Source organism: Hippichthys cyanospilos, chromosome 12 (assembly GCF_059441005.1).
Source record: "Hippichthys cyanospilos isolate Australia breed blue-spotted pipefish chromosome 12, RoL_Hcya_1.0, whole genome shotgun sequence".
Classification (NCBI taxonomy): Eukaryota; Metazoa; Chordata; class Actinopteri; order Syngnathiformes; family Syngnathidae; genus Hippichthys; species Hippichthys cyanospilos.
In genome coordinates this window covers 11,941,069-12,084,473 of record NC_142380.1, presented here as the reverse complement: position 1 = coordinate 12,084,473, position 143,405 = coordinate 11,941,069, and the positions used below count along the sequence as shown (strand labels likewise).

At 39.2% G+C, this 143,405-nt stretch overlaps 7 protein-coding genes, 2 long non-coding RNA genes and 1 other non-coding gene across 16 annotated transcripts; 4 read left to right on the top strand and 6 right to left on the bottom strand.

Moving 5' to 3' along the window:
* The first annotated feature begins 5,493 nt into the window (after positions 1-5,493).
* Positions 5,494-26,231, top strand: rem2 (RAS (RAD and GEM)-like GTP binding 2). Its single transcript, XM_088430058.1, has 5 exons — positions 5,494-5,921; positions 8,576-8,912; positions 9,877-9,950; positions 20,259-20,436; positions 24,368-26,231. Exons 1-5 carry the CDS (start codon positions 5,910-5,912, stop codon positions 24,688-24,690), a joined length of 924 nt encoding a protein of 307 aa, XP_088286184.1. The 5' UTR covers positions 5,494-5,909; the 3' UTR covers positions 24,691-26,231.
* Positions 26,232-28,633: 2,402 nt separating this feature from the next.
* On the bottom strand, positions 28,634-35,416 carry nop9 (NOP9 nucleolar protein). Of its 2 annotated transcripts, none has more exons than XM_088430524.1 (13): positions 35,338-35,416; positions 34,709-34,795; positions 34,417-34,637; positions 34,077-34,313; positions 33,358-33,534; positions 33,146-33,253; positions 32,285-32,426; positions 31,992-32,184; positions 31,778-31,918; positions 31,558-31,677; positions 31,202-31,414; positions 30,971-31,076; positions 28,634-30,887 (listed from the first exon to the last, which is right to left on the bottom strand). In XM_088430524.1, the coding sequence occupies exons 3-13, from the start codon at positions 34,634-34,636 to the stop codon at positions 30,736-30,738; spliced, it is 1,809 nt and encodes a 602-aa protein (XP_088286650.1). In that variant the 5' UTR covers position 34,637; positions 34,709-34,795; positions 35,338-35,416; the 3' UTR covers positions 28,634-30,735. The 2 variants fall into 2 exon arrangements, with proteins under 2 accessions (XP_088286650.1, XP_088286651.1); XM_088430525.1 differs by having other exon boundaries at positions 34,709-34,790; positions 35,338-35,375.
* A 327-nt stretch (positions 35,417-35,743) lies between these two features.
* On the bottom strand, positions 35,744-35,815 carry trnah-gug (transfer RNA histidin (anticodon GUG)). Its single transcript has one exon. It is a non-coding gene; the product is annotated as a tRNA-His (tRNA).
* Positions 35,816-36,157: 342 nt separating this feature from the next.
* On the top strand, positions 36,158-41,418 carry bag1 (BAG cochaperone 1). The gene is made up of 7 exons (XM_088429026.1): positions 36,158-36,271; positions 36,817-36,945; positions 37,015-37,097; positions 37,169-37,282; positions 37,373-37,480; positions 38,160-38,222; positions 38,300-41,418. The coding sequence occupies exons 1-7, from the start codon at positions 36,235-36,237 to the stop codon at positions 38,387-38,389; spliced, it is 624 nt and encodes a 207-aa protein (XP_088285152.1). The 5' UTR covers positions 36,158-36,234; the 3' UTR covers positions 38,390-41,418.
* Positions 38,440-42,706, bottom strand: myl12.2 (myosin, light chain 12, genome duplicate 2). The gene is made up of 4 exons (XM_088429028.1): positions 42,584-42,706; positions 42,061-42,273; positions 41,834-41,995; positions 38,440-40,222 (listed from the first exon to the last, which is right to left on the bottom strand). Exons 2-4 carry the CDS (start codon positions 42,242-42,244, stop codon positions 40,050-40,052), a joined length of 519 nt encoding a protein of 172 aa, XP_088285154.1. The 5' UTR covers positions 42,245-42,273; positions 42,584-42,706; the 3' UTR covers positions 38,440-40,049.
* An 803-nt stretch (positions 42,707-43,509) lies between these two features.
* On the top strand, positions 43,510-68,016 carry myom1a (myomesin 1a (skelemin)). Of its 3 annotated transcripts, XM_088430153.1 has the most exons (38): positions 43,510-43,644; positions 44,990-45,242; positions 48,645-48,794; positions 48,979-49,165; positions 49,259-49,416; positions 49,969-50,061; positions 50,154-50,242; positions 50,796-50,837; positions 51,019-51,180; positions 51,264-51,425; positions 51,993-52,134; positions 52,729-52,928; positions 53,014-53,067; positions 53,235-53,359; positions 54,108-54,291; positions 54,373-54,547; positions 55,597-55,718; positions 57,621-57,817; positions 57,886-58,012; positions 58,850-59,034; positions 59,104-59,218; positions 60,005-60,161; positions 60,318-60,424; positions 60,600-60,644; positions 61,476-61,612; positions 61,693-61,837; positions 62,580-62,639; positions 62,712-62,779; positions 62,849-62,974; positions 65,072-65,155; positions 65,336-65,423; positions 65,599-65,637; positions 65,718-65,823; positions 65,973-66,136; positions 66,222-66,258; positions 66,423-66,445; positions 67,478-67,533; positions 67,599-68,016. In XM_088430153.1, the coding sequence occupies exons 2-38, from the start codon at positions 45,037-45,039 to the stop codon at positions 67,863-67,865; spliced, it is 4,584 nt and encodes a 1,527-aa protein (XP_088286279.1). In that variant the 5' UTR covers positions 43,510-43,644; positions 44,990-45,036; the 3' UTR covers positions 67,866-68,016. The 3 variants fall into 3 exon arrangements, with proteins under 3 accessions (XP_088286279.1, XP_088286280.1, XP_088286281.1); XM_088430154.1 differs by lacking the exon at positions 65,072-65,155; XM_088430155.1 differs by lacking the exons at positions 43,510-43,644; positions 44,990-45,242 and adding an exon at positions 46,444-46,592.
* On the bottom strand, positions 50,947-53,229 carry LOC148414875 (uncharacterized). The gene is made up of 3 exons (XR_015867498.1): positions 53,006-53,229; positions 52,748-52,921; positions 50,947-51,465 (listed from the first exon to the last, which is right to left on the bottom strand). It is a non-coding gene; the product is annotated as an uncharacterized LOC148414875 (long non-coding RNA).
* A 1,700-nt stretch (positions 68,017-69,716) lies between the features above and the next one.
* LOC148414873 (uncharacterized) lies at positions 69,717-70,569 on the bottom strand. The gene is made up of 2 exons (XR_015867421.1): positions 70,387-70,569; positions 69,717-70,022 (listed from the first exon to the last, which is right to left on the bottom strand). It is a non-coding gene; the product is annotated as an uncharacterized LOC148414873 (long non-coding RNA).
* lpin2 (lipin 2) lies at positions 69,841-91,396 on the top strand. 4 transcript variants are annotated; one of them, XM_088429067.1, is made up of 19 exons: positions 69,841-70,090; positions 76,037-76,237; positions 78,500-78,595; positions 79,927-80,375; positions 80,929-81,055; positions 81,146-81,443; positions 82,927-83,026; positions 83,092-83,279; positions 83,799-83,892; positions 83,967-84,036; positions 84,117-84,209; positions 84,288-84,373; positions 84,457-84,601; positions 85,795-85,943; positions 86,870-86,956; positions 87,677-87,829; positions 89,362-89,476; positions 89,879-89,982; positions 90,198-91,396. In XM_088429067.1, the coding sequence occupies exons 2-19, from the start codon at positions 76,046-76,048 to the stop codon at positions 90,340-90,342; spliced, it is 2,691 nt and encodes an 896-aa protein (XP_088285193.1). In that variant the 5' UTR covers positions 69,841-70,090; positions 76,037-76,045; the 3' UTR covers positions 90,343-91,396. The 4 variants fall into 4 exon arrangements, with proteins under 4 accessions (XP_088285193.1, XP_088285194.1, XP_088285192.1 ...); XM_088429068.1 differs by lacking the exon at positions 69,841-70,090 and adding an exon at positions 72,579-72,746; XM_088429066.1 differs by lacking the exon at positions 69,841-70,090 and adding an exon at positions 74,800-75,018 and having other exon boundaries at positions 79,930-80,375.
* Positions 91,397-93,388: 1,992 nt separating this feature from the next.
* On the bottom strand, positions 93,389-109,762 carry emilin2a (elastin microfibril interfacer 2a). Its single transcript, XM_088429064.1, has 9 exons — positions 109,516-109,762; positions 108,925-109,050; positions 108,038-108,228; positions 106,054-107,934; positions 98,785-99,093; positions 97,727-97,780; positions 95,133-95,192; positions 94,903-95,046; positions 93,389-94,613 (listed from the first exon to the last, which is right to left on the bottom strand). Exons 1-9 carry the CDS (start codon positions 109,641-109,643, stop codon positions 94,300-94,302), a joined length of 3,207 nt encoding a protein of 1,068 aa, XP_088285190.1. The 5' UTR covers positions 109,644-109,762; the 3' UTR covers positions 93,389-94,299.
* Positions 109,763-143,405: the final 33,643 nt, after the last annotated feature.

The following is a 143,405-nucleotide window of genomic DNA, read 5'->3' as shown; positions in this document are numbered from 1 at the left end:
TCATTTTAAAAGGTTCCATCTTAAAAATGAAAGACCTTAAATTTGCAAAAGAGCTGAGGGGCATGACTGTAATGATGATATGCAATGATAAAGAGCAAAGGAAAAAAAATCATGCAGGATGAAGGCAATGGAACAGTAAAAAGTAAAATGTGAGTCAAGTGGAGATTGGAGGCAGGTAGAAGAAAGAGTAGGTTTCAATGGAGGAAAAATGAAATCGAATTAGAGCGCAGGAGTACTGAGAGAGACTCCAACTCATGAATAAATTAAACTAAAAGATAATAGGACTATTCTGTTGGTGTTTTAAGAAAATCTTCCAAATATATAATTGCGTGGATGTTTGAAAACCACTGCATTGTGACAAAGACAAAGATGTTCCTATTCTCAGACTGGCTGTCACACAAAACTAACACGTAAGCGAAAAAGGTTGTGATTGTGGAGTAAATCCGAGCATGGCACTGGATCTAGCTTACATGTTATAGAAGAACAAAAGATAGGGGAATAGATGCACCCAAAAAGACATATTTAACTCGTCAATACCTCATCAAGTGGATACAGCATAATGAATCCCATCAATCTAGCAATAAAACAGATCCAGTATACTGTAATGGCAGCAACTGTCACCCACCTCTAACGCCGATCCATTTGAACTGCTTGACGGAATAGGCTATAGAAACAACCGGATCCTTTAACAACCAATATATTATCCTGCAATTCAGACGCTCTTCAATTCAGCACTAGAGAAGAAACTGGAATTAACCATGTACAGCAATTGTTTTGACATGAAAAAACCTTCTGGATAGCAAATAAACAACAATGTTCGAACTGAGAAACTGACAAGAGACTGAAATGGAAATCTTTGTATCCTTGTCACATAACCTGAGAGATAAAAGTACTTAAAAGCAACCAAGGTTGGAATGACAAAGAGATGTTTCTCTTTGCTGGAAAAGCAATTGTCTCAATAATAGAAACTTAAAACCTATGTAAAAAAAAAAAAAGAAAAAAGAAAATGAACCCCATTGCTACAATCATACTAACAGTAAAGACAACATGCAATTGTTCACACTTTCACAAATGCTTACATATCCCAGAAATGTGAAAAATGAAAAAAATCAAAATAGGTGCCTCTTCCTGACACTTTCAAACATAGATCCTTCTGGTGTATTTCAGCATTGAACCCTTTACAGAAAAGAAAATCTTCAAATCATGTAATCATCAACAGTAAAGACATTTTGTCATCACAAGTTTGGAAAAAAAAAAGTATATTCTTAATACTTGAACCTGTTTGAATACTCAGACGTGACCCAGTCTTGTTTATTGTGTCATTTTTTTATGTTTATTTTACCCTCATCTCTCTTTTTCATACCACAGCGGTACTTTGACTTCTGCCGTTCTTAAACAAAAACACCTGTAAGCAAAGTGTTCCTTGACACACAGCATAATTTGTTGTCTCCTCCAATTTGTGTGCTCAAAAACAAATTGATTTAGTAGTTTGAGGGCTTTTATTAAGATAATAGGAGCACATGAAGCTCCCAAAAAGCACTATCTAGGTCTGCATTATTAAGGAAGACAACCTGTCAGAGCAAACAATATATAGCAGTTTGGTTTTCTGTATTTAAATTGGTGCGGGCAGTCAAGCACGAAACGTGCCCAGTCTGCTTGTCAAAAAGAAGAAGAAAAAGAAGAAGAAGCAGCAGCAGGAGAGGAGGGCGAACCAGAAGTTATTGGCCTTGATGCAGCTAAAAGATAGCTCCTAGTTTTAAGTTTACACATGGAATATTGTTGAAGCACTATTAAATGTAATAAATAATAAAACTACTACATTTATAGCCACTCACTTCAACTCACATTCAACCAAAATAAATTATTTTAAAAATAAATCAAATATACTTATTTTAGAGCGTTTGGGGTAAGTGGAGGTTGATTATTTGATGTAATATTGAAAAGGATAATCCATTTTAAAAGCATTTGATAGCGACAGATGCAAGAACAAAAATAACAATCATAATCTTAATAAAAAACACTTCCAATGTTGATATTACGGTGTTTGGCTTAGAAATGACTTTTTATCCGATCAAATCCAAAATCACGGGTATCATCCACCTCTACTAATAATGTCACCAGTCACATTACCGCTTGCACACATGCACCTTACAAACCCTGCACAGTGCAGGAAAGCTGCTAAATACATAATATTTTGCATTACATGGTATTTTGCATTATCATCCTCATATGTATACAGTGTCTCCAACGCCATCTACTCCATAATATTCATTACTGCTGCCATTATTGCTCTATTTCTTTTTTTTGTATTGCCTACTTTATTATTTGCTCAATTATGGAATGCAGTCTGCTCGGGGAAGTGAACAGAAAACACGTTTCATTGTGTGGGATTACTACACATATGACAATGAAACTATTGAATAATTGAATCCAAATGACAAACACAAGCAGGGTAACCATCACATTAATGAAATAATAAAGTGTTCATCGTAACCAATAGCAATACCGACCAGTTATTGTCCTAATCCAGGGGTGTCCAAAGTCGGTCCTCGAGGGCCGCTGTCCTACATGTTTTCCAGGTTTCTTTTCCTGACACACCTGTTCTGTTGTGAAATCAGTAGGCTGGATGGAACAAGTTTTTGCATCAGGTTTTTCAAATCAAAATACCATTAAATATCACCTTCGACTTTATAATCTATTAGTAGTTTGGCTTGCAGTGGAGATTTATGTACTTTCTGTTTTCATTACTGTGCCAAAACGCAGTCTGTCTGGAGCTGTAAATCCCATTCATACTCCTCCATCACTTGCTTCAGAGACATTCAATGTCATGCATTCGCATGAGAGTCCGGATTCCAAAACGAAGTAACAACAGGATATATTTAGAAGTTTTGGGTGTTCAGATTTATCTTTTGTTTGGCACTGGTAACAAGTATGCTGCTGATTCTTTGTTTTTGTTTTTGCCTTGTTTCATCCTTCCGTTGGCACTCAACATTTGTATTTCCACATTACCTTTGTTTGGACATGTGGCTGGCACACAAATGGTGTCTTATTCCTTGTGGATGTAACAGTAAGCATCTATTTCACACAGCTTGAATGAGTCAATTAGGAGGTGTTCTCATAAAACACTATGATAAATCACAGAGACCAAGCTTGGAGTAATGGGCTTCCTTTTTCTGCCAGGAAGGCATTTACAACATCGCTTGCAGCAAAGTCACTTCTCAAGCCGTTTGGGGGAAGGCCGACCTTCTATTTGAATTGGGTTTTGACAGACTGCAACAAGCTGACGAACATTTTAGGGTGTAGCCTGCCTCATCTCTCACCCAAAACGAGCTAGGGTTCACTTACCAAAATCCAAAGAGGACAAGTCGTTCGGAAAATAAATAAGATGAGTGGCTGATGACAGGCAGGATTGGGGGTAAATAAGCATTTGTTTCCAAGTACCAAGTAAACTGCTTACTGGTTTAGGCCAAATGTGTGACATGTTGAGACCAAGATTAAACTGCATAGCTGATTTTGCCATACAAAAGTTTCAAACTTGAAATACATAGTTGATGTTTTAAAACTGGTATTGTTTGATTGGCATTCCTGTTTACAAGCTCGCGATGCATCATTGGATCAAAATTGAAACCAAGCATCCAGAATTTCTCAATGGAATTTGGGTCTAATGTTTTGCAACCCTTTATAGATTATAGATTATACTATTCATGCCATGGAGTTTTTTTTATTTTTTATTATTGAACTATATTGTTTTTCTGGAATGATAATCACTTCTTTTGAATTGCTTCTTCTCTTTGGTTGACCCATCCCAGTTGAAATAGGATAAGAGGGTGGACTTGGACTTAGCGTCAGTCAGTCATGGAGGCAGAGCAGGCACATTGAAAGTCAGAACATACATTCACACATGATTCGGGTCATTGTCTGTCACCCATCCATCAATTTTCGATCATGCTTATCTTGCTCAGGGTTGCATGGAGCTGAAGCTTATTGCAGCATAGTTACCGCTAAATACAGATTATACCCAGCATGGGCCAGAGGGGCAATTTGCAGACCATCAGCACGTCACATTCATGTTCACAGTGGCCCTGAGATGAAATTGAACCCGCACTGCTCGGAGGTCAGGTGAGTGACCCACGTGACGCTCATTTGCACATGCAAGGGTAATAATGACTTGCAAAAAAAAACAAAAAAACAAACATAGATTCACAGTATGTGCGATTCAGAATATGTGTGATATAGTCAAAATTATTATTTTTTCGGTGTTTTTGATTTTTGATGTTGATTTCTATTGATGAAATTTTCATTTTCAAATGCATTACCATTATTGCATCAAAATAACAGTCATTATGATGTCATCATGATTATGATGTTTGACAAGACCATGTGTCATATGACAATAAATGAAGGAAACCAGGTACAGAAAAACAAACAAACTGGGTCAGCTATCAAGTGACATGGCCTGCAATAATTCATACACGGGGAAGCAGGATTGGCAAGCACAAGCAGAGACAATGCTGAAAACAAACATGTTTACTTATGCTAACGCTAACAAAAAGAATGTTTTTTTTTTTTTCGCATAAGTCAATACCACTAGAGCATGATGGGAAAATGCTATTTTATCAAACCAACAAACACAATGTAAAATGTTTGGAAGTAAAGTAGTAAAGCAGTGTTTGTCGAATAGTGGGTCTCAGGGGTGCGAGGTGATACCAGGGGGAATGTGGTTGACCCCAGGGAAAAGGCTTTGTTTTTGTCATGTTAAGTGTAATTGCAATAAAACAAGAATTTTTCTTTTTCTTTTGTTTAGTGCACTTTGATGCACTTGGTTATTTTTCTGCTTTGGACTAAGCCGTAACCAGTATAAATGCAGTAAAGGCTAAGAAACTGTTGTTAAAAGTTGGTTTAGGTGCAAGTATATAACTTTTACGGATAATAATCTTATTTATAGTCAGTGCGTCGAGGAGGGGGGGTGCGGCAAAAATATAATTGAGAAGCACTGGGTTAAAGCAAGGTACACTTACTTTCACATGTAATGAAAGGAAGGCAATTGGTGCTCCAAAATAGAGATGTGAGGAAGAAGGTTTGAGATAGGTGGGTGTTTTTGGGGGGTAGGGAGTGTATGTTTTTGTCTTTGTGTAGCGTATAAGGTAAAATTAATTGGAAGAAATTTAAAGAAAGTAAAGATGTGAGGTTTTATGTGGATAAAACCAATTTTCCATGCATAAACTGGGTGTACTGTGTTTTTATCCACCATTTCTGGCTTGTTAAAAAGAACAAAAAAAATGAAATCTGCAAAATTTTGGGGTGTGTAAGCTCTATTTTTAGGGGAGGTGGGTGGGGGCTTCAGCACCCTATAGGTGAGCTACATACGTATTCACCTCATTCTTTTTTAAGTAGTTGACCTCATTCCTTTGGTGAACGTGTTTCATCAGTTTGGCTCCCTCTGTCGGTTTAACTTGAGGGGGGGAGAGAGAGCGAGAGAGAGAGAGAGCGAGAGCGTATTAGACAAGGTGGGGAGGGACGCGTGGTTGCTGTTGCTCGTTGGGACACGTTCAAAAAGGTCAACGAAGATGTGATGGATTGCTGATGGCTTTCCCTCACCTCCATCATCCTATTCCACACAAAGAAGCAGGTGGTGCCATTTCGGTTCTCCAGCCTACTACAAGCTTTCCTACCTACGTCCCCCACGCGCCGCGCCTTTCCTTCCGCCACAGGATTTTTACGCGCCGTAGTAGGGAGAAAGACACATCATGTTAAATGAAACCTGGAGCGTCTTTTTATTGCAACGCCTGCTGATGCCGAGGTGCTCGAGATACCGGGACTGCATTTAAGCACAGATGACTTGAACCGGTCACTTCACGCAAGGTTGTAACTACAGCGCTTGTTCCCTCCAAAGATCACATTTGCAAACCATGGCTGACCAGGTAAGGCGACACCTATCATTTAACCACCGCACAACCACACAGGAACAAACTACGAATAATCCCCCCTGGCCTTTGTCCCCGTCTTTGCATGGTAATTACAGTATAGTGTTTACCTTAATATTTACTCCCTTAAGGTATGTGCATGTTAACAAAAGTATCCTACTCTCATTATTATTTCTACGTTCTACATCAACTGCAAACGGTCATCAGATAAGAATCACGACTTTTATTGCATTCAGCATTTCATTCCTACTAGTATTTAAGAAACCGCACAGCTTCCTTTTACAGACAAGCATCTGGCTATGTAACAGCAGAAGCACAAAAACATTGGCTGGAGAATTAAATTTGCATCGTGCACTGTTGTTTGCCCTAGTTTCTCCCCAGCCTGCAGAGAGAAGCAGATTAACCCCTGACAACTGGCTCAGCCTGCGGTCAGGGTTACCTCAGTTTGCAAGTGTGGCTCTCCTGAGCCTGCTGACAATGGAGGCCATGATTAATTGATTAGCCCTTTCAATTAACCTAATTGAGCTAGATGAGTAAGCCTCTGCATGTGTAAAAAATACTTGGGCACTGTAAATATGATATACTGATGGACATAATACAATACGATACGATTAATATAATATAATATAATATAATATAATATAATATAATATAATATAATATAATATAATATAATATAATATAATATAATATAAATGTTTTTGAAGGTACTGTGCATGTCTTCTTGTAGAATGCTGTTTGCCAAGTTGAAATCTGCCAATCAGAAAATCCTGCAATAGGAGGCTTAATGTTTCAGCCATCTTAAGATAACTATATTGTGCAGTATACTATATATGTAGTGTTATATACTATATATTACTATATTGTACTATGCTGTACCTGTTCACACTCTACTGCTCTAACACTGCATGGTTCACATCACTATACATCACATGCTATATTGCATTTGTCTTTTTTAAATTTTTATTTGTACAGATGCTAAACATTCCGTGTCCATGACGGATTTTTATAAAGTAATACACATTAGATACACTGTAGTTCTCAATGTTTTAGAAGACGCTGTAGAATATTCAAGTTTTGCAGTTTATTAAAAAAAAAATAGTAATAATTGCACTTTAACTACTTGAATCCGGGCACTAGCAAGTTAAATGCAGTGTTACCTCACTGTGATGCAGGGGCCACAAACAAACATGCATTTTCTTCTTTACTGTAAATACACTCAAAATACATGCAAATTTACAGTATTCTTAAAGGGATAGTTGAATTATTTAGCCGTTTTTAGCAAAAATAAGTTAATATTTTATCAATAATACATTGGATAACTTCTTATTTTTCAGTCAAAAATTAATACATTCAAAAACAGATTTGTCTACTTGCTGTCGAATGAAAACGACGTCCTTGCGTAAGTCTCTCGTAACAACCAATCACGGCTCACCTATTTGTCAGGTGATTGTTATTTAGTCTGTTATCTGGCAAAATCTATTTTTTCAACATTAGAAATAATTTTCCCATCAAATTATTTCACTACAAAATAATAACATTTCCTGTTAAATGTGGCTTAATTAGCTGGCAATCCTTTTTAATATATTTCATATACTGTCCTAATTTTTTGGCCGTAAACAATATAACCGGTTTACGTGGAAAAGTCTAAAAAAAAAAAAATGGTAGTAAATAATCTTCCAAAAACATATTTCTTCAGAAAGTACAAACATGCAAATAACTTTACACACATTGACCAATATATGTTATGGCAACTTATAACCACAGTCAATTGGAAATCAACACCTGCGGATTCACAGGATAGTTTTTTAAAATATTTGTGGTATTTTGGTTTTTTCTGTGGAGGGAGGTTCTCTTGACCTTTTTCCATCTTTTAAAACATAAAATGAATTATTATCAGTGTTTTTTTTAATAAGTTTGGGGTCCCTGCCTGTCCATGACTATTGTTCACACTTCATAAAGCGGGTGTTGATTCAATATCATAGTGTATAAGTGAAGGGAATTGCATTATGTTTTATTCCCTCTAATGAAGTGTCACTGCAGCACTTTGCTATCCCTAAAGGCAAATGTAATTTCACTCACACACTCTACAAGTGGGGGGTTCTGCAAGACTACAATTGATTTTTGTGTTAATATTGATGAGCTTTTCTTCCTTTGCATGACCTTCTGCGGCTACAACACATGCTTGTATATTGGCGTTTTTCCCACTCAGGGTATAAATTTGGAGTAGAGTAGCATCTTCATTTTCTAAATAACCCCGGCTTGATATTAGGATATGATGTTACATTTTCGAAATTCATTCATTACAATGGAGCCTGTCATTAACCGCATGCGCAGTCTTTATCATGCCACCTTTGTGGTTTTTTTCTTTGTGCGTCAATCAGCACTTGTTTCTTTTCTTGATTTCTCCTCAGCTGTTGTTTACATCCTGGCGTCTTCAGATATTCTTTCAGCAGGTCCTAATGATGAGCTTCCAGTCACTTTTTCCCCCGCGTCTACATTCATTAACATGCTTTGGGTCTTCACACGTACATATTCATATAGAATGTCCTTCCTTCCCCCACTCAAGAGAAAACACTTAAGTGTCAAACGTAGCTCCCTAATTTAAAATGAGCAAAGCATCTTACGCGTATTTCTTTTTTTCTGTCTAGTACAGTATGTTTCTCACCACGGCGCCCCCCCTTCGACGAGGAAGCACCCCCCTTCCTTTGAAGCACCAGCTGCGGAGAGAAGAAGCCGTGTCCGAGGATTGCGATTGGATCCCAGGATTGGAGGAACCTGCCACATTGCCTATCAGCAATACAACATTGCCTCGTGATGAATCCTTCAGTCAGACGTCAACAGCCCAGTCAACCTACCACGGTCATGGAGGGGCTCTGAAGATTGTGCTCCTGGGACAGAATGGCGTGGGGAAGTCATCACTGGCCTTGTCTCTGGCTGGCCAGTCAGACAGATCCCTCTCTGTAGACTCTGAGACCCAAGCATGTGGTAATGGCTTCTATGTTTTGCTAGGTTTGCACCTATTGCATGGGAGTTTTCCCGTCACTCGCGGCTTGAATTTCCCACTAAGAAATTGTGTTTTAGTTTCTCCGACGACATCACGTCGTTCAACTGTTTTGTACCCTGTAACAATGAAGCCTTGAAAAACATTTTATACATGTATTCTATAGCACATGTAGGTTAGAGACATCACGACCTAAATTATTCAGTGTTCAATTTCCCTTCTGGTGCACATGCTGAACCCCCATCTTCTCATGTGACCTCAGTTAGTCAATAGAAGTGTCTGTCAAAATGTAATGTTTATCATTAGTCTTCAACCAGCCATTCATTAAACCCCTCCATCACTGTCTCTACCCCATTGCAATATTTTCGGTACTGCAGCATTCAGAATTTCTCACTGTTACTTTTAGCTTGATAAATTGACACATGTCGTGTCACCGGCTTGTCATTTGACTTGCCATCTGCAAATCTGTGTTGGAGTACTTATGGCCACCCTCTGTATATTCCACAAAAAAAAAAAAATGAAGCAACTCGTACTTAATTAGCACTTTGTGGCGATTGGTGCACCGCGTGGATTAACACTTTATGGCAATTAAAATGTGGCCTGGACCAAGTAATTGCCAGTACGGCTGCCAGGCGGCTGTGGTTAACACCAGGTTTGAACCCAAAATAGATGTGTCTCCCGAGGATTTCACAGCCTTTTCAGTGGCTTGAGCATACATGATATTTTTAAATTCATAATCATGGAGCCCTTAGTTTGCTACATTACAGCCTTTTTTTTTAGATAGCAGATGAATATTTTTTTTTTTTACATAGCAGATGAGCAGATGAGACAGTTGACATTTCACTCAGATAGATGCCTTCATCCAGCTCTTTGTTTTGCTGCATTTTATTTTCTATAGTGGCATATGCAGTGATTATTTACAGTGTTTGTTTAAATCCTTGCTTGCAGGTGAGGGTTACGAATCCACAGTCACAGTTGATGACGAGGACAGCAAAATCATCATTTTTGACAACTGGAAACAAGTGAGTCATCCGTTTTCAGCTTAACATGGCATTCACGTTTCATCAAAACACCTTAGGCCTTCTCAGAGACGGCAGTATAAAATTAATGGTAGCATAAAGGGTGGAAAAGTGAGCAAAATTGCTCATTTGCATTCATAACACATAAAAATTCAAGATACGATATATTTTGCTGCAGTACATGTTCTGATGCAGATTCAATAGCGTTCATGGCAGGACTGCTAGTATCTTACTGTAAATCAGTGCTTCTCAATTATTTTTTGGACCTCTACTTAGCTTGACGCAACATAGTGTTTCATAGTACAAGTACCGTACATGCCTTATGCTTTAGCATTGTAGCATTAGCATTAGCATTTAGCATTGTAATCATACATTACAATGGCTAGTAATTTGTTAGAGTTTATATGCAGTTTGCGCAGTGGCCTCAGGCCTCAAGTTAGTTTAGAAATTCTCATTAGAAGTGTGTGAATGCCTGGATTCATAGAAACACATAGCTTTGGTGTGCAGATACAAAAAAAAAATCAATGCAAAATATGTTGAACAATTTGTCAAAAAGATGGTTGTGATACCTAGGAAAATTTAAAAAAAGCATGTCATTATTTCTGCGTTTCAATAAAATAATGATCAAGTAGTGTATGGATAATTGCAGATGTCCACTCTACCCTTCAGGGGCTCTCCCCTTCAGCTGAAATGATTCATGCTCAGCTTTGGGAACTCCACTGAAAGCACGCATGCTTCGCCTTTGAGCATTGCCGCCTTGTCTCGCTTCTCCCTAATTATTTTGACTTTCCTTCGCGTCGTCGCTATCCTATGCGAAACAACTGTTCAAGTCCTGCAGCTTTGCAGCTCCATGCCGCTGTCTTTTTTCTGCTGTTAACCCTCAATGAGTGTCAATTACATTGGTTATCCTGTGCGTGTTGATACAAGGCAAGGGTATTAAGGCTGAAGCAACAGACGCGGGCCAGCAGGACGCATGGACAAACTCCAGGGGCGTCATCAGTTGGGGAGGGCTGCAAAGGGACGGATGGTGTCCTAAATAATCCACCAATGCATGCTCATATTCCTTCCCTTTATTCATCATGCATAATCCCAAATCACAAAGTGAGTATGTGCAGGCGAATACAGCACAGCTGCATTTCAAATGACATGGTTTTGACCCCCATGCCTCCAAGTCCCTAGTGGCAGGCTTCGTGGCCTTGGAGCGAGCTCCATGTGTGCTCTGTGGGGCACTCTCACCTATACTGGAGTCACCATAACAACACATAGCCACATACACACACACACACACACACGCATTTGCTCATGTTTAGACAAACACGTACAGCACTGATTCAACTCAATCATGCGTAAGACCATTCTCATCATCCAACTCTTGACTGTATGCCGTCATTCTCTCCAAGACCAGTGTGAGCAGCACCTTTTCCTGCCATGCAAACTGCGAACAGAGATGGAAAGCTGTTAGATTGTCCCTTCAAGCGCTTTCATGGATTTTGCTGATTGACACACGAGAGGACGGCATCGTCGCCACCGCCATTACGAGCTTAGTTTCCGAGATAACACCGCTAAATACTTAACAGCACTGTGCCCATAATGTGTGTGAATGTATGAGCGACATTGTCATGTGTAAGACATCAGTGTACACATGAATGGAGGTCAGGCAGACGGTGGGCCGCTTTGAGTGTTGTTGACGTCACAAGGCTGAAATGGTTTAAATAAGTCATCCACAATACTAAAATAGAAACACAGAAGCCTGGCTTTGACCCAGCCAATAATGTTCTTTGCATATAAATTAACTTTACTTATGTGATGTAGAGTGCATCTGGAAAGGATTCATTTTTCCACATTTTGTCATTTTACAGCCTCTTTCAATCTTACCTCAAAATTATACATAAAATACACCATTATAAAAATGTAAAAACATTTTTTTGTTTATTTTCAAATGAATTTAAAAAAGAAAACTAAGAAATCACACTTACGTATGTATTCACAGCCTTTGCCATGAAGCTAAAAAATTAGCGCAGGTCCATCCTTCTTCCACTGATCATCCTTGAGATGTTTATGATCTTAATTAGAGTCTACTTGCAGTAAATTCAGTTGATTGTACATGATTGTGAAATCACACACCTGACTATACAAGGTCAGACAGTTGACCGTGAGTGTCATAAACAAACACAAAGCGTGTTGGCAGCATCAGCTATGGAGATGTTTTACAGCAGCATGAACTGGCATTGTAATCAGGATGGAAGGAAAAATGACAGCAGAAATATACCGAAATATCCTGGATAAAAACCTGCTCCAGAGCGCTATTGTCCTAGGACTGGGCCAACGCTTCATTTTTAAGCAGGACAACAACCTGAAGCATACAGCCAAAATTTCAAAAGATTTACTTCAGAACCACTCTGTGAATGTCCTAGAGTGGCCCAGCCAGAGCCCAGACTTGAAACCGATTGATCATCTCTGGAGAAACCTCAAAAAGGCTGTACACTGATGTTTCTGATCCAACTTGATGGAGCTTGGGAATTACTGCAAAGAATGGGCCAAATTGCCTAGATACAGTTTGGAATAATAATAGGCTGTAATACAACAAAATGTGGAAAAAGTGAAGCATTGTGAATACTTTCCGGATGCATTGTATGTAGTTCATTAATAGAGAACATTCACAGTCAATTATGTAAAGGACCATGAGAGAAATTGAGGTCACTGAAGACCAGAAGGGTTCTCGCCTTTGTTTAGTTTGCATTTGTCTCATTTGAATCATGCATTAATAGTTCTGCAGTTATTTCAGTACAATTTAAACATGTGGCCATTATGATTTGATGGAATCAAATCGCAACATTTATTCATGCCAACTACTAATTAAAATGTACAACTCAAAAATGTAGGACAGTGATGCTGACTTGCAGCAAAGAGTGACAAGATATATAAACAGTTTTCTACTCTTGAGGACCAGACTGTTCTTTTTTTTAAGATAATTACAAGTAGAAAAAGTCAGGAGGGAGTTCATTACCACATTTTTGTTGATTTGGGGGCGGCACTAAACTGCTTTACCACTCAAGGCATGGACAAAATGTGCATTTTTGGAGTACAGCCTTTGGGCATATGTTCTGGACTATTTTCAGTTCCAAGTTCCTTGCCTTGTCCACGGAAATTATTACACTTCATCACTTTGTTTTAGTCTCAACTGCATTATTGAAGTTTTCCATTTGTGTGCTCTGTGTGAACCAAGATGTGATGGGTATACTCAAAAGATTAAAACATCAAAATCTTAGTTGCAATCTTAGCTAGCTTACAGACACGGAAGACACAGACACACAAAATAAAACGACACAACCACAATGCACTTTCTTTTCCGATGCTTGTCGGCAGCATACTACCGTAAAAGTGAGGTTTGCATCTTATTGAGTATTTTGGGTGAAATGCACCCAAACTCTGTTGCTAACACACGTTAGCTTAAGCTATGATACCACTTTACACATAATGCTTCTGTTTGCATCACAAAATCACGGATTACTCTTACTGTGTATGTGTGTCACAGACAAGGCAGTGGGAGAAGCAGGAGATTTGCAGTTTAGTGAGGACAAACACATCGCCAATATTTTATTTCTTGACTATTGTAAATAGTCATAGGTGTTTTTAATGAATAGTCGACTGACCATGTCAGCCCTAATTTGTTGTAATGACATTCAGTTCAATTCTTTGCATAATTTTCTTGCGCCGCACGCCTAATCATAAGCTCATAAGAATTAGGATCTGTGTTGTATTGAATTACAGTTTGTTTTTTAACAAAATATATAATACAGCATTTGTTGGAATAACAATGACCATGCTAAATTAATAAAAATATGTCAATAAAATCAGTACGTGTGTTTACATCAATTAATTTATACATGAATTCGCCGATTGATGTTCCTAATGCTGTTGGTTAATGTTAATGTTTCAAAAGCCGTCTGGCGTTTTTCAAAATAAACATTGGTCGCTGATAGCTATCTGAACAGCGTTCTCGACGCTGTCAGCGATGCCACCAGGGGGAGAAATACAGCATCAAAAACGGCCTTCTAAACACATACGATGTAACTCAAAACAAATGCGAATTAGCGATCTTTTCCAATTGCCATAATGCTCGCTCGCTTACTTCTATCTCGTAGCTCACTCGCAATGCCTAGCTATGTCGTATATGCATGCAAATGACTAGCAGCCAGTCTAGGGTGAACCCTGCCCTCTGTCCAGATGCAAGCCGGCATAGGCTACAGCTGACGCGTGACCCCATTGAGGACATGGAGTACGATAAATGAATTGAAATCCACTTTAACCTCCATCCACAACACGTCGAAGGTCAATCACCATTTCTGAAAGTGGTAGGGGTTTACTAACACTGTTGGCATATGGGGGGAGGGGGTGAGTCAGTGCAGGCCAGATGGCCTCTAGTATTATACTCCCTAAGGGTTTTTATTTTTTCTGCGGCAGTAAACAAGGAGGAGAAAAAAAACAAGAACAAATGAAGCCAGCACTCCCATCTACTCTAAGTGTTGTCATCCTATTATGAGACCTTAGCTGTGTGAATTGAGCAAGAGCATCATCTGTTTTTCCTCAAAGTTGGGCTTCTTCTCTCTTACTATCTTCTTTTTTCTGCTTACCACCTTGTAAACTTAACTCACCTCATCGGCTTTGTGTTTTAAAAATGGAGAATTTTGTGTACCATTGTGCAAGTATGCACACTAAAAATAGCTAAATAATGCTTATTGGTGGAGGAGTAAAATGTACGGTAAAGGACAAGTGATAATTGATTCATTGTCCTCATTTCAAGTTTGTGCGTCACTGGATAGATTACGAGTGCTTGTGACCTGCAAGAAGATTGGTTGATTGTTTCCAAGAAAGGAAAAAAAAAAAAAATCCAGTATTTGTCCTTGATTAGAAACAATGATTCTCCCGTGTTGGACTGTCCTCTTTGAGACAAGGAGCCAAGGCAGTGTAGCAGTCACAAGATTTTCTTTATTCAAGCTTGAAAAATGTAAACATTTGAGTAACCTCCAGCTTAAAGAGGCTGCTTTTATCCACAATCACATCAATGACATCAGTGATACTAGCCTTGGCAACTGTCTGAATTTAAATGACAGAATATGACTTTAAAAGATAGCCCAACCATATACTGTATAATAGAATATAAATAGAGTTGAAATAAATCCTACTTAATGTTTTCTTATCTATGTCTGCAGCAGACAACAAACCCATTCTTTGAACCGTTTTGGCCTGTCTGACTCCACAGTGAGCCTTTCATTAAAAGAACATTTATCTCTGCTTTAGAAGGCCAGTACAATTTTTTTCACTAAAATCTACAAAGCGAATGAAAAAAAGATATATATATTTTTTTTCATTACATCAACATCATTAATCTGTTAGGCTATCTAGCTATGCATCTAACAACTATAATATGTGTGTTGGTATTGTGCACATCACTGCAGTGAGTGAATTAAAAAAAAATGCAAAAAGATTTAACTAAACTGCAGAGTGCGTATTGGACACGGCTGGAAATCGATGCATTAATTTTTAAAACATGAATCAATCGGCAGAAATGAGCTTTTCAATAACATAATCCCCATCAACTCAGCTGTATTCATATAGCATTTAAAAACAACTTACAAAAGTGATGTGCATGTGGTAAAAACAGTAATGCAATAAGAGACACAAAGAAAACAGTCAGTTAATAGCACACATTAAACCAATAAAATATGAAGCATCCATCTATTTTCTTGACCGCTTACCCTCAAAAAGGTTGCGGCTGAGCTAGAACCTATCCCAGTTTCATCTGTAAAATTAAAACCAAAATACATGAGAACAATGCTGTATGTCATAAATCAAAATCCAATGGATACAAATCTGGTAAGACGTGTTTGATAGTTGGACAGACACTAAGCCATGTAACAACAATTTTCAACAAAAATAATATTTAATTATTATTCATCACAAGCTGATATACAAACTGAGATTTGCCAATTTGGTTCTAAAGTTTTATTTTAGAATGTATTGGCAATAAATAAAAATTCTAAATAAAATATTAAATTGACAAAAAATTACAATAGATCAATTTAAAACAAACAGTCATACACTTTACTGTGTATCAGTAAAAGTCCTATCCAATTGATTTCTTGCAGAAATCGGAATTTCAAGTCCAAAAGCTTTTTTACATTCTGGACCTTGAGTAATGTTCAGCACAATCTCAAAGACCTCAGTTTTGGTTTGTTTGTTTTTGTGTCTAAGCACAAAACCTTTGAAATAAATGTCTATTGTATGATTCAGCCTATTGTGTTTGTGCTTTTTAATGTAGCGCTGGTGCATTTTACTGTCTGTAAGCTGGGTCTGCATGGGGGAGTCATCAATAACAGATGGCCTGCTCTTGGTGAACAGAGAGAAGCTGCTTTATTAAGAGGGAAAAAATGCCAAGGGTTGGCACTGTTTTGAGTTACTGGGCTTATGATTGCATGTACTCGGTCTCCTATGGAGCATTACATCCCTCTTTGCATTTGTACACCTTTGCATGGGGGAAAAAAAAATGACACTGTTTTTCATCTCTGTGTGCTTCCCTTTGCTTGTTTTTACTCTTCTTCATCCCTCTTTGAGACCGTGACAGGTGGCTGTGGCTGGTGGCTCCCTCCCTCCCATTTGCTCCTGTTGTCCTTTCTTGTACGCCACCAAACAGATTGCCAAGACACTCCTCACAAATATCCTGCTCCGGGGCATGATCTGATACAATCGGGCCATTTGGGAGGTGTTGAATTTTTCAGACGTCGGGAGCTCTCTTGAGGGCAAGAATTTACCTTGGGGATCATTGATGTAGGGCAAGGGCACGTACACACTTGCGGACATATTCGGTCAAGATGCAGTCCAAAGATTAGTGGAGGATTCTATATTTTCCACTAAGGTCTTTAGACCAGTCCCAAGTACCTTGTCTCAACCCCCAGGTCAGCTGGGAGATGCTCCAGGTCAACCGTGACCCTAATGAGGACAAGTGTGGAAAACAGATGGCTGGATGGCTTTCTGGAAGGTGTATGAGGCAGTGCTGACCCAAATTAGGGTTGTTCGGTCTTGGCCAACTTCCAAACTTTCAGTTATGAATGTATCTTTCCACATGTGTATGAGTCTACTTCATTTGTACCATTTAAGATACTGTACAAACATGTCTATGGTAGAATATAACTTTAAACCGGTTGTTTTTGTGCCTGGCATTACATCATGGAGTCTTGCTCTCATGTTTCTATCAATGGGAGGAAATGTGTTTGCATCGACCAACCAGATTTAGCTAGTTGCAGTGTGAAAAAGCTGTGCTTGAGATGCTTTGAGAAACATTTCAAGTCACGTGTTAATTTTCCATTCGGGGAAAGAGAAATAGTACCCCTTGCAAAATACTCAATACATTACATTTCCTACCTGCAAAAGTGAGAATGAGTCATGTAATGCGTGTCATTCATTCAGATAGGTGATAATCGTGTATGGGAACATCACGTACAGTAATGGCTTCACGTGATTACTCATTTTATATGCAAGTGTAAATAGAATGTAGATGTACCTTTCGGTTATGAGGATATTTAGCATAATGAGAAAAGGTGTGCTGTTTTGGCTAAATATTGCTCATATAGACATAATCATGTTCTGCAATTGACTGGCAACCAGCTCAGGGTGTCTCCCGCTTTCTGCCCGTAAACATCTGGGATAGGCACCAGCAACCTGCGACCCTATCGGGTATAAGTGGCTATAGAAAATGTGTGGATGGATAGACATAATCATGAATACACATTAGGGCTGGATTTCATATTTTGTCAATTTATTGCACAAGATCCTGTGTTTGAAATCTATCCATGCATAATGCACCTCCAAAATTCAATTTCAAAAGCTATTTTTTCTCTGTGTTTGTGCATAAGACTGTTTGGGTGACCTCAAATACGGTCCTGTGTCTTGCTATCTTGGCAGGACCCAGATTGATAATGTGAAACACGCAAAGTAGTTCTCCACAATGTCAATCTATTCTGGGACTGCTCCAATATGTTCTACTCAGAAAAGGCGATGCACACCTACCAAGCTTTTGTTTGGACCAATCTATCTATCTATCTATCTATCTATCTATCTATCTATCTATCTATCTATCTATCTATCTATCTATCTATCTATCTATCTATCTATCTATCTATCTAGCTAGCTAGCTAGCTAGCTAGCTAGCTAGCTATCTATCTATCATTCAGATAGGTGATAATCGTGTATGTTTTGTTGGACAAGTTAGATATTATACTTCATCTATCAGTTTTTTAAAAACAATGGTCTACTTCAGTACGTAGTAAAACATTGTGTTATTGACCATATAAACAAATATTGGTCATATAAATGTATATTTTGCATATGAGTAAATCAATTTGAATTAATTGATTATTTTATTTATGACGGACTTACTCATTATTTATTTGACCCAAAATTGGTTCCAAATGAAGTAGGAAATCAAACAAACAAACAGTAATAGAGCAATAAGGGCAGTAACAATGAACTAGTGTTACATGAATAGACTTACGTACATTCTAAGCATATTATGAAGTAGATTGAGTGGAAGAAACTTTATACATATGAGAATGATTGTGCAAAATATTATGTATTTAGCAGCTTTATTTCGTATTTAGAAGCTTTTAATCTTCAACATTATTGTTATGTTTGTTAAAATTGAAAGTAAAATAAAACAGTAGTTAAAGATCCTCATTATATGTTAACTTTACAGCTATGTTTGAGAATTTTGCAATTTGTATTTAAAATGTCTAAATCATTTTTAATTCAATTGTTCCACTAAAGAAAAAAAAAAATAAACCTGAATAATTCATTAGTCTACCCAGAGAGTAATTCCTTAAAGGAACATATTACTTTCCAATGTAAAGAACTAAATATGAAGTACAGTATAGTACATTTAGGAAGTAACCTACCCACCGCTAGTTGTGAGTCACTTTTACAGAAGTGAAAAATCAACATAACATGAATTGTCCAAAAACAGGTTTGAAAACATAAAATATCACACACGAACGCAAACATTCATTGTCACCTAGTGTGATCTCACAGCCCAACTCTATATCATCTGCCCTTGGAAGTCATTTAGTTCCTTATAAATGCACTCTTCAACCTCCTCTATGGACTCCAGCAAATCATTTCTGCTTCCGCCAAATCAAGGGTTGTCAGTGTGCCTGTCGTGTGCCGATTTTAAATCGAATCAGAGGACCCGCTTTGTTTGACGGTGAATCAAGTCAGCTGTGTTTACACCTTACAACAATGCAAAATGTCTCTTTTTAACTGCATGAAACTGAATGCATCAGCAAAAAGACGAGGTCTGACTTTCATCGGCCATTAAAGTAGACTCTACATATACATAATGTGTGTCATGTGATGTAAAAACTACACATGAAAAGCAGCAAGCACAAATGAGCAGTTTTTTTCCCCTTGTCATATGTTGTCACTCATATTTTAAGAAATCAGTTGTTAAAAATCCATGTTTTACCCCACTTACGATAACAAAAATGACCCTCTGAGGCCAAAGTGGTCGAATGGTCATCTCCCACCCCAGAGGTTGTAGGTTCCATCCCCAGCCCTTGTCGTCATGTGGAATTGTTCCTGAACTATTAAGTTGCTTCCAATGCTGTGTCACCTGAAAGTAAATAAGGAGTCAGTTTAAAGCGCTATGAGTACTTTGTAGGTAGGAAAGCGCTATGCTCGTGTGAGCCTATGCACAGGTCCATCTTGAGTTGCTGCTTCCATACACAAAGTACAACATGAGCCATTTTATAAAGGCAGCCCGCTGAAATGCGTCGCCGTTCAGTAGCTGATCGATTCAGGGCCAGAAAGCAAGAGAAATGGTCCCAGGCAAGTCTAAGTTGCTACTTCTGCTCCAACCACTCTGGCTAATTGAACCTCTGTGACAGGAAAGCCCATCGGGATGTTAGTGTTCTCTGCTAAAAGGGTCAGGAGATTCAAAATGAAGCGTGACATGCATGAAGTCTAGTTAAACAAAGCGTCTTCCGCCTATTGTCATAGGACAGCAATATACATTTCAGAACCACCCACCTAACACCTTTCGGTGGCCAAGTTCCAACAGAGCAAGGAGACTTAGTCAAGGACAAACTGATAATTATGATGATTGCTCTCACAAGATCTTGCACTGTGTCCAAAGCCAAGTAATATTCCACCCATATCCACCTCCCGCTGGATATCAGCCTCTTGCCCTTTATATCGTACGTCATGCTAATCGTCCTTTCTGCTGAGCTGTTTTAATCGTGCCCGGGTGCATATTCACAGGACCTGTCCACTCTACAGTGTGATGTGTGCATCCTGGTCTTCTCCGTGACTGACAGGCGAAGTTTCCATCGCACCGCACAGCTCCGCCTACTCCTCAGGGAGTCCCAGCCTCACACGCCAATCATCCTAGTAGGCAACAAGAGCGACCTTGTTCGCTCCCGTGAAATCAGCGCTGAGGGTAGGTACAGTAAAGGGAATCTCCTACACACCTACATGCAAGCACACAAACCCATCCAGCTATGTGCTCTGATTAAAAACATAAAACATCAACGAACTTACAAAGTCCATTTTTTCATCCTGCTTGACAAAAAATAAACCTTGGAGACAATTTCCCTGCCACAGTTCGTGCCAAAGAAAAAAGGACCGACAGTCTGTCCGAGCTGTCATTGTGCCTCCTCTATCAGTATAACACAATTACGTCCTATACCCTTTAACTAAATTAAATGATGCTATAAAGTGCACTTCTGAGATGTCCTTAATGGATCTTTATTTCATTTTAAAATGAAACAATAAAGATGTCAGCTGGTTACTCATGAAATGTACCAGTAAACTTACAGTCACCAGAATGAGAACAATGCAATTGTAATTTAAATATAAATTGCCATTTGTTATTTGTATTATGTGTTTTATGTTACGTTGGTAAGTTTTGTATAGAAATAGATGTCATTTTGGAATACACCTATCTATATTTGAATAACTACGCCAGACAATTTCGATGCACTCTGATGGATCGCTACAACAGATTGAAGACAGAAAAGAGAGTCCATAAAATATTCAATGACTTCATTCCTGAAAAAACCTCATGCATCAATGGTCTCTTGATTGGGGGCAGAGGAGTGATGCGTTGCTGTGATGCTGTCGGCCTGGCCTGGCCTGATAGTTGTGTACCAGAAAATCATAAATATCCCTCCAAGGCAACATTAGGGAGACTCCTCTGGGATTTAGCGTGGATCAACTAAATCAATTAGTTTCTGTTTACAAGACAAATCCCAGTCGTTTAATTCATGGCAACACAATTCGATTAGCTGTTGGAGTGGACATACATTTGATCTGTAAAAATGTGAACCATCCCTCTCTACGCCCACTTGGCAAATTAGTGTGCAGAGATTTCAAAGAATTAGAAAGAACTGCATAAAAAAGGTAGAGAAAAGTTGTATTCATTACAACATTCCTCTATTAAATGTGTCTCTTTTCAGTTGAAATGTTGATATCGTATTGGCACACTAATGCTGTTGACAATCAGTAGAACAAACACCACTGTGGATAACCTAAAACCATCTTTTTAGCAGAAACACATCAACTGTCTTCCTGGCTATGATTACATGGCCTGTAATAAATAAAAACTGTGCAGTATTAGTATGTGTATGGTTTGAATCCCCTCATAGTTGGTTGAGCATTAATATTCAAAATAGTAGTAATAGCAACATTAAAACAAAAACTATCAAGAAGGTTCATATACTGTAAAAGGCAGATATGCTTTTATGGTATCAAACACTTTACTATGATAAAAAAGCAATAGCAGCAGGTTTTTGTTTTTTTTTGTTTTTTTTACGGAACTGATACCCATTAACTGTTTAAGCGGCCAAGTAGCAATATTGCACTGAGCAACTTTTACAGTATCCCTTTGTCGCTAACCGTTTTCAAGCTACACCCTTTTGAAATCGTGATATAAAACGATATATTTTATTGAAAAAACTCTGGTGCCTAAAGGGTTAAGTAATTGAATAAACAAAGATCCCTGCTGGTAATTATTTGGCTGCAGTGTTCATGGCAAGGCATCTCTTCGTCAGAAATTCACAAATAATTCAAACCGAATGTGTTTTTTATTCTTCTCTAATGAAAACCCAGAAATGAAGTTAGACCTGGATATGTACTATATCAGAATGCGCCTGCCACTTTTGTTTCATATCCATGAGGAATGTAAACACCTCTCTGCAGGTGCAACAATATCTCTTATCCCTATCCAGTCCTCTCTGGAGGGAATCCGTTTCCCTGGCTACCTCATTCTCCTAGGTTTTGATTTGTGTTTTCTTTTTTTTTCCAGATGGTTATACTTTGGATTATCCCCCTTTTACAGGGTGCTGTTGTGCCTGCTATCTTTATAAATGTTTGCGTTCACAGTCAGTGCACGTACGCCTGCATAGAACAACAGAAACAAAGCTATCTGAACTATATATATATACACACACACACACACACACACACATATATATATATATATATATATATATATATATATATATATATATATATATATATATATATATATATATATATATATATATATATATATATATATATATATATATATATTAAATAGTATATTGTATAGTATATATATACATATATATATATATATATATATATATATATATATATATATATATTAAATAGTATATTGTATAGTATATATATACATATATATATATATATATATATATATATATATATATATATATATATATATATATATATGTGTGTGTATGTGTGTGTGTGGAGAAAACTAAAGTGGTGGAGATTGGCCCTGGAAAAGAGAGAAATGAAGGTTAGCCACAGCAATGCACTATGTGTGTGTGTGAATGAGATGGACCCAAATGGAAAGGTGAAGATACAGGGAGAAGAGATAAAAAGGTGGAGCATTTTAAGTACTTAGGATCAACAATCCAGAACAGTGGAGAGTGTGGAAAAGAGGTGAAGAAGTGTGTGAAGCCAGGCTGGAACGAGTGGAGAAAAGTGTCAAGTGTGATGTGTGATAGAAGAGTTTCAGATAAAATGAAAGGAAAGGTGTACATGACTGTGGTGAGACCAACTATGTTGTTTGATGCAATTGAGTGCAATTGAGGAATGACAGGAGGCAGAGCTGGAGGTAGCAGAGAAGAAGATGCTGAGGTTCTCTTCAGGTGGGACAGGACATGCTGTAGTTTAGGGAGGTAAAGTCAGAGAAGCCAGACTGAGATGGTCCAGACATATACAGAGATGAAATAGTGAATATATAGGCAGAAGGATGCTGAATTTTGAATTAACAGGCAGAAGGTCAAGAGGAAGACCAAAGAGGAGTTTTATAGATATAGTGAAAGAGGACATAAAAGAAGTTGGAGTGAGGGAAGAGGATGCACGAGACAGGCTTCGATGGAGAGAAAAGCCAAAAGAAGAATAAGACTTTATAAAGCTTAATCAACATTTTTTTTTTAAATCTTGACTTCACATTTCGAACCGCAGCAAACTATACTTGATTTGCTTGTTTAATAACATTTTTAGTGGTATAATTTCAAACAAAAATATATGAATTTAATATTAAACTTGGTATGTATGGTCCTTTAACAAAGCTAATTTGGATTTAAGATCTTTTAAGATGCAATCTTCATGTGCAGATCAAACTGGTACCATTATAAATATGCAATATACTATTTTAATACGCTATTGACCTTATAGATCACTCTTTCTGGCTGATGTACACTTTGAAAATTTAGCATAACGCAACGTAACGTAACTCATGTCCCGTTTTGGTCCCAGTCCTGGTAAACTCTGTAGCATTATTGTGTATAATTTTTCCTTCAGCGACTGATTTATTTGCCTGCTGTTTTGCTGCCCAAAGATCTATACTGTCCACTTTAATGCTGTTCCAAACAGACTTCTGTGATAAGAGTGCTTGATCACAAAAGCCCTTAATTCTGGTGTCGTTACATGTAAGATGTACAGAGAATGAATGGACAGATGTCACGGTAGCTCAGCAATTAGCATGGCTTCTCCATCTTCAGTTAATTACTCCTTGTCATCCCTTTTGTGGCATTTGCACAACTTTGCCAGAAGGGAAAACCTGTCCTCATGCTGAGTCCAACACAGCAGTGCTTTTTGCATTTTGCTCTTTTATTTTAAGCAATATCTTTTTTAAAAACAAATTACGAGTCTAAAACAAATTCTCTTAGCTCAGGTAAGATGCTGACATTTTCACAGAGCATGCACAGCTTCCTCATTTTGAGTGAACTGTATGCATCACACTAGCTCAGACAAAAAGAACATTAAGCCACTCTCCTGTCACTGACCCAGTCGGTTCTAACTTCTCGCTTTCTCTAATCACAATCAGTCACTTGAATCTCTTTTTGCACCAGAGGCCCAATCCAGCGCCATGATGTTCGACTGCCACTACCTGGAGCTCTCAGCCTCCCTTGAACACGGCACCAATGAGCTGCTAGAGGCGGCCGTTCGGGCTGCAAGGGGCGACTGTCTGGGGCCCAACTGGACGGACGGGGACCCCGGTTCAGGCCGCAGGGAAAGCTTGACCAGCCGGGCCAAACGCTTTCTGGCGGGGCTGGTGCCACGCTCTTATGGACGAGAACGTGACAGGGGACGCTACCGGGAAATGAGTCGTCACCGGGGCAGCAAAATCCTTCGCCAGAAGTCTCGCTCCTGCCATGACCTCAGCGCACTGTGACATGCATACATGCATACAGGCTCAAGACACAATCCAACACATGTACACACACCAGACATGCAGGAGGGGGAGGTGTGAAACGTCAAATGGAAGAAGATAAATAGGAGAGGGAATGACAGGGCACAAATAGATGCACATGCTCTCAGGCTGAAGCTTTGGGACCCCACGTGCTGCGAGTCCCTCATATCGCCATACGCAGATAAAGCATTTGATGTAAGGAGGCGTCGATGAAAAAAAAATCTCAAATCAGTACAAAACCGGCTGGAAAGATTCTATGGAAGAACAGAACCTTGAATCCTCATACAAAACCCAAATCAGAAAAGGTTGCAACAGTATAAAGTAATTTGTTAGTGTCCAAAAAATAATAGGTTTTCACTTTGACTTTATTACATAGGAATCAATAAAATAGCACATGTCATGTTTCACCTCCGGAGGCCTAGTTTTTAATGTTATATTTTCTCTTTTTATTCAAATTACTGCAATAGCCTATATGAGCATGTAGTATTACGTTGCAAATGTTCAGGAATTGAAGACAACTGGTGAAGTATTTTAGGTTGGGATTACTTTGCTTTGTTTTGTTTTTCTTCAGGAGTGCAGCCATACTGGGTCTTTTCAGTATTTACAAAATATGATATAACGTCAGTCTATTAAAAAAAAAAAAATTGTCCCAACTTTTTCTAATTTGAACGTTAGAATGAAAGTATCAACCTCCGCATGCCACATGATGTTTAACCTGATGGGAGAGTCAGTCAGAAGGATTCACAAACGACATGAAGATGGATAGACGGAAGGGGTGGATGTCACAAATGAACACACTCAAAGTAGCACGCACTGTTTATGTAGACTGATAGCAACCTAATATAAAGATTTTGTGGATCCTGTTTTATAGCATGCTCAGTAGACAGCTGGCCCTGTAGGTTAATAAATTTACTGTACCTCACTGGCCAATAGGTAACGCACAATCTAGCTAGCAAAACCATCGCAAACGCAAGACCCTTTATTTCACATAATAACCCATCGATGCGTTTGAATCTCTCTCTTCATCCTGTTTCTGTTCCTTTTTGAGTTGAAAAAGTGTTTCTCATCATCAGTGGCATAAAGTTATGGTCATCCCTCTTGTTGCCCAAGCCATATGATTGCTGAATACACCATAAGCAATCAGCACAGAGAACCCTTTATTACCAGAATCAGAGTCACAAATGGAGTCAAAAAGGGTTTACGGGATAAATAACACCGAACTTGGGACAAAGGTGACTCGGAAGGCTCAGCTCGATCACGGACATTGTGGAAAACTACCCGTGGACCTTTGATGTTTTTGTGTTTCTCTCTCATCCACCCGCTCTCATCCACCCGCATTATATTGTGTATTCTCAAACTGGATAGTGTGGGGGGAGCCACTCAGGTGACTCAGATGAGGACGTTCTGGAAACGATATATCTCAAGAGAGGTGCTGTCACCGACACAGCCCCACTTGTTTGTCACAATCTGCTAAGCACGCACACGTCTTTCCACTGAGATTAAACTTTTGTTTGATACCCCAATGCTGGTACTGTGTGTTTCTTTATTAAATTATTCTTATTGACACATTTCATTTCTGACAACATAACAAAATATCACATTTGGGGAAATTCCAATACTGTGTGGCGGTGATGAAACATGTAGATGACCCACGTACATCATTTAAAAATGCCGTTTTTATCTATCAAGAGTGAAATGCATTGCTGTGATATTTATTGATTGCATGAGCACAGGGCAGGTAATCATGCAACAACTCATGGTATAATGACATTTTGCCAGGGATACTCTTAACTGTTTTATGCAATCAGCCGCTTTGTCCATCATTCATTTAAAATCTCATTGAACTTGATAAAACGTTTAACTGTGAAATAGAGCTAATGAAAGCCATTTCAGAAATGTTCAGTGTAATTCCAGCTACATTTGATTAAACACACACACACGCCTACACACACAGACACAATCAATAGCAATAAACACTTCCCTTTTAGTAGCAACAGTGTAGATTGCATCTTTTTATTGCAGTCTAATGTTTGCATTGCATTTGCTCTTTGAGTGTCAAACTTATCGTATCCACTAAACTAATTATGCAATGAAAATTGTTCTCATTATCCTAGTCATCAAAAATATATCATGGTAAATATTTGAGGAGCAGTAGTCGGATTTTTTATGCCAATTTCACAGTTGTAACAGGCTCTTTTGACTATAGCAGTTTTTATTTTGTTTTGTGGCCTCTTCTCAACCAGTTGAGACTTCCTATCTTTTGTGTAGTGCCACAAAGAATTTGATTACATTTACAAAATGAGAAACATTGCTGAGTATGGGACTTGTCTTGCCTCTGTACAGTAGTTAACATCCCAAAAGACCATCAAATCAATTTTGAATTAGATGGAATTCCGCATGTGCTGTAACTTAATATGTACTGTAGACTAAGGCAGAGTAATGGTGGCACAGAAGGGGTCTTCCCAAAACTGCTCCTGCAAAATTGTAATTTAATTGTTCCAATGACTGCTTAGAAGAAGAATGAATGTAATGTGGGAGTTATTATATGCAGTTGCCATCATTCCATTGAAAACGCTCCAGTAAATTCTCCCGGCAGTGAACTTATTTTGACCCCATAGAAATTCACAGCCTGCCATAAAACCTTGCTTGGTTCAAGAAAATAAAACAGAAATCCTATTATATAAATTGTAGAGAAGCTTTCAACTTTTGGTCAAGGCTTAGAAAAGGCTTTGCCATTTGTGTCAATCTTTGGAGATAGTACGATAAATAGACAATTGTGAGCAAGTAGAGGCTCAGGAGTCAAATTTGCAATCTTCTACAGCGCCATAATGTGACTGCACAGCTATTAGCGATTACTGAGAATTACTTTGGGATTAGATTTAAAAAGAAGTCAACCCACCCAGGGCAGCAGTGCTAGCAAAGGTGTACTCGAGCTCTCCCTGACACCACCACCTCCTACTTAAAAGATTTTTTTTTTTAATCTCTCTACTGCATCCTGAAAGGTAAGAAGTGTTGGTTTGCGTAGCAAAAGCTCAGTCTGCCACATCTACAACAAGCTCCTGGTTTGAGTTTATAGCACCGCAAGTGTAAAGATCACGTATCTATCAACTATCAAGGGGATCCATGGAAGGACTCTTGAGAGGAAGAAAAACTGGCAGAGAGACAGGGGTTTGAAAAGAGAGAGAGAAGAGGTTAGAGAAATGCTTTGAGGAGTAATGGTTGCTTGGAGACTGTTGTCTAGGAGACCATGAGTCCCTAAGTCCTCTGGTATCTTGATTGTCCTATATATTAATGTTGATCTTCTGCTGTTTTACTTTTTCAACCAATAGATGAATACTACATAACCGGGAGGCGAGAAAAAAGGATGGTTCTATTAGTTCTATTAAGGAAAAAAAAAGTTGGATTTGATTTCATAAACAATATGATACAATTTCATTTTGTGACACCAGATAACTCCCATGCTGTGACAGAACTCCTCCTCGACGCTGTCTTTGTCTCTGACTCATTCAGTGGGCAATGCTGTAATTTTTCTGGTGGGGATGAAAATGACTTCAAGGGAAGAAAGACAGACCGCTCTGAAGACAAAAGGTGTCAATTGTTTGCCAGTGAATGCATTTTGAATTATTTCTGACTTGCAACCAAAGATGGATTATTTTCAGTGATCTTTATGCAAAATCAAGGAGGGATTTCACTGAGGAGTGGGTGTAGGAGCGTTGGTGACTACTGACTATAATACACCACTACTGAAAATTGGGCATGAATAGGAACGGTTGAGATAAAAGAAATATATGGTGTCACACTGGGGGAAAGAAAAAGTCTCAGCCTAATGAAGGCAATTCGATTCGGTCATTCGATTTTGGTGTTTGGTCAAAGATAATGGTTTCCTATCATTCAAACAAGTACGGGAAACAAACAAGCCCCAAAGTTGAGGCAGAGGAAGCTATTTATTAGGCACGGTTGATATCATAAGCAAAAACAAAAATCAACAATGACGGTTGCTAAGAAAGTATCAGGTTTAAGTTCAATTATCACGACATAATATAACATAACAAAAGTCCCCTGCTTCGTGGTTGCTTGACTTTCTGCCTGTTTTTTTGTTTTTGTTTTGTTTTTTTAAGGAAAATACAGTTACTGTGCTACAAACCCAATTTCATTGAAGTTATATGATATGCAGTATAGGATTAATAATATTCAACTGATCAACTTTATTGTTTGACTTAGAATTTGCTGCAAAAAAGACTAAGAAAGTTGAGGAATGCTCATCAAACATTTGCTTGGAATATCCTCCAAGTGAACAGACTACTGTAGCTTGATTGGGTAAAAAAATAAATAAAGACCTTCATCGAATCACTCATTCCCAAGCAAAGATGGTGCAAGGTTGACCTCTTTGTAAACAACGGTGAGAGAAAGGTTTAAGGACAACATTCCTCAACGTAATCTATAGTCAATAATATCATCAAAAGAATCAGATAACCTGTAGAAATCCTTAGTTTATATGAAATCAAACATGATTGAACCGAGGAAGCAAATGCCCAAAGATTTTTTTTTTTTTTTACATTTACTGTCTATATTAATAAAATGCATTTAATTGTTAAAATGTTAAATGTAGCTTTGTTTGTAGTACCAATGTTTTAAAAATGACAATTTAAAAGCAATGATAATGAAATCAATACTATAAGCAATAATAATAAAAGCTACAATGTGTAGCTGGTCTGCAAATAGAATGTGCTAGCCTCGCAGTACAAAAAAAATGGTGTAAACACCGGTATAAAGCACAGCTAACAAATGAATCTAGTAAATAAATGAAGCCCAACTGCCTCATGTCATTTTGAACTGGGCTCAACTGCATCACACTTCAGATAAAAACACATTGAGGTTTCACTGAGGCTTCAAAGCGCATCACTCGTTTAATTCATATAATTCATGTGGAATAAACAACAGTGTGTCTGTACTGTATAGAGAAGTTGACTTTCACAAATGCAGAACGCTGCTCATTCTGACTTCTAGGTGAGTTATTCATGCTTATCCAAACCGTGGGAATCATCAAGGCAAGGTGAATCATCTAATTAGATTAAATGATTAATTCCATAACCCATTTCAATGAGATAATTCCACTTATTGTGTTCATGTCATGTTTTACTGAACAATTTGACCCTGAGCTCAAATTAATCAATTTTCCACAACAATATAGTACGCTATGTGCAAGGCCCAGAATTAAAAGACTGCAGTGGCTCCAGGTACGTTTGACCATGGAGGGAAGTCGTTTGACGTTTTCCTCGCATTTGGTGGAATAATAAGTGCTTAGTAGATGCGTTCAAGCATTTTTATTTACAAACGTCAAGTGTCCAAGTGGAACCAAAGCTACAAAATATTTTTAAGCTTTTTAAAGTCATTAATAGTCATGGTCATAACCATATTCCTCCCGTCTACTTATAGACCCCTGCGAATGATTGAGCACCACCTATCTAGCTGACCCATAACCCTCCAAATGGCATTGTAACCTGATACTATTTCTTCTCTTTTTTTTTTGTGTGTGAAATTTATTTGGATCGTAGCATGTTGCATTTGGTTTGTTCTTTGGATTTTGTAGCCTACGACATATTGCCTAAAAGATTCAATTTAAGTGAGTCCTTGATTCAAAAAAAGTGGTGGAAATCAGGTTTGGGTCTGGCCTGCAAAACATTTTTTACCTAGCTATAAGTTTTACAACCAGTGAAAGTAAAATTGCATTTAGATGCAGTTTTCTAGATAAATCATATTTATTTTTTCTTCTAAGCAATGGAGGTACATTTTAAACATTGTTAATATATTATCAGTGGTAATATTAGTGTTTGTTTCAGAAGACAAAGAAATTTAAAACAAACAAAAAACATCAGCCTATTCGAGAATGTCATTTCAAATGATAACAACATTGATCTTCATTTGTTTGTATTTGAATTTAAACATGAAAAAAGGAACAATATTGATGCAGTCATTTTTCAAACGCTTGACTCAAACAATAAAAAAGGACAAATACCAAAACATAGACTAAAGAATATCACTAAAAAGCTTGCGCTTCTTTGACTCGCCAGTTTGAAACTCCTGCCAGTTGGCTCGCCTGTTGACAAACTGGGAAAGAGCAAATTTGGCCCATACATGGCGAGCATACTGGTCTGACCTCAGCTGGCTTTCACTTGGCACTGAAAGTGAGAAGAGAGAAGCTCATGACGTACTGTACAAGGAAAAGTGAAAAAATCCCCAAAATATGCCACAATTATATTACCAAGCTCTTGTGCAATGGTTTGCTTCTGACTGACGGATGCGCTGTTCCATATGGCCTCTAGTACTCGACTACCCAATTTGGAGCATGCCACTTGAACGTACTGACCCTGGGTGGAAATAAATAAATCCTTGAATAAGTAAAATGATCGTTCAGAATGTTTGGAGCTGTAAAAAAATATTATGCACAGAATGTATTAAGTGAAGAATGGTAAAGTGCTTTAACTGTATGTACCTCCAGTCTCTTGAGGATCTTGCCTCTTCCCTTATCGCTGGATGTGGTGATGAGAGTCTGAAGGACGTGGCTGCCAGCGGGGTCAGACGCCAGAGTCAAGAGGTCTGCTGAGGTCAGCGTGCGCAGACTGCTGAGGAGAATGTGGCGCTCCTGGAACCTGGCTAGTGCCTGCACCAGCCGGGAGCCGTGGTAACAGATGGATGACAGAGGAACCTAGAACACAAGCCATATTGGAACCTTCTGCGCGTCTGACATGTATTCAAAGTAAAAATGCCCAAAGGCTAATTCTGTCATTCATTTGTGGCGCAGGTTTACACTGGTGACCTGAATGGCTCCTCTGAAACATGGCTGCTCACCTCTGTTAGCGCACTGCCCTCTGCTGTGTCACAGTGGTAGTACACTTCGTAAGTTTGGAGAGACATGAAGAGAGGGAGGCAGTGAGCCTGCCGGGAGCCAGGCTCTGCACAGTGGAATGCCTGAGACAACACACAACAGTTCCATTTGCAAAAACAAATTGGCTGTACTATTCACCTGCTGATAGAATGCTTAGGCAGAAAGCAAAATGTTCAAACTCACACTGAGTAGACACTGCATCAATTCTCCTTGCCGCGCTTCACCTTCTGCACAGCTTTCCGCCAACTGCACAATTACACCCATGTGCTCTGCACCCAAGATGGCCTCCGCGCCTTGGACTAACTCATCGAACAACTTCAAGAACTTCAATCAGAGACAGAGAAAGGCCTCAGTCATGCTTTCAGTTACACAATTTGGATTTTCATTTGCAGCCCACCAGTTTGTATTTCGCTGAGACCGCTGTCAGCCTCTGTATGGGGAAGTTAGCGATTGGATGAAGCGCAAGGTCAACAAGGTGACCCTTGAGGTGATTCTTGTAAAGGTCTCGGAGTAGACATTTGGATGAGAGTCGAATAATGGTCTCAATAAGCCGGCTGGCAGCCTGGTCTTTGAGGAAAACCAGAAGCGGACTACAAAACATTGGGGGGAAAAAAAACACACACTCACACACAAAGTAAGAAAATGCTTCCCTTTCATTCTGTGGCTATAAGGATAAAATTCAAGATCAACCTCACTCCTGGTGCAGCGGGGCAACTTGTCAAGTATTGCATGATGCGCTTGATGAGCTGTTTACAAAGTTTGGGCCGTTTCCTGTGACACACAGTCAACATGGTCTGGAACACTGCACTGGCAACTGTGTCTGTGATGCTTACTAGAAAGACATACAGCATTGGAAGAAGAAAAAGAATAATAATAATTAAAAAAGATAGATAGAATCCAGTTGATTGATGAGCTCCCATGCTGAAATGTCAAGTATTCATAATTCTGCTCAGGACAATTGCCCACCCCATCATGGAAAAAACAAATCATGTAATTTGTCTGCATAAGTTGTTGTGACACTAACTACTTTGTGCTGTTTCCACATCACCTGCAGTGAGATGTGCAGTTCCTTTTTTTCTTGTACTTGTATGCAGTTTGCCTACTTTGAAAGTCTAGTGTTTCGTTTGTTGGATAGATAATAGTTCAAGTAGAGCCTGAGTGATCCTGTGTCAAGCCAAATATTTTGAGTGAATGAATTCAAAAAACTTTTACAGCATTATGGATCTATACAGCAGATTGATTCCCTCTGCTGTATGGAACCGCTGGAGTCAAATTTAGTTGGTTGACTGTGTTTCCTCCTGACATCCTAGGTTTACACTATTGCCAACGCCAGGCTGAAGTTTTCCCCACGAGTAGAATATGCAAACTGTTTAATAGGTGCAGCTTGTGTGTGAAAGAAATTGACTTTTTTATTTTTTAGATCATAAGGTTTATTTACCTAATATAGCTTAAATGCCAGTGCGCTCAGACCAACGTTTACATGCGGAGAGAAATACAGTCAGAGACTCTTTGATAAAGCAAATATCAGGGAAGCATGTATAGAAGACTTACGTTTAACATTGTCCATTAACGTGTCAGTGAGGCTTTTCAGCTCATACCAAAAAGACGTGGGAATTTCAAAGTCAGTCAGCTGAGGAGAAATATTGCGGTCTTTTGCACCTTGTAAAACAAACAACAGGTGGCAAACATTATATCAACACAAATGAAAGGTGCATGAGAGTGTGTGTGGGTGTGTGTGTGTGTGTGTGTGTGTGTGTGTTTACCTGGACGTGACTCAGTGCGGGGAGGTCCCACACAGCCGACCAGCACATGCAAAAGTGTGCGCACGACGTGAGAGCCATAAACATGTTTGATGAGCTCTGCGCAGTTTTCTCTCACAACTCGACTTAATGACAATACCTGGACCTCCAGAACTTCATTCTGGTCATCATTATCATCATCTTTTTATAAAGAGCAGAAGAATCAACATAATTAAAGGTTAGCACTCTACATGTTTAATTATTATTACCATATTTCTTCATTGGGTGGCCTTCACTCCAGTAAATACTAGGAATCGAACTGCTAAATGCATCGTCCATACTTTCACAAAAAAGAGGTTAGCACATGAAGGAATTAAGGTTTGACATTCAAAATTCACATATATGTTGATTTTTTTTGTAAGTACAATGTTATTTTCACCAAAAGAAATCGTTTATGGATTGTTTTTGTGCTCAGGTCATAACTGTTATTTATGAATCTTCCATATGATTTATGAGAGTATTACATTGGCCCCACCATGTGCTAAGTACCATGCTGAAGTGAGTTGACATGTAATTTTTTGCACAATCATCAACCATTTTATGGAGTGAGTGGCAATCACTCACAGACTTGTTTGTGGGAACTTTTTTGTAAGATGTCCTAAAAAATTATATATGCATGGACCTTGTGGAACCATCGCATTATACAATGATAAGATCCGCTTAAATAAAACAATTGAACATACCTGTCAACCTGGACACCTGTCTGACGGCGCTCTCCAAGACATGGCCACCACAACGATCACAAGAGACGGCCTTAAAGTCTAACCCTGATTCTCCACCTAGCTCAGCCATGACTTTTGCCACCTGATCAAGACTTGACAGTGGGAGCAGGCGCTGCAGTGTGATGCTTGCAGTGCGATCCATTGCCACCATGATTGCGTTACCTTTGACTTCACTCAGGACATTTTCCACAAACATATCTGCAGAAAAAAACAGCAACAGCAAACAGCGTTAACCATAGAAATCAGACAATTTTTAAACAGTACATTCACTTTTTAATCATTAGCATCACTTCAATCTTACCTCTCTCCTCAGCATCTTCAAACTCTTCGTTTAATCTCTCCGCAACTCGCCGAAAATAACCAACACTCAGTGCATCGAGGCGCTTTTTTCCACCATCTCCTACTGGCCTTGATTGAGCTTCAGTTTTTTTCCTCTTCCTCTCACCTCCAAAGCTTACTTTCTGGCCTCTCTTATTATTACCTCCTTTATGGGGGTTTTTGACATTGGTCTTTTCCAGCATCCTTTAAATGAGTACACCATCCATCTTAGTTCTGTGATAACTGACAACAATATCATTAGAAAATCTATTTACCTTATAAAATCATTTGGTCAAATTAGATGACAGTTGAAGCCTGACGGCGTCACCTTGGGATGTCAAGGAGTGTCCACCTTAACTACACTTCAATGACAAACACGTTAATATTGTTGAATGCAGCAGTCAACATGGTAATTATATTCATTTTAAGTGCACAGTTAGTTCAAAATGTGAATTTGAGCTCCACAATGACTAACGCAGTCAAAGACCAGGCGTGTAACCATATCAATTAAAGCCTGAAACTCATAAGCTCATCTTGCCAGTCTAAAACCTTTTTGAAGCGATGTGAAATCGATTTCAGTCAACGTTGGTCTTGTACTACAGTGGCCGTTTGAAGCAAACGAGCAGCAACATGCACAACTCGAACAAAACAGGAGGAAACAAAGGAATAGGACTGTTGTCGTTTACACAAGAGTGGATACGTTTTCTAACCTAAAAATACAGAATCCTTGAGAATAGTGCTCACTCGAACCACTCGTGTGGTCATGTATGACATTGCAACCTAATGAAAGAAATTTAAGGATTGCACGCTGGCCGAACACAAAACCACAACAAATCTATAGTTTTGAAATGTATGGTGTAAAACAATGTAAAATGGGTAGCGAAATTCAAAAGAAAATACATACCCACGTGCAACGCACAAGGAGGACAAGCCTACTTCTGGATACACAACATAATCTTTGTTCTTCGATGATTTGTCTGCTCAGAGTATTGAAGCTACCGCCTCCTAGCGCAGCGGCAGTGATAATGTCGACAATTGCTGTACTGCACAGTCCAATATTAACGTTTTCAATATGCTGTTTTTCTTACTATTTTTTATTACTTCTCCTATATTCATATGCTGAATTTTGAAGAAAAAAAAACAAAGAAAATGCAGGTACGGCTCCGTAATAGCCAGACTACACTGTGGAAATAAAACAAGCCTACAGATTTCTTTGATGGGGCGAATGTGAGACAATGTTAAAATAAATGCTAGTCACATTGCATTAGTACGGGGTGATTTAATTTAAAAATAAATGGAAGAGATCATCCTGCCGTGACCCGGACTTGAACCGGGGTTGCTGCGGCCACAACGCAGAGTACTAACCACTATACGATCACGGCTGATTTGCATATGACCACGATTGTGTTCTGCCTTCCAAATGCCATGGGAGACTTAGCCGGTGAATGAATGAATGAATGAATGAATGAATGAATGAAGAAGGTTTTGAAAAGAAAAGAAAAAGCATGGGTACGGTCAATGGTATTCTCGCGATATTTCACAAATGTTAGCTATGAGACTGTATTTTTGTGATTATTCATTATTTTTTATCAGTTGTATTTATTATTCAATGATTACGTTTTATAAGCATAATATTGATTAAATAGATGCTATAGATGTCGTTTAAATACGATCACGCTATCTTCAATTGCGATTTACAGTAATAAACTACTTCTGGCGTTACCCCGGAAGTAGTTAGGTTGCTATTAGCTTTTAGTAAAGTTATTCATGACGCGATTCATGTAGAACACAATATTTGAGAATGTCAGCACCAGGGATCGCCGTGATAGTCGCTTACGGTAATATTATATCATTAAAATTATTATAACGTATTCAAAAGAAATAATTTCTCAATGTTGAGGGTGAATAACAGTCGGTGGAAATAAATGCTGTGCTAGCGTGTTTGCAATGGCAACCATTTAAAGGGCATAAATGCGAATAGGAATGAAACTTTTGCTCTATGCTTTCGTGCAGTGAGTGATTCTGGTTGGTCATGTTTGGTTCTGGTTTTCCTGTGTGGAGTTTGCATGTTCTCTCCGTGCCTACGTTGTTCTTTTGCGAGTACTCCAGCTACCTCCCGCATAAGAAAAACGTGCAATTTCATTGGAGACTCAAAATTGTTCAGAGGATTGAATGTGACTGATTTGCCTGTATGTGGCCTAAAATTGTCTGCCATCAACTCCCAAGCACGAAGCCCGCCTTTTGCAAATTAAATCTTATAGAAATGCTGTATAATTCTTGTGATTGGTTCGCGTTCAACTCCCGGCTCCTCCAAACATGGACACACGCTTATGAAAGAATGCACTGATAGGCTTATATCATTATTTTCAATTCACCACTTCAGGTTCTGCGAAGCACAGCATCACGGTGACCAGTCACGAGGATGGCAAGAATCCCACTGTCAAAGACTTGTCAGAATGTCTCAGTCAGGTCACCGGAGTCCCCCCAGCCTCACAAAAGCTCATATTCAAGGGTAAGAGTCGCTTGTGGGAGGCTGTTGGTTTGATTGTTTCCTCTCATTGGAATTCTGCTGCCTTGCTAGGGAAGTCGCTAAAGGACATGGAGCAGACACTGTCCAGCTATGGGATAAAGGATGGATGCAAGCTTATGATGATTGGAAAGAGGGTGAGTCCTTCAAACTTTGTGCATGAGTGTGTGTATTATTTGAATTGAACAAAAGCAGATTCTTCCAACAGAACAGTCCAGAGGAGGAAGCTGAGCTGAAAAAGCTGAAAGACATTGAGAAATCAATGGAGCAGACGGCAAAAAAGCTAGAGAAGGTTGATGGGGAGCTGACTGGACTCAAGAATGTACGTTCATTTGTCTTTTCTTTGATCCCGTTTGCTCATTTACTGCAAAATATGTTTTTTGTTGTACTTTAATTTTGGGGATGTAATCAGGGCTTCCTGGCCAAAGACCTTCAGGCTGATGCACTGGGCAAACTGGACCACAGGGTGAAAGTCGCAGCAGAACAGTTTATGAAGATCCTGGAACAAATTGATGCTCTGGTAATCTTTTTCATCCTTACTCTAGGAGCCATGAAAAAAAGAGTACTGTATTGCCTTGTCAGTTTAATTCGGGCAGTTAAAGCATTGTTAAGTCTTCACTTTTATCTCAAACCATTTTACCTCCGTGAAATGAATGGAAATAATTTTAATGTGTTAGTGTTTACCCAGCACAACAACATTTTTGTGAAGTGTTTTGTATTAAGAAAACCTCAATCTGCAGCATGTTTGTTGGGGGGGCAAAAGACAAGCAGAGTGTGGTGGTGCAGAGTTACAATTGAGTGCAATCTTAATCGTCAAATGTTGGGAGAGGCTTAGCCTGGCAGAAGGGCAGGAAAAGTATGGCAGCGCTCCAAGCTTATAATATTTTTTGGCATACTGAATATAGATTTATAATTACTGTCAATGCTAGTTTTGTTAACCAATCTATGGTATGTTGTATTATGTTATAGCATTACGGTCACAGTCATTTGTTAGGCAAAGCTAAAGTAGTTTGGTTTAGTGTGCAATATGTTATTCTAGTTGTTTTGAGTAATCATTTTGATTGGCTTGCTTACTATTTGCCACAATGATTCTTATTTGGACATTTGCTGTCATCTAAGCTACCACAACTTCTTCAAAATGTGTGTCCAATTTTGAATTGTGTCTAAAGTGTTGTAAGTGTGCCTATTTGTCCTCTCAGAGCGTTCCAGAGAACTTCAACGACTGTCGTCAGAAAAAAAAGGGCCTTGTGAAAACTGTGCAGGTGAGTGGTTGTCTCTCTGCTAGTCAATGAACCGCAGGGGGGGTTGTCTTGTTACTCACAAGATGTTCTCACATCAGGACTTCTTGGCCCAGTGTGACAAGCTAGAGGCCTGCATATCTGACCACCTGACAAAGGTCCAGTCTAAAAATCTGGCCCTGGCGGATTGAAGAAATATTTATAGTTACAGCTCTGTGAGCAATTATTATGCTACTGTATGTACAGAGAGAACCTCCATTATCTTTATTTATTACTGCAGTGACTTGAGATACAAGTGACCCGGCTTTCGAGTTGTTTGAGATACAGTATGAGCCGACATTAAGATGATTTTTATGCTTTGACTTGTAAGCGCAACCTTGCTATAACACATGCTATATAGTGGCAACAAACTCATCTTACTCTACTAAAATTACAAAAACATTCACGCTTAACCTTTACTTTGCTGGCTTAAATCTAATGCTAATATAATAACAAACCTACAACAATGAATAAAAACATTTAGACATTCAGTTTAATATTATTCGCAGTTATACATTATTTATCCTCTGCGAGGAGCTGAGCTGTCTAATTGTCTATGTGCATACACGTCTGCTAAGGCGGCAGAAGGACAATACAATGTTCATTCATTTGAGGCAAAAAAAATATGACATTTGCCCGTTAATTCTGTTAAATTATGTCCAAGATGCAATGATTAATCAATTGATAAAATTAGTCAATAGTTATTTTTTGACTTTCAATTGATCATTCACTTTATTTTTCATCATCAGAATTTCAGCCTCTGAGCAGTAAATATTTAGGCGGGTAGGGAAATGGGTGCGAGAAATGCTCAGTTTAATACACCGCTAAACTTTTTTAGATTCAGTCCTAAAATGATTCAAAAGCTTGAGATAACACTAAATATGATCATATGTTAATTAATCACCCAAATTGTTGCAAATATGTGAAAACGTCTTGTTTAAGTCATGTGTGAAGATACTATGGTTCATATGACATAAATTCGGCATAGATGAGGCCCCTGCAATTGTGGGGGGGAATAAGTAAAAAAACACTGCTTTTTCTTTTGGAGAAGCTAAATGCCTAGTAATTTACCTATACTTAAAAACATTTACTGTAATTTTCCGCATGTACCTGTGGGAGCTTTAGAGGCATAATGGTAATGCAGCAAAACACACTCCTCCTGCTGCCTGTCTCTGACATGGCAACCTCCGGAGGAATTCCACCCATCATGTAATATCATTTAATGATAACTAGATCTACAATTATATGTAAAACGTACTGCTGGTCATTAAGAACACATTTATTTGCACGTTTTTGAAATTTATAATATAATTTATTCATTTTTAATGAAAAACGGTCTACAGTATCACTTGAAAGGGCAAAAGTTTGCAGCTGGACAAAAATAAGTCAATAATCCTAACCCTTTATTTTAATGGAAAATTCGGGTGTTAAATTCAGCAGTGAAAATAAATAAAAAAATAAATACATGAAATGAAACCGAAAACATGCCATGTATAAATTAATTGTTGTATTATTGTGACAGTTTAAGCCCTGAAAGAGAAAAAAAATCTTGTTTGTTTCAGTGTGGCAATATTACATTCTGTGTTGAGTCTAAAGGCTTCTTGTATCAAGAAGCGATCACTCACTACTAATAATCAGTCAAAGCAATGTGCCGTTTTTAACATAGTGCATATGTTCAAGTTTATACAGCTTTTTAATGATGTGCAAATGAGCAGGAAGCAGCTGCAACACAACCTACTAGTGGGCTATACAAAACAAACACATAACGATACACAGAAGAACTCTTTCAGTGGTTGGTTGGTCAGTCAGGAGTTAATCGTCCTTTTCCTTGGCGCCGTGTTTGAGGATACGAGTGAACGCCATGTAGTTAAAGTTGCCTTTCTTGTCGATGGGCGCCTCTCGGAAGAGCTCGTCCACCTCCTCGTCTGTGAACCTGTCACCCATGGTGGTCAGCAGCTCACGCAGCTGTTCCTCCTGGATCATACCTGCATTAGCCATAAGAAAACACCTTGTTACAACTGGAACATTCTTTTTTTTTTTTCTGTTGTTCAGCATGACTTTCTTGTATCTGTACTTCTTTCTTGATAATTCTGGGAACTTTCATTTTTACTCTACTACATTTCCACCTCTATAGAATTAATTCATTGGTACCTTTATACATGTTTAATTTGTTCAGGCATAACTTAAAACACTTGTAGCTCAAATGATGTTTACCCATTGAAATAAATGGAAATTCCAGAAATCCTAAATTTTACAGTGACTCGTACGACATTGTAAAATTAGACATTAGTCATTCTTCATACAGTGTAAAGAACATTTACCTTTTGTATAATTTGTCCAAATGTTTTGCTCCACCGTTTGTTTTCAGATACACATAACCAAAACTGAGCATTGTTGCTTACAGTTAGCATGTCTGGTGCTTTGCATGGTTCTTACATTAACCTAAACAAACGTTCTTACAGCAACACGTTGTGATTTTTTTTTTATGTTTAATTTATTTTTATGTTTAGTTTGACGATAAACTAAAATTGATAGATACATTGAACAGTTTAAAAAAATCTGTTTTTGTTCAATTTTTGCCAGTGTGGTTTATTATAAACTGAGTTGAAATCACTGCCATCATATGCTGATCGTATCTCAAGTTTGTGCTCAAATTGAGACAAAGAAATGTTTCTAGTGCCGGTTTGTATCCCAAAAAAATCTATTAAATTGGGTCACTTGTATAGCAAAGCACCACTGTAGTGTTATACCATACATTTACAACTAACCACCTTTGTTAATCACAAGAAGTTGTTTGTTCAAGACAGGCAACATTTCCACCAGCAGATGACAACCAAAAGATAACATTACTGTATAGGAACTAAAATCGAGTTTAAATAAATATAAAACATAGATGCTTGTTCTAAAAAAAAAATACCTTACACCTGAGATACTTGAGTGCCCTATGTAAATCAAAAATATTTTTTAACAGCAAATATTAGATACCTTTAAGACTTTAAATTTTGCTGATATTCTACAGTGTTGATATTTTTTCCCCCCCTCCTACAATAAATGTTCTCTTGATCTTTTAGCCAGGTTGCTGTTTCAGGTACTTCATACTGGTTACACAAAGCAATTTCTTGTCATGTGAGAATATATGCTTGTGTTTTGTTATTTTGTCCAATAAATTGTTTGAAAGTGACCGGCGACCTTGTCTGTCTTTGGCCATATGTGGAGGGACATAATATAAGCTCTATTACTATGAACTTAAACACATCACAAAGCTTATTAAGGGCAGCAATACATTGTCAACACCACTAGATGACAGTATAACTTTTAAAATACCTACTGTATTAAATATATTTTACACTAGTAGAACTGTTAGGAATACTGAGATGATACTCATCACCTCCATATAATCAAGGTTTTACGATAGCATCAGGTTTACAAGGTTACCTAATCGAATTCTCATTTATGTGATTTCTGGTGGGTTGCCGCTAAAGAAATGAGTTGCCCTTTACGTGATCAGCACTGACCCCCTTTTTTTGCAACCCTCTCAAGTCTCCACTAGGGGGCTACTCAGAGCTTTACATAATGTGGTATTGGAAGACACTTACCTGTGCCTTCCTCGTCAAAGCAAGCAAAGGCATTGCGGATGACGTCCTCCGGGTCGGTGCCGTTCAGCTTCTCCCCAAACATGGTGAGGAACATGGTGAAGTTGATTGGACCCGGGGCTTCGTTCATCATGGCCTCAAGATAGTCTTCAGTGGGATTTTTACCTGTAGAAAAGCAACAATGCTTTAACTAGTCATAAAGTCCAGTTGTTTTTGTGTTGACGTTCTACCTAGAGAGGCCAACATGTCGTGTAGGTCCTCCTTGTCAATGAAGCCGTCTCTGTTTTGGTCAATCATGTTAAAGGCCTCTTTGAACTCCTGGATCTGGGACTGGTCGAACATGGCAAACACGTTGGAGGTGGCTCGCTGGGGGCGCTTCTTGGTGTTCTTGCCCTTGGCCCTTTTGCTCGACATGTTTACGACTCAAAAGTCCCCTCCTCCAACTAGAACGCACATATCCATATGTATAACACATTCACTACATCAACATTCAGTAACACCAATAAATACACGTGTACACTGGAATTCTTTGATGCTTCTTGCAATTGCGTCACTCTTTGAACACCTCAGAACTATTGCAAAAATATAGTTCTGAACGTAGATTGAACCTAAGACTGTTAGAATTATCAATCATCTCGTTAGCTAAGTAACGCTGACCTATTTAAACCAACGAAGGAACTAGTACAAACGCGCACACGTAGAGTTTCGATTACATGGGTTAAATGAGTAATGTTTGCAAAGAAAGCTACGCACCTGGTAATAATAATTTATAAATACGCGTCTCGCAGATGTCAGCGTGCAATCCTCCTGCTAATATGCAGAGGGCGGAACCACTGATGGTGCAATTGCTCTTTACAAAACGGACCAATCACAAACGCGGCTAGCGGGTTTTACTTCCTATTTACTAAATGGACCAATCAACTGAAGCCGGAAGTATCTACCAAAACAAATTAAAATGATCATAAACTGTGTAGTATGTCAAAAGAATACACACACACACACACACACACACACACACACACACACACACACACACACATATATATATATATATATATATATATATATATATATATATATATATATATATATATATATATATATATATATATATATATATATATATATATATATATATAGTTTGTCACATTTCTCCTTGATTTACAGTAATCCCGTGACGTATTCCAGTGCGGTAGATGGCGTCATAGCAACATTTATCATTGTATTGGACACCGCCTATTGAGAACGAAGAAGTTGTCGCACCAATTTCACTTCCAGAAGCGGCGTTAGTGCAAAACATGGCCGGTTAGTCACGGTCGAGCAGTGTAATCTTGAATAAATAACAAATGTTATAATTAGATAGAACGAGTGACTCCATGCTTGAAAAGCGACTTGACCTAACACTGCAAATATTTCAAGTAAATCACCACAGCTGTTCCCAAACTCAATTTCGAGTTTATTTTTTATTTTATTTTTTAATTGTTAAAAAAGGCAACAAGGTGTAAAATCATGTCAAAAACACAAAAGTTGCAACGAGCCTCAATTTCCTCTATAAAGTTTTAGGGTGGTGGGGTAAGCCAAGGAGCTCCTTCTCGTTCTCCTTGTGATCTAAATTTAAACGTGTCCCAACCTTAAAAGGTCCTGAGGGTGTCTTGTGCGATCTGCAGAGTGGCAGCATTATTTTTGGTCTGTGGACTACTCTCTTGTCCACTGGCCCTCACCCCTGCTTGCCTCCTCTCGTTCTGGATTTGCTTGATTTGTCATTTTAACACCGCATTTTTATCCATTGTTGGATACCCAGTTTCTTGGTTGTGGTAAGTCCTGTATATGCCTTGTTTTTTCAATGTGCGTACTAGGTTGTGTAAAATATGAATTAGAATTTAAGACTCCCTTTGTTGGTCACTCACGTTATGTTTTGGGACGGTTAACAGGTAAAACTGTTCTTGTTGTAGAGAGGGGTCACCAACCTTTTTGAAACTGTGAGCTACTTTTTGGGTACATGCAACGATTTGTATGAATGCAACGATTTAATGCACGCTTCTGAAATAACAAATTTGCTCAAATTAACATGGACAATATTCTTATTATGGTATAATTTGCAATTGGCGTTGCATACTATACAACACTATACAGTACAATATTTCTAGAAAACTGTGCCTGTGTTTATGATCACTTTTTTTCAACCGTCCCAGAAAATTGCAGCGTCCATCACTGGTGAATAAATTTAGAACAGATCCTCAGGCAATTCATAGGTTCCAGGGATCAACCGCGGGCACCACGTTGGTTACCTGTTGGCAGAGGCTACCTGTGTCCTTTGTTTGAAATAACATACAAATTAAAGAACTGAATCAGCAAATTATTTGTGTAGTTGACAACAGTATTTCCATACAACAGGCAGCATCATCTTAATTTTACCTGTATTTAAAAAAAAATAAATCTCAAATTATTTTTTTTGTTTTTGTTCTTATACATGTACACATTTTTGCATATATTAGGTTTAGTTGTATGTTAATTATATTAGTTGTATTATCTTTACTGTGAAAATCATTCTCAAAATACTTAATTAGTTCTTGGTAACAACAAAGTGTTTTTTTTTTTTAAATAATTTTGTTAATTTCTTTTAGGTTGTATCCACCCCCTTTTTTTTTTTTTGAAAAAGAACTTTCTATTACTAAACACATTTTTTATTACTCATACCATTATGTAATAAGTACTGGTCAATGTCATACCTTCCAACACTTACAAGACAACATACTGACGTTACAAATACAAATACAGGTACAAATATAATTTAATCATGAATTAATTGATCTATTAAAAACAACACGGATTGGGTTGGATTGGATTTAGATTGGCTATACTAAATTGTCCATAGGTGTGATTGTGATCTATGTGTGCCCTACAATTGGCTGGCAACCAGTTCAGGGTGTCCCCCGCCTACTGCCCGAAGCCAGCTGGGATAGGCACTAGCAAGCCTGTGACCTTTGTGAGGATAGGCGACGCTAGAAAATGGATCGATGTATGGATTAAAAACAGCGTATTATGTCTTCAATAAACCAACAAAACAGCCCCTGTGGTAATACATCAATAAATGAGGGTCATATTCCAATCTATAATGATCATAAATCAATGTATGGTGGTAACAATGTTTTTTTCTAGAGCTGGTCCAGGCATAAAGTGTGCGACGTTGCGGAGCAGCCCCCAAGATGTCAGGATCGGTGGAAATGTCACAGAAGGAGCAGAAGCTGCAGCATCGCAAGGAGCAACACCAGACGGAGCTTCATCACCGTCACCATCATCATCGACAGCAGCAGCAGCTGCAGCAGCATCACTATGAGAGCAGCAGTCACTTGAGCAGCAAGTCCTCTTTCAGCAAACAGTCTTTTTCCACTTACAAGACCAGCACTCACCGGTAAGAGGGTCTCAAAGTATTCATTTTGGCAGGGACCCGAGACTGTTTTTGTTGGGGTTTTATGAGGAATGCATGTTTTTCATTTGGGTATTATGATGGCAGTTGACTAAACTCTCTAAACAAGCAAGACTTTGGCATTTTAAATGAGACTGGCTCTGGGCAAAAGAGTCCTAGTGTCGAAAATGAAAAATTGAGTTATTGCTTTTTTCTCTTTCCACACTTCATTTCCTTTGTAATGATGTCAAATACATGGAGGCACCTCAAAAATTGAGAAACTTTACAGCTGTTGGAATGTTGCCAGGTTACAATCCCTAGTTTAAGAAGAATGTGTTTTAATTTTCTTAGCAACCATTCATTTAAGAAAAAAATATTGACCTCAAACCTTTGGGGATCGTTGAAATATCAGTGGAAAAGTAAATTCCAAAACCAGGCAGGGACATCATTTGATATTATAAGCCTTTTAAAACTGAGGAATTTTGATGAACTACATCATTAGATGAAATAGGGCAAGATTGCTGATTTTGGCCTCAACCCCAAAACAACTTTTTAAATTACATCCCATCAATCATCATTTGCTAAGTTTTGCTCATTTTGTGATTGCTGCTTGTGTATGTATGCGTGTGTGTAAGCGTGTCTATGTTTTTAATGATGCCATATTACCCAGAAGCGAAATTTAGTTTAAACATTTTATGTCACAGAATTGCTTGACATTTTATGTGACCTGTGACTAAAGAGTTTCGAGCTAGTTTATCAAAGATATTATATCTAAATTGCACTTGGACACATAAAGAAAATGACACTGTTTTCAGGTTTCAACACTATGTAGTTTTTCCTTTTTCAAAGAAATACACAAGATGCACATCAAGACTTTACACATACTGTGAAGTGATTACAAGTCACTTCAACTAAGCATTTCCTAATGGGACGTGGTCATGTCATCGTTCGTAAACATTGCATAAAATTATGACGTAGGTGTAAAGAAGTGATCGAAACTTTACATCATTTACCTAAAATTGCTACACGTATGACATTATTACTGACATACAAGGATTTTCAAAAGTTTTTCACTAAATCCTTGCTTGCTACACTGTCGGTCTCCATGAGAGTAGGAGGTGCTTGTATTTACAGTAAACAAAGGATTTTATAATGCCCTCGTGCTTGTGACATAACTTGCTTTAATGCATGCATGAATACATTAAAAGTAGGAATAGACTTGTTGCAGAAAGAGATCCTGGAACTGACAATTAACATTATTTTGTGAAGATAAAACGGTTCAGATGATGGATGATTACAAACATTCACAAGTGTGTGGACCCCAAGACAACAATTTTGTAAACAACGAGCCTGTCGGTATGCCAATCTTCTGTTCAGTTTCATGCTGGAAGTTAACATTATGCTGTATTTGATGTATATGATCTATATGCTGTATAGAAATACCAAAATCACTTTTTTTGACCCCTCATGTTTTATACTTCTACACTTCATATTAATTTCCATTTATATGATACTTTATTCACTGAAATAGGAAAACCTTAGTCATAAATGAGTAAATATTCTTAAAAAAATAGGCCTCAAGCTATTTATTACCCTCTCATGTGAAGGTCACTGTCAAGCTAAACATAACACGGAGAACATAATGGTTAAAGTCACCACATAGCCTCCGCTACCTGAATACTAACATATTTTACAATGGTAAACGCCTCAGAGGCAATAATAATAAAAAAATGCTTCTCCTGGCAAAAATCTCTATCATTAAATCTGCGGCAAAATTGTCGGTAGTGTCAAAGCACATGTGAAAATAATTCAGTACAACACAAGTCGACATGAACGTCCTTGATGGAGCAACTGTGTCACAGTCTCTGTAAAGAGGTCAGGGAAGACATTTGAGTTGCACTCAAGCGCTGCCAGATACATTCATGACCAGCTGGGCTATTTGTGAAGGCTGACTAGGACATCTTACTGTATGGCACTGAAGGGAACTTCCATGAAGTTTGATAGTTCAAAATAGTTTTATTTATAAAGTGCCAAATCACAACGCATGCGACAAAAATAAATAACAAGTGGCGCCAGCAGATGCATTAACATCACCTTCTATTGTGGTCGGAGACTTCATGATCACGACTCACACTACCTCACAGCAGACTTGGCATCTATGAAGCTGATATTCATTGGGACTTTAAAGAGAAAGTGCTGTGTTATGGCAGAAAAGTTGCTAAACATTGAATTAGATGATATTGTTTAAATTTAAACGTATTGCTTCCCCTCTCTTACTAACCAAAACAGCAGTACATAAATATTCACATGGATGAATTCACGTGTAGAATCTGACCAAATAATATGAATGATTGCAGTATTGAATAAACAGTAAACATGAAAACAAAAAAGTATCCTGCCCCTAAAAGAAGTCAGGTAAAGTCCCATCCGCTATTAGAAGAAGTATATTTCATTGAGTTATTGTCTTAGTTACAGTATTTATAAACCTATAATTAAATGGTGTCTGGGGTCAGGTTTATGTGGACGGAAATACATCTTTCACTTTTACATTCAGCGCCAAAAGATACACAACAGGCATGCCAGACCCCCTAAAATAAACACGCACATTTTTCAGCCATCATAATAAAAGGACAGCTATGTATGGCTGCCTAAGGTCGAATCCATCCATTTTCCATACAGCACAGGTGAACTGAGGTTTATCCCTGCGAATCCAGAACCTGAGTATTGATTTGATTTGATTCGATTTATTGAACATATAAACACATAGCAAAAGTAAATGAATAAAATAATTAAAAAATAAATAAAATTGAAAGAAGAGTCAACATTCAAGATTCACTTTTTTGTCATTACACTGCACAAGTACAGGGCAACAAAATTGACGTAACTGTCTCAAGCAATCCAAGAAACATCAAAAGACATAGACTAACAAGATATACAGAACAACACGGCCAGTTAGGGTTAGCGTCAGGGTTAGGCATGCCCCAATAAGGGCATAGCATAAGCCTGGAAAACAAAATCCTTGCACATGCACGACCAAAAAAATATAAATACCACACATCTCAAACAACATAAATGGCTTGGAGGGTGGCGGTTCAGGTGGGGGGGTTCATGACGCTGGCCCGTTGTGAGCAGCCAGATTGAAGGCAGTTCAACAGTTCAACACACCTAATGGGTAGGAAGAAGTACAAAAAGTTATTGAGTCCTACCCCTTGCTTAGTTTGACATTTTGGTTTTATGGGGGGGGGGGGGGGGGGGGGGGGTGTAAGAAATTAACAGTGTTTACATTCATTTCAGTGAGTTATATGTGTTATATGTGTGTTATATGTTTTGCGATAAAAGCATGTTCACAGAATACAGAACTTGCATGTCAAGGCGCCATTGCGTGATGTTTTCTCTGTTACTTTCAAGTGTGAAAACCACTGTGAAGACTGAGAAGAAGGGTCTGGAGCAAGTAGTCAAGTCGCTGAGTCCGTTACCCAAGCGAGCCAAGCGCACCTACCTGGCCACCGATTTGGACAAGGAAGTTATCGGCTATGTGATTCCGATCTTCAGAGCCAAGTGAGTGGCTATCATTATATACTACTCACTAGAAGTTTGAGATAATGTATTGGGCTATTTAAGAGAAATTCCAGGATATATCGATAAAATGTGCTGAAATCCTTAGAGGTGAAATTGCTTCTGAACTTTTGAATGCACATTTGTTCTATTTTTCTTTTCTGTTAATGATTTTTCCATTGTGAAGCCATGAAGAGGTGCGCGGTTTGATGGAGGCCCGCGAGGACGATGTGACCGAGGAGGGCATCAACTACGTGGCCATGAGGAACTTGTTTGTTCGTGAGGCCAGGGAGGCAATGGAGGTCAGGGTGGAGAAAAAGAGCAGGAGCACGCAGATCCGAGAGTTCGCTGAGCGTGTGCAACTGTGTAGGACTGTGAGTAATCTATTTTGGTTTGTTTTATTGCATCCAATATCCTAATTATTGCATTCAATATCCTAACGCTAGTCTCTCGATATGTGGCCATAGTTGGATGAGTGGACAGAGTTCCGCAAGAAAATGAATCCGGATAGCCTGACACACCCCCCGGATATGACCACCAAGCCCCGGGCACAGACCGTGTGGGAGGGCGAGACTATCAGGTTGCACTGCACCGTGGCAGGGTGGCCCAGACCAAGGATTGCATGGTAATAGAAATATTTTCAGTTGTCATTATATAAGTGTAAAGCGGATTAACCACTTTGTATTAAAATTGAAGTTTACCACCTATTTTTTCAGACCGATATTAGTACTACTATTCAGTTTTGTGTGCCACTGATACCGAGTGCCGATACCACCTAAAGTTCGACTATAGAAAATGTCAATAAACACAATGACAGATTGTGAGCAAAGACCTTTTTCCCTCTTTTCCTCAACATGACGTTACACGTTTTGCCTGTAAGTATCAATGGCTATACTTAGATAAGTACTCAATACCTTGGAATAAGGCTGATGGGGACATTGGCACAGATGTCTGATATTGGTACTACTTAAATCTAGAATGGAGTCAAACTCTCAGTCTGAAAGGAAGATCATTGCAGAGCCATCCTGTCACTTAATGGCATTACATATCTCACCGAAGAACCAACTTTTTTTTATTGGCCCATCTTTTCCTGGAAATGATCAAAATTTGAAAGTTCTGCTGCTGAAAAGTTAAAAAAGATTTGTGTGTGTTGCTGTGTGTTGTTGTTGTATTAAAGGTACAAAAACAATGTGCTGATCGACGCCAAGGCACGCCCCGAGAAGTACACTGTGGAGAGTAATTACAACATGCACTATCTGGAGATCAAGAAGTAGGTAATCACTAAGATTTGTTGACACCCCCCAAATTTATTTGTGTTAGATAAAGCTGATTTTTTTTTTTTTTTTTAACTACCACCCCCAGTTGTGACTTCCTTGACACGGCCGCATATCGGGTGTCTGCACTCAATGTGAAAGGAGAAATGTCCTGCGTGGCCACTGTGGTTGTCAAACGTAAGGAAATTTTCTTTCAAAGCTCAATTATTTCTTTCATATATATTTATTCTATAATGTTAAAATGTTTTTACTATTATGAAATATTTTATTTCTGACTCATTTAAAATATTTTTAAAATAAACAATTTTACATGTATGTATGTTTAGCATTCAAAAACATATTTTAACAATTCTAGCTAATTTGCTTACCCAGTTTTTTCTATGACTATATTTAATAAATATTTAAATATTTTACATCAGCCTTTTAACATTTTTAAAGGATTTAAAAATGCATTTCATTGAATAGTTAGGTAATTGATAAGTAAAATAAACTCATAACATAGTGACATTTAAAAATGAAAATAAAAAAAATGATAGTAATAAACTTTACATACGGTATACCTTATGTATTATCAACACATTTGTTTGGTATTATTATCATTTTCTTCATCTACAAATGAACTTGCCCATTCCAGTTCAAAAATCAAACATGTCCATATGAGAATTTGCTTGCCCCTCCTGTGTAGGGCTTGACTTTTAATTAAAGATGTTTTGTTTTTTTTTCTCCACAGGCTTCCAGGACGAGGACAGGGAAGTGACTGTGACCCAACCTCGTGAGTCATTTTGAGTAACACCTTAAAAATTATTATCATTCTAACTTAACTCTTAGAGACAACACTGCCTAGAATCAAATAGCAGTTTATTCCAGAAAAGAAAAGAAAAATCAACATTGTCAAGATGTTGCAAGGGTTGGGTGGCATTTGTGAAGTGTCTTCTGTGTCTTCTGTGTCACAGGCGGCTTCAGCTCCGAGCATGGGGTCACGTTCGAAACCACCATCCTAGACAAATTCAATGTGGCATTTGGTCGCGAGGGAGAGACGTTGAGCCTGGGTTGCACCGTTGTCGTGTATCCCACTGTCAAAAACTACAAGCCTGAAGTGGTGTGGTACAGAAACGGTGAGTTGACCCACGTTCAGGACAGTTTTATCGATCTTTTATGAGCTTTAAAACTGACATCTTTTGACTTCCGCCATCCACAGGTCTGCCCCTGAAGGCTTCGCAATGGGTCCACACGCAGTGGGCCGGACAGCGTGCCACCCTGACACTTGTCCACCTCAACAAGGAAGATGAGGGCATGTATACCATGCGAGTCATCACCAAGTCTGGTTATGACACTTACTCTGCCTATGTGTTTGTCAGAGGTATGTCTGTTTATCAGGAGGAGGAGCTATTTTTTTCCACCTGGATAATACAAACAAACAACAGCAATACATCTTAATTAACTGTACATCAAATTGAACACCTGTAAAAGATCTATTTTGCACAAATTCATGAAGGAAAAAGGGAGTGTTTATTTGAGGGAAGTGTTAATTTTCTTGTGTTTAGAATGAATTAGGGACTACCATCTAAATTAAGGAGTATTTACAGGAAGTGCGAAGGACAGAGGAAAAAATTTGAGTGTTTCTGTATTGTTTATGACCATTTATGCATCTACCATCATTCCAAAAGTGTTTGTTTGGGTTGAGGTCAGGTCAGTCAGGCTCTTTCACAAGAAATATTAAACGCCTGAATTATCAAAGAAGATTGCCTGCACCCTGGTTCACAGATTAGGGATTATGTCCCAAAACCTTTGTCCAAAAAGCATAGGCCAGCGTACACTAACATTGAAGAAGTAGGTCATATTGCCAATACTGAGTGGGTAATGTAAACCAGACAGATTTAGAAACATGACTGCTCACATATGTGTGTGTGTGTTTTTGCTATGCCAGATGCTGACAGGGAAGTGGAGGGAGTCCCTGTAGCCCCCCTTGATGTGCAATGCCATGATGTTAACAAAGACTACGTGGTGGTGACCTGGAAGCAGCCTGCCGTGGAGGGCAGCAGCCCCATCCTGGGCTATTACATCGACAGGTAGGTCGGCCCTCCCCAACCCAAGAACTCTTAGTAAAAATGTCAAATACTGTGGTGCCTTGAGACAGGAGTGACCTGACTTACACGATTTTTAAGATACAAGCCATCATTTGGCAATTTTTTTTAGTTCAATTGTTTTATGTTTTCATTTACGAGCACAAATGTGAAGGACAAGTACTATTTAGTGACATTGAACTCAATGCACCTACTTTACAACAGTGCTTTTCAATGATATTTTGCCAAGCACCCCTCGGAAAAAGAAAACTTTTCATGCCCCCCCCACTCAATGTGCTGACTATAAATAAGATTATTATCTATAAAAAAATTGTATAAGTATACCTAAACCTGTATCCTTTTTAACATTAACAAAAGAAAAAAAGCATAATAAGTTAACTTTCAACAACTGTTAATTATTTTTACAGTGTTTATACGGGTTACAGCTTAGTCTAAAACAGAAAAAAAAAGCTACCAAGTGCATCAAAGTTCCTGAAACTTGAAAAAAAATCAGAAAACACCACCCGTAAGTATAGACTGTGCTACTTAGAGCGAATTAATTGTATGTCAAGGTATCAAAACCGAGTTGTGTTTTGGTAGGTGTGAAGTGGGAACTCACCACTGGGCGCAGTGTAATGACACACCAGTCAAGTACGCCCGTTTCCCCGTCACGGGCCTGGTGGAGGGTCGCTCTTACGTGTTCAGGGTGACTGCTCTCAACAAGGCCGGGGTGAGCCGGGCCTCACGCGTCTCCGAGACCGTGGTCGCCATGGATCCCTTTGACAGGGCCCGCCTACTTGGTGAGGAACAATATAGGTTATAAAAGTAGAATAACAAAGTGAACTTTTCAAACAATTAGTGCTCTTTTTTTCCCCACCCATGCAGGACCTTCTGCTCCTTGGACTGGCATCATCAAGGTTACCGAGGAGGATCACACTGGTAATAGCTTACGTTAATTTTCCCAGTCTTTGCCTTCCCATATTATGAAACAGAGAACAAATTGAACCAAGACTTTACAGAGGCACTGTATAAAAGACTTATTTCTTTAATATAGCTTATCAAAGTGTCTTGTATCATCATCATCGTCGTCATGTTTGTGCCCCCAGCTGGAGTTGTCCCTGGAGAACCAACTGAAGTCGTGGTTACTGAGGCGACCAAGAGCTATGTGGTGCTTGCTTGGAAGCCCCCAGTTCAAAGGGGTCACGAAGGAGTCATGTATTACATTGAGAAGGTGGGACATGCCATGCAACATTTTTGTCACATCATTAGTTACAATTTCATTAAGATTAAAATGTTACCACCATTTAATCATTAGAAGAAAAAAACAAGGATTTTGTTGGAAATAATAAAAAATAAGTAAAATATATATATATTTTTTTTAAAGTTTTTTTTTTAAGAATAGTATTTTACAAGAACAAAGTTTTAGTTCTACAGCTATCAAATAGTCAGTAGTCAATCAAATAGTGCAATAAATAGTGTAATATTACTGCAATATTTGCCATCTTACAGGAATAAATTAGTAAAATTAAGAGAATGAAGTGTTTTTTAAGAAAGAATTGTAATTTTCTAGGAAAAAGTTGTAATCTCATGGGATTGAATTGATTATTTTTCACAAATGTAAGTGCAGTTTTATGAAATGAAATTAAAATCTTTTGAGGATGAAGCTGTAATTTTATGAATATAAAGTTGCTGTTAAAAAATTGATAAGTAAAAGTTTGAATACTCCAAGCAAAAATGAGGGGGAAAAAAAGGAAAAATAGACAGATGAAATAGCTTCTGTTTATTTGGTTTGTTTGCTTATCTATTTTTACCTAACACGGTGGTGCCAGGAGACACAAGTTGAATTAGTTTTATGATCGTGCTCTGAACTCAAAATTGTTTATAATTGTATATTTCTAAGTGTACCTGAGCTGCATTGTGTAATTTGCAATTTTACATCCTTGATTCAAAATTGTATTAAAAAATAGCTGTTGCTTCAGTGCGTTTCAGGCTCTGACACTTGGCAAAGGGTGAACACAAGCATGCCCGTCAAGTCCCCTCGCTTCGCCCTGTTCGATCTGGCCGAAGGAAAATCGTATAGGTTCCGCGTGCGCTGCTGCAACTCCGCGGGTGTGGGCGAGGCCTCGGAGGCCACCGGCGACATCACCGTGGGAGACGTTCTCGGTGAGTGTGCTGGACATTACGTAAACTTTTTATGATTACTCAAATCATCATCATCATCGTTATCGCCGTGCTTTTTGACAGACTTGCCTGCTTCTCCGGGCACACCTGTGGCGATCAGGAACACCAGCACCTCCATGGTAGTCACTTGGGGGGCCTCCAAGGATGTCAAGAACCTGGTGGGATACTACATTGAATACAGTGTGGTGGGCACCGACGTATGGGTCCCGTGCAACAACAAGCCTGTCACGGAGACGAGGTAAAACCCTTTTGCAAAAAGAAATGTAAGTTAAGCTTTTTGTGATATGTACAAAGGTATTAGGACAACTGCCCTTTATTTAGTAGATCCTGTACTAAACATGGAAGCCAAAATCTGTACAATACTTATATAATATATATAATATAATATATAATACAAGTAATTTATTATTGTGAAGGTAACCTCTGTCAAATATAGCAAAAACAAAGTCAAAGTATTTGCCTTTTGAGAACACTCAGACTTGTAATTTTATAATTTTTGATTAAATGCTAGATTAAAGTTTCCAAGCAAATGCATTGTTACAGAAAAAACAATTTCATGATTGATGAATGACTTTCATGATGATGAGTTTATTAGTCAAAAATATTTGTAAGAAAAACATTTCCTTAATTAACAAATATGCCTTTATTGTTATTTTAAGAGGACATGTATTAATTCTACTAAAACTGAATTTAAAAAATGTTATGTTCTTGTGAGAAAAGTCAAATTTTTTCTTTGGAAAAAAATTATCAGTGAATAAACTTGTTTTTTTAAACAATAAAGTTAATATGAAAATAAAGTCAGTTTTTCTTTATTAACTAAAAATCTAAAAAGGAGGTAAGTTTAGGATAATGTTTTTTTTTTCTATGCTATTTTTGTGAAACTAAAATACATAATATTGCCAGAATAAAGTTGTAATTTTATGGGGGGATAACGTTGCAACTTTACAAGATTCAAGACATAAATTCACATTTTTCCAGAAAAAGAGTTGAGGAACAAAGTTGTAATACAGGGAAAATAACATGGTAATTTGTTACTTTTCTATGCAATGTGGTGGTTTTGAACAAAAAGTAGAGAATGAAGTGGTAACTTTAAGGACATTATCTTAATACAAGATGGATTTATAATTAGAAAAAAAAAAACGAACTAAATTGTGACATAATGAGTTTTATTTTTCAAAAAGGCCATGTAGCAACAATGTGTCTCACCTTAGAATTGCAGCTTGAAATGTATAATGTTATGAAAACACAGCCCCTTTTTGATTTTTTTCTTTTGTGGCTGGCGTTCAGGTTCGTGTGTCATGACCTCACCAGCGAGACGACATGCGTGTTTCGAGTGAAGGCAGTCAACGCCGCCGGCTACAGCTTGAGCTCCACGACTTCGCAGCCAGAGCTGGTGCGGGCGGCCATTTGTGAGTCGACTTGACATTATTCATATTTACAAAAAGCCGTTGGCCTTTCTCACCATCCGCACTCCAACTTCATCACATTTTATCATGCTGCAGAGACCACATTCTCTTAATTTCATTTGCTTGGAAATGTCCTCCTTGACATTTTGTTTTTCATCACTGTATGGAAAGCTTCTTGTAGTTTTCAACAACACTTGTCATTTTCTACTGCCGTCTACTTATAATGGTTGCTATGGCATGTTCTGCTTGCTTCTTCTCTCTAATGAGACATTTTAAATCACTTTAATTGCTTGTACTGTATCTGAAAAGAAGGGTGTCTTCCTGCCCACCCACTCACAGCTTAATGTAAACATATAATAGGTAACACTATTGATATGCTAATAATACTGTATTCCGTTTTTATAAAATTCACAATTATATGCTATGTTATTAATAATGATAAAATAATAATAATAATAATAATAATAACATTTTGATAATAATACTTTGGGATTACTAAACACAATAATTTGTTACTACTAAACATGATACACAATAATACTAAACACAATAATTTAGGATTGTTTAGGACCATTGGCGGAATAGATTAATGGTGTTTCAATTAATTTCAGTGTAGAAATGTAATTCGAAATATGCATGTGTTTTGAGATATGCACTTGTTCAAAAAATACATTAAACTGGCATCAAGGCACAATTGCAGTAATAGTAATGGAAAAAACACACCTTTAGAGAAAAAAACAACAACTCTAATATGTAAAAATGTGAGTGAAAATGTATTTTTGAAGAAAAAAACTTGTGTACAAGCAGAATAGGGCTGCATTTTCTCGGAATAGAGCTTCATTTTTAGGAGTAAAAAAAAAACTACAATTCTGTGATTATAACAGGGTTGGTACTTTTATGGAAAAACCGTAGGAAATTCACAAAAAAAAATGTAGAATTTGATTAGAATTAGCTCTAATTTTCAAACAAAAAAGTATGAACTGGTACTTTACAAACTGGGTTATTTGACAAAATATGCTACAGGCATTTAACTAGCACACCTAGGAGCTATTCTAAATAAAGGAAATGCTCAATATGTCTCCTTGAAAAATAGTGTCTTCTGACTAATATTATGTGCATGTGCATTACTAAAACTTGTCTTTTTTTCTTTGGCCATTTCTGTGTGGTGTAGATGTTGACATAGCTGTGTGGTAATTCTTCAGGAGGCCTGGTTGGTGCATGGACAACGTGAAAAAGGCTAAATACATACTTAAAGAGCATGAAGCTAATGAGTCAAGGTTCTCTGTGAGTACTTTATCCATTATAATAGCTCCCTAAAAGATGTGTGTGTGTGCTTGTTGACTTAGTCAATATAAAACTCTGTAATTTTTTTAAAACTATTTACCACATTATGCATTGATATAATTGACCTATCAATTTATTTAGCAAACATCAGTAGAAGCCACCCTCTGGAACATTTGAGGATTTGAGATCATAGGTCATCTATGTTGTGAAGGAATAATAGGGTCACTTCAAAAATTAATAAGAACTAGAAAATGTGTAATTCCTGAAGAAATTGCGTGTGAAGGTGAAACCGCTGAAGGGTGTGATGTTGAATGGTGGAAATGTGGAATGTTTGAATGGTGTGAATATGTGAAGAAATGTGAATAATACAAAGTTGAAAAACTGAAAAAATTTGAATTGTGGAATGATGTGGAATGTCTGAATGCTGATGATTAAGACTACTCCAACAGCATGAATAACAGGGCCAAAAACAGACATTTCTCTAACTAAAACAACTAAAACAAATCTGAACTGCATGGAAGTGAGATCCACTGTCTCGTCCATCCGGGATCATTTACGAGCTTCCATTTCTCATAAATCAACAAGAGTATCCTATTCCTATACATCTGTATCGTGTCTCAGCCGTCCCTGCAAAGCCAACTGGTGTGCATCTGCTGGAGGCGCACAGGGACACTATGGTGCTGGGCTGGAACGAGCCGACCAACACAGGAGGAGCTGACATCAGAGGGTACTTTGTGGACTACAGAACCGTGAAGGGGCGTGTGTTCAGCAAGTGGCATGAGCTCAACCTCCACGCATTGACAACCACATCCTATAAGGTGACCCCGATTCCAAAAACGTTCCCTGTTTGCCTGCGCTGAACTCGTCTGCATCTGTTTCTGCTCAGGTGGAGAACCTGAAGGAGAATGTAGTTTACGAGTTTCAGGTGCGCGCCATGAACATGGCTGGTGTGAGCGATGGCTCAGTGCCCAGTACACCTCTGAAGTGCCAAGAGTGGACCCTCACTGTACCAGGTATCCTCCGATGCACAACATATGCACACACTTTCCCATGAGTGTTAGTGGGTATATAATGGATGAGATTTGTTTTCTTGTTTTTGTGAAAACACGTACGTTCTTTGACGGTTAAATATTTTCTGATGGTTAGAAAAAAAAACACATTAAGACTTAAAATTGTTTACAAAAAGGTGATTAAGAGCTTCAAAGAATCATTGTGGATTATTTAGATTAGCTGGTTACTGGTTACTCGTGAACGCAGCAAGCGCACTGCAGCGTCAGGGACAGACTGTACTTTGGAAGCGTGCACCAAGCGAGCAAGAGAATTCAAATTCTATTCACAATTGGTTTCAGTGCATAATAGCGTGGAACTGCATTAATGAAGGAATATATTTCTTTGGGAGTGTTTAGGGTGAGAAATCAACATTGGAACATGGTTTCATACTTTCATTATTTTGTTTTATTCCCCACAAGAAAAAAATCAAATTGATATCATGATTTTATTTTAAAAGAAAATCAATTGTAACATCACATGGAAAACAAAAACAAAAAGTCACAGTTATGTAGATTATTTTGTATTTATTCATATAAATATAATCATAATTTAAAATGAATAAAACCAACAATCGTGAGATTAATTTTATTTTGGTATTTTAATATCACAAAAAAGTTATATTTTTTCAAGAAGAAAGTATAAAACATTATGAACATCAAGTATTACTTATTCATGTAACTTTTTCATTTTTCAAAATGCATGCTTTTTTTTCTTTAAATTGTCTTTGAAATATTCTCAGCTATGGATGGCTGCATCACTGCAAAATGTCCCCAAAATGCTCACCACTTTTTCTTCCCAAGGTGCACCCTTTGGTCTCCATGTTCTGGAGATCCGGGATTCCTCTATGGTCATCCTGTGGGAGCCACCTTCATTCGATGGACGCTCTCCTGTCAACGGCTACTATTTGGACTTTAAGGAGGCATCAGCTGGAGAGGAAGGCTGGACGGCTGCCCACGAAAAAGCCAACAAGTCCACGTTCATGAAAGTAAGGAGCACTTAGATGCATTTGAAGTGCAAAGAGGGAATCTCCGTATGACTGTTGTTGTTGCTCCAGGTGAGCGGGCTACAGGCTGCCACATCCTACGTCTTCCGCGTGCGTGCTCAAAACCTTGCAGGGGTGGGGAATCCCTCCACGGTCCTGGGTCCCATCTTGGCTGAAAGTCGCCCCGGTGAGGGGAATTGTTATTCTCACAAAATCACAGAAAAGTCAAAGCTATTCAACCCTAAAAATATGTACAACAATAGATCAAAAAGTAAAAAAAAAAGGGAAGCATTTTAATGGAATTAGTTTAAATTAAAAATGCATTTTCAAAATAAGAAAAAAAAGGCCCCAAATCGAAATTAAAGTGAATGTGTAATCAAATAAAAAAATGCAATAAATATGACATAGAAATAAATAAAACATGTAGTCTAATAAAAATAACACACTAAAATTCACTCTGCGACTGAACAATGCTTTCTTGTTTCAAATGAAAACTTACACAACTTTGTAAATTAAAAATGTCATGTCACATTTACCTACTGTAGTTAAAAACTGTGCTAAAAATGTAAATAAGAAGACAAAATTATATTTAAAAAGATACTAAAACGAGAACATTAATATAAAACATAATTTTAAAAAACACACCAAATTACACCGATATTTTGAATTATAATGGAGAAAACAAAGGCATTAATTGAAAAATGAAAAAAAAAAACAATTTTTTGTCAGTGTCAAACATTACAAATTACATACAAAACATAGTAAATTAAAAATGTATTTACCGGTAATTTAAAAATAATGCAAACATGATTGTTATGTCTGCAGAAAAGAAAAGTAAGAAAATCTTACTTACAATTTTGTAAATGTAATTGATTTAAGAATTCCGTGCAAAGTTGATGTCACTAAAAAGGAGAATTGTTTTTAAAAAAATGGCATTACAGTTCAAAAGTCTTTTCATTCACGCTCCTCTCAGGCACCAAGGAGATCTACGTGGATGTTGATGATGACGGCGTGATCTCCATGGTTTTCGAGTGTCCTGAGATGACTGCGGGCTGCGAGTTTGTTTGGTCTAAGAACTACGAGGCCATCACAGACACTTCCAGACTAACCATCGTCAATGAGAAGGGCAGGTATGGAATCAATTTCAACTTCTTGCAACATGGCTCTATACTAGGCCCATCAATGTATGAATGTAGCTCATGTGGTGTGAACGTAGCTGAAGCTGGCCAATCTCTACTTCATTATCTTCTACATCAGCTCCTTTTTTGTGTATTCAACTTTTCAAGGTCCAGAGCAATCTTTAACAACCCCTCCCTGGATGATCTAGGCATTTTCTCGTGTGTGGTTACCAACATGGAGGGTGTCTCGTCTAGCTATCAACTCACAGAGGAAGGTGAGTGGTGTCCCCATATGCACTTGTGCTTTGTTGGGCGTGGGGAGAGATGCTTTGTAACTGATACACATGATTCACAGCTGCATGACAAATGGAAAGTGGCACTCTGCGCTATGAGGAAAATGCTGAGGTCGTGACAATCCTCCCTTTGTTCTGCTCCTGTTGTTGTTGACAGGTCTGATGCGTCTGCTGGACATCAGCCATGACCACAAGTTCCCTGGTGAATATGCCGCACCATCAATGACACAGCATGCATTTCTTTTCACTCATCACTTTGTCACCAGAGTGAAATGACACCACAGTCCATTCCATGACATTAGGCTAAACATAGTACATTTTTTATTTGTGTCTATTTTTTATCTGTTAGTTTTGCCTTTTTAAATCTGACCTTGCATGTATTAATTTGTCATTTATCCTTCATATATTTCATTGATTTTGTTATTTTCAAATCTCATTTATACAAAATGAATATAATATATTTTAATTATACATGTTCCCTCTTTTTTTGCGGTTAATGGGGACTGGAAAACCACAGCGAAAAGTTAATTACACAAAGTATCCTACCACCACCTGTGAAGTGCTTTATTTGAAGAAAATTGTGAATTAGGGTTGTTTGATTGCTTCAGACTCAGTGTTAGGGCTGAGCATGGGAGTCTTGCAGTGCATCATGTTGCTATGAGGTGACAGTCCTTAAGAGGGAAAAAAAAGAAACGTGAAACACTAAGGGTGTGAAATGTGAAACATAACAAGTTCAGTTATAACAAAGTGCTTTACAGAACATATAACAGAAAAAACTGAGTAACAATAATAAAACAGAACACAACATAAAAACCTGACTATAATACAGTAATAACTCTTCTTCCAATATGTATCTTGTTCAAAATGAGTGCATTTAAATGCGTGGGAGCACTAACGGAATCAACTTACGCAATTCAAACTCAAAGTGCAATCCAAACTCAAAGTGGAAAGCTACCAAAAAAAAAAAACCTGACAAGATGCAAGTGAATAAAGAATGTCTGCTAATAGGTCCTCAACATTTGTTTGTCCTCAGTAATTCCCTTTAAGAATGAAATGGCCATGGAGTTGCAGGAGAAGGGCCGTGTGCGCTTCTGGACACAGGTGGAGAAGTTCAGCAAGGACTGTCAAGTAGAGTACGTTTTTAATGACAACATCATTCATCAAGGAGACGTAAGCACCAACCCTACCAATGTTTTTTGTCCTTTTCTTTCACAAACTAAAACAGTCACTTTTTCTCTGCTTGTCTCCAGAAATATACAATGAACTTTGACAAGACCACCGGGATTATTGAAATGTTCATGGACTCCCTGGAAGTCACAGATGAGGGGACATTCACCTTCAATTTGGTGGACGGCAAGGCAAAGGGCGCCACCAGCCTAGTGCTCATTGGAGAAGGTACCACACAAAGCAATGGCAAATTATACTCTCTAGGTATTTTTTTGTCTCAACATTTTAACTTAACATCCATTCATCCATTTTCCATAGTCGCATATCCTCACTAGTTGCTGGTAACTGAACATTACACTAAAAGAATTGCACAATGTGTTTTTTAAACTCATAGTATAGCTTTGCTGTGGATGTGTCTGCTTAGCTTAATGGTAACAAACAATACAAAACACCATTGACATGCTAAGGATTAGAAATGATAGTAGCAGTTTGAGAAGCACCTGTCATCTGAACACAAATGGTGGACACGTGGACTGATAATATCAGTAGAAAAAGCATATATGTTTCCTCTATGAAAGTAGTAATAGTAATACTGTAGTAGTTTAAGTAGTAATAGTAGTAGAACTCATACTACTACGATTTATTTTTGTCTGCACAACTTTATCATATTTTACTGCCTCCTAGTGGCCGAATCGGGCACATACAAACAGCACAATTTAAAAAAATGGCAGCAAATGCACAAACTGTTCTTTGTATTGTGTGTTCTGTGTGTGTGTGTGTGTGTGTGTGTAAGTGTGTGTGTGAGAGAGAGACCACTCATAAACCTTTCCAACTTACCAAATAGAAATAAACACAACTGCAGGTCATGTCTGTGTGCTGGCTTTTTTCTCTAATTGATACATTGCCTGTAGAGGGGTAGCAGAAGAACATATTTACTTGTTTTTTGAAACTTTTCTGCTCCTATGTGCAGAGTTCAGGGCACTGCAGAAGAAGTCCCAGTTTGAACGAGCAGAATGGATCAGGAAACAAGGTATCAGGCACTTCCTGTCATTTTCCATCATATGTAGGCATGTGTGTTTGTCTGACACGCTTTCATCCAAAGGTCCTCACTTTATCAAGTATCTGGACTTCACTGTCACCTCACACTGCGACGTGCTGCTGCAATGCACGGTAAAGACAAAAATGAGGAACAATTGAACAAATCATTTTGTGTGAACACATCCACATATCTGTCTGCAGGTAGGAAACATGAAGGCAGACACAGAGATCATCTGGTACAAGGACAGCCTCTCCATTGGCCAGCATGATGAAGCCGCCAAGAAGCTGGAGAAGAAAGACGACTTGCTGACCTTTAACATTGGAAAGGTCAGCCAGCGGAGGGCATTATGCTTTTGTTCATCTACTATTTTTCATAATTGGCTAACACACAGCATCAATAACCCAAACTGCTTTTAGTGAAAGTCATCATTCTATGCACTCATTTCCCTAAAGTGGGGGGGTGTTTAGAGAATCCATGGGTTTCGAATATTTGTGTCTATTTTCTGTCCAATCAGGTTTCCATTTTAGGTGATGAGGGCTTTTTTGTGTTTTATTTCTAATATTTAGTTGTTTTCTACTAATGTGTCTTTCTGTCTAATATTTGTGTATTTTTGGAATTGTTATATTATTCTGCCACAGACTTCACTAACACTGAAGTCTGTGATTCCGCTAATATTCTAATACAGTATTTGTTTTTTACATTTCTAATAGTGTTTTTGTTCTGCTAACGCTAATGTTTTCATATTTTTGTCCTAATATTTATTTTTTAACTAGTATTTTTCACTCATTCTTTTTTTTTCTATTTTTACATCATACACATAACCAGTCAAAAGTTTAGCAACACCTTCAAATTGACATGGTCTCAAGCATTACAAGATCAAGAAATTCAAACTATTCATTCTTGAAAATTAATAGCCACGGAACTGAAAGTACCATCACCATTATAATGCTAACTGTGAAAAAACTGTAGCTGTGCCTTTTTAACTTTTATTCAGGCAAACCTAAGTTATAAAACAAACTGTTTTGACCAACATTTTTTGGTTATGAAAATATTCCATTTACATTTCTTCATAATATGAGTGAGCAAGAAAGCAAGAAGAAAAAGAAAAAACACATTTAAATTCATTTTTGCTTCACTGGTTGATTTATTAAAACAAGTAATAGCTTGAGGAAACTATTTGTTGAGATGCCATTATGACAGCTAATGTGCGCAGCCATGCTTGCCTGCAGGGGCAGAGACGTAACGCGGACGAAGTCTACACTAATGAAATGACCTTCAGTCCATCAATATTGACTCTGAAAATTTGCAAGTTTGAGTCAAATTTGACCAAGAAAATGTGCATGTTGAATGGGAGGGATATAACCTCTGCACTATTGACTTCTACACATCACTTTTCCAAGATTCATTCAAAGATCAAAGTATTTATTGTAATGTGCACAGTGTAGAAACAAGTTTCTCCTGACAATGAAATTCTTACTTTGCTTTTAACCCCCTGCAAGCAGGTATGGGTGCACATATGGTGTCTCAACAAATAGCTTCCTCAAGCTATTATAAGCTACCGTCTATACAGTCAGTTAAACAAAAAATGTGTCTGGATGCATTTTTTCTTGATAAACCCAACATAATTTTCCTTCTGAGCGCCACAGGTATGCTTTAATCTACAACTGAGAAAAAGATTATACAGTAGAAATAACATTGAAAAGGTGTGCTTTTTTTTTTTTTGCTATTACTGTATGTATTTTTACCTATCATTTTTGTGTATTTTCCTATAGTTTTGTATTTTTCAAAACTATTCTCTAACAGTTATGGATTTTTCACATACGTTTTTAAATAATTCATATACTTTTCTCCTGCCCCTCCCCAGTTTATAATTTACCAGCTTCTGTTCTTGGATATTTTTTTTTGTAGCTTGCATTTTTTTTCAGTGTAATATATTTTAACAATTTTCTCCAACATTTTTTGTATTTTTCTTTTAATTATTATTTATATATTAATGGTTATAATTATTATAATTGTTTATTGTAATTATATAATTGTGATTTCAGTTTTTCTTACATGGTTATCTAATTTTAATATGCAGATTACCTTTTTTTTTTTTCTTAACGGATTCAGCATTACTACTTAAGCTCTCATTAGAAATGACTTGTAATGCAGCTAAAGCGTAATGACACTGATAGACTTGTAGCCTTCTTACTGTTTCATCACGATAAGTTCTTGACGTAAGTAGCTAGATGTCCCAATATCTTTGTCCACCATGCATTTTATAATGGAAGTTCACCAAAGCAGTGTGTTTTTGTTTGCTTCATTTCATTGTTAACACTACATTCAATGCAAGCGCCGGTGCCTGTCACATTAACACCCATCATGTTCATCATGTGCTACTGTCTGTTGCCATTAATGTGCTCATGTGTCTTAATTCGCAGTGGGTTATTAAGCAAGACACGCAGGAACAAAGTGAAGAGCTAGAGCTTCCTGCTGAGGATGAATCGCCGCTGCCAAGACCCAAAGTCTGGACCATTTAGCTATTGAGGCTTTTGTTTTTCCATTCACTCCATGCTCCCATTTTATTGTTTGTCATGTTTACGTCTGCAGCATTGACTTGTCTGTTAAGCCGACTGTGTTATGGAAGACGCTCCGTCGGTGGACGCCACTATTGTCGCCTTAACTTGAATGCATTTGCCCCTCAGATTTCCAAGGATGACGTGGGCATTTACGAAGTGTACGTGAAGGATGAGAGAGGCCAAGACAAGAGCAGGTTCGATATGACGAGTGAAGGTGAGTGAACTCTGCATGCCACTCACAACACTTGTATACACTCATATAGTGTATTTTCTGTCTATGTGCATACGAGTGACTAGCCTACATATGCATAAACTCAGACCACCTTGTATAATATATAACCTATATAATAATGCATGCTAAAAATTTGTTATCTTGTCTTTCTCTCAAGGTTACCAGGCTGTAATGAACGAATTGTTCAGGGTGATTGGTGAGTCTTATTCTTAGTATCAACTTTGAGAAATGTACTAGTTCTGTATTGTTTGATTTTTGTTTTGTTTTTCTGTCCAGCCAACTCCTCCTCTCAAATCCAAGTCGTCAGCACGGAACACGGTATCATCCTCTCCTCCAATGTCACGTACTACCACGAGGACCAGCGTATCAACTGGCTGCACAAGTATGGCCGTAGTGATTTAGCATTTGAGCAAATCCTTCATTTAGACTTCAAATGTGTTTACTAAAGCTACTGTCCCACTGAGAGCCGAACGCTGGCGAGTGTCTGCGAATGTCCTCTGGGTTCATTCATTCTGTTCCTGCACTACCAAGGGACGCCAAGATTGCCGCTTCAGAGCGCGTAAAGGCGGGAGTGACAGGTGAGCAGCTGTGGCTCAGGATCAACGACCCCACCGAGAAGGACAAGGGAAAATACACAATCGACCTCTTTGATGGCAAGGACGGTGTCAAGCGTGTGGTTGAACTGTCTGGACAAGGTGATGTTTTTTTCTGGTTTCTATTTCAATCCTGTTTATTTGTTATTAAATATCACTTATGTGTGCATGTGATTTCCTCATGCAGTATGGGAGGAAGCGTTTGAGGAATTCCAAAGGCTCAAGTGAGTAAACAAACACATGTGATTTGAGAGCAAATAAATTCTTCCAGGTGGCCTGAACTGAGAGTAACTTCCTCTGAGTGCTTTCAGAGTACATCCCCTGCTGCTTCTAACATTTTTGTATTCTTTCGAGATGCTTCTGACACTGTAACTCTTTTCTTGTGTAGGGCGGCAGCCATCGCAGAGAGAAGTAAGTTGAGCTTGTCTTATCAAAAAAGTATAGATACTGAAATTATGATCTTATCACAACTTGGTATGAATTTTTTCCTTGTTTAGTTAAACACACCAGGAATAATTGGATGGATTACCAGCATTTCAATTCATTTCAATGGGGAAACATTATGTATTCACCTTCTAGTGAATATCATTTTCCCCCTTGAAACACCATTTGTTTACTCTTGTCCATTCAGGTAATGGCATTTTATTTTTACAATTACCGTAATTCCCCAAATATCATACACGTTTTTTTTCTCCCCAAAAATGAAGGCCAAAAGTATGTGTGCGTTGTATAAATTGTAACTTAAAGATTTTTTTTTCTTTGACAGCATTTGAGGAAACAATGCATCAGCCACATCAGTCGAGTTTTGACGCACAGATGCACATTTTTATATCGGCCGTGTATTCTTACTTACATATTTACTGGAAAAGCACGAGCTAGAAGTTGGAAGTCAGTTGGCTGTTAGCAGCTAGTGCCTGTTGCAGCTAACAGCAGCTTGTATTAGCTGAAGACGTTAGAGCATTATTTTCAATAAAAGAAGCGAGCAGTCTGACTCAACATCCGAGTCCATCCTACGTCGCAAGAAAAAGGAAAATTAACTTCCGAGCGTTGTCAACATTGCGTTGGTGCTGCATTTACTGACCGCTCACAATGTGGGAAATCTGAAAAACGCTTAACTTAACCTGCAACATATACATAGCTGACGGATATGAACGCAGAAAAATGTGAAGAATTTACAAAGATGAGATTTACTCTGTTCTGATGTAGTTTTTACATTGTCGTCAAACTGTTGGTGTGTTTTATACACGGTAACATAGAAAATACCAGAATTTGACCTTAAACTTAAGGTTGCGTCCTATATTTGGAGAATTACAGTAATTGGGAGCATGGCGTCAGCTATGAGACAACTAGAAATACTATACTGTATCATTACGAGGACTGTCACTCCAACAAGCACTTATGTAAACAAATACCAGACAAATTGTACCATCTTGTTGTGTTTAGATCGTGCTCGTGTCATCGGAGGCCTGCCAGATGTAGTTGCTATCCAAGAGGGCAAGGTAAACTAATCTAGCTTCTTTCATTGCACGTGACTTCCATCTTCACAATGTATTTTGTTCTCCAGTCTCTTAACTTGACCGGCAACGTGTGGGGCGAGCCCACGCCGGAGGTGAGCTGGACCAAGAACGAGCGGGAGCTAGTGGCCGACGACCGCTACGTACTTAAGTTCGAGCACGGCAAGTTCGCCAGCATCGCCATCGCCTCTGTCACCCGCGCCGACTCGGGCAAGTACGCGTTGGTAGTGCGCAACAAGTACGGAACAGAGGCCGGCCAGTTTACGGTCAGCATCTACAATCCGGAGGATGACGACGTTGAGGAGGAGAAGAAGTAGGACTCGGGCTAGAAAGTGGACGAGTGAACAATGAGCAATGCAAAGGCAAGCAAAGCAGTGTTTTCCTGACGTTTCAGTATTTTAAGTAACATTTGAAGCAGGTCAATACTGTGAAGAAAGAAAAGCAATAAAAGAAATTCTGATACCTTCATCCACAGTGTTTTTGTCAATGAGAAACTGTGGCATGTACATCATGGGTGGGCAACCTTCAAATTGTGCACCAAAACTTTTCTGTGTCATTGGATAAACTAATCTATGCAAAAAAGAAAAAAAAAATCAAATCATCATCAAATACTTTTATATGTACTGTAAATTCCCAACATTTTAGTTTTTCCCTCCTAATTGGATATTTTAAAAAATCTGATTTTTTCATGTAATATTTTTGTGCGTGGTAAACTTTGTTTCTCACTTTCCAGTTTATTTTATAAGCACTTTATTTTTTAAGCAAAACACTTACTGTACTTGAAATACGGTTGTTGACAAATAGCAATGGCTCCTGACTTGCAAAAACAAAGCTTATTGCAGTTTCAATATGATCTCGGATCCTATGTCTTACATAAACAGAGAGAACAGAGAGTCTGAAACAATGCTGAAATTGGGGAGCACTAATGTTGGAAAAAAGAAAACATGCTGATGCTGATGTCCTCTGCCAAAAGGAGATTGAAGTGCAGGAAAAAGAATAAACACAGGGGCCTTAACAATGTGAAGAGGTTGTTGTTGAGTACAAATTCAACAGATAAGAACCTCAACAATAGTGCAGACAGGGGAATGTTGTTTTTCCAGTGCAAGTCAAGAAGACTGATCACCTTTTCTTAAGTGTTTACTCACAGCCATCCAGTTCAAGTCAAGATGCTCTTCGTATCCAGTAAAAGTCAAGGCGCTTTTCATAATATAAGATTTAAATTATTCTGAGATGAGAGATTCAGTTTGCTTGAAATCAAAGGTAAATTTGACTACTTCTGATGCATGATGCATGTTTTTGGATTAGAGAGTACTTAGAGAAAACCCATGCAAGTATGGGTTCAACATAAAAATTTAGAAGGCTTGGACTGAAACCCAGAATTGCTTGACTCTCAGGAAATATGAAATAAAAACAAATGAAAACCATGAATATTTGAGAGCACAAAAGCACATAAAAACACGCATTAGCCCGAACCTTTTGACTGAGGTAAATTCAAAGATTCAAACATCTTGGACGTGCTCACTGTCAGAAAAAATATTAAAAACTACAATAAAAATATGAAAATAACAGCTGGAGAATACATGTTAGAAGATAATGCAAAAACAAAAATATTTAAATATACATTTGAACACACGGCACAATGCTTCCACCTCCGGCCTTCATGTGTGGAATTTGCATCTTCTCCTCAGGCCTGTGTGGCTTTTTTCCAGGTATGCCAGTTTCCACCCACATTCCAAGAAACATGCATGGTAGGTACGTATATTGATCACTAGATTGTCGGGGGTGTTTGTCTGTATCAATGCTTGTTTGTCTTTCTGCAACTGGCTGGCATCCAGTTCAAGGTGTATCCCACTTACTGCCAGAAGACAGCTGGGATAGGCTCCAGCACGCCAGTGACCCTGTGATGATGGATGGATTTGAACACTACAGTACTAGAAAACGAAGAGAATACATTAATATTAGATGGCAATAACTGGAATATATGCAAAAATACAAACATATTGAGAACATTTCAACAAACACAGTTGTTACGAACACAACAAGATTTGTGGGGAAAAAAAATACTTGAGTAGAGGATACCTAGAAATACCGAGAGGTTTTGCGTGAAAAAATATGCAAATGATAGTATTTTAATATTGGAGAAAAAATAAATGGAACCAAGACAATCATGCTCCTAATTTTGTTTTATTACATTGAGAATTTGCAAGAATTTTCACAAGCGGATGACATGTTTAAACTGAACATTTTTGTTGTCTGTTGACGCGCGTGCGTGTGAGCGTGCGTGCGTGTTTTCCACAGTTCCACAGCTATCGTCGTCATCTTCTCCAGGCTGCACACAACAGCGGCACGTCTCCTCCCCCAGTCACCGCATCCGAGCTGGTGGTCCAGGCCGCGGACGCGTCAGTCAGTCGGGGAGATTCGAGAGCCCGAAGGAGGCGGTAGAGTAGTAGTAGTAATAGTTCTACACACAGGAGCTAGGACGGAAGACATGGAGGGCACAAATTCACTTAGATAAACAAGGCTCAACTGAAGACAACAGAAGGTAAATTGAAATTAATATGGATTTGTTTTTTTTTCTGTTTATTTTTTGGGAGGGAAAGTGTCTTTTTAAGGCGACGTTTGTCATCTTGTCACATCGCCGAGGCAGCTAGCGGTAGTTAGCATCGAAGCTAGCTGATATTTTTCCCAGCTACGAATGATTTATTTCGTGTCATTCATTTCTCGGAATACATGTTGTAAAATGAAGATGAACAGCGTTTGTTTTCGGGAGTGAACAAAGGGCGAATGTCGGCCGGTTTTACTGGTTGTCATTTGACGATGAAGTCAACAGCGGCTTACCGACGGACGCTCATTCATTGAGGCTTCTTCCATTTCAACTTGCTTGACTCGTGTCTCTAGCGTCCACCATTAGCCACAGCAAGAGACATTTTTTTCCCCCCACCTTGGTTCACTGTTGTTTTACCCCACAAATCCATCCGTGACGTTCAAATACCGCAATGACATTTCGTGTGTCATTTTAGCTTTAATATGTACACATACTGGCTGTATTTGCCACGATTGTTATTTTTATCTCTTCACATTTTATTTTACAATATGAGGCCCTTCTGGGTTGTGATTGTGAGTCAGTTGGAGGAATCAGAAACTTCAAAAGAAGCTTCTCATAACAGTAAGTTGCAACTTTTAAAAAGTCTGGTTCAATTTTAGGGGCTTTTGGAATTTATTTTGAATTTCCCAAATTTTACGAGTATGTGCTGTCAGACTAGTAAACACTCACTGTAATTTGTTATGGAAACAATACCAAGTAGATATAGCGCCAGCATTGGTATCCAAAAACCTTGAAATATTAATTGTGCTCACCATACATCCCAGGAACAGGTGCCTTGCTTAAGAGAAGCATAACAGTACATAGAATACAGACTAATATTTCTCCAACAACTAGTTATAGCAAGACATTAACCATGACACTTCCAGTTTTAAAGATCAACTACTCCTTACAGATGAGTTACTGTCGCCTTCCAACTCATTTTACATTACCGATAAACAAAAATGTTTGGCAGATCATTTGATTATTAAGTAATGCTCAGAAACCGCAGTAGCTCTTTTGCAACTTATAAAACTTCTCATTTGTACTTTACATTTTCTCAACATTTACAGTTTTTTCAGATTATGTCTGTTATGTGGATCATTTTAAGAAGGATGCCTCTCAGATTTCTCCTTACCTGCCTTTTGAACATCTACATTTAGTGAATACTAATCTCTGTTAATATGGTGCCTTTGTTAAAAAAAAGCAGCACATTTGGGTTTCAATGTTAAGATGTGACAGACAAAGCACAAAAATATGTAGATGGGTGCAAATAGGGCATAAGAGTACGTTTATTAAAGCAACACAAACAAGAGGAACACATGGCAGGTCCTGGATGACTTAGATTTGACCCCAGGGCTTCTTATCTGAGGCAGATATATTTAGTATCCCACTGAGCTGCCGATGTACACAACTCTGGCCAAAAATACAAATTGAGTGGTGCTTTGAAATACTTATGACACAACCTACAAGTTTTTCTCCATAACAGCTGTCATTCGACTTTATTTTCGCTTAAGCCAACCCTATAATATAAGAACAATTTATAATAAATCAGATATTGCTTATTAAAAAAAATATGGGAGGATGACCTTGAAAACAAACACAAATTGAATCTCAATGACACAAATGAGGAGGGGGGTCAAATGTATTCATTTTGTACCCTAAATCATTCAGTTGCATTGGCCATTTTATAACAAATCAGATGCAGTCATTGTGTTTTGAAATAAAATGCAGACGTCCCAGTCTTCCCTAAGACACTCATATGACAAGCAGAAAATCAAAGTGATTAGCAACATTTACCTAAGCTATCTTTATAATGCCTTAGTTGTTGCTGTTTGTTTACGTTTGTCGCTTCCTGTTTCTGATTTGCAAGCTAACAGCCTGAGAGATTATTGGTCACAGAAGGGCCATTGATGCCTGTAATCCTTTCCAACCACAATTACAAAATTTTAGCAATTACTTAAGATTTCGTTATTAAATACATTATTCGGGAATCATAAAAAGGTTTTTACTCCAGAATTTTACACTAAACATTGAGGAATAAGAGAAAATACGTATCTCAATTTTATCTATTTCAGAAAAATATTTTCCTGCTAAACAAAAACTCCAAGCACAAAATGCACATTAACATAAATATGTCTCTTTATATTTTAAAACAACAGAATAAAAGGACATTATGTATTTAACTGAATGAGGTAGGTATTAAAAAAAAAGGTTCGCAAAAGAAAGGTATCCTCTTGTGTTCATTGTTTACAAAGAACCCATCCAAAGGCTGAGTTGAATGAAATATTCACCTTTTTTGAAACGGAAAGTATCTTTCTCAATACGCTGGTATCCATCAAGGTTAGTGTCTGTTATTGGTAAAAAAAAAATTCTGACTAACACGGAGGTCTTAAAGTTCAAGCTCTACGACGACAGTCCTCCCTCAGGCATTTCATGCAAATGTGTCACATGAGCATTACACTTTCCTAATCAGTTAGTTACACAAGACTAAGGCCAGTCAAAATGTCTTAGTCAGCATGTATTAACCAACATTCGCAAGTGTGTTGAAGATAGTTCTGTCACATTTGCACACCCTACTCGACCTCATTTCAGCCAACTCTAAAGTTACCCCGAGGTAAGCGGCGTAATTTACAGCAAAACAGACGGTATTGGCGTCCATTCACTTTTGTTGTTATGGCGAGTGAGTCTGTGCATAAATTTGGGGTCTGATTTAATTGTAGTACTTCCTGTGTGAATTGCTTCACATTCCTGTTTGTTCAAAAAGACTCTTGCTTCCTATCCAGTGTGCCAATAAATCACTTCAGTTTAGATTTTTTCGACAGGCATTCAGCATCTCAATCCAACTCTTTGTGCTTCTTCAGGCTTTCTTTTGGTAGGTTTCTTCTTCCTGTTTTTTGTTTTGTGTTAGTTTGATAACCAGCCATTTTCCAGTGTCAATGGTTGATTTCATGTATATTTGTGCGACCATTAATGTACACAAAGGGAACTTCCACTATGTTTAAATTGTTGCTGTCAATGATTTGAGAAGTGGTGTTGTCTGTCAGTGTCACTCAATATTTCCACTCAGCTCACTTGTTGATGGTGTAACCTCAAGCTCAAATGAGTGCAACGTGATCCTTGTGTTTTTTGCTTGGGGCTCCATTGTCAGTCTGCTAGGACAGATTGTTGCTGTCCTTCTATCATCAACCAATTTTGTTGTGGGACAAGCCAGCACCAACAATGGTAATACTGTTGGGATATACTATATACGCTATGTGGTGTATTATTCTAATGTTTTCTGATTTAGGCATAAAATGAGTCTGTATGGAAGGTTGGTTGTGTTAGGTGTACTTATTAGTGACGTGAGAGACCAGTGACGTGAGTTTTTCCAAGACATGAGCCATTGTTTGGCCTTTTTTGTTTTTGTTTTTGTTTTTTACTTCGCCTTACTTGCTCAGACTTGAGATATTCGTGCCGTATGGTGGCAATCAAATCAGTGAACAATTCTTGAAAAATATTTCCAGATGTTAGTTTCTTGAAGATGAAGTTTACTGTCAAAAATATTATCAGCTGGTGGTATGCCTCGAGATTTTTCCAAATCAAAAAAAAAAAAAAAAAAAAAAAAAGCTACTTTGGCCAAAAAATAAATGGTTTGTTTAAACCTTTGCTTTAAACAATGGATTGGATACAAATAGTGCAGCAACACATACAGTATAGACTGTCACCTGTTTTCTGAATGTGGTCAAGCGATGTTCACAAGTTGAGCTGTTGATTATTACTTGAGCCTTGAGCATGTGATGTCATTTTGCAGTCAACAGCAAGAGGAAAAATGTTATAAAGGCATTCATTAGTTATAGCAAAAACATTACGTTTTTATTGCTGAAAATGTCTTTCAACAATTACTCTCAGATTTCTTCAGTATATGAAATTGAGGGACATTGCTGGAACAAAAGCGATGGAATGCATGGCAGGTGTATTGGTTGTCCTAAATTGTCCTTAGGTCTCTGTGTGCCCTGCAATTCGCTGGAAACCAATTCAGGGTGTCCCCCGCCTACTGCCCAAAGCCAGCTGGGATAGGCACCAGCAGACCTGCGACCCTTGTGAGGATTTAAAAAAAAAAGAGACTGAAACAATAAATCAGCGGTCCTGTAACAGACTCTGTTCCTCCCTAGAGATTCCACTGCATCTTTTCTGCTTTAACTTAATTTACAATGAACAGTTGGGATCATTTTAGGCTGCTATACTTTGTATCTAAATGGAATAAGCCCTCTGGGATTACACCTTCTTACTGTACACTCATCGTCCCGTATTTGCCGTCACATGTTTTGGATGTAGATTAATTAATGGCAACTCCCAGCCATTGTACCAAATGATCCTCTTAGTCCAAGTCCATGGCCACAAACTTTCCTGTTAAGTTACAATAACAAGCGGACGCAGTAATGATCATATCGCTCATGTGACTGTGTGTGTGTGCGTGCCTGTTTGTGTGTGTGTGAATGCCACACCATACAGTGAGCCTTGTTATCAGAGGGAAAAACACGGTGTAGCAAGTGTCACCTTATCAAGCGTCAGCACCTTAAAGCTGTCATCTAATTGGCCCAACTCTGAGGATCCTGTCTGCTGGCTAAGGAAAAAAAAAAACACTTCGTGAATTATACGGTTTATGACAGCATTTCACAACAGCATGGTGAGCCAACGTGGTGATAAGTCAGGGTTATGAATAAAGAACATGTTGAGGGTGATTGATTTTACTAAAACAACAAACGTGTGGGGGTTATGTTGGCGTGTCATGAGACCTCGTGGACACGATGAAAAGACAAAGATCCTCAGGAACCACCAGCACAGAGGACAACACTGACAGTAGTGAGTTGGATGACTTAGCACCTCTCAAGTCCTCTTGGTCTTTGGTGAGTTGCTTGATGGCCCCTGTCTACTGTAGGAAATTTACCTGGGAACTTGGATTTTAATTTTTTTCAAAATCAAATAAGTCAGTGCATTTTCTGCACTTTTTGCGAAAGTTTGAATAAAGGTTGCAAATTTAAATGTTTTTACCATCTAATTTATTGGTAAATTGATAGATTAATTTATTATTAAAACAATTATTTACTGCAATTAAGTTAAGTACGTTAAGGTATTGAGCCATAGTGCAACAACGCAGCTGCGATGCAGTGCGGCGGATACACACTCTGTGGAACCGCTCAAAAGAGGTGCAGACGAAGGTGAAGTATTTGTTTGCATTTTTCTTCTGATTTGTACTTTATCTTGTGTGTTAATATGCTTGTATTTCTGTCACTGTTTTTGCAGACAATTATTTTTAATTAATATTTTTTGCAGACAATAAAACAATTATGAAACTGCAAGCAAAATACTTATCAATACTAATTTTACAACTGAAGTTGAAATACTTTTAGATAAACCATCTGATTAATTCATGTTCCATTCGACTTTCTTAGTAAAAGGCTAAATATAAAAAAAAGAAATATGTACTGTTTTATAAATCTCATATTGTGTAGAGTAATATAGATGAATAAATTGCTTGTGTTTGTCGGAAAAAAAATTGTGAACCTTGAAAACATCATTTCACAAAATCATAATGTGGAAGGGGAAAAAAACCTTTTATTTCCTCATGTTGTTATACGATGTGAGATGCAGCTTTTGCACACATGATATTTGTCTCCCTGTTCTCATGGTTAGTTTCTGTCTGATCTAAAAGGCAGCATGAGATGTCAACCTTTCAGGTTATGTCAACAAAGGCAGTAGGTTCACAAACCCAAATGAACTGGACCCTTGCCTGTTTTGCCATCTGTTTTTCTTTTGCAAAAACATCAAATTGCCAGAGCCAGTGTGTACTTTAGGAGCATTGCCTGTGGGATTTTATTACTTGTAAATCTGCTCCACTGATGAGATGTTATGCTTTGCATGTAGGTTGACACAATGAACTACGTGGGTCAGCTGGCCGGGCAGGTGCTGGTCACCGTGAAGGAGCTGTACAAGGGCATCAACCAGGCCACGCTGTCTGGATGCATTGACGTCGTGGTCGTCCGTCAACGGGACGGTACCTTCCAGTGTTCACCCTTCCACGTGCGTTTTGGCAAGCTGGGTGTGCTGCGCTCCAAAGAGAAAGTGGTGAGTTCCCTTCATTTTCATCCATATCATTTTCCAGTATTTTAGCCAGTGGATGGCACAATCCTGGTAGTGTGATAACTACCATGTTTCGCTGAGTACAAGTCCACTTTTTTCCCCCCCTCCATTTTCAACACCTATACTAGGGGGGCAACTTAGAACCGTATAACTCAAAGTAAAAAAATAAACCATTTTTTTCCACATATCTGTGTTTGAATAACATTAATTCGAATGCACAATAAGCAATATGTCATTTACAAGACTTAAAATGATTATATATACCTCTGATTAGATATATTATACATCTGTTGTAGAACGTTTGCACAGTGTATCGTAAAAATGCACTTTGTCAAACGTCACCTATTATCACAACAGTTGTCACTTGGATAAAGAACATCTCAAGCAAGATGATCAGCAAATCATCTCAGAAGACCTCCTTTTCAAACAAATTGGATGACAACCCGTGGAAGAATAGCAAGAATGTTTGAACTGTTGAGGAGGAGATAGGAGAGGATGTCCGGGTTTTAAATTTGAGGAGCTGTTTGACGTGTCAGATAGTGATGATGACTTTTAGGGCTTTTCGACAAATAATCAGTTGTGTAAAATAAATAAATAACTAAATAAAGCATTGAAATTTGAAATCATTGTATTGTTGCAACATTAGTTTCAACATTTGCGTCTACGCACACATTGCCTCGTACTTGTCTTATTTCTGTCTTGTCCTCCTGTCTTATTTCCCCCATAACCACAACGATATGTTATTCAATATGAATAAATGCGTCTAAAAGTACCTTAATTTGGTCATTTTCATAACACACACCATGTATTATAATTGGACTGTCATGATCTATGTAACCCCTTAAGTCAGTGGTAGACTTATAATCACGTTTTTTTTGTGAAATTGACCCAAATTGAAGTTATAAAAAGAGGGGGGTGACTTAGAAACGAGGTCGACTTGTACTCGGAGAAATACGGTCGGTGTTTGTGCCATGTTGAACTCTGATATGTTGTCACAATCAGGGTGACATTTAATCTCCCTAGTGTCTTCTTTCAATGCTTTCCCTTTGATGTGATGAGTTTAGAGTCTACGCTGTACAATGTATAGTGTTGCCCTAATAGACCTAATAGACTAATAGAGTTTGATATATTTCTTTTGTTGGGCGGGCTCATGCAAGTTCATGTTGAAAAATCTTTTAAAGCTTGTTTGGTAGCTAATCTCAGAAGCAACAATAAAAATAAAAGAAATCTTTTCAAAGCTGTTACTCCCATCCTGAGTTAAGACCGACACTGTTACTGTGTAAAATGAAAATGTTATCTTGGAACCCTCTTTGCCAATTCTGTTTTGGTGATGTGTGTGCAGAGTAGCAACACAGAAAAAAAGCGGGAAAAAAAATCACTTTTGCATGGTTGTGCCTTTTTATACATTTTTTATGACTCACTCTCTGTAGTATTTTTTGCTTCTTTCTTAGCCTAGAATGAATGGTCATCGCAGAGATCAGTGAGAGGTTGGTACTTTCTCACTAGCTCTCTAGAATGCTGATGGACTCGTTGGATTGAATGAATGAATGAGGTGTTCCCATGGCAACAAGCACTACAACTTGAATGCGTGGGTAGGAGAGGAAACTACAGGGGGGAAAAGGTTGCCTACGGGGGCCAGGGACTGTTTTGCAACCAGCCTACTATGTCCCAACCTTTACTGTACAAAAAAATACTAAAATATGTGTGATTATAAAAGAGACTAATTGAACCTTGCAGTACTGTAATAGATATTTTTAAATTATGTTGGTCTTTCTTTGTATTGAGCCCACTGTTGTTGAGCTGCCTCCAGCTGACTGTTAGAGATGACTTGTGATGCATGTGAGATGTCACCCGCTTGACAGGTTTAAAGAGGGCCCTCATTTATTCTTGCCTCATCGGTTAATTAGCCGTTAAACTGGGCCATCACCCCTTGCCTTGCATACATTCCCGCATCAGGCCCAGAGGGTGGGAAATTAAATCTTGTGATTGCGGAGCAAGGCCCATTTTTAATGCAGCACATTGGTGTTGTTAGCGGGCTTCAAATCCTCCAGCATACCAGCGGCTCCTCTGAGAGTAAAGAATACTGTCCAATGGGTGGGCTTCCATCCAGTTGAAGCCCAGAGGATTCCTACCAAGCGTATCACTCAATCTAAAATAAATCCAAATGGCCCTTTTCGCAGTCTCTCATTTTTGTGATATTTTATGGTCATGATATGCATTTGTTTTAGTTGTATTTTTCTTGTGCAGATTGACATTGAGGTGAATGGAGAGCCGGTGGAATTACAAATGAAACTTGGCGACAACGGCGAGGCTTTTTTTGTTCAGGAAACCGAGCAGCAGAATGTAAGTAACTCAGTGTATTTCAAATTTTTAAAAACAATTACACAGAAATTTCCCTTTTCCTACAAGTATGGGACATACAATCTCACCAAGGTCAACGGTCAACAAAAACCCTCACAACAGTTAGGCTGGTCTTGAGAGTGCCTGCCCAAAACCCACCGATTAAGTTTGTGCTAGCTGCCTATTTTGAAAAAAAAGTCTGTGAGCAAGCAGTTCTTGCTTTTACAAACAATGGGGCTTATTTACATTATACTGCTTCCACACAAAGTTCCTCCACCATGAGTTAGAAACAAGGCTAGACAAGAAGAAACCCTGGACAGATGTCTGCCTTTTCATAGCCATAAGCCAAGTGGAGCCGCACCTTTGTTTTTTGGTTCACAGATGAGAGTTGGTGCCTAATAAGCAGCACAGTATTGAATACTTTGTGATGTTAATTACTTGAGAGGTGCTTTTATTTGGTGTTGTCAGTTGAAGAGGTACAATAAATAATCAAAAACTACTGGATTATAAAATTAATCGATCTATTTTGATAATGAATTGTTTACTGTGTTTGATTGGAACAAAACCTTTACAATTTAAGCATTTAAACAGTAACTATTCTCAAAAACCTCCATAAAAAAGTGATTATATTTGGTTTCATGACGTTTACAAAAATCTGCTTTTACCTAGGAAAACAATGTTCACCAATTTTATCCATTATTTGACATGTTTCAGACCAATTCACTAACTGAATTATAATGAATTTATTCAACTTGACCAAAAGTTAAGTTTTTGAGCAGAGGTATGGAAATGATAACATTTTATGTTTTGTTGTTTAAATGCAATTAATACCGGTAAATAGAATAATCAACAATATACTAAATTGTCCTTAGGCGTGATAGATGCGTGAATGGTTGTTCGTCTCTGTGTGCCCTGCAATTGGCTGGCAACCAGTTCTCCCGCTGACTGCCCGAAGCCAGCTGGGGTAGGCAGCAGAAACCCTGTGACCCTTGTGAGGATAAGTGGCTCTAGAAAATGGATAGATGGATGGATGGATAATCAACAACTTAAAATAATCCTTTGTTGTAACTTTCAGCTTTAGTCCATTACAGACTGCTAGAGTAAATTGATATAGGATTTTGACAGTTCGATGATGAAGCGCTGCTTCCACGAGTGAAAACACAATTCATGCCTCTGTGTTTATGGGTACTCACTCGTTTTCTCACGTTCTGGTCTATTTGTAGCAACTTGCAACCCCCTTGCTTGGTTTCGCCCCAGTAATAGAGGGGGCGGATATGAACATTGACTCATATGCATAATGTCTTCTTTTAAGTCTGTGCCTTGTCTTATTCCAGCAGATAGTCCCCGCCCACCTGGCCACATCCCCAATCCCGACAGAAACCCACCTTTTCTGGATCTCAGAGGTGGAGCACCGTTCATCAAAAGATTTGGGAGATGATGACCGAGCCGACCAGGAAGACCCACCTGATCCTCCGGCTCCCGCCAGCATGTCTACAAAAAAGAAGAAAAAACGAAGGAAGAAGCACAAAGGAGACCCCCGCAGAGAAGAACTTACTCCCCCAATGTCAGCCACTTCCACTGTTGCTGCTAACACACCTGCTGCTACAACCAACGAGGAGATGTTTGAGATGGACCTGAGCTCCGATGAAGATGCCTCTGTGACTCACGTGTCCAGATCACCTTCAATGTCCACAATAAGAGATGTTGACCCCAGACTCCCAGTGGTCAGACATAACTTGGATGGTTATGCTCTGTCTGATGGTGACTGGGCATCTAATGACAGGTAGTGCCTTTATCGCCAAACAGTACACCTCCATTTGGTACATGTCACTAGGGTTTAGCTAGCAGTTAGTACAGTAGATGACTACTTAAAATCTTTGAATGAATTATGTGCAATCATATTAATGGTTTAGTAAGCAGTTCGTACAGTAGACGACTACTTAAAATCCTTAAATGAATTGTGCCATCATTAAATTTATTTCAAATAGTTATTGTGTTTTCTTTTCATATTGTAAAATTAAAAAACATTAGAGGTCTGTAAAGTAAAATATGCATGGTCTTGTAGCCATGCAGCAAGTGGATACCTGACCAGAGTGGTCACACTTGTATGAACAATTAGATTCATTCCCAACTCCCAATGCACACATCAGTATCCCGTTTTAACAAAGAAGTAATGCATCTTCATTGGCCAATCCTTGGGTAGCAGTAGGTGTAGTTCCACCCTTGCAGCAAGTGTTTTACAAATAATGACTGTAGTAAATGGCAAGTATTTGAGGAAATACAAAACCTGCAGCAAATAAAGCTTTTCCCTATGTATGAATTTCTTGTACATTTAGCCATGGCTTATCCCAGCCCTTTTCACCAAAGAGTGACTCTGAACTGATGGTGAGACCCTCTGAGACTTTGCTGCGAGCCGAGTCGCACATGCAGTGGACTTGGGGAGAGTTTCCAGAAACAGCCAAGGTAAAAAAAAAAAGCAATCTTCAAAATGATGCTTTCTTTGGTCATTTAATGTTTAATGTTCCTCCCTGTTTTTGATTCATCGATGTCCAGGTGACCAAAAAAGACAAAACGGAGCTGCTTAAAACAGTGACCATTACCCCTTCTGAGAGCACCCACTTCCGCGTTATCCTCAGCTCCGAAGCCATGGAGGATTACGGCGACACGGATGATCACGAGCGCACCGTATGCGGCATCATCAAGCCTGAGCCGCGCACAGTCACGAGCACCACCACTACCACCTGCGATAGTCTCGCTACTCTCACGGAGCCTGCGGATTTGCTGCCGTACAGTGTGGTCACATCCACCCCCGGCAACATCCAGCAGGGCGACTCGCCCTCTAAGAAGAAAGGTACATTTCATTCAGTGTACAAATATATTTTTTAATTTGAGCAGAGACGGTTAACTTACATTTTTTTGCTGGTCCGAAAATCGTCAGAGTCATTTTTTCAAGCCAGATGAAATTGTAATCGTCAATCCATTGGTATATTTTTAACCAATCTTCCGTCACCACTTGAAGGCAACATGACAACTTTTGACAATTTGTCAGGCGCTGGACTAGTTCTGTCTGCACTCCCACTATTTTTTTTTATGTTAATGTACTTACACTTAAAGTTAAAGTGTCTGTACTTCTACAGTTACACTGCAATTGTAACACAACACAGTAATATAAGTGTAACATGTAAACAAAGCCCCTTAAGGGGTTTAACCCTAGGCTATAAAACACCATTATGTTTATTATCCCATATGAAATGCAGATGACAAGAGTGCAATTAACAATCATGTCCACTGGATGGCATTATTATGCTTTACATGACAGTCAATTGGTGGATGTCTGTTCTCATTAATAACTCCCTGCCCTACAACTATACAACTATACTAGACGGTTTCATTAACGTTTTTGTACATTTGTCTAAATTTCATCTGTCCTATACACTACAAGAAAAAGTTATGTTGAGGTTGAATTTACTAAAAATGTCTTTGATTATTGAATTACAAATCTTCTATCTAGAAGATGGAAGTACTATTCTATTTCCTGGGCAAGAGCCAATCAGACAAAGGATGTAAAATTGTTCTGCATTCCCAGAATGCTCTTATCAGCAAGACGCCTGAAACCAGGACTAGGAAAGGGAGCAACTGCCAATAAATCCAGTAAAATCAGCTGTGTTATAACTGTGAATGACAACTAGCGAATTGAACCAACCCAGTTAATTCACTGAACATTGACTCATCTGCTTGGTGGTGCTGTAAAGTGTCTATTGTCATATTGACTGCAGGCTGATTGCAGTTTCTACTATAAAGATTTCGGCATTATGGGAGGTAAAAATTCTAGCCCGTGGAATTATATTTTGGTAAGCCAAAAGGGGCGTAGCAGGCTGACGTACTTATGAATGACATCAGGTGTAATGTCTACCCCGATGGTCACAACTACGGATGAAAATTGCAATTCTGACATTTTTAATTAGTCATTCTACTATTTTTTTTATTTTTTTTTTTTATTTTTTTTTTTTACATTTCTGTCATTCGTCTGTCCGTTGGCAAAATGGGCATGCGACAGCGACAGACAGTCCATCAATGCTGATGAAGTTGTCCACCTCTAAATTTGAGATAGTCTCTCAGGAATTTTGGGGGATTTTGTAGTGCAAAGTAGATGACCTACATGCTTGCACTAAATACATGGATAGAAAAACAGTTTGCATTCTTTATAATGTTGTTGTCATTGGGTTTTAATATCAATAAAGGGAAAAAAATGTAACCAGAAACCTAATTTCGGTCGAATAAACAAAGGCCAAACCACCCACCTACCTGATGTCTCTTTTATTTGTCTAATGCAGGTGTCCCAAAGAGGAGCCATCATCAGGGGCCCGAGGACATCTATCTGGATGACCTGAATGCACTTGAGCCAGATGTAGCTGCCAGATACTTTCCTAAGAGGTTAGGCCACTGACAAGGTTAGAAAGTAGTATGGCATGATCTGACCTCTTCTTATCTTGCTGCAGCGAGGCAGAGGCAACCGGCAAGCATTGGATGGAAGCAGAGATTCACTCGGGTTCACAGTCGCCGCAGTCTGTGGGTAGTGCTGCGGCCGACAGCGGCACAGAGTGTTTGTCGGATTCAGCCAGCGATCTCCCAGATGTCACATTGTCACTGTGCGGAGGCCTGACGGAAAATGCAGAGATATCTAAAGGTAGTCGAAGTCCTTAGCTGTAACTGCCCCTAGTTGTGGTAACAAAAGACATTCTTGGATTTTAGTTTAGGGCGGCTCAGCGGAAGAGTGGTTAGCACGGCCACCTCGGAGTTTTGAGTTAAATTCCAGCTTGCGCCGGCCTTCCTGTGTGGAGTTTGCATGTTCTCTCCGGGCTCTGTGGCTTTATCCCACGCTCCAAAAACATTGGTGGCAGGTCTATTGGACACACTAAATTGTCCTTAGGGGTGATTCGGTGCGTGAATGGTTGTTTCTCCCTGTGTGTCCTGCAATTGACTGGCAACTACTTCGGGGTGTCCCCCACCTTCTGCCCAAAAACAGCTGAGATAGGCACCAGCAAGCCTGCGACCCTAGTGAGGATTAGCGGTTATAAAAAATGGATGGGTCTTAATTCGATGATTGGACCCTTTCACGTATTTGTCAATGCTAATAATGATGCAAGTTATCTTTTTAAATTCTGATAAAGCGTTCTAGAACTGCATTTTTTTTCTTTCCTTTCAGAAAGGTTCATGGAGCACATCATCACCTACCATGAATTTGCTGAAAATCCAGCAATTATAGATAACCCCAACCTTGTTGTTAAGATAGGCAATAGGTAAGTTTTGTTTGGTTTCAACAATGAAAGGAGTGCAACTGGCGTTATTCACTGGTAACTTTTGGTTCCCATAGATACTATAACTGGACCCTTGCCGCTCCCTTGATTCTAAGTCTACAAGCATTTCAGAAGAATTTACCAAAGGCAAATAATACTCTTATTTTTCTCACATTGTACAATTGCCACTGGCGGGACCTTGAACATTGCCTTTTTGTATGATGCAGGCTACAGAGGAGGCCTGGGTGAAGGAGAAGATGCCAAAGAAGTCGGGGCGCTGGTGGTTCTGGAGAAAACGGGTTGACAGTTCAGTCAAGCAGGTTTGAATCATGTTTGAAAGTATTTTGGTTACAGTGTCAATTTAGTAGCATTATAGATGTATTTCCATTTTGTCGCAGTCTGAGACTAAGCTTGAAACCAAGGAAGAATCTCAGTTGGCGCAGGAAAGACCTGCCATGATGATGCAGGAAAATCTCACCTTATTGTAAGTGCTGTTCTCTTACAATTAATTGTGTAAAGTTTGCATGTTTTTGCAGTTAATTTAATTAAGCAAATGTATCTTTAAAGGACTAAAAACAATGACTCGTCGAGCGATGAAGAGTGCAAAGAGGTTAGCGCAGCGTCCTGTCAGGAGAGGCACCATCTTGACAGTCAACAGCATCTCGGCGCTCACACCTACAGGAAGTCTCTACGCCTCTCCTCTGATCAAATCGTGAGTATGCTTTGAAATAGTACTTATATTTTTGGTAAACAACATTGTTTAAGAAAGGAAACTGTACTGTAAGGGAGTGCAAAATGAGTTCCTTTCTTTTAGTTCATTTGTTAGTTTGGAGCTCCATCTACTGGCTGCAATTTGTGCTTGCCCCATTCTAGTTTAAAACCGTCAGTTGCTGGATATGTGTATAGAGCATGCGGAAATACTAGCTTGATGGATGGATGCTCAATAGGTGGATTGATACATTGATTGTTCGATAGATTGTTCTTGGACCGGGTGGGGATAAGGAGACTGATGCCTGCAAAATCACATTGCAGCTGCTTGTTTTTCACTACCTGCTTCATGGGATTCAGTATTCAGCAGTTTGCTTCTGTGACTGAGAGAGCGGGAGAGATAGAATTTCAATATCATGACACTGTGACGTCATGATGATTTTGCTCAAGTTTATCAAACTGTTAGAATCTGATAGGATATCGGCTCATGCCTCGTTCCATAGCATTTACAGGCAGGAATATAGAATGGTCAACATTACACAATAGTAGAGGACAATGTAAATGTAGAGAAGGGATTTACTTGTGAACTAGTTTACTCTACCAACCTGATTGTTTCTAGCAAGTTTAGTTTTATAAGACCTACAATAAAACCCTTGCCCTTCTCAAGAGCAAAGAAGACACCTTAAAATCATAACATTAGAATGATTAAAATACAGTGCCACATTAATTATTATTAATAATGTATCCACTGTTTATGATAACTGTTAAACATTAATATAACCATATTAACATTGTTGCTACTATTGCACTACTGAAATGGGTTTGTTCCATTAATTTCCCCGCTTGTGAGTAGCGGCTAAACTGTTAATTCTCTATGTGGTGATTCAAGCTTTGCCAACTCCGCTTGCATTGTTATGCTTTCCACATACCGGTAATCACATTGGTGGTGGTAGTAGTTCTTCAAATTATTCTTACTATTCCCTTCAGTTCATATCTTCAATATGCAAACAAAGCTTAAAGCAGGACAAGTTTAGCTTATTAAGCTGTTGTCATGCTTATTTCCACAGCTGATCACTGAAACAACCTGAAATTTATCATGATCACTACAAATTGTACAGCCCTAATCTAAACAGTTTTGAATATGATCTAGTATGTTTTATTTTATTTTTTTCACCTATTTTGTGTTTGTGCTGCCAGGCCAGTCTGAAATTGAAGGAAGGGCCCAACGACGTCACCTTCAGCATCACTACGCAGTACCAGGGCACATGCCGTTGCGAGGGCACCATCTACTTGTGGAACTGGGATGACAAAGTCATCATCTCTGACATCGACGGAACAATCACCAAGTAGGCTCCATAACAAACACTCCACACACAATGTTCATTTGGAGATCCTCAAATGACGTGTTTAGCGAAGGAAAAGAAACTGAGGCATTCACTCAGGAGCAACGAGGAGATTCTAAAGACAGATGGACTGCAAATGACAAATTTCTTTCGGTATCTTTTGATACCGATTAATGCATGTACAAATAAACTCCACAATACAGTTTACAATTACATTGTACAATTGAGGTTTTTTTTTGTATCTAACATATGGAGTAAATCAATATATCAATCAATTTTATTTAGATTTTTATGCCTACTTACTAAGGTTTGTGATTGGCCTTTCTCAGCAAGTTTCTGGTTAAGTGAGAATTCAGTGTAATTATATATATATATAGCTAGCCATATTTTTATGAAGTGTCGGGTCTTGTCTCTTTGTCATATATATATAGAGACAAGACCCGACACTTCATAAAAATATGGCTTTCACACAAGTCCCCTTTTTAAAGAAAGGTAATTATCTTCCAAGATGTTATGATGCACTTTCTCAAATAACTTAATTGTTCCAGACATGTTTACTTCTCTCAGAATAGCACATTTTGTCTCATTCTATTAAGAGTTTCATTTACGCACCTGCTGTTTAATTAGCTTAAAGCTCACCTCCGACACGCCACTGATGCCGACTTCCATTTCCGTTGAAGCCCGCTCGGCAAAGGCACACAGGTGGCCCACACATGAAATGAGCCAGATTGACTGCAGCTTATTATCCTGCTTGACCCTGCAGGGGACTGGTGACATGTGGCTGCCGTTAGCGCGCCGCTCACACAGCTCCATAATGAGCTCATTTACATTTGAGAAGCTCCCACGCACAGCTAATCTTACTTCATACCAGAACATTACATTGTGTTCTTTCTCTGATAGTCGTTTCACTTACTTTCTGTCTCTTGCAGGTCCGATGTATTTGGACAGATCCTGCCGCAGCTTGGGAAGGATTGGACCCACCAGGGGATCGCCAAGCTCTATCACTCAGTAGCTGAGTAAGTGCACAATGACAATTGACCACAGGGGATAAAGCATCTGGGCTCCATTACAATTGTCATGCTGCAGATATTGCCTTTTCGTGCCCCAACGTTGCTTAAATGGAGACGTACGTCATAAATATGTTTGTTTCCACACTATTCAGAGATTCCCAGATGTGTTAATGGGATTGCTGGCATTTTGGTGTCAAAATGCACAAAGGAAAATGAATCACAGAACACTTAATAGCCACTTTTCAAGATCTGATTTGAATCGCTGTACTTTGGGGGTTAGGGTCTCTCCCCTGCAAATACAGAGCACATGTCAACATCAAAATCAACAAACCTTTGTGATGTTAGAAACTTTGAGAAACGCCCAATAGAGAAGGAGCTGTGTTAGAATTGTGCTTGCGCAGAACCGCCACTCGCAATTTAAGCACATCCCGACGTTCCATGGACATACAAAAAATGCAGATTTGGGGGCTTTTAAGTACACATTAGTGAGTCAAAAAAGCCACACTTGACAACAAAATCCCTTTTCCCTCAGTGACATTTTTTTCTTGCATTCTTCTGTCTTCACTGAAACCCACTTTCATGTATTCTTTCCTTTGTTCATAGATGTCCTTCTACCTTTATTACTTTCTTGTGTGTTTCACTCTCTGAAGGCTACGATATAGCTGATCTAATTAGAGTGCTATTCTTAGTGATTTGCCACGTTTTCTCTTCCCCCACCAATTGCAGGAATGGCTACAAGTTCTTGTACTGCTCAGCTCGCGCCATCGGCATGGCAGACATGACGAGGGGCTATCTGCAGTGGGTCAATGACGGTGGCACCATCCTGCCACGCGGTCCTCTCATGCTATCCCCCAGCAGCCTCTTCTCGGCGTTTCACAGGTAAACCAAACACATCAATTCAGGCAAATCATGTCCTGCGACCCATCTTGTTTACTTGGACAAATAAATGCCTCCCTTTCATAGATGCAGGAAAGACTAATTTAATGTTGAATGGAGTAACTATTCATCTCATTGCAATATTGTGTTTAATTTGGGATTTTGAACTCTGCGGCTAACCAAAACAGCAGCATTGCAAGACGATGTTCACATTCCAGTAGACTTTGATATGTGATTGCTCCCCAATGTTGTGTGCACCCATGTTGTATTAAATTTGATTTTGTTTTAAAGTCTGATTTTAATTGACATAATTTTAAATATATTATTTCCTAATGCAGTGAACTCCATAGAGGCAAAATGATGCCACCCAAAAATGTAGATACGTATAGTAAAACACATGTAATTAACACCCACACCCAACGGTTTGTAATTGTTTATACATCCTGCAAGATAGTGGCAAAAAAACTTTTCATGACACAACGCTATGGCCTGACTTTAGCTCAGCATTTCAACATTCGTACAGGCCACTAGATGGCTTCAATGAGACCCAGTTTGAGTTTTTCAAGAAAATCCCATATTCCCCAAAACATGCATGGAAGGTGTATAGAGGAATGAAAAATAACCCTTAATTGTGATTGTGAGTGGTTGTATGCCAGCCAATCGCAGGGCACACAGAAAACCAATTCAGGTTGTCCTCCCCCCATTGCCTGAAGATGGCTGGGATAGGCACCAGGACACCAGCGAGCCTAGTGACGATTCAGGGGCTGTATAGGAAATGGATGGATATAAACACATTGTGAAATTCAAGAGCACAATAGTAAGAAAGAAACCACAAGGAAAAAAAAAAGAAATTATATAAAGATATTGCTCTTCAGTGTGGTGTACATGTTCAAAGGGAGTAGGAAGAATTACAAAACTTATCTAGTCCTACCTGTTGTTTTCTATATTCAACTCATACGTTGTTAATACAGAAGATTCATACACTAAAAACAATAATTGATATGTATGTATAAATTCAGATATAATTTCTATAAACAATCTCGGTGTGTGGTCTTATCAGAGAACATTACAACTGAAATAGAAGGGCCCCAATTTTTCCCAGTACTCCGAACTGGTAAATTGGTAAATGCTCATCCTGGACTTTTGTGAACTGTTTTGTCGGCAGTGCAGCAAGAAGATTTGGATGACTGCCCTGTTTGGTTTTACACACAGGAACCGTCAAAACCGTCTGGCATCCTCTGTTGACATTTTCCCCAAATGTACAGAATGTTGTGCTAAACGCAACTTTGTATTATAGAGCATTTTCACTTTAATTACACTGGATGGATGCGGGCGTTGTCTGCTATAATTTGCGCTGTTGCTATGTCGTCGTCGTCGTCTCCGCTCGTAACCACAGCAACATCCAAGGTCTCGCCAACGGCAACTGCCATAATAGCCCTTCATTGTGTTTGTACTGGGCATGAGGAAATTCTTGTTTCAGCTCATGCCTGTCCAACGCAAGTCAGGCTATAATCATCCATTCTGTGTTTCTTCAGGGAGGTCATCGAGAAGAAACCGGAGATCTTCAAGATCGAATGCCTGACGGACATCAAGAACCTGTTTCAGCACAACAAGCAGCCCTTCCACGCCGCCTTTGGCAACCGAGCCAACGTGAGTTTTCACCAGACGCGACGCAACCCAACGACGTCGTGTGATCTAATGCAGCCGCACCAACAAAAGCAGATGACTGTCTCTCGCCAGAAAATGTGACTCTCGCTCGCTTAACATCGCTTCCTGATGAGCCATCATGACACGCGTTAGGCGAAAGATATCTGGAAACTTTTTGCTAATACAATGATGGGTGTTATATAATCAAGTATGAGCTCATTTTAAGTATGTTTACACTTGTTGCGTGTTTATGAAAGTCCCGGCACAAGATTCGAGCTGTTGGTAGATGCGCACATCGGTTTTTAATACATTACCAATTTTAAAATCATGACTTGTACATTAGGTTTTTCCATCCACATTATAACACAAGCTACAAATTTGCTTCATGTTTTGTTGTATGAGTAGGACGTGTTTGCCTATAAGGAGGTGGGAGTTCCCGTTTGCCGGATCTTCACAGTTAACCCAAAGGGGGAGCTCATCCAGGAACAGACCAAGGGCAACAAGTCCTCGTATGTACACCAGCCAGTTCTCCTTTATTCATTTAAAAAAGAAAAGAAAATAGTGTGCAAGTGTGGGCACAGGATGAATTGAACTAATCTCAAGGTGCCATTCTACCTGGTTGTTTAATTTCACAGTCGATGGGTGGGTAACTACATACCTTTCTATATATAAGGCAATTTTCCATAATCTGTCCCCTTTTAAAGTTGAACTTTTGTTTGTCTAGTTACTCCAGGCTGAGCGAGCTAGTGGAGCACGTGTTCCCGCTGCTGAGCAAGGAGCAGAACGAAGCTTTTGCTATGCCTGAATTTAGCTCATTCTGCTTCTGGAGGCAGCCCATTCCTGCTGTGGACCCTGCGGACCTGCTCTGAAAATCGCTCAGGTACCTTTGGGCTTTTTCAACACGGAGAGGACTGAGAAGATGTGCGACACACTTGAAAGGCTGGCCTGGTGGATCAGAAGACTTTTTTTTTTTTTTTTTAAACGGCAGTTACCTGGCACTGTAAATGCAAAAAAAAAAAAAAAAAAAAAAAACTAAGAAACATTCGCTTTTGCCAAACCAAGCCGCCTTATTTGCACTTCTGGACCTGCTTTATGGCCACCAAGGTTGCGGTCCAGCGAGAATGAGTCACGCCCAATATTCAAGGTCATGCCTCCACTCTCAACATGAAGCAGCTACTCCTCACACAGAATCTTTTCACTTGAAGGATGAAGAGGACAATATAGGCATAAAAACTCTATTTAAGATGCTCAAAAATCACCACTGCGGAGTCATTATTATTATTTATGATAAGTGATATGTTTAAGTTATTGCTGATCGTGATGCCTTTTCCTTGTTCTGAAGTTCTTGACAGCCACATCATTGGACAGTGTTCGCACAAAATGCTAACAGTAAGCCTTTTGACTTTGCTTCGTTGTAGGTCAGTGATATTATACATTCCTCAGCATATGTACACATACTACACAACTATTCAAAAGTTTGGGGGCGCCTATACGTTTAAAAAAAAAAAAGATACATTTTGAAAGAATAGCACTAGAACTAGGCATACAACTCTGGAAAGAATTAACACCTCTGCAATTTTGATGAATGCAAAAAAATTGTAGATCCACAGAAATGTGGATCCAAATGAAAAATTGCTGGTATGGCAAAAACTGTTAAGTATGCGGCTGAGTCTTCATTTTATATATATGCAATACAATTCAAAGGTGTAGGGTCTAATAGATACATTATGACTAATTTAATGTGACTAATTTACAGTGTTCACGACAAAGTTCAGACAATTAGTGATCCCCCAACTTGAAAAGTTGCATGCATTGTGCATGTATGTATGTATAGATATGTGTAAGACCAAATGATTATATATATATATATATATATATATATATATATATATATATATATATATATATATATATATATATATATATATATATATATATATATATATATATATATATAAAATTTGGTCTTAAAGTTTGCACCTCACACTAGACAGTAAAGCAGCGTAAAAGACATTTCATACAATCATGATGTATAGTCAGGGTGCTAGTTAGCACGTGCAAAGCTAACTAGCATTGACGCTAACCTGTAGAGCAAGTGGGACACAGACTGTGTTATAAAAAAACAAAATACATGAGCAAGTGTAAAAAAAAAAGCACAAAAATTGTTTACCTAATTGTTTACCTAATAGGATAATTCGCCATGCCATTTTTTGAAAATCTGTGAAAAAGCAGTTCAATTTAACCATTGCACGTTTACGAATATTTGAGACTAAGAAAACTTACATAAAATCAAACAAATAAAAATAGCAAGAACTTTGATATTTTTTATTGATATTGCACCTGTAGAAACAACGTAAGCGGTTCCAGCATTAGGCAATTTGTATTTTTTTTTCCTACGACAAAAGGTAATCGTGACCCCTGCTCCTGTATGTTTAGTGCCTATTCAAATATGTTTGTTTGTAACTTGCCTTAAGTCTTATTGTGTTTGGCTCCACACGACGTGCTATATGTCAGATTGTAGACGACATGGACAACTTGCCGCAATTTGTCCCACAAGAATAAGTTGCAAAATTGCTGCATTGAAGAACCACTTGCTGCTGTGACTCAGAGAGCCTGCAAAAAGCTCCCCCACACATACACACACCAGAGCGCTAATAGAAGATTGCAACATGTACTTGCCTTTATTCCACACAGCACGCTGAAGTGGAAGGCCGTAGGAGCAGCTGTTGCAGCTTCCAACATTCAGATCATTTGATGTGTGACAGTTTCAAGTTGCTTTGCCCTGTGAGTCTGTTCACAGCTAAGTTGCTGGTCAACCAGGAAGAAAGGCAGCTTGGATGTAGAAACACTTGACGGTGACAATTGCTTTTCACACACGGATGTGGTTTCAACCCGTTACGGCTCGGATGCTCCCCCCATATGGTGGAAAATGCCACTGTAACAAGACGGTAACACGCTATCAGACACTTTTTTTCTTTTGTTTTGTTTTACTTATCTTGTTAAAACAGCTTGTGGCGGATGTGCACAGGAAGTGTTTTGCTTCTGTTAGTTAGCGTGTGCGAGGATTCAAAGGGGCATCGAATCGGAGAAAAAAGCAGGACTTCAAGCACAAATGACATTAACAACTGCATGGTCAATATCAGTTGTCGTTATTGCATCAACGGTTGATTCATGGGCGTGTCCTCTGGTTAGCGAGAAACCAAGTAAATAAATTCATTCTTTCTATGAAAGTAAAGCTTTTTGTGTGGACAGCGCACACTATTACGTCTGCATCACATATTTCTTTGTTGTATTACACTACAAACCTACAAACAAAAGATCCAGTTTTTCAGATGGGCTGATTACTCTATTGCCTGTTTTTGGTCATTTTTGAAGTGAATGATGCTTGCTTCTGGCACGTGTGTGTTCCACTGACGCGAAACAACCACATAGATTTCATATGTAGATCCAAATGTGGTTGAGAGTATCTATAAAAGAACAAATTACAAAGAGGAAGTACATTTCAAAGATGGAAGAAAATAGGCCTACTGACACGAACAGATAATGGCTGTCACGGTCTTGTTTTTATTCAATAAAGTTTCTAACTGAATGTTTCTGTGTTTTTGGGTCCCATTTTGTTTGGTCCAGACTCAAATTACATTACTGTACAGTATCTAAAAGTTGTGATGCGGGGAAAGTTTTTTTTTTCTTTTTTTTGTTGTTGATAATTTCAAAGCATCTCCCTTGATGCAATGCATCAGTTCCAAACCACTTAAAAAAAAAAATAAATAAATATATATATATATATATATATATATATATATATATATATATATATATATGTATTTTTTTTTTTTTTTTTCTAAGCGGTTTGGAACTTGTAAGTTCTGACAACATGAGCAGAATCTGTTTCACACAGTAGTGGAAGGCAGTCAGTCAATTTTACTGTTTAATTTCTTAGACTCAGCATCATTTATATTGGAACACAAATGGTGGCGCAACACTTTGGCACAGTAAAGTTTTCACAATGGTGTACTATAGTGGCATCTTCAAAAATTTACATTATAACTGTATAAAGTAGAATTATGGGATGCTACTTATGTGATTTAAAAACTGCTTTTTTTTGGATGGGGTTAGAAGTGATGGCATTTCCATTTATTTCAATGGGAGATGATTTTTTTTTTTTTTCTGATTCAGGGTTGCGTTTGAGTTGCTCTGTTGTTATTTTTAAGATATCCATCCGTCCATTTTCTAGAGCTGCTTCTCCTCACAAGGGCTTTGCTTTGCTTTGCTGGTGCCTTTCCAGCTGACTTTAGGCAGTAGGCAGGGGACACCCTGAACTGGTTGCCAGCCAATTGCAGGGCACACAGAGAAGAACAACCAATCACGCACCCAACCACACCTAAGGACAATTTAGAGTGTCCAATTCACCTGCCATGCATGTTTTTGAATTGTGGGAGGAAGCCGGAGTGCCCAGAGAGAACCCACGCAGGCTTGGGGAGAACATGCAAACTCCACACAGGAAGGCTGGAGCCAACTGGAATTGAACTCTGGTCCCTTAACTGTGAGGCAGACGTGCTAAACACTGCCCCATCAACCACCCATTTCTAACATAACTTTTTTTTCCCTCTGAGGTCAAGAGTAGATCATTTTTGTCAGCACGTTGACGATGTCTTCTTAAGTTCGTATATGACCATTTATAGGTGTCAAGTCACAGATTATGAGTTAAACTATGAAAACCTTATCACAATCGCAAAGGGCAGTACAAAGATTGTCAAATATATTATATAAGGATGTTTGTTCGTTTGTATGCACACAGTTCACATTCCACAGTCTTTGAGCTTCAGCTATCTGCGGTGGGCCGGGGGTCCGTACAGGAAGAGGGCACCAAAGGTGGAGAACACCTCGCGGGCCTCATTGGTGGCCAGCTTGCCCGCCATCCTCAGCAGGCCCACGCGATCGCCTCGCTTCAGGGGCACTATGAGGCTGAAGGACACCGAGCCACCGCAGCCGCACGCGTCTTGACCAGATGCCGCCGAGCTGCGCAGCCTCTGGATGCTGCGCTGGGACACGGACAGGACCGCCTCCACCGAATCGCCAGGCTGCGCCGTCAGAAGCCCCGAGATCAGGTAACGGCCATCTTGCGGAACTGTGAACAGACCTGTGAATGGGGAAAATGGATGACACATAGGATTACGCACCATTAACCTACTATTCACCCTTACAAAAACAAAGCCCATGAGGTATTCTCAGTTATAACTTCTTTCTCATGAGAATGAATTCTTGTTGAAAATAAAATGATTTTTGTAAACTTACTATTATATACAACTAAAAAATATGCCTTTTGTCTTGTGTGACTATAAGTGTCATTCTTCAGGGTTTGCTACCGCAAGTCTTTGTGAATCTGTTGAATTTCAAGTATCAGAAAATATCCAAGTTTACAGCGGTACCTGTGTGTGGACTGTAGTGGCCGCCCTCATTGAGCAGAACCTTGTCGAAGCGAATGATGCCAAAATCCCCAGAGAAAGGCTGGCGAGTGAGGCCGGCAGAGAAGGAGAAAGGATCAGCCAAGGCCATGCGCTCGACTGGAACACCTAAACAACAACAGATAAATCATGAAAAATATGGCAAAGCAACCTCAATACTGCGCTTCATGTAGTATTTACAAGTAAAAATTTACCAAGGGATTCAAGAGGAGCTTGGTAGGATGGGTTCCAGGGCATTTTAGCTGCTAGCGGATCTGCCAGGTACAAACATAACAGATGAAAAGCTTTGCATTATTTATCAAGATATATTACGGCTTTCTGGTAGGATTTTGCCGGAAATTAGATGACTTCCTCTACCCTGTGTGAATGAATGTGAATGAAGTCATATAATTAAGAGACTATTGTTGCAATTAAAAAAAAAGTAATATGAGAAGTCGTAGTTTAATGAGGAAATTGCATTGTCGTAGCATTGCATTGTAGAACAAACATAACTCTGATGTTATGATTAGTATCTAATCACAGCATTATGCTGAGCACCGTTCCTCACATAAATGATTTTGGCAAACTTTTTCTTTTAAAGAAAACATCTCATAATAACTCCTTTTACGATGTGGCTAAACAACTTGAGATTCATCGGGAAACCTTATGGTAAAGTGATTTTGATGGTAATTGGTTAGACAAAATTGGTAAAAATAAATTCAAATCAAGAATGACCAACAAATGCTTACAGAGCCGTTAGAATAACAAGGCAAACCGAAATCCTTATAGATATAGCTTAAATAAACGAGAAAGTATAAGGGCTTACAATCAAAGAATGGGACTCTCAGACCATAAGTTCACGTTGACAGTTAGAAAACTCACAAAGAAACGACTACACTACTTTGGTAAACCAAATGAAGAAATCAAAACAATCAAAATGGTTATTCCGAAATCAGAAACTGTACAGTTCGAAAAAGAACTAAATATATTCAACTGGGATGAGAAATCGAAGCTAGATGGGTTGGATGAACTTTGATGGGTAAATAAGTTTTTGATTCTTATTTTTTATTAAACAGTACCACATGTTCATACCCTGAGGTATTACAACTCCCCCTCACTTGCATACAACAGTTTATAGCCATTAGATGTACCCAGTAGTTGTAGTAGTAAAAATAAAACAAAAAATAAGTTTTTCATTTACTCATTTTAACCTTTCATTGCATGACTGGCTAAATGACTAAAGTTAATGATCCAATTCAGGCCTATGCAGGAGGCGCGGATCACAAATGGGCTTGTTTGGCCTTGGCGAAGGTCTGCCTCCGCTTTATTTGTATGAGCCAAACGCAAATATGCATGGTAAGAGAGTGTAACTAAGCAACCGGGGATCAAATTCTTTTTGTCGAACATCTGCAATAGGTTCCAATTCCTTTCACGGTGCATCCACGCCTACTTCAGTCTAAACATCCTTTTTCCTCATACTCTTTGAGAAGCCTGTGCTTTCTTCACAGCTTCATTTCTCACTGTTTACAAAGGCAGCTGAACATATAACAGTGGCCTGCAATGATGAAATGAAAGCTAGGACTGAGTGAAGAAGTCGACCAAGTTGGGTAATACAACTTCAAAAATAGATAGACTGAAATTTCTGCCTCAAAGCTCCAGCTGAACGATTGTTTGTTCCATCATTTTCCGTGTTCAATTACTACCACATGGAAAAAGCATACCGCAGTAGTACAAATACTTTTTGATTGTCTTGGTGCACCACCTAATGGCCGAATAGCTGATGTTATTTTTTAGTAGTTAGCTGGCTTTTATTTAAGACAACATGGAGCTTCTCACAATAAAGAAAAAAAACTTCCCAAAAAGCATTAGAGCTAACAAGCAGCGCCCCTCTCAAACTGACTAATGGAATATTGTTGAAACATTATCTCTAAGTGACTTTAAAGACACTATAAAATGCGCAACGTACATACAACATCATTTATGTGTGAACTAAATGCTAAACATTAGTGTGCTAATGCTAATCATCATTGCTAATCAATAAGCATAGGCAAATGTCTAAAAAACTCATAAATATATAGAAAATGATACTTTGAATAGTTATATTCACTCACTTCACTCACGTTAAACCTTTGTAGGTAATTAAAAATAATAATACTTAATAAGAGCGCAGGGGATACTCAATTATAAACTGACAGGATGAGCGATTTTAAAAAGATTTGAGTGCCAGATCAAATGGAAAAGCTTTGCAGTTTTTGTACAGTAGGTGGCGGTATGCACCCTATGTTATGTATTCTGATCCCAGTAAGTGAGTGACGTCAGAATGCTGTTAGGGCCCACAGGTGTGGATGATTTCTTTTGTATGACAGCAGTAGTTGCACTAAACACCATGGAATGGATTCTACCCATGGCCAAAATGTGGAGCAGTCTAAAGTAAGCCATTTTAAACTGTAATGTAAAATTTGTTGGCATATTAAAAGTTAAAACTATACTGCAGAATGTTGGTCACCAGTTGTATGTCCTGCAAAGTTTAAAAAAAGTAAATATGAGGCTTTGTGAACTCTACAGGCAGCCTTTTTACTGCTGAAAATGGCGGAATAAGTAATGTACCCCTTTAACTGATTTGCTTTAACGTTCATTTTACAGTGAACTTCTACTGTGACTTATACATGCCGATTTTGGGAGGAATACGAATTGTACATTGGAAAGCTGTGTTATTATATAAGTTTGAGCCCTGAAAGAAAGAAAAACCGTTGAAAAATGACAAAAAGGTTTATAAGATGAGTTGTGTGTGGGGCAGCATATGCAGTACCTGTGGGATTGCTCCACTCAGGCTTGAAAGATACCCGCTGCAAAGGAGGATAGCCTACAAAAGACAAAGGACACCTTCAACAGAACGCCATCCAATAGAACCATCCAAAAAAATGAAAGAAATCTAAAAATGAATGAGATTTTGTCAAGCTAATCACCAAATGAAAACAAAACAATTATGTACAGTTTGTACATATTTTTTTTTCAAATTTAGGAACTGAGTTGAATGGAGCTATATTCGCCAATGTGAGCCAAAAGAAAAATCCTACGACAACACAATCGTCTGTCAGCAAATACAAAAATGTTCAAAGCAAAAAAAAAAAAAAAAAAAACAGGTTTGAATGCCCTCAAGAATAATACTGCTTTTACAGTATACCTTTACTCAGTGCTTACATAATGAAGCTTTATGGTAAATGCAATTTAGAATTCATTATTACTTTAATAGAATCAATAGATAAAAAAAATAAAGACTTATAAAATGTCCATTAAGAAAATCTACAAATACATATATTTTTCATTTAATACTTTAGCTTCAGCCAAAATGGAGTCACTAGAACGACGACATCTCCTAGCCGAAAAGAAAACAATATACAAAACAAAGTAATTCATTGATAAAGTCGCAAAATGTAATTTGTTGGATTTTTTGTTTACATCTACTTTTTTTCCTACTTTTATTATTTAAGACAAGGAACCATTTTTGGGACCTTCAAATGGCAAATAGAAAAAAATATAAATAATGATTTACATAATGTTTAGTCTCATTTTATTTTTTCACATTAAAATTTAGTTCATAGTAAAAACAGCCGCAAAATTTTTTTTTGTGTCCTTGCCAATCAGAAAATGAAAAAATTATATTGAAACAGAAATGTTTTGGATGTTATGTTCTGTATTATCTTTTATGATATCAAAAGAGCACATCATCAGTATAAGGCAGGCAGTCGATCATTTCAGTCTAGTATTTTTTTATATACATATACTGTAGTTTTTCTACAGCACAATTTTACACTCATGCGATTTCTCCCAACCTATCAGTGAAGACATCACATTGCAAAATCCCACCTGGCGCTCCTGCGAACCCGGTCAGGGGTGGACTGGCCGAATCCTCAGACCCCCTCCTCACCGTGACCCTTCGCATGTACCCCGGGGGTCCCGCCTCGCCTGACTCCACCACGGGCCTGGCGGGCACCACGGGGACGCCTTGGCTCCCGGGCCACTGGGGGGCGACCGGCCGGCTCGGGGGGGCCGTCCTCGGGGTGTGCGTGTTGGGCTGCCTGGGCGGGGGGATGATGAATGGGATGTGGATTTGCTGAACTCGACCTCTGCCGGGATCTGGCGGGGACGCCGGTGGCTCGGGTCTGAGCAGGACTCCTGGGGACATATTGAATTGGCGTTGAGGCCGGTTGACGCTTTGAACCCTGCATGGGGTTCGTGGTGTAATGACGGGAATGCGATGACATCGCACTTAGGAGAAATCAACACTCATCGCTAATGTTTACATGAAATCCAGCAGCATGTGCGGGAATAGAAGGCAATCAGTAACAGGAACATCACACTGTGCTTTTTCGAACCTTCATTTGAATTCTTATAATTATCATTAACAAAAAATGAGAGGGTCGAGTTGTCGGTATGCAGCAGTTCCTTTGTTCACTGCGTCTCGGTTAGCGCCTCAAAAATAAAGTAGAGTCATGCAAGGCAGTTCGAATGTTAGCCAGAAGATGCTCGGCTGGCATGGCAACCGGCCGAGGAAACGGGAGCGTAAAAAAAGCCCTTATTTACTTAAATAAATGTCTGCGCATTTCATTAGTACAAGCAAAAATTGCTGTTTAAACAAGACAATGCTAATGTCATGCTCTCGAAGTACATATGATCGAAACCATCCAGGCATGCCTGGGGGCAAGTTGGTCTGATGGAGGGTTGGAATCTAACAAGACCTTTGCTGAAATTGCAATAATAATAATAATAATAATAATAATATCACACATACCACAGAGTACATACTAGTCATATTGTTCAGGGTATCTATCTATCTATCTATCTATCTATCTATCTATCTATCTATCTATCTATCTATCTATGACCTACCATACGAAATTATCATTAAAATATCTGTACATCTGTGGTATCTACATGATTCATCTAAAATGTCTATCTAATAGAGGTGTCCCAATAAATCTATTTTTTATTTTCAACACAAATCCGATATTGCAGCCCAGAGAATAGTCCAATACGATCCAATATCAGCAGAAATGATACATGCTTTTATTAGTATTTTATCAAACGAAGTACAATAAGCAACAGATAGGTATGAGAAAATATGACCCATTTATTCCAAACATTCGGGTTATATAACTTTCACCTCAAGCATGAGAACTTCTCCACTTGAATAAAGACACTGCTGAATAGAAGAGCAGGAGCGGAGTCCAGAATGAACTACTTGTATTGTGTTTGAGTGCTAATATTGGAGATTTTCGACATAATGATGATATAACCTCATACTTTTTTTTCACTGATGTCAGACCAATATCGGATCGTGACACCCCGCTATCTATAGTATCTCTAGTCTACAGTCTAAAATCTAGTCTATAGTATTGGAAGGTCCATTGATCAATCGATCATTCGGCTTTATGTATTAATCTTTCAATTGATTTCTCTATCGGTCAGTCATAACCCAGCTGTATTTTTTTCAGTCCTCGACTACTTCGATCCTAAACCAGAGTGCTACTGATTTGGATTGCATCAAAAAAAGCGTAAAAGTAGTAAAAGAATAAAACATCAAACCTGACCTTTGACCTTTCTTTTCACCACTCAAGCAGAGGCAAACAAAACTGTGTTCTATCTCTTTGATACTATTGATAGTATTTTCAAATACTGTAGATGTCCGCATGGAATTATCATGAATCACCGCAGTGGTAATCTGTTGCATCCTAAATTAATAACACGCGTCATACAAAAAATAAATGAACAAATGAATAAATAAAGGTGCTTAGAGCAAATGAAGCCATTTACCAGCCACGTCCAATTAAAAACAAATTACATTTTTACCACTATGATTACAAACGTCTTGTTCATTTCCCCTCTTTGTCGCCCTCAGGATTGCCTGAGTGCATATTTCCCATGAGTCCGTATTTCTCCCCCTCCACAGCCCTCATAGGAAATTGTCACCACAGTGCACAACAGAACCAATACCAGACAGCAGAGAGACAATAGCATTCTGTAACATTGAGTCATCTTACATGTCGACGCGTCACTCATTCCAGCGCTGGTCAAACATTTTGCTTACCAGGGAGACGTTTTCCCAAGGAACCATCAATAGCCTTACAGCCTTATTTTCTAAACATGCAGTTCAAAAACTAAACATTCACAACGTGTGTAACACAAAGGAATTAAACCAAAGGCAGTTGAATTTACTCGAGCTGTCGGAGTTAATTTGGGAGATTCCTTTAAAATTCATAAAAGGTTGCAAAGCCAAGTTCAACCCAGTATAAGTTGTACACTTTTGGAGCCAAATATCCTCGCCAATGGTGATGGACAGATATAAAAGCAAATAAGAAATTTTGTGAATTTTTTCTATGAGAATACAAGAATAAAAAAACTTCTTTCAATAAGTCAGATTTGATAGTTTTGTTTGACAGTTGTATCTCACAAGAAAAGAATCATATTGATGAATCAAGGTAAACTATTACAAAAGTCTTTGTAGTGTAATTATTGTTATTTATTTGATGAATTTACATCACGGGGGGGCAGACGACCCCAGGGATTTGATTTATGTCATTTGAAGTGTAATAGCAATACAATCAGAATGTTCATCTTTTTTTTGGTTATGTTTTAGGCATTTGATGCACTTTTTTCAGTTTTAGACTAAACTGTAACCTGTATAAATGCTGTAAAAAATAATTACCAGTTGTTGGTGATTTGTTGTTGATTTATATTGATTTTTTTTTGGTAACGTTAAAAAGGATACAGGCTTAGGTAAAGTTATACAATTTTTATAGATAATATTCTTATAGTCAGTGCATCGGGGGGTGCAAAAGGTTTTCTCAAAATATAATTGAGAAGCACCGCATTAAATGTCTCTGACAAACTTTGCAGAAAATAGTTGTTGTAAATGCCATGAATCATGACTCATTCTGGAAAATTTTTCATCATTGACACCACTGCAGTTTACCAATCGTCGTTTGCTGATATGCACAGCTTCCGCTAACAACAAGGCAGTGAACCGAGAGGAGCTACTTTACAAAAGCAGATCCAAAAGACGCTGAAATCGAAACCAGCCATTTATCTACATGTTGATATTATTTGGAGACCTCTTTCAGCTAATGCGGACCTCAGTTTTTGATGCACTTCTCTTCTCTTTTTGCGCACAAACAGAATCCCCCCGTTGCACGTTGGCTAATGATGACAGGAGGTCGGACACCTCTAGGGGGTCTCTTTGTACATCTGGCAGTGCTCTGCTCTGAAGACTTCCAGATGGGCTGTCACGGGAGCGAGCGCCTCACCTTGCCATCGAGGCAATGTTTGTTGTCTAACGCAGCCGATTCTCACTCAAATGATTTCAAATTTTAACAAGGTGTCACCAAAGCTGTGTTAAAATCATATTTTTCTCAATGTGAAACATATTTGGTTTTGTTTAGGGCAGTGATTTTGAAAGGATCTTGTAGTTCGGTCTTCGTGTCTCAAATAGTCCAATTATAGCTCTACATATTATACAGCGTGCGTTTCACCTGTCCGCTGCCGTTTTCCTTTTCTTCTCCTTCGACACCCTTTGGGTTCAAGAAGACTTTGATGTTCTTGTGTTTTTTTTCTTGTCTGCTCCCTGTCTCACCATTTACAAACGCATTGATCCGCGAAATCAAAGCAGTCGTTTGAGAAAGATTCATTTGCTGAGGCCTCACTGGGACTGGGAGACGTGCTCTGGCACTCATGCAAGGACACGGGTTTCAAGGAGAACGCGAGGAGATAAAGGAGTGGGGAACATCTCAACGGAGAAAGGAAACATCTTGAGAATATGAGGAAATTGAGAAAAAAAAAAGTGCGGTCAGGATTTTTCTTGTTTATTTCGCCATCTAACAGGCTACAGTTGAACTGCTCCATCGGCGATTCGTTTTTTTCTGCCAGGGATGGAGTTGCAAACTAGAGTAAAGGTATTAAGACCAGAGATAAGAGTTCATCATAATGTCGAAGGTTTTAAGTTGGGTTTTCAAATCAGGGTTACAGTTGAAATCAGGGTTTCAAGGTTTAATGTTTTAAAAGAGGGTTAGTATTTCAAACATGGAATCAAATCTCAAAGTAAGGCTTTGATGAAGCGCTTTTGTCTCAAACCTGTTTTAAATTAGGGGTTTAAATCAGGAGTGCAGTTTTAAACTAGGGTAAAGGTTTCAACACGAGTTGGGTTGGATTTCAAGTTGTCATCTATTGATTCATTTTCTGTAGTTGCTTATCCTTACAAGGGTCGCTGTTGCGCTGGTGACTATCCCAGTTGTCTTCGGCCGGTAGGCGGGGTACACCCTGAGCGGGTTGCCAGCCAATCGCATGGCACACCACTGTGTATACCTTCCAAGAATTAATGAATTAAATTCAATCTAAAGCGATTTATCGTCTCAATTACTATAACTGTGTGTGACTGACGCTGAAAATCAGGACTGTCCCATTTTGAAGTTGCAATAAATATTTTGAGGGAATGTAAGTTGGAGATGCTATAATGACATAAAATGTGCTGTCATGCTTTTTGCTTGGGACTCCAAATGCTTCACAAGGCATGTCCATTTCACACACGTGTCGTCGAAAAGACTTGATCTTCAGGCTCTAAATTGTTGACAAATGGCCAGAACATTACGTTTTGTACCCGTTTGTCCCCATCGGCTCAAAACGACCTCGTGTCTGAATGATCCACCTATGACAAGAACTCATCTGTTTGCAGCCTACTCGAGGCCCTCATATGACTGCTCTGAATTACAGATTTCACTGACACTATATTTCTCATTTAAGCTGCTTTGTTTTTTCCCCTGGGCCAGATCAAAATATCCCTCTAGAAAAACCGAAAGAACTTTAAGGGTGGTGACTTAGAATGTTTGTAGGCTTCCAACCAGCTGGTAGTGCAAGTGGACGGCATGTCCGCCTCACAATTGTGAGGTGCTAACCGTACGGGGAAGACCCCGTTTCCACCTCTGTTGCCAATCACTACTTTGTTTTGGTCGATGCGCTGACAAGAAGGGCGGTCCCGTCCATGGGGCCCGAAGCCATGACATCACATCGGACGGCCGTCGACGCATCTGGTGCCGGGTGTGGAGCTGCGCTTAGCCCCTCCTCTTCTCCATCAGTTCAATGAGTCAGGGCTCTTAATGAGGACCAGACCCCGACTCGTCAGGCTGAGGTCAGCCTACGGGAATCCCTGGAGTTTGGTAACGCTGCATGTGTGAGGCGTGTGCGCTGAGTGACTGAGGTCCATGTCGGCGGTATGAGAAGGGAGAACCCGAGAAAGGCGACTTTAGTCAGATTGTTACTCAGGGTGGAAAAAGACAGTCGCCTCGGGTGTTCTGATGCCCCCTTCGGGGAAGCGAAAACGACGTAATTAAATCACTGCAAGTAGTCAGCGGGGGCTACGATCCAAAACCCGGTTGGCCGCATAAATATTTTAGCTTCAATTTACCTGCCACATTCCTTCTATAAAAACTGCGGAATTCTTGGGACAACAACATCATAAGTCACAGGAAGTTTCCATTATAGGCCTCGGCGGCTTGGCGGTGCGGCCGCATATTGAATGACATAGGAGGAGGCCGGCCAGCGAGAGGCCCAGTGAACTCGTGTCCTCCCACTCGGGGAAATACCCTGCGGCCATTCAAGGGATGTGATCCTTTTCCTCCGAGCCTCCATGTGAGTTGTGCAGGCAGAGTGCATGATATTATGCAGGATTATCTGCAGGAAGGCTATGTGTTTATACAGATGTTAATCACGCTTGATAAAACTTGTGAATGCTGGGAGAGTTGGGAAGGAAGTCCACGAGAAGAACCAGATCCATACAGTCAGTCCGTTTGAGAACACCTCTCACTTTGACTGTTCCTTTCTCGATGCGGTATCTCGTTTGACAACTTAATTTGGTGAAAATGCACTTTACATTTTTATAGCGCATATCGGACACTCCAGATTGACCTTAGGTGTGTTCGTAAGTGTAGTTTTTCGCTCGTCTCTGTGTGGCCTGCGATAGTCTGACAACCTGCCCACAGACAGCTGGGATAGGTACACTTGTGACACTTGTGAGAACAAGCGGTTAAGAAAATGGATGGTTGGATGGATATTTAGATTATGGCTGACCTGTGGCCTATTCAAGATGACTTGAGGCAGCGGGTACCCTTAACTACTCGCTCATCAATCACTGGCAAAAGCGCAAAACGATGAGATCTGAAGCCATAACATCTGGTGGACAAACCAACCTATATTGTGCCCTTACAGTAGTAGTCAGAAGCAACCAAAGTACCCAGACAAAAACTGACGCAAACTCACACAGGAAGGCGGACGTGCTAATCGCTTGTGGTGGAAACCATTTTCGCTATTGTTGTTGTCGTAAATACATTGACAATACATGAACCGATTTATTGGTCTTCAATTTCTTTATCTTTCTTGCTTTGGTGCAGGGGACATCCTACTTTCTTTTTCATGAGTCTCGGGTGCTGTGTCAAATTCCATTTTTTGTTCATTCTGCCGACCGCTAACAATTGGCCCCATTTGGCCCCCCGGGCCGCAGCTTGGACACAGCTAGGCTTCCTGCTCTTTCAATTGTGTTCCGTTTCGTTTCTTGGCCGGTGAAAACAACATGTGTATTTCATTATAAATATTTTCAGAGATCATACTTTGTATTGGAGTGTACTTTGTATTGAGATCAATACGGTGTATTGAGCGTAAGGATATAGTTCTTATATTGTAATGCTTTTACTGTCAAGACAAACCACACCAACCGAGACCAAGACATTATCAAGACTAGAGAATATTGACACAGAGACAATAAAAAATCTTGCGTTCGCCTTGCCCAAGGTTGAGACAATACCGGAAAAACTGCTTTCGATTTCAAGATCGGACCGAGACTCTTAAAAAGTTGCCCTGAGACCGATCTTGAGTAAATGATGTAAGCCACTGTTTTTCTTTTGATCAGCCAAAATAACACAACATATCTTTCACAAAATTCAGTAAACCCGTCAAACTGGACACAAAGCCATTTTTCTTTGTGGAGTTTTGTTTAACCGATGTAATATCTAGTGCAAGCTACTAGTGAGGTATTCATAACCTGAAATTTCAGACATCACCTCATCCATCCCATGATGTCACAGAGAAACTTACCTGGATCCCTGGCGGCAACATCTTTAGAGACTTGTCTGGCCATGGCAGACAGCTGGGTCTGGAACCGCCGCAAGGAGTTGTGGAGTTCCGCGATGTCTGCTCCTTGGCGACCGCAGGTAGCGTTGGTCCTCCCCAAGTCGCCCTTCAGTTCTTCGATGTGAGCGGAGATGCCATCTAACCTGAGGCGCTCCTTCTCAAGTGCGTCCATCCGTCCTTCCACGTGTTGACACCGACTCAGGTCAGCCAACACCTGCTTGCTAAGTTCGTCCACTTGGTTTTTTAGCTTCTCCATGGGGGCGCCAGTTGTGTCAAGCTGGCCAGCTTGCACCGGCCTCCTTGTAGCACCTCTATCTGCCTGGCAGCACGTTGCGTTTATTTTAACCATGTCCTGGTTGTACTTGCTCAAAGAGTCGCTCAGTCCAGTAACAGCACCCGCTAGGCCCAGAACATTATCTTGAATGTTAATCAGATCCTTCTGGAAGGCATCCATGGCCTTGGATTTTTTCTCATTCCCGGCCGATTCCCTTTCGATGCTCTCGAGCAACTGCTGGAGCTTGTCTGTATTCGTGCCGACGTCGGTTTGAAGGGTATCCAAATCGTTCCTGTAACGACGCAGATCCTTCCAAATTATATCCATTCCCTTGGGTGAGGGCGAGGAACTTCCTTCAACAACGGTGGCCTCTGAGCCCGAACACCCTGCTGAGCACATCTCTCCAACAGCGTTGATCTTGTCATCCAAACCTTGAAGGAGGAACTTGTTGTTGTTGACTTGCGCCTGCACGGTATCCATGGAGTCTCCGAACATCCCTGGGAAGGAATTGTTGCTCATTTCCACTAGCATGCCAGTGAACTGATCCTCCATGCTGTTGAGGCGTTCATCCAGAACTTGTCTCAGCGACGCTACTTCTTCTGTGATGATCCGCGTCATCTTCTCTTCTATGTAGAAACAGTGAGTTTCTGCATTTTGCTCGGAGATGTTTAAGCGGGCCTCCAATTCTTCAATCAGGGGGATGAAGTCGTTGTTGTTCTCACGGGGCTCGGACAGATGTATCAGTTCATTGTCAATACGGACATTCAATATGCGGTAAGCCTCAGTGATGCGGTCGATCTCCAGCCACAAGTCTTTGTGGTCGCCGTGGTCCTCTTGCTTCTTAATCGGGTCTGTCTGCCGCTGAGTTCGCGATGGCCCATCGGCTGCTGTCATATCCACACGCAGAGCCCGGATCTCTTTCCTGAGATTGGCCTCTTTGTCGTCAACAAGTTTGGTGAGGCTGTCCAAACTTTGGTCACGGCTCTCCTCGCAGGTCTTCTGCAAGGTCTGGATTTTGCTACTGCACGCTGCTTGTATTTTGTCCAACTGTTCCTTCATGGTTTGGTCAAACTCGTTCTTCAGCTTTTCCACTTTACCGTCGATGTAACTCTGCACAACGTCAAGCTCCATCATGGATGGAGTCTGCGATTGCGAGGCATCCATCAGGACACGAATCTGCCCCTCGTGACTTGTGATCGTCCCTCGCAAGTCTTCCAGCAACTCTTCCTTACTTTTCAGAGCGTCGTTGATATCGTCTAAGCGGCCTTCAATTTTTTCTAAGACCTTGTCTCCGGCGAGCCCACCTCTGGAAGCCTGGTGGCCATCCAGCACGGCAGGACTGTCCTCAGGTCCTGGAACCACCGCAGTATCGGGCGGCTGCATGTTATTGAATAAGGTCACCAACATGTTCTTGGTGTCCTCTTGCAGGTCTGCACGTAGGGTGGCGGTTAACCCTTTCAAGGCGGACTGCAAGTCCAGGACTGTCTGGGTCAGGCGCTGAACTTCACCTTCCAGAATGTGCACCTTGTCATTTGTCTCATAATGATGGCCTGTCTCTCTGCGTTCTGGCCCTAGAAACAATTGAGACAATGATGCTATGAGAAAAAAACAACCCCCCCAAAAAAACCCACACACATTTGAACTGAGACTAAATTAGTACAAATGGTGTCTTACTCTGTATGTGTCTATTTGCATATCCAGTACTTGATGGTCCAAAGGGCTGAGTTCCTTGTGCTATCTGATGTTCTGGAGTGGGTTTTAAATCTCTACAGCTCGGTCCTTGGTAGCCTGGACAGCACCTCCACTCCAACTCTGTGACTTTCTTGTAGGCTATCTTGTAAGTGGGCCGGAACTGGGTTTTGTATCTGTGAAAGCGTTGCGATGGTGAGATTAATTGCCAGGACTTTAAACACCAGGGCTGTGCCAAAATATCAATTCACAAAGGAATCAAAACAATGCTTTTGTCTTCCATTTTAGTGGCTGGAATGTCATTGAAACAAAACGAAGAATAGAGTATCATTCATAGTCATTCAATTCAATTCAAAACCGCAAAGAGGACCAGAGTGACAGTCTTTTGCACATCTATTGTTCCACGCAGAAGTAATTGTCAGTTTTGAAACAAGAATGAAATCTACATTGAATTGGGAATCTTAGTATAAAACAGTTTTTAAATATTAATGCAGTAGAGGTTTTTCCTAGAAGTATTCAATATCATTCTGAAAACACTACATTTAAATTCATGATTTTTTTTTTCATGGAGTTTCAGAAAGGTTTTTCTTTGGAAACTACCTAAATTTTGTTGTGGTTATTTATCTTCTGAGCTACAGTTCGCCAGGCACTTTTTCCCGCTGTACAGCTAGGACAAAACGCTCCCAGGGAAACAATAAATGACATCACTCTCCTGGAGGTGGGGGTCATGTCTTGGGGAACATCTGGTAAATTGATGACTGATTCTGCGTTCCTCCACAACTCTACCCCAAATTTGACACCCATAGCACAGCTTGATTTAAAATAAAATAAAATGACCCCATTTTAAAGGTAGAATCCATTGAAAAACTTACATCACTTGATGGGGGCAGTTGGTTATGTAGGGAGGGCAGGGGACCACCACAGGCTCCTGGAAGCTCTCCATACTGCCCTGCACAGCGCAGCTGACGTTTTTGTGTACCACGAAGGCGCACCAGTTCCTGAGCGATAGGGGCAGACGTATGACACGTTTTAAGAGCACATATTGGAGCAGTCACCTCATTGTACTACTGTAGTGATGTTGAAGTGCGCCTCATTCTGAAAGCTGTTCCTAATATTTTGGCGACTTTATTTTAGCACCACGTTTACAAAGAGAAACTTTTTTCACTAACTAATTGATGACTTTTACCTTGTCCTTAACTGTTGAAGGCAAGCAACTGGGCTAGCTCACAGATTCCCTTTTATCTTATCTGCTTGGGAGAAAACATTTTCAGCCATATTTAGTCCCGTTCAAGAGATAAAACGAGTAAATTAAGACGCAGGGACGAAAAAACAACAACACTCTTTTGGCATCTGCGCGGCATGTGCGCACACAGTTGCATCACAACAAGAGAAACGCCCTGAATGAAATCTGGAGTGAGTTAAAAAAAAAAAAAAAGAAAGACCAAGGAATTAACTTTACTGACCTGTTTCTGTGTCTTTGCACCACTCCGGTGTGCACAGGATCATAAGAAGGTGGTGGAGGAAAGCCATGCGTGAAAAAGTTGCAAAAGAGCGTGAAAAGCGTCCAACGCATCGGAACTCCCGTTCCCATATTTGCATTCAGAAACTAAAAACCTCTCAAATATACTTGATATTAACTTTTAAAAGTTAGGGATTTTCTTGACGATACTTTGACATGTTCCCCGCGCGCCTTTAAAAAAAAAAGAGGAAAAAAGTTTACTGCAGCAACTTTACTGCAACTCCCTCCTGGCGTGACGCGAGGGCTCCACGCCCTCCTCCCAATAAAACAACAAAATGCAAAGGGGGGGGGGGGGGGGGGGGGGGGGGGGGGGGGATTTCTGTCTGGGGAACAGTGCTCGTTAATTACCCGCAAAGATTAGATCAGGAGAACTTTTTCACACTACTGTAGCAATACGGGACACTTCATTAGATGCACCTAATGGAATCCAATTTTTCAAAAGATGATTTTCCGGAGTAATGAGGCACGAGACGAAGAATTACATTATTTTCTAAATTGGAATAAAAATACTTTCCGAACGATTACGTAGTGCAAAAGAACAATCGAACCACTCTAAAACAGCAACTAAAATAAAGTAAAACTACTTATCAAACGATGTACAATAAAGAATTAGGGCCGCGTTAAAAAGGGCAAAAATACACGATAATGATTCTCAAGCGTGATACAAGAGGTAGGCTACCAATACTGATATGATTTCTCCCTCTAGCGGTATGTGGAAAAAATGCAGCTGAATTACTAACTGCGTACAGTTCAGCTATATTTAACTTTTGATTGCAGTTTTTGTATTTGATATTTGATATACCAATTTGAAATAAATCATGTTGAACTGTAGCTTTTTTTTCTTATTTTAGTATTTTATAATTATTTTTCTATACTGTAATAAGTCTTTTGTGGCATTTGGAGTGTGAGGATGATTTTTGAAGTGTACCTAAAATATCTTTAAGAGCCACTGTACATAATAAAATTGTTTATTTTAATGAAAAAGTGATATAATTGAAAGATGACTCCATGCTTTTCAGTATAAGTTATATATTCTCAAGAAAAGGTTTTCCTATTAAGGTAAAGGTTATATTGGGTTTAAAGTCATATTATGGGAATGAAGTGATGTACTTTCGAGGAGTAGCATGTTTTCAATAGTGGTATATTTTAGTTTCAAATGACAAGAAACCCAATCTACACAGTTAGGTTTACCTAATATTGAACCAGTTGGCGCTATTCTGCTCTATTATGCCTTTATTCAAGTCTTGCACAAGCCCTCCAGGCAGAGTCTGTGCTGCGGGCAGGAATTCATTGTTGATGCTTTGCTGCTGTGTTGAAGTTTGGAGAAAGAAGGTGACTTTCCATGCATACTGTTGTGTAAACACACACGCACACAAAGTAGCGGCAGATTTATTTATTTATTTTTAGCAGTGGCATCTGTATTGGCATTGATTTGAGTTAAAAACACAAGCATTTTCAACTGCTAATATTAGGGGTGTTTATCTTTTTTTCTTTTTTTTTTTTTTTTAACGTGGAATGATTATTTTCAATTCAGGGCACTCCCATCTTTAATTTGACTTCTCGGTTCAAAAGTGTCCAATAGCTTGGTTTTTTTGATCTCTCAATATGTTTGAGGCTATTAATATTTGATGGTGTTTCCAAACTTTTGACCACAGTCGTGGGCTCATTGCTCTGAAATCCAACAAAGATTCAGGAAGTTGCGAACTTGTAGCTTGCGCAAATGCACCTCTTAACTCCAAGAATAAAAAAAGAACCTATTCTTTTGCGCGAACCATAGATAGCCTCCCTAAAATAAATCATTTCATCTGACGTGGAGCTTTGGGTTGACCAGCGTCAGCAGGTGTTACGTAAGAGAATGCATGTGAGGCTTCGATGTGAAAAACCAACCCATATCCTCATTATCGTATATATATATATATATATATATATATATATATATATATATATATATATATATATATATATATATATATATATATATATATATATATATATATATATATATAATAAGCATTTCTTACTGTAATTACATTCCCTTTGTCCCAAACTTTCAAACAACTAGGACATTTAATGAGGTTGATCTTGACTCTGCTGAAAAGAGGTTGCTGCTCCAATTGTGTCCAAAAGAGAGCAGCAGAGCAACAATAAAGAACGCACATCCTGGCTCGATTTATCCCTGCCAAAAAAAAAAAAAGTTGGCCGTTTCATTAGCGAGGAAGACCAGGTGCCAAAAAGTGCGCCTGCCATGCTATCATAATCACGCCTTCATTATCATCATAACAAAAACAATCTTTCACTTTGAAAGGACACTGTGATTTGGGGGCTTAAATCAGTAAGGGAGGCAGCCCAGCGGGAAGTTCCCTTCATTTCTTGGGCGGATTTGAGACGCAGTTTCGGAATGAGAGGCTTCAATCCTCTTTGTCAGGCTTTTTAAAATTCTGCCCGCGTGCCGCAAAAAGTCACCTTGACTTTTCAAGTCGATGCGCAGGTGGGCACTTGCAAAAAATTGTCAGCAATCAAAAGGGTTGCTGCGGGGTGAGGATGCATAGGGTGAGATTCTGTGCAGATGTTTATTTTGGGGCTCAGAGCTGGGGGGCTTAAAATGCACACAGGATATATACAACTTCTAGTACTTCTAATCAGGTAACATTTATGAAATCAACCCACTGTTGTAGTATTATTATATAAAACATGCATACAGTACATGCCGGAAATTTTGGCTCCTTTGGTGAGCAAAATAAACGCTAAATCCCACTGTGCTGTCCACGACCGAATCCTAAGGCTAATTTCAGGCTAAGTCATTGCTGTTTTTGCTAAGGTAGGCGAAGCTATCAACTATTTTGGGTCTTAAGCGAAACAACCTCTTTTTTTTCCCACTTCTCTTTGCACACAGGTGGTGAGGTGTAGGGATCTTAGTTATCATCATCCACCATTCTAAGTTTTTCTTGTAAACATTTTTTGCTCTCATCCTAACGCATCAAGGGAAATCTGCAAAATCTCAACAAAAATGAACGTCAGTACTAATCTTCTTCAAACCTAGCTTGTGCTCTCCTTTCAAGTTTTCCTTGTTCAGTTTTGTAATCGAAAAATTCATGTATGTGAATAAAATTACTCAATTAGAATAAAAGAACTCCTAAATATACAGTGATAATTAACATCCATCCATTTTCTTAGCCGCTATCGGAAATGAATCCGTTCAACATTCCATATACATAGTAAAAATTGGTATAGAAAGTGCTACTTATATATAATATTTATATATAAAATTAAATAACATCAGAAATAAAAAATGTATAAAGGATTTATTTACCTTTGAGTGACATGACAAACTTGTAATGGCCATATTCCCTAATGAGAGTAGCTTAGCCTAGCCTTCTTCATGTTTCTTGATTATCTCCAGCAACTTTTCCATACTAGTCATCTTCTTACTTCTCTCCTTAACATCAGTTGAAATCTTGGAACCCATTGCTAATCAATTAAATTTTGAACTAAGCACTAAAATGCACAATCAATACAGTAATATAAGCACTCATACGAGTTAAAATCTTCAGCATGTCGCCATCTTGACACCGACCAACATCTTAGTGATGTCGTAACTCCGCCCAATACCAGATCAGTACCCTAGGGAGTCGTGACGCCGACCAAAAGCAGACCAGCATTGTAGTGACGTAAGCAGTGATACGTGTAGTGACGTATAAGTACGGTGTGCCAGGCAGGCACGCACGCACACAGACCGTCATGTTCGAGAAGAGAAGTTGTTGTTTTTGATGTCGTAAGATGAAAAAAATGTTGTAAAGAGGGGACGAGAAAATGTTGCACTCCATGTGTACACCTACTGCCCAAAGAAATCTGGGATAGGCTCCAGCATAACAGCGACCCTCCAAGGATAGGAGCTACGATGATAATGAATGGCTGGAAGGATGATTATTCTCCTTCTGATGTTTGCGCCTTACATGATACAGTCGTTCATAACACACAGAAATAGTTTCACAACTAATTCAATCAGCTGTAGTCCTGTTAGTCATTTCTTGAAGACTATAAAGAATATATGCAAGTGAGTATTGTGATATTTCCTGTCTTCATGTGTTGCTGCATTTTTGTGTTCAAATATCTGTTGTTTAAAGCGTTATAATTACTACAACATTCATGCTAGGTTTGTTAGCCTGGCGATTCAATACAATACATTTTTATTATATTTTTTTTCACAACAGAGGCAACTGTAACAAAGCGCTTTACAGAACAAATAACAGAAAATAAATAGAATAACATTTAACATAATACAATGCCAATAATGAATGTAATAACAACAATGAATATATCAGTGTTAAGCTAGCAGACTTTGCAGCAAAATTAAAGACAGCTATACATAAATACTTGGCCTGATTTAGAAAGGGTTGTTCACAATTGGCCTCTCGCTGTGTGGGAAATACTGCCATCATTTATCAATAGATTATCTTATAAAACATCTATGTTGGCTAACTCATAAATTGAGGTAACATTGTAAAGTTTTATGCGTATGAAAAGGAGTTTTAAGAGTTCATTGACAGGATAAAGGCCGTATTCATAAATCTGTCTACCATTATTGTATTTCTACAACAGCCCCCAGACTTAAACCCTATAGAGCACACCCCTTAAGCAAAACAAAATAAGCAAGGATCTGCATAACTACAGTCTTGAACTGAAGTTTTTTTTTCTGTCAACTTTTCCTTTCCTTTGTGTGACAATAGACCCATTTAGCGACTTAATGAGCTGGCGCTTTTACATCCGACACGTGCGTCTGGACTCATCTCGTCAAAATGTAAACCTTTCAGATCCCCCGCCACCTACACACACACTTACGCGTAGCAGATTAGCAAAGCTGATTTATTGGCTGTAAAATGTTAATATAGCTTTGAGCCGCCTTCATGAATTGTTAATTAAGGCTGCGACAGGCTCGTCACCCAAAATGTTAATGAGGTGAGACTACAGTGTCGGGGCCAGCAGGTCTCGTGGAGCCCATAAGCAAATACGGAAGATGAGTCGAAGCTCGCTATAATAAGCGCCGCTCGTGGCAGCCTTTCTTGGACATGGCCTCATGAAAATAATGAATGGGACTTTGTAAATTAATCACAATGTGAATTATATGTAGCTCAACCCTTACTGTATTTGTGAACTTCTATTTTAGGAACTATGATGTGGATCTCCAAAATGGATGGCATAGTAATGACAAATTAATAATAACATAGCTTAATCTCTTATGCTGATGCAGTGTATCATTTGCAAAGGAGTATTTCGCTAATCTGAAACACTGCGGGGCACTAATTTGTCACGTAAAAAAATCGACCATTTTGAAAATGAGCTTGATTATGAAATTGTGGTTTTGCAAGACATGTTTATCATAAATAACTTCTAAATTGTGGCACTTAAGCAAGTTACGCACAAGCTATGAATAGCCACTTTTTAGCTGTAATGATTACATTCAAACTGATTTCAAATTAGTATACATTATTGATGTCTGAACATTTTGCACAGGATTATTATTTATTAAAAGCGATTACATTCGCATGCTCAAAGACCAAATGGGACAGCTCTCGTGCGAGGGCAGTGTGTAGGGCGTGAAACCCCTTCAAACATAACGCAAACAGTTCAATGTCCTGAGAATACAATGATCTGGATGAATGAAAATATTCACGGCCACGAGCCCATTTAATGAAACACGAAATAATGAATTGCCTTTATAGCCAAGATATAAGTGAACATCTTAAACGCTTATTTCATGTCCGTGAGCTGCGTTCACTGATCCGTGTCGAGTAGTAAATCTTTACAAACTATGTTTTATGCTCTTTGCGTCATGCTTCTCTAATAACCAGAAGACCATTTGTATTTAAGACCGTTTAAGAATCCGAGTTGACGTCAGTAAAATGATAAAAGCGGACTCTAGAAGTATATTAAAGTTTGCGCGATGATGTGGATGAGTACTTTGGCATTATGAATCACACAAAAGCATAATGGAGAGGAATAAAATACCATCCATTGAAAGCCACATTGCTAACTTTTGCCCCTTGTAGGCAAACTTATCCTAAACAGCCGACTTCAAAACGATTAGTACAAAAGGTTACATTTACCAAGATAACAATATTCTTGTGAGAGCCTTGGGAAAATAAGTGGAGGTACAAAATTGAAACAACTGAAAGGGGAGAAAAGGCAAAAAATAGCAATGTCGCTTAATCCCTGTTATGATCATGAAGCAATCTTACATTCGTGGGGCGGGCACCTCTGGGGGTTGCAAGGCGATGCCAGGGGGACCCCAGGTAAAAGGCTTTGTTTTTGTCATGTGAAGTATATTTGCGATAAAATAAGAACTTTCCTCTTTTTTTTTTTTTTAAGTTTCATGCACTTTGGTGGACTTGTTTTTTTTTTCAGTTTTAGACTAAGCTGTAACCTGTATAAAAGCTGTAAAATATAATTAACAGTTGTTAAAAGTTTCGTGTTCATAGTCAGCGCATCGAGTGGGTGGGGGGGGCTTGGCAAAATATAATTGAAAAACACTGCGCTAAACTCTCTTAACTTGAATTCAGCGATCCCTCGCTACTTCACACCTCCCCTATTGTGCCCTCAGTGCATTGCTGATTTTTTTTTTTCATGGAAAAAAGCTGTTAAGATTCCCTGCATGCCAGACAGATGAGTTAACTGTAAATGCAGAAACCACGGGCACTCCTTAGATGTCGAACCACTGCAGTGCACGTATTTACTTCAATCTTATATGATTAAATCTTATACAGTAACTGTAGTACTGTTATCCTTTCTTTTTTTTTCTATCTTCACGGTGAGCCACAATTGGCCTATGAGCAGGCGCTCAGACTAAAGTGAAGCAAGTAGCTGACCAAACATAATTCAAAAGCAGAGGCAACTCTTAAAATTCCAATTCATCACAAAAAGTAAGAGGATCCCAAAGCTTTCTTTCTTCAGCCACTCTTGTGTGATTGACTCAGAGACCCTCCCCCGCAATGACAAAAAAAAAAAAAATAGTACTGCTCTCAACTGACTGGCTAGGCATTCTGTCAATCAGCTCCCACAAGACACGGGCATTCCTACAAGAGACGTGATTGGCTCCTGCCGCGACAATCGACCAATAGGTGCAGGAGTTGTAACCCACTCCCGCTCAGAAGTTGAAATCCACTCCTCATTGGTGTCCGTGTCTAAATAGAATATAAGTACAGTGGACCCCCGGTTTACGGCTTCCCTAACTTACGTTTTTTTCACGTTATAAAGTGGAGGGTTTTTTGTCCCCTTGTTATGACATTTTTACATCAACAACAATTGCTCTCGAGTGGCCAAAATTCATACTTGGCGGTCAGTGTGCTTGTGTACGACTGCGAGTCATTTGCCTTACATCATGCTTATACGCACTTCGGTCCCAATCAACCGCGAAAAATGAGGGATTACTGATTATCAATTTCTCCGCAGGGTTTTCCATTATTTTCCATCCCTAGGGTGAAAACACCAGTTTGTGGGCTACAGTTTTAAAAATAAATCTGGTATAAGTCGAATAACACAAATTTGTAATGCTAGTACTCTTAGTGAATTTCCATTTCAGAAAATGACAGTGGTTAAAAAAATGTTTGTGTGCTGCAACACTTGATCTGGCGTGGAGGGGGGGTGGTTACGGAATGGTGCGCTGTTTGCAAAAGACTTAACGCCACTTACGCACTCATTAACCTGCATGTACAAACTTTTAATCGGAGTCATTCTTTATTAAAGTGTCCTTAACTGTTTCTCCGACAAAATTGACCTTCCATCATTCGCAGTCGTCTTTCAATAGTGTTTCGTTAAATTAAAAAAAAAAAAAAATCCCTCTTCATTCCATCAGTCATAGTTGCGCCAAGGACTCGGCTGAATCACGAATTTGTGACGTAAACCCGTTGAAGAGTTTGTCCTTTTGTTGTGCGACAGGAGCAGACACTTTTCCAACTGTGCTTTTGTGTGCAAATGTGTGAAGAAGAAGAAACCCTGAGTTGGCTCTTAGATGCCAACGCATTCGTAAAACTTTCCACTTTTGCATCACTTGAGCAGTTACAGAAGTTGCCATAAAATAGTCTATGTAGTAGCTGTTCAATAAAATATGCGATAGATTTTACAGGTCCATAACATTTAGTTTGACTGATTGCATTTTTTTGGGTTTGAATTGCAAGCTACAAGTCTCTTTGATACGATCTCACATCCTATCATGATATCATTCCCACTCACCTTCGCTCTGCTCTCTCAGGTTGCTCTCAGGTTATTCAGCTCCAATCTTTAGAATCCAGTCCACAGGTGTTCCCCAGGGTTGTGTCCTTGGCTCGCTTCAATTCATCACTTATCTCCTTTCTATCAAAATTTTCCATACATTTGGTATGATTCCCCATTGCCTCGCAGATGATACTCAGCGTTAAATTTGTGGTAACCAAACTCATCAATTGCTCCTTCCTCCTTCACCTCATGCGTGTCTGAAATTAAATTCAGATTCACATCAAATTGCTTGAAACTTTATCATTATAAAAAAAAAAAACTGAAATTCTCCTCATTCTCCAACCAGAGTTGACAGCTCTTCTCTCACAATTGACAGTTTCTCACTTTCTCCTTCCCTAATTAAGAATTTGGAAGTCATCCTTGACAGCACACTACTTTCAGTCATCTTATTTCCCTTACAGAACCTCCATCCAGCCATCATCCATCATGCATTCACCTGTGTCAATCGACAAGAGATACATACGCTCATTAAAAAAAGAAACACATAGTTTAGAAGCATTTTGTGTCAAACTTAGTGATCCAAAACTTTCTCTGCTTCAACTCTGGAATATATATATATGTATATATATATATATATATATATATATATATATATATATATATACCCTATACATATGTATAAATAGGTGTAAATAATTATGAATAAATTTGGGATGATAGTAAAGATGTGTTCACAAAAAAATCACTAAATTGATAGGTTACGACAGGTGGCACGCGACAAGTTGGGTCGAACCATTCTAGTATGGGGGAGTTTGGCTTTTTACAATAATGAAATTGAATAACCTACTGAACATAACATTTGCTTTATGAACTTATAATTTCCTGATACAGTTAATTAATTCAATAATTATTTTAAAATAATTTTTGCATGTTTGTTTGTTTGTTTCATTTAAAATCTCAAATACCCCCATTTGAGAACCACTGTACTCTACTCTCTCACAATACATCCCATGCGCTAATAGGGGACCATGAAATGAGCAGCGCGATTTGCCACCATCTTACAGAAAGACACTCGGTGTATTTTTCATTATATAGAAGTGCATAGGTGAATGGGAAAATTTATGGTGTTGTGATATGTTAGCATTACGTATACCATATGTTAGCATTACGCATACCTCTATAATATCAATTGCCAACAACTTGTATCGGGATTGTCAAGTTGACTGCATTATAAGTTCCCTTCCATTCTCCCATTTTCTGAGCGTATTCCCCTCGTGTTCCTCCACTTCCAAACACTCTCCATGACTTCTTTTTTTGCTCGGAGCTGAAAACAGCAGCAGTCGTCATCGTCTTGTCAGTAAAAGTTTCGACAGCAGGGGGGCAAAAAGTAGAACGAAAGGATTGCCGGCGGATCCATTTTGGTGTGAATGATATTGATTTCCTGCTGTGCGTGTGTGTGTGCGTGTGTATGTGTGGGAAATCGCCCTTTGTCAACCGTGGAATTAAGCACTGATGGAGTAGCTCTATAGTTTTTTTTCTTTTTTTCAGAATATTTGCTCGATGCCGACTGAATGAATCTGCAAATGAGAACACAAGCAACGAAACGTCCGCTGCGTTTTGGGAATGACGTAAACTTGCGTACCCAAGACGCATAATGTTCAAGCTGATAAATCTTATCGTGATGCAAGATGGTAAAATTAGTAACACATGACAGCACACTCGTACAAATTGGAAACCACTTCAATGGAACTCTTCCATGTGCAAATCTTTCCCGGTGTACTGACTTAACTGGCAAGGGAGCACTAGGCTCCAAATAACTTTTATTTTCATTGAAGAGCAGTTTGGCTTAATAATGACGGCAACTCTTATTTTGAGGAGCATTTATTACATTTTATATTTTAAATTTTTTTTTTATAATAACCAGGATGTTTATTGTAGTGCTCCAAACATGAATATAAAAGCACATTTTATTATTATTTTTATTTATTTATTTTATCAAGCTGTTTTTCATCAAACTCAAAATCAGTTGACACAACACATTGACTCACATTGAAAACCCGCCACCAGAAAGGCACAGCTTACTACGGCCTGAATACATTTCCCATGATTCTTAGACATGGAAGCAGGAAGTATTGCGAGCTCCAGTAAGGTGCAAACATGAATGTTTGGATTAGAAGAATATTAACAGCTAAATTCATTTTTAATTGTTTGAATTGCCTTGACTTTTGAATCACTCTAAGAACTGTGTGATTGACACACACATGGCCAAAGACAACTGTATTGCTGACTGGACAAAGAAAATAATAAAATAAAATTTAAAAAAAACAGGACGTTGGGATGTGACCAAAGTAAAAAAAATATATATATATATATATATATATATATATATATATATATATATATATATATATATATATATATATATATATATATATATATATATATATATACATATATATATGTGAAGTGACCTATGTAAAAGTAGGATTAAAAAATGACGCTAGGAAAATCAATTGGGTGCAAGGCCAAAAACTGTCCCAGTTAGACCAGGACTTGGGCCCCAAATGACTACCTAGAGCCCTGAACTGAATGGGTGTGTGCCGTATGCTGTGTTGAGCTTACTGGAGAACACCACACACATACAATATGAAACTATTAAACGTTTGTTTTGTTGATCTTCCACGTACAGTATCTATAATGGATAAAGAAGCACTTAAAGCTGAACCAATCCTCACGTGTGTATCAGGCCTTGGGCAAATGTTGCAGCATAAAGCAAGCAATTCATTTTCTCTCTGGCTCCAAAAGTGTCAGGAACAATATTGCAGCGGCAGATCGACTCCTATCTATTTAGCTAACGCTTCTTTTGGATTCCTGCTCGCTCACACGCCGCCTCCGCTTGTTGTTTTTGGCACGTTTTGTGCACACACACTGCGACCCTCGCCGCCGTTCGGCACCAAACATTGACTGATGGCTCGATTTGATTCCTGCCAGGGAGCTTTTGTTGCCTCCGTCTCCCTCCTTGGCGCAGTTGGACGACAAAATAATTGACTGGCTGTTTAGCGGCCAGCTGGTAGATGGTTGACGAGTCTGAGATTTTTGCACAGAAAGAAACCCTTTTTTTCCTCCATGAAGGAGGTGACAGGCAAAGATGGATTCATGGACGTGTGATTAGAAACATTAAATGCAGGATATTTCATCCACATCTTCAGCAAAACTGATTAAAATCCTTCTTCTCCTGCCTTACAAATGAAGCCAGGGCGTCAGTCATCACATGGCCTCCTGACGGCAAGCGGCATCATTTGCATTTCAATAAAGTCTCTCACGCATTCATATTGGTACCCCTTTCTATTTTCAGCGATGGCCCCTTGATGGCTCGTCGTTACAGGAGCGGTCGACTGAGGGTCAAATGAAAATGTCAACGCTGCCGTAGGATGATCGCCCACGCAAACGTCCCCCGTTGCATGCTCAGACTCCTCCGTCACGACGATGAGGGTGAGTGAGAGTTTGACAAGCAGCCTGTTTTGATGACCTTACATGAGTCCTAACGCATTCATTAGCCATGATGTTTTTTTTTCCCCTACAAAAGTTTAATTTTCTGAAAGAAACAGTCACAGTTTAGCTTTGCGTTATCTGTCTATATCAGTAGTTCTCAAATTGGGGTCAGTGGCCTGACTGCAGGGGGTCCGTGAAATAATTTGGGTGGAAATTTTGCTTCTTAAAAGGGCTCCCTAATGTCAAAAAGTTTGAAAATCCCTAGTCTAAAACAGTGAGGTAGATATGAGTATTTCCAGGGGGTACATGAAGGCACACATATGAATTTAACTTGGCTTCTGTAGCTATTAGAAAATCTAATTTATTGCTTTTTAATGCTTTTTTCAATGCAGTCTCATGGTGGACATTGGTTGTAGGAACATTGCATTTCCTTTCAAATTAAGAGAAGATTAATTGGAACCTGAATGAACTCATGCACTCCATAGATCCTCTTTGTGCTCTTCGTTCCCAAAGACCGCACTACTTTTGCTCGATCTGCTTTTAAATTTTCAGCTGTGAACAGCTGGACCAATCGTAACATGAATAAAACTTGCCTCTGAAGCCCTGCAATTTTCCCCAAATGACTGCTTCTTCAATTTCACACACGGGTCCTTAAGACTAATTTGTTTTTCTTGTTGCATGCATGTTTCATCGTGATTCCTTGAAATCATCATCAAACTTGCCTTTCCCTGTCTTACTGCCGTATCTGTCAACAACGTATCTTTTTGAACAGATGGTTGGAGAAGAAAATGAATTACGAGGATGCCCTTGTGCACCTGGAATGCCAAAATGTTACTCCAGTATCTAAGCCTCACACAGGTGATATTACAGTAAAGGTTCAGCGTCAAAGCCTTGCAGACTTTTTTCCCCATGTCTCCGTGGTAACCACTCGCAACATGTATAAGCTACCGATCCGACCAGATGAAGAAATCCCTGCACCCCATAGGCTTGTTTCTTTAATCCCGGCTGGCTTGGTTCAATGGATGAGAGTTGTTGGTCCTCTACCATGAGGCGTGAAGTTGTAACTTATCAGACCAGCTGCAGAAAACCTAGCGTTCCTGAGTGATGCGGAGTCTTTAATCTGGTTGTTTTCATGCTAGTACATGCCAAAACAACAGTGTGCTATAACCCATAAGAAAGAAGGTTCCAAAGATAAAAGTCATGTCAAGAAAAGGCAGCAAGCAAAGCATGAACTGTTGTTTTTGACTTTCTACTTTGACTTGTGAGTGTAAACTTGGGATGCGAGAGTTATCTGGTGGCAGGTGACTCAACTCACTTCACAACAAGCATCTGTTTTTCAGATATAATTAGTGAATTAAAAGAAGAGTCTCCAAGCTGTTTAACGCTACTCTCAGCAGAAGGTACCGCCAAACAAAAAAATAAAAGTTATGCATTGTGTGTTTAAAACAGCCTGTTAGCTTCAGGCTAACTTATAGAATGATAAAGCTCCATTATAATTCATGTGACGCTGTTGTTACCCTATAAGGGGATATGAAACGTATTAAGCCATTTTCAGCAGGAATGAATAAATATTTCGACTATATCTAAATTATATATATTTATTGCATGTACACTCACCGCAGGACATTCACCACACCAGTTTTCTGCGGAGGACACGCAACCTCATCACGGTCAAGACACACCCACAAAACGATCTGTTTGAAATGCTGCCATCAGACAGACGCTACAGGAGCCTGAGGGATCCTGGGTGTGTCTTGTCTTTGATGATGATACGTGTTCTCCGCAGAACCCTGGTGTGGTAAAGTTCCCGCAGTGAGGGTAAGGCTGCTCCACAGATGCAATGTGAGGTCTTGATCACCCGCTGGAGACCCTTCCTGTCTTGTGCCGTGCAATTGCCATACCAGACTGTGATGGAGGTAGACAGGACACTTTGGGTTTTGTATCTGTAGAAGTTATCAAGGGTCTTTGCTGACGTGCCAAATTTCTTCAGTCTCCACAGAAAGTACAGTCTCTGTTGGGACTTCTTGATGATCTGTTGAGTGTTGTGGGACCAGGTAAGATCCTCGCTGATGTAGGTGCAAAGAAATTTGAAGGCTTTCACCCTCTCCACCTCTGTCCCATTGATGAATAGTGGTTTGTGCGTCTCCACCTGCCGCCTTAGGTCTATGATCAGTTCTTTGGTTTTGTCCGTGTTAAGGTGGAGATTGTTGATGTGACACCAGGCCACAAGGTCTGCCACCTCTTTCCTGTTTGCTGTCTTCACTCCACCAGTGATCAGCCCAATGACTGTAGTGTCGTCCGCATACTTAATTATGCTGGTGTTGTTTTGGGAGGCAGCACAGTCATAGGTGAAGAGTGTGTAAAGCAGGGGGCTCAGCACACAGCCCTGGGGTGTCCCTCTGCTTAAAGTCCTCATGCTGGACGTGCGGCTGTGGATTCTGACTGAATGGGGTCTACCGGTGAGGAAGTTCAGCACCCAGTTGCAGAGGCGAGAGTTTTGAGAGAGAAACATCAAAACCGTGCAGGATACCGGCCGTCTAGGACTGGAGTTTGACACCGATGCCCAAGATGAACTCATTCAATGCCACATTTTTTTGAAATCCCAAGTATTTAATCGATACTTAAGTACAATAAGAAAATAAGTATAAAATCAATGCTTAATTATCTGGGATTGAATGTCTAGACTCTTAAAAAAATGTGAACATACGTCCCTGGCATTGAATGAGTGTAATAATAGTTTCCTGCAGCACACCTGATAACCTCTCGCAGCACACTGTGCCGCAGCACAATTGCTGGCAATCAGTGGTGTAAAATGAAAAGCAAAAAACTTGAAAAGAAGAAAAACCTCAAAGTTAATTTGGATGTGACTGTAGATGGCAGCCGTGCCAGGAACACGGGCCCCGAGCGCCCCTTGTCTGAGCTTGTAAATTGTGTTTGGCTGTTGTTTTCATCGCCAAAGTATGAAATGAGACCAAGCTGTAATAGCAGAAGAAAATTGGCAGCGGCGTTCAAGAGGAAGTTGTTCCAATTACCGATTAATTAGATCACCATTCTCTCACATGTACATCTGTTGCTCATTCATTTGCGCGTGTGTGACGGAGCTGAGGTCAGTCGGCCGGCATGGCGCTATAGCCGGCTAATGGACAAGACGTATTAGCCCCGATCTGTGAGCATCCCGTCTTCTCCCGTGAGAGCGGTGGCATGCGACAGTCTTCCCGCCAATCTTATTTTCCCGGCGAGCACGCGCACTTATTTCATTTTGGCCAGTTTCTCAGCTGCCCCCACGCCACCCACCCGCCGCATTGATTTTTCACTTGGTACCAAGATGAAGGGCCCTCTCCTGTCCAATAAGCTTCCTCTAGTGTTTGAGCTGGAAGCCTTTTGTAACCATGCGGTGTATTAATCAAATAATAAGTGATACTCCCACTCTTGATCCCTGTGTGTTCCTTTTGTTTCAAAGTCCATATTTTTTTTTCTGTTTACTTTTCTCTTCCCGGGCTTTTTATTTCCCCCGTGGAGATGGGCGGATATGAGATGGCAGGGCTGTGTGTTTTTTCGTAGACGTCTCTCTTACGTCTGCCCATCGGTCCCCGCGGTACATTAGGTGCCCCGCGTCATGTTTTATTGATCGTCTGGCTCTAATCACTGTCTCCGGTGTTACTGATGAGCCCCAGGCAGGCTGGCATCTCGGACACGTGATTGAAACTTTGCTCGTTCAATGTGCGTTGTTTTGCTTTGTGGTTTATACTGAAACGCGATATAGTGTCGAAAAAGAGTGCACACCATTATTAAAAATTTAGATTGGGGCTGCACAACTAATCAAATTTTAATCACAATCACAATATTGGCTGCCACGATTAATTAAGCTGATTACCATTTAAAAAGCTGGCTACCTACATGTCAAATCAAGCACTTTGTCATCCTACCACCAGGGGGCAATGTGTCCCACATGTTTGCATGACAAAAGCTTTTGCTTTTCTCACCCTTATATATTATTTACCAGTGAGAAATGGGTTTGAGTTTATCACCTCATTCCTAATCTATACCCTGCTAGCTGTCATTTGAGACCCATTTGGAAAAATCCGACTGGCAAAAAATTGGAATAAATTGGGTTTGAAATGACCGAAAATGAATGGCTGTGTTTTTACTTTCTGGAAATGGATTATCCATCCCTGGACATCCGTTTTGTTCTGTGCCTGGTAAAGTGTTAGCGAAGGGGCTCGGTCAGGTCAAAAGTCACTTGGTGCTATTATCAAACCCTTGGAGAGCCCAAACCTTCATTGAGTCTTCCCATTCCCCCCTATGAAATACGATGGGAGTTCACGGCTGGTCACAAACCATCTTTCGCCTTCGGATGCATCGTAATATTTATTAATTTCATCCGCGTTTGTCATTTCCAAGAGGTCAGAGTCGGCGATGTAATAAGAGTCAATTAGCTCAGCAGGTACGTCATCAAGTAGGTCCATTTATTGGACCCGTTGAGAATGAGATCATTCCTTACAGATGTTGGGGGGCAATAGTAATTCGCGTTTAATATTCCTCCTTGGGAGGAAGCGGATGAAAACATTACATGCTCGGTTGTCATCGGAAGGTTTCATTTTCTCCGGCGCCGCGGATGAAATCTGGCTTATTGGCGCTCGCCTCCTCCCCCGTGTTCGCTAGGCGTAATGAGAGCCTATTTCCCTCGAGTGCAGAATCAAATCCAAGCGGTGCCTTTAGAAACTTTATTAAAACCACGCAATTATTTGCGTGTTTGCCTTCAGACGTAGTCGATAAGGTAAATGTTAATACGGAATGAATGTTCGACGTGTGGCTTCGGATGCAACTTTTGATGCCACAACTGGGGCGCCGCATGAAAGCGTCCCGCTATCAGGACGTTAGTAATACCTCATCCTCAGAGGGATTGCATTTTAATACAAATGTCTGGCAGGAATTCAGCTGGGCCAAAATGTTTTATTGAATTTCCCAGTTCGCCTGTGAGCAAAGGCCCGGCTTGGAAATCGCGTTACTCAGCCGACTTCTTTTTTTCAAAGCCAAGGCAAGAAAAAAAGACAAGCAATGGCAGGAAATATTCAATCTGTTTTTCAGAAAGAAGCTGCCTGCTGGCTGATTGATGTCTTTGCAGTTCAACTTAAAGCATCACGCTGGAGAAGAGGCGCAAGATTCTTTCACATGTCTATAACGAATGTGATCAGCTCCTAAACTGTTGAGAAGCTTGAATTTATCAAAAAAGGAATATTGTATTGCTTGATTCTTTTTTTTTTTCCCCCTCACTACACCGAGCATCTTTTACAGTCCTCCTTTATCGCGAATCATTTCAAGATACAATCTTTTGAGATGGCGATACGAAAACAGAATATATTATTAACAAACTGGCGCCTAAAGGGTTAAGACTACATTCTTGTTAATAATGCGACCTTTTAATGTCACACAGTGGTACCTTCATTGATGAATAACTCAACCTCGACACCACTGAAGATACCAGCTGTCACTCAGATATTTTGCTGCTTTGAGTGAACACAAACTGGAGTTAAGAGCACTAAATAGTGACAGGGAACCCCACGGCATATATCAGATATTGAATAATTCTTAAAAAAAAAAAAAAAAAAAAGAGTTGCTTCACAATGCTATACATAAAACACAGAACTGCATGTGTGGTTAATTAAACCACTTATTCTGGCACTGTTCCAAAACCCCTTGGCTGAACTTTTTTTTAATAATTTCATACTTTTCAATAATCTATAATATCGATCATTCATCTCTTTGTGTTGAAATTATTGCCGAATCTAAAGTGTTGAAAAGCACCTGCTAAAGATAATAGTTGATTTAACTTATCATTTTTAAGTTCAACTTAAAAGTTATTATTATGGAGATTCAAGAATTCCGCCCGATGCCGACAATATGTATTTGAAGTCTAGTATCCAAATCCAAAAAACACAACGTTGGATGTTGCAGTCGTCACACCCTATTTGACAACACATATTTGATCTCAAATTCTGCAAAACGCATGCAGGCGGACATCATATCGATACTCACGCCCGGGGGAAATTTCAACCAAGTCGGGATAGTCGATTTTAAAAATAGATCGATTAAAAAAAAATCTGCCTTGAAGCTCTGCTGGAATCATTTTTGTGCCAACGATTTCTACACTTTCCAGACCTTCCTTACAGACGCATGTAGAGTTGAAATGCCAGAAATACTCAGCCAATAAACAGGAGACGTCACAAAATTTGGATAATTTCCAGTTGAATAAGTGACAAAGAAATATAACATTTTCCAAAGTGGAATTTTTCTTTGACAATGTTGCGGTGCCTATACGTATGCAAAGACCGTCTTGACAGACGGCTCCATTTCTTGTGCTGGAGCACTACATAATGGCCAAATGAATGATATTATTTGCGTGCTTAAAAACACTGATTTAGTACTGTAATTCCCCAAATACAAGACACACCTGTGTACAAAACACAATAACACTTTTGAAACATTGTGAAAACTATAGCAAAAAAGAATACATCTCATATTTTGTAAACTTCACAAATTTGTGTGTTCATATCCGTAAGTTATATATTTGTTGCGCATTAAATTAAGCGTGTTTCATATTTTCCAAATCGTGATCAGGTAGTGAATGTGCTCGACACAGGTGTTTTTCCTTTTCCTTGCGACGCACTTTGTGTTCATTTTACTATGAATAACCTGAATATATACCCTCCAAAAAACAATTGTTACTGCAGCTTATTTCATCACTTAGATTTGCAACTCTTTTGAGCAAATGACCTTGGGAAGAGTCCATTAAGTCCATGAGAACCTGTCCAGATACTCAAACGCCAGCTGATTTTTTTCATGTGTTTGAAGGTCGTTCACAGGTTCCTTTTCTCTTGTGCCCAGAAGCTCTTTTTGTTGTTTGTTCTCTTGTTCTTTTGTCGTACCTTGTTCAATAAAGACGGCATTCTGCTTGCACCATCTTGAAGGAAGTTTGAGAGCTTTCATGCAGGCTTTTCAGATGCAACCCGAACGCTTGCAATGTTAATCGGATCCTTGGAAATTGTATCAAGGGATTCTGCTTCTACAGCACAACTTCCAATGTACTTGTATATCTGCCTCGTATTTGTCCATCCTGGATGCCCCAAACATAAAATTGATGTACAAAGCCCAATTGAATTTGGGATGTTGTGTAAACATTAAAATTAAAATCTCAACAAGACAATTTTCGCTGCTTGAAAAACACGTTTAGATCACCTTGTATGCCATTCAATATTCACTTACTTAGGTTTCAAGGTGATTATTGTCATGTGTACAGAGTAGAAACAAGTTTCTCCATACAATGACATTCTGCATTTTGCTGTCCACACACATGCCATTAAAAAAAGAGTTTAAAGAAGTACCAAGTTGAGTCGAAAACAAGGTATAAACATCGCATAAGTAGCAAAGCACAAGTGTGAACCGTAAGTGGGTCGGTGGGTCCATCTTGTGCACGGTGGTTTTCAGCAAGGTAAATTCTTACTGGTGGATTTAACCCACCTGCCTGTCAGTACATACAGTATTGACTGTCAAACTAGACCTGCACAAGTTGTTTGGTCATAGAGATAACCTTTTGGCCTACCGTCCATCCATCATTCTCCATAGCTGCTTATCTACACTGGGGTCACTGGTGCCTATCTCAGCTGTCTTTGCATTGATTGCGGGCGACACCCCGAGCTAGCTTTTGGTTTGCATTGTAGTTTCAACTTGCATTGGCAGATGTAGTGACAATGGTTTTCCAATGAAAAGGAAATTCTTAGTAATAGACTGGTTTATACTTCTTTGACAGTTAGTACTTCTGTTCAATACATTGCCAGTACAGCCTGGAAGCATTAAAAGCATATTTAATTCTCAATTGGTATTGATTTTTGAGGCACATTGCCTGTACAATCTGGAATGAAATATTAAATAGATATATATTTGTCTCAATTGGTGTCTTTGTATTTGCAGAATAAACTCTGAAATGTTTATATCTCAATACACGTGGTGTAATTTGTATTATCCCCAAATCGTAGTTGGTAGAGAGAGAATAACAGCTTGCTCGCCCCTTTCATTCATCTCGTTCAGGGTCACGGCGGAGATGGAGCCCAGCTTGGCTGACTTGCCTTTCAATCACGGGGCTCTTGTGAATGGGACATCGATCGCGATTTGAGTGAGGGCCAGAAAGTTCCAGTAAATCACTAAACTTGCGACAACTTTGTTGCAGTCCTGCCTTTCCCAAGATATGCTAATGTATTTCAATGGAAAACACTCAAGAACTGCTGAGTGCTCATTTTTCTTTAATTGTCCTTGAAAAATGTTTGAAAAGAATGACAGCCAAAACCAAATTGATAACGTTGATAGGCACGATGTGGGTCATTAATTATTCAATTATTTCTGCAGGGATCGGGGAGTACAGAGACCAAGTATTCATACGTATTCATTCCTGGCCTTATTTCAATGATGGCAGTCGATATTAGTATCGGTTTCTCTCAGAGCAATTTAAAGTAAAAATAACGACTTAGAAGAATGGAAAATTGACATTATTCATGCGTTGGTACTTGGTACCAGCATCAGTAACTACTCAAGATTTGCGATTCATACTGGTACTCGTACTGGTATGAATCTTAATAAAAATGGTATTGACCATTCCTATTGTCATGGAATGTAAACATCTCACTGAATGATTGGAACGTTGTTTTTCCATGCTATTGTCAATGAGCATTTGCCATTTTACCAGTCAGGCATGGTTGTTCAAAAACTGGTTCTGCACAACTGACTAAGTCCTTTGTGACATTTTGTTATCGCTTGCACAATTGCTTACATACTGGACATTGAATTCCATTCAGCCGCAATTGCTTTAAAGTTTGATTCATCCGCAATCAGTTCTTTCAATTAAAAATAAATGAATAATTAATGAATAATTCCAGACCAAAATTAAAGGGGCGGTCAATTAACTGAGTGTTCTGAACATCGGTTTGCACACGAAATAAAGTACTATAATTTGCTCCAGTTGTTTCCGGGCACAACTTGGACAGAACTTTGTCAGTCAATGGATTGATGTACTACATGTCAAAACATAATGTTATGTTTTTTTTCGTCGTTGTGTGCCCTGCAATTGGCTTGCGATCAGTTCAGGGTGTCCCGCACCTCCTGCCCGAACCAGCAGGGATAGGCACCAGCAAGCCTGTGACTCTAGAAAATGTTTGGATGAATGATTTCTCCATTGTGTTTCGTTGTTGTTGTTATAGTCTGTTTCTACAGAAAAAGTGCTGCTGTAGCGGTATACATTTGTGACAAATAAGTTAGGTAAAACATGGTCATTTCACCAGTATGCAATTTTCATTTTTCTCTCATAAGGTATATATCTGTGAGTGCTCCTCAAATATTTGTCTGCATCATGTCAGAAACATCAACAATGAAATGAAGAAAATCCCATTGGGACAAAATAAGTTGCCAAATGTAAACCTTAGTGAGTCACCACTCACATTACTGAGATGATAGACTCTCGATGTTTGATGCAAATAATGAAGTTGATTCCTTGAGAGGCTATCTTTTCTCGATATAAGGATTCTAGGGAAAAAAAAAACCATGCACTCCTTGCCTCGTTTTCAGTAAGAATGTTAGCATAAGATGACTGTTGTCCGGCTTCCGCCACGAGAGGCTAATTGATCGTCCATATATATCTAAGTCTGTGATTGCCAAGTAGTGTCCTCCATTTCGCCTCAGTTGCAAAAAATGCGCACCTCGGAGAACATACAGGTACAGACGCATTTCAAAGCACACAAAAGTCTATCATGAATGCATTTTATGGCATGGCATTTTCACATTTGCCAGCGTAGCACCAACAAACCCAATTCGCACCTACTTCTCCAAACTCCCCACCATGCAACCTGTTGTTACCAAGGTAACCACGGAAGGCAATCAGAGCTAAAGCACCCTCTCCTCCGACGCGACCTTAGACGGATGATGTCAGTACGAGTCCTTGAGCACGATGTGCGACGACGTTCTTGGACAAAAAGCTGCACATGTGAAAAGATGAGGATGCTGAATAGACCCCCCCCCCCCCCCCCCCCCCCCGCCTTTAAATGAGACTGGATATGGCTTCCAGTTGGCTGAGGTGGTCGCGGGAACATGAATGATGCGTCTTCCCAAGGGAAATGAGGGGACTGGAGTGGATGGCGATAATTATTTTCTCCAATTTTCCTTTCTGGCCCTGCTCTTCCCATCTGTGGCTGACCTTCCAACCCCCGCAAGGGACTTGTTTTTGTGTCTGTGCCTCTTTAAATATTCATGCTAAGCTACGATAGTTACAAAAAATATAGAAATAAAATTGAATACCGCATAGTCAATATGAGACAAAAAGACATTTATTTCCCCTGTATGCAGTTGTTATCACATTGAACATCATTGTACACAGCTTTACAACATACATTGGAAATGCTGCTCCGATTGGTGCATATTAATATGAACACTAAATAGAATAAATAATTTACAAGCAAAGCCTATTATCTCCAAAGACAGTTGCATTGTATTAATCACTTATTGACTTTGGAAATACAGGTAATTGCTTATGTTGAAATTAAGATCAATAATTATACAGGTTCAGCTCTGTTGTTGAAAAAATCAACAACATAGGTATTTTTAACATTTAAAATTCATTAATGCACCCTTGAAAAACACATTCGGACATTTGTAGCATACTGAAAAACAACATTGCATGAGCTCAAAGCTCAGAGAATGAGCATTCACGGATTACTCTTTTTCCAGGTTTAGAGTGATTTTGTTTTTCTTTCTTTTTTTTAGCCAAGTCCTGATTATATGATGTCATTTAAAGTTGACGGCAATAGGCAAAATGTGTTTTGACTTTTCAGAGTATTAATACTACATGCAAATAAAATTGATGTTTTCAGAATAGAACAGTCTACACAAAAGCCCATCGCTACAGCTAACAACTTTTTCCGATTACTGATATCGTATATAACAATTCATCAGAGGTGGCCATTTTAATTTTTGCTGGTCCGTCATTTACAGTCCCATCCATACGTAGACCCCCTTGTGTCGTCGTCGCTTTTGGGAGTTCACACAAACTGCAATCGCCGTTCCAATCCTGAGTTCGGGCACTTGCGTCCTTCGCGTCACCAAAATCTGAATGCTGCCTTCCGGATTTGCGCTGACCGACCGGAGTGTTTTCTGAGGTGGGCCACTGCCGAGACGGAGCTTCTCTGGAGATGGACCGACCAGGCCCGGTTTTGAGGAGAACCTTATCGGAAGGCGCCTCTCGTTATTATCTCATCTTCACAATGGTCACTTATTGTTAAAAATGGCACAATGTGCTAACTTTGTACTCCGTCCCTCTTGTGGTCCCTCCTAAAGGTATCTTTGGTTTGCCCAGATGGGGTTTTGTGGTTTTCTTTGTCCTTCAGGGAGCTTTGTTCGGGCAGCTGCTGTGAATTTGTGCTGTTCTCTGATTCTTTTACTTATGAAGCCCTTTGAGACTCTTGTGATTAAGAGCTATATAAATAAATTTGACTTGACTGGAACTGTACCGTTAGCACTATATTGATCTACTATTTCAAGGTGAAATGACCAATTATATTTGGTTAACTTAAGCATGGTAATGATGCAAGATCTTTGGAGGTTAGGTAATCAATCGCTCCCCAGTCCCATCTGAGCCACTTGCGTTCTTTTAATCCAAACAAGTCGAGGTGTCCGTTAGAGTGAGTGGCAGCGGAGCGAGAGGTGATGATAAGCTCCTCCTCACGCGCCAAGCACTTCAGCTATTCCCCCGCCGGCACCCGGGTTGAAGGGTCATCCATCTTTTGCTGGAGACGGACAGACAAATAGACTGTCACACATCCATCTCAGCATTACGGCGCTTCCGGCAGAACACCGCCTCGGCATCCACCCTGCGCCACTATGGAGCATTTCCAAATCCACATGAAATAGATGCCTGTGAAAGATGAGAACCATGTCGGGATGTGTTGAGAATTCTAAACTAAGGTTGCTCATGCAGCTGTGGGCTAAAGTCAATTTGAGGAAAGTGGTGTTTTTTGAACATGTAGAATGGAAAAGCAAAAGAAAAGTTGTCAGTTGAAAATTGAGGTCAGTAACATGGCAAAATCTTTTGATTATTTAATTTGAGGGGCAGGAATGCTTTGCAAGAATTAGTTCATATCGATAATAAGATAAATACCGTATTTTTCGGACTATAAACCGCGACTTTTTCCTCTTGTTTTGAGCCCTCCGTCTTATAGTCCAGTGCGGCGTATCTATGTGTGTTTTTATTTATTTATTTATTTTTGCTAGCAAATGTGTGTATCTGTTCAAGGTATCAATTTATGGAACAACTATCAAATAGAACTGAAAAGATGTGAATCAATGGATGTGCTCAAAAAGAGTTAAAACAATATATTATTTAAAAAAAAGGCTACATTTAATCAGAGAATGTATAAAATTTTGGGTAAATTTGTGATGTGTACATTTTATATACAGTACACAGTAGATGTGATTTTATTTATGTATTTACGATTGCATATGAATTATGTAGAATGTGTTATGTCAAAAGATGACAAAAGATGCTTTTTTTTTTACAACTGCTATTTAACTAACAGTTATCTATCCAATCATCCATTTTCCATAACTATGTTGGGAGTAAACATGCAGGCATGTTCAGTCTGTTAAAGAGAGGATGATCATTTTTTTGCTCATATTTTGCTGCTGCGGATTATATACCGGTGCGCCTTATAGTGCTTGAAATACGGTATTAATCCAGAATGACCCTCTGAACTTTGTCATGTAATTCTACAAGGTTCTGTGGTAGAACCAGTGTAATTATTCTATGCTATGTGGTGTATAATAAATGAAACTCGTCTTGGCTCCTACCCCCCCCCCAATCATGATTATTTCATTATCATCATATCTGCACACTTGTTCTCACTTTGGCAAATTGCTTGGGGAAAAGAATCAACAAAGTGTTAATTAATACAAATTCCTCATCACATTTAGCCCTGTTGTTTGCCTCATTTATATTTGATGTTCCGAGAACCATTTATTCCAGATTAAACGAACGCCTCTGAATAAATCCTTCTTTTTATTGAGGCTGCTAGATGGCACTGCGGAATTGGTCTTATGTTGATGCTCAAAATAATTACTGACATTCATTCTACCCCAATTATTGCAAAAGAAAGGTTGCAGGTAGGTTGCCAAGTATAGTGGGGGTGCCGGCGGGGTCGATATAAGTGCCTGCGCCCATCAGTGGTCATATCCTGGTGCCCTGATCTGTTTTGCTTCCGGTTGACTGCTTGGTGTAATCGCCGGGTGAAAAGAAATCTCATTACACCGGGTCCGATTCTCTCTCCCTGCACAAGAATTGCAGTGGGCCAGTTTATTAAAACTAGGAAGCCGGCATTAACTGGCCGTGATTTGTTTGACACGTGTCCTGGGGACTAAGTAATCGGCAGATGGTGGGAATTGGAGGCGCCAGAGGACCCCCGGCTAATCATGGTTCGATATTCGTGAATGGGTGAATTTACCAACAGGTGCTCGATTGATGAATTAGCCAATACCTCTTCTACTCATTTATTGTTGGGGGTAGGTTCCAGAAAATATCCGCACTAATTAAAATCTGTGGCGAAGAGGTTGAGTTCTTTAAGACTTTGAAAAAAAACCCAACATTTTTATTGTTTTATATTTTTTTTAATATATGACTTTATTTGCTTTTAATTGATTTTACTGTATGCACTTATTGTTTAAGCTCTCTCAAGGCAGATGTTACCATTTTGTCACAATTTTCCAGTTTAAACACTCTCTTGTCGGTGAACAAAGATTTTTTTTTGTATATGGGGAATTTCTGTGAAGCTGTTATGGGACGACCTTGTAAGTCAGTTCAACACAGAACTACCCCTTTGTTTTAGGTTTGCTCGACCTGTATACGTAAAAATTATCCTATGATTATTTTTTTCTGCACTCTCACAGAGTGCAAGACTGTTCTGTTAGACCTATATCTATTTGAAGCTTCGAATAAAAATAAAACCAAAGGACAATTTGATTTCCAGACTTTTTTACTGATTTCAAATCAGGAAATATGTTGCTTCATTCATGGATCAAACACCAGCTGTGAAATTTGCTTTTGCCTTCCTTTCACAGCTCAGGCAAGTCAGGCAAAACGAATGCTTAAACATTCAATGTTTGCATTCAAAAGTTTAGAGGTCAAATTTAATTCACCTGCAAAGGTTATAACTTACAGTGCATTTTCGGCTCATCATTGAAATTTCACTTGAAAGCCCAATGTCCTTAAATATATGAGTGAATTTGTATCATTTATTTATGCTACCTGGCAGTGGATGATGTCCCTGACATATGAAACTTTGTGAATGCATGCGAATGGAAAAATAAATGCTTAATAATTGTCATGGCTCAAGTAAAGAGCCGAGTGGCACTCCCTGGCAAACCTACAGGCACTAATCTAGCTACAATAAATGTCTTCCAAATATTATTACTAGAATTATTGATGTAAAATGCATCGTTGGCCTTCTGTCTGAGTTTAGAAGTGCAGACTGCGTTTGAATGCACCATATGCCTTGTCCTCACGCTTGCAGCTTGTGTCTCACGATAAAATATGATACATGATACAGACAGTGTACCTGATGAGTGGTTTCTTAACATTTTTTTAATGGCACTGTGCTGATGTTGGTAGCTATGTAATGTGATGTCAATACGTTGAGATGAAAAAAGTTGCAAGAACATCACAAACAGCAATGCGAAACTGCTAATTTTGAACATTGGGCTTCCATTTAGTTTATATCAGTTTTGATTTGGACATAACTTAGAAATAGACTGCAGGCAAAACAACCCTCATTGCAGATGTGCTAATCAATTTATTTTGTTATGCTCCAAGCAGTGACAACTCTCAGCATCTAAGTGGTCAAATAATAAACAAGCCATCACCGTGCCACTTCCCAGCACCTCACTGTGCCCTCCACGAAATGAGTGCACAAAGGTAGCCCACCAAGCCAGCCGACCATAATGCTTTCAATCAGACCTCTTCTTGCTTTTTTTTTTTTTTTTTACCCATCATCGCCCTCCCTCGTCCCTCCATTTCTTTACTAGGCTTTCTTTTTCTTACCTGCTGTTGCTCCCATTTAAACCCGACTTGTAGGGGGCGCGCCCAAGTGGATTGATTTCTAGGACGACCGCCTCTGCGGCGCTTTCTGGACGTTCATCCTCCCTTATTGCACTCTAATCTCAAGAGGAGGTGGTGAGGGGGTCGCGTTGGCTCTCGACATACACACACAGGCCCGCCAAAAAGCATATGCAGGAAGAGGGAATTTGAGGATTTGGCCCTAATAGCTGAACTCATTGCCCTGACTTAACTCATTTTATTGGCCTTTCATGGTCAAATGAGACGGACAGATAAATGCACTGACTTTTATTTTAATTTCTAAAGCACTACAAGTGGTATGAAATGGTTATTTATTGTCAATATCATTTATTCAGTCCTAAACTGCTTATTTGTGTGAAAGAATGTACGGATGACTTTTAATTTTATTTAATTTTAGTGTCCATGTACAAAAGCGAAACCGTTTTTCTTATGCCAGTTAAAACCAGACTTGAAGACTGTGCAACAAAACACATGGTTGCTGAGGCAAAGTGCAAGTGGTGGCATTTGCGAGGTGTAGCCTAGCAAGCTTCATCGCTGTGAATCATATCAGTGTCACGTGACAACAATGAGGGTTGTATTTTGGCGAGAAATGTGTCACTGGTGTCAACTGTGCCTCTTTAACGGCATGATGTTGTGGGTTGTTTGTCCACCAAAGCATTCATCTGCTGTGGAGGTGTCCTCGACACACACACGCACATGTTTGTACAGCTATACTTGTGAGGACATCCACTGATATCATGACCCTAGATCCTAACCGCAACCATCAATTGCCTAACCTTAACCCTAACCTCAACCCTACTCCAATTCAAACCTATACTCCAAAAGCAAGTCTTGACCCTGAAAAAGAGGTCTGAACAAGTGAGGACCTGGCAAAATGTCCGCACTTTTCCAATATGTCTTCAGTATGTTGGTAGAAAATCCAATTTGGTTCTCACAAGTGTAGCTGTGCAGAAACACACACATGCACGCACACGCACAATCTCACCTCTCAGATTTTATTGATGCCTTTTAATCAGCCCGGCAGAGAAAATGAGTGACAGCGTAGTCCAGGCGACATTAACATTAGCATGCTGACATATTGATGACTGAAGACTTTCACGTCGCATACTAATGGCCCGCATGTTGACAACAATTGTGGCTGCAAGTAATGCTTCCTTTTTCACACTCAATAATTCAGCACCATTTAAACATTGCTAAATAACACTTAAGGAGTGCGCTGTTTATCTGTTTTGCTCCTAAATCGACCTTTAAATCACTAGTCGTAAAACCAATAAGACTATCCAACATCGTGAAATGCAGTGATATTCATTTACAGTGGCTATTATGCAGAAAAATAAAAATGAATTGAAATTCTTGCTGAAACTATTGTACATAGATGTAGTAATGCAAAAATGACTACATTTCTATATTATTTTGCAATACCATAAAATGAATGTAATAATCCCAGTTAAATTTACTGTTAACTTTAACATAAAAAAAAGAAAATTATATGAGTTTTTAAACCAACCACATATTTTTAACTTCTCACAGTTTAACTCTTTGTTTAGAAATATCACGACAGAAGATCAGAGCTTTACTGGGCACCCCTCCACCACAATAAGATGAAAATTCAAACTCTGACTTACAATCAACTCTGTTCGTATCTCAGATTGTTCATAATTTGAATGTTTACATGTAGGCGAGCGACTAATGATAATCGGGATCAGAAACCAATAATTCTTTACAGCTGCAAACCTATTTCTGAGTGTAAGGTGATAACATGCAATAAGTAATCAAACCTTGAAGTCAGCAGTTAATAATCTGCATCCGCAGGCAGCACTGTTATGCTTTTATAATTGATCATACTCTCTATTCGTGTTGACTGACAAATACTGTCTGCTTCAATTAAATAAGCAATTGCTGTGTTGTTGCCCCCATATATATATATATATATATATATATATATATATATATATATATATATATATATATATATATATATATATAAATAAAAGAGGGTACTCCTCCGCATCCCTCCTTGGTCCCTGATGGATAGCGAAATACCATTCTTGGCATTTTGACAAATAGCAGCAATCTGATCAATGGCAGTGCGGGAATAAGTCCAAGCAAGGTGATGACAACCTTTCTTTTCACACGCTTCTCAGGTCTATTGCTGCTTGGAGGCCCTCTTGTGTATACACCCGTTCTGTATCGAGAACAACGTGCCAGTTGCAAGCTCAGACAGTGGTCCCTTCAGATACGAGTGAGCAGACTTGCGCATTTTAAATGCCACTCCCACTTGAAGTTTCCTATCGAATAAAACAAGAATTACACATTGCTCATTTAAAACAACTATTTCGCTTCATACGAACAAACGAATATACTTGGCATGCTAAAAGTCGGTCGATGCTATAGAAGGAACGGAGTAACACCTGTAGACAATGGATAATTAAACATCACTCACAGCTACGTATTTTGTAAAGACAAAATTGCTTATCAAAAAAAAGGCGCACGTTTTCAAGTAAATGAACCAGGCAGAAAATCTGTATTAGAGCAAAATGTATTGTATTTTAATTGTATTAGGCATTGTAATATTTGTATTAGAGAGTAGTTTTGAAGGAAAGGTTTTTTTTGAGTATCATTTCAAAGAAAAACAGCATATTCTCTTAAATAATTTAGTATAATTTAGGGAAAATAGATGTATACTGTATATTTAAAAAAAGTGGCACACTGAGGTCGTATACCAAATTTTAGAAAAGAGTTTCAGAAAGTCTCATATTTGAAAGTTTGTGTGTTCGCGAGGAAAGGTCTTTTGGGAGAAAAAGCGCTATTTTTGCAAGAAAAAGAAAAAATAACATTGCATAACCTTCTTTCAAGGTAATCGACCGGCAACGCCATTTAATAAACGTCACCTTTTTCGTCATACGGCTTTGTCATAGTTTATGTATTTTTGTTTTCAGTTCAGCCCAAATCTCCCTTATATAAACGTAAGATTGTGTTAGATGTTTGAGGTGTGTGTGGATGTGTGCGCATGTGTGCGTTCGCATGTGTGTGTATGTGAAAGAAGTGATCGAAGTGCCTCTTACGCACCACACTGGGGGTTTATTCATATTTGTGTGAGGCCACTCGGGGCACTGGAGGAAAGAAACGATCCATGTTTTCCTTCTGAATAGACTGCTGCACGTCATCAAGTCAATGGCCCTCTTTTTAAACCCTAGACAAAGACTTTGCGGTAACGCAAGAAAGCTTGACCTTCAGCACTTCGCACTCCATTCAAAGTTCTGTTCATAATGGGCAAAAAAAGCAGTACGGTCCTTGCAACGTGTCTGTTGGCTCTGACGTCTATGTTAAAACACAACAACACAGCCAAGGTCTCAGCAACTTAAATTTGATTTCCCCCCACCACTCGTAAATGTCTGCCTGCACCTGTTATGCACATTAAACTGCTTATTTTTATGGCTCACTAGCGCTGGATTAAAAGGAGAAAAAGAAGAAAGAAAATGAACAATCTTTAAACTTGCAAACATGTATCAGTAGAAAACAACTACAATGACATGATACTAAAATTAAGTAATTGTGCCCACTTAAAGCCAACTCATTGTGTGTCTTGTTATATTTGACTGTGTTGACTGAAACCCCACCCCTACCTCAACCTTGAACACCAAGTAGAGTGGTAGTTTGAAATGCAGGTGATCTGTTTTTTATCAGATGCAAACTGTCATTTGGTTGATATTTTTTGCTTTGATTTTCAAGGACAAACTTGATCTATGTGACTGGAAAGAAAAGCGGTAAAGCAACACATGTAGAATGGCAACTAAACATCAGTCAGTCTTAAACCATACAGAGGGAGAAGAGGGCAGGAAAGAAAAAGAACGCTGCATTCAGACGGATCCATTAACTAAACACTTGAGTGTAGAAATTTGTTTTTAGTCAGGATTTAAAGATTTCTACTGGGGTTGCTGGGCGAACTTCTATAGGTAGGGCATTTCAGAGCCCTAGTGTGTGAATGGAAAAAGCCCGGGATACAGCGGACTTCTTTTTAGCCCACTGGGTCATTAACAAACCAGCGTTTTGTGACCGAAGTTGTCGGGACAGAACATGTGGTGATACTAAGTCGACGAGATAGGAATGAGCTAAACCGGGTCAATTTTGTGTAAGTAATTAACAACACCTTAACATTGCTGCATTTTGTACTGACTGCAGGCTTTTGATGCTAGACACGGGAAGTCCAGAAAACAATACGTTACAGTAGTCAAGGGGTGATGTAACAAATGCATGAATTAATGTTTCAGCATCGCTAGGGGACAGATTAGTCGAAAGAATGCAGTTCTCATCGTGTTCTTAATATGCGTTTGAAAAGAGAGGGTTGAGTCCAATATCTGTGAAGGGAATCATATATTAGGTTGTTATCATTATGTTCTTAGTTCATTGTTACCCATTTATGCAATCCTAGTTCATCTTGACCCTGTCCTTAGATAGAACTGTTGACGCACGAAAGTGTGAGCCGGGACCTTGGCCCAGCTGCCGGTGGCGCCCGGCTGGCTCTTTTGTTGTGTCTTGTAATCTGCTATGCTTTTATTCAATAAAAGCCGGGGGGAACGGCTGGGCAAGTGGAAAACTGGCGTTGGAAGACCCACGAGTTACATTTGCTCAAGCCTTTTTTCCCTACGCCGGCGTAGAAAAGTCAATCTTGGCTGGTCTGAGTTACTCTTTTTGCTGTTTAAGCAGCTAGGCTTGTCCTAGTCTTCTTTTCTGAGATTTCTCTGACAATATCACATCGAGGTTTTCTGCTGAGCCACTTTGGGCAATAGTACCATTATCCAGATTCAAAGTGGTACTCTTAAACAAATGATGATGATGAGCAGGGCCATTAACTAAGGTTTCTGTTTCACTGGGTGTTAAGAAGCAGAAAATTGGAAGATGTGCATAGTTTAATCTCGAAAAGACCAGGATTCACGCGGATTTGTTATTTCTAAAGACATTTATAGTTGGGTATCATCAGCATCGCAATGAAAACTAATATAGTTGTGTGCAATATCACAAAGTGGGAGCAATTAGATGTTCAACTGTAAAGGACCAAATACAGACCCCTGTGGGACACCACACAAGGGTAAAAGATTCATAAGTCGCATTGCCATGAGAAACATGATGCGTGGTTCGAGATGCAAGATCTGAATCAAGAAAGTGCTGAACCCGAGATATCAACACATGATTCAAGACGTTCTATATGTATGTGACGATCAATGGTGTCAAAAGCAGTACTAAAGTCAAGTCATAATAATATTGATGAAGTGTTGGAATCCATGCCTAAGAGAAGATCATACATCACTTTTACAAGGGCTGCCTCAGCTGAGTGGCTGGCCCTAAATCCTGACTGGAGTTCAAATCTGCTGTTATTACTAAGCCGTTGTGCTACAGTGTTTTTGAGAATTTTCGCAATAAATGGAGTTAAGAGAGATTCTCAGGATCAAGGTGGGACCGCTTAAGTAGTGGTTGAATGACAGCTTCTGGTACTCTGCCAGTGGAGGGCGACAGATTAATAATATTCAATGCTGATAAAATCCTCAAATCGAAAACAAGTCTTTAACAAGTTTGCCTGGAAGCGGGTTAAGCGTGCAGGTTTCAGCTTTGCTGTATTAACAAGGAGTGTAAGACACTCCAGGGATGTTTACTCAAAGTGGGAAAGGGTGAGCAACCTTTTTTCAGTCTTACTGTCCACTCTGACATCAGCAATCACAGAACGACCTTTATATTGTCCCTTATCAACTGAATCCTCTGAGGAAAAAAAAAAGCATAAAATTGTGTGCTGAATGGGAGGGGCTATGAGGGGTCCACAGTTGTTGTGTTAGCTTCAAATAATATCAAATAAATATTTAGGGTTGTATTTGTCAAGACCAATCATCCTGAAGAAAAATTTCATTTTAGTTAAACTAAAAGCCTCTTTATATTTCAGCGCCTCTATCACACCAAGCCTGACGTTAACACCTACTGGGAAATTCACCCAAATGAGGCCCAATTAGAAGCAGGTATGGGAGCTAAATTGCCAAACTTTTAAATCGCCTCTGATGTGGGCGTGACTTAGCTTCGGAGATTGATGATCATTTTGGGGAATTTCCATGAAATGCTGGTCTAAAAATAATCGTACACAGCCAAGCGTAATCCTTTCTACCTAAATTGGCTCCGGTCGTTTTGATCTGTCAGTCCGCCGACCACATCCTGTTTCCACTTGTACCGTTGCCGACACGGCGGTCGGCAGCGAGTCTGCTCAGGCATCTCCTCACCTCAGACCGAGTTTACGTAGGATCAGGTGATGAAATGAATCGCTCGCGGAGGAGCCCCAGGCAAAGTTCAGGCATCAAACGGCAAAGACAGTGCGACAGCAAGAGGAGTGCCAGTGTCATCCATCTTCGCTTCTCCGCTGCGACGCGCTGCTGGAAATCTTGGGGTCTTTGTCACTGATGCATCAAGAATTCATGATGGCTGTCAGCTGATAGATGAGCTTGGAAGGTTATAATTATGAAATCTGGACTTTAAAAGAAAATCAGAACATCCTAAAATAATCCCTAGAAGCATAGATGAGTGGATTTGTGACTGGTAAAGGGGAGGTAATATATAAAATTGAGTTATAGTTTAACTTCAAATACTTCTAATTATTAAGCTGTTTACCCCTCAGGTGTAAATTTTAGCAACCAAGTATTTTTTTTTTTTGTTTGCTACATGTGTCTGCAGTGCATATTTCCTATGACTGAAAATGAGATGAAGGGGTTATTTCTATTTGCTTATGTGTATGTGTAGTGCAGGGGTGCCCAAACTTTTTTGCCCCAGGATCTGCTTTACCAACTGCCAACCTCCCACGAGCTACTTTTTTTTTTTGGTCTTGGTGTGGATGCGTGACCATGTTTTCGTATTGGGAGTGCAGAGTGCCACCAGTGAGCTTAAACACTGGGCAGCCAATGCAGATCAGCAGCACAAGATGGGCACTCCAAAACATCACC

What these genes read in the sequence shown, in the direction of transcription:
- myom1a (XM_088430153.1), top strand. Translation starts at nt 45,037, where the DNA reads ATGTCAGGATCGGTGGAAATGTCACAGAAGGAGCAGAAGCTGCAGCAT. An exon ending in AGTGACTGTGACCCAACCTC is followed by an intron (nt 50,838 to 51,018) that starts GTGAGTCATTTT and finishes TCTGTGTCACAG; the next exon opens with GCGGCTTCAGCTCCGAGCAT. An exon ending in TGACAGGGCCCGCCTACTTG is followed by an intron (nt 52,929 to 53,013) that starts GTGAGGAACAAT and finishes CCACCCATGCAG; the next exon opens with GACCTTCTGCTCCTTGGACT.
- lpin2 (XM_088429065.1), top strand. Translation starts at nt 74,920, where the DNA reads ATGAAAAGACAAAGATCCTCAGGAACCACCAGCACAGAGGACAACACT. An exon ending in TTCAGAAGAATTTACCAAAG is followed by an intron (nt 84,037 to 84,116) that starts GCAAATAATACT and finishes TGTATGATGCAG; the next exon opens with GCTACAGAGGAGGCCTGGGT. An exon ending in ACCAAGGGCAACAAGTCCTC is followed by an intron (nt 89,983 to 90,197) that starts GTATGTACACCA and finishes TTGTTTGTCTAG; the next exon opens with TTACTCCAGGCTGAGCGAGC.
- bag1 (XM_088429026.1), top strand. Translation starts at nt 36,235, where the DNA reads ATGTCAGCACCAGGGATCGCCGTGATAGTCGCTTACG. An exon ending in AGCTGACTGGACTCAAGAAT is followed by an intron (nt 37,283 to 37,372) that starts GTACGTTCATTT and finishes GGATGTAATCAG; the next exon opens with GGCTTCCTGGCCAAAGACCT. An exon ending in TGGAACAAATTGATGCTCTG is followed by an intron (nt 37,481 to 38,159) that starts GTAATCTTTTTC and finishes TTGTCCTCTCAG; the next exon opens with AGCGTTCCAGAGAACTTCAA.
- nop9 (XM_088430524.1), bottom strand. Translation starts at nt 34,636, where the DNA reads ATGCTGGAAAAGACCAATGTCAAAAACCCCCATAAAGGAGGTAATAAT. An exon ending in TGAAGATGCTGAGGAGAGAG is followed by an intron (nt 34,314 to 34,416) that starts GTAAGATTGAAG and finishes TTTTTTCTGCAG; the next exon opens with ATATGTTTGTGGAAAATGTC. An exon ending in CCGCACTGAGTCACGTCCAG is followed by an intron (nt 33,254 to 33,357) that starts GTAAACACACAC and finishes TTGTTTTACAAG; the next exon opens with GTGCAAAAGACCGCAATATT.
- emilin2a (XM_088429064.1), bottom strand. Translation starts at nt 109,643, where the DNA reads ATGGGAACGGGAGTTCCGATGCGTTGGACGCTTTTCACGCTCTTTTGC. An exon ending in TGAGTGGAGCAATCCCACAG is followed by an intron (nt 95,193 to 97,726) that starts GTACTGCATATG and finishes TGTACCTGGCAG; the next exon opens with ATCCGCTAGCAGCTAAAATG. An exon ending in AGCTCCTCTTGAATCCCTTG is followed by an intron (nt 95,047 to 95,132) that starts GTAAATTTTTAC and finishes GTTGTTGTTTAG; the next exon opens with GTGTTCCAGTCGAGCGCATG.
- myl12.2 (XM_088429028.1), bottom strand. Translation starts at nt 42,244, where the DNA reads ATGTCGAGCAAAAGGGCCAAGGGCAAGAACACCAAGAAGCGCCCCCAG. An exon ending in CGACATGTTGGCCTCTCTAG is followed by an intron (nt 41,996 to 42,060) that starts GTAGAACGTCAA and finishes GCTTTTCTACAG; the next exon opens with GTAAAAATCCCACTGAAGAC. An exon ending in CTTTGACGAGGAAGGCACAG is followed by an intron (nt 40,223 to 41,833) that starts GTAAGTGTCTTC and finishes TGGCTAATGCAG; the next exon opens with GTATGATCCAGGAGGAACAG.
- rem2 (XM_088430058.1), top strand. An exon ending in CTCTGAGACCCAAGCATGTG is followed by an intron (nt 8,913 to 9,876) that starts GTAATGGCTTCT and finishes CCTTGCTTGCAG; the next exon opens with GTGAGGGTTACGAATCCACA. An exon ending in TTTTTGACAACTGGAAACAA is followed by an intron (nt 9,951 to 20,258) that starts GTGAGTCATCCG and finishes GCATATTCACAG; the next exon opens with GACCTGTCCACTCTACAGTG.